The following is a 144,179-nucleotide window of genomic DNA, read 5'->3' on the forward strand; positions in this document are numbered from 1 at the left end:
TTTGGAGAGGAAGACACTGCCTGATGGAACTTGTTGTGTGTGATCTGGAAATGAAAAACTCTCTAGCCTCCTTTTACAGTCATATCCACCAAGAAGGAACTGAAGAGTAGCCAGCTCTAGCCTTCTATCTGCAGCTGAGCTGGTTGCCTCTGCGTTCATGGAAAGAGAGAAAGAGGTGTCTCCAGAGAGTTGTTCAGGAAAGCACTTAATCACATACTTAACCTCTGAAGTGTGCTCACAATATTGAATTCTCTAATTAAAAGGGAACGTTTCCAGTGTATAGCCATAGTGATAAGAAATGCAATGGACATTAAATGCAAAGAGCATCAATCCCCTGTTCCCTCTAGTTAGAAACTGCTCACAAGATTTCTCTTTAAAGCCCATGCCTTTAGCTAACCTACTGCAGAAGTAGACGCAGGACCAGGTCAGTAAAGAAATCACCAAATAAGAAAGTATTCTGATTCAAAGGCCTGTTGGACTTGGTTCCCAAGGGGAAATCCCTGTACACTTACACTGATGAGTGGGATTAACAATAGCACTGTCAACTCATCTTGTAAATCCACTACAGCACCTCTAAAATGGTGCACTTGAAACACTATAAACAAGGCAGCTTTTGTGTTCCCAGTGACAGAAATGTTTGCTTACGGTGAAGTGTGTGTCTCTCTCTGACACTCTTTCAGTATTTCAAGCTGAAATCCTCTATGCACTGTAATGACTGTTTCCCAAAGAATTTGAACACACTGCTGAATATTTAAGGCATGTTAAAAGAAAAAATATTCCCTTGACAATGTTGTATACTCTATTTCACAAAAAAAAAAAAAAAAAAAAAAAAAAAAAGGTATGTGTGTAAATGCTGAGGCATACTTACATTTTATAATCATTTCTTACAGCAGAGGGTGGGTGGTTGTCTTGTTTTTGGCAGTTCCCACATTTTTGCAGTCTGGGGAAATGTGGAATACAGGGTGTCAGAGGCAGCTCTGACACCCTGTAAAACATATAGCATCACCAATGCTTGTATTTTTTTTTTCTTCCTGCCAGTGAAGGTTCATTTTGTCTCATTTCAAGCAAGCAGTCTAAGAGTTTATTCAAGCAGGCTGGAATACAGTCCATGAAGGAAAATAGTAAGCCAAACCTATGCTTTTTGCATGTTATTTTATTTTTTCTTGGGTTGTTGTGTTTAAAAGAAAATTGTTTTCAGGTGTATGCTTAAATTGTTACCATTCAGTGTTAACAGAAAATAACCTGTGTACACATTTCCACTTGAAAGAAAAGCACAAAACCAGAAAAAAAAATTGTATTTCCACCAAAGGTGTCTTACTGTATGTAAAGATTTTTTGTATTTGTATTTTCTGGGGTTTTTTGGGTGAATGGGCACTTGTTATAGTGCCTCACCATCTTCAGAGGAAAGGCTGCAAGTTTTCACATTGAATGCTAGAAATACACATATCTCCCAAAAATTTGCAGTAAAGCTTAATAGATACCTGGATCTCAAAGCCAACAGTCAGTTGTCCACAAAATGATAGTAAAATCTATTGTGCACAATAATTCAAAGTAAAAATTCTCTCCCTGAGCATTTAGTAAAGCACATTCTTTTTTGTTGGTGTTTGAAAATGTAGGGATTGGAGGAGTAGTGTATGAGAGCACATTGAAGAATATCAGAGGAATAGCTGCCCTGTGTGACATTACAATCTGGGATTTGAATGCTCAAAGTTCTCAAAGTTCTTACACAGTCAGTTTTATCTTAGAAACTGGCCTTGCAGTCAATGAAATCAAAGAGTACTTTGTCACTAATTTCAGAGGAACATGCTTTAAGGGGGCAGGCCTTCCTCAAAGTGAAACTCTTCCTTATTCCAAAACTTGAAGGTAACCTATAGGAAGACATAGGATACTGGAATGACAATCTGTCGAATGCAAAAGGGCAGGTGGCTCAAGGGTATAAACAAATGCATCAGCATTCACCAGCATTCCTTCATACTGGGCTGATCTTGAGTAGTGAGCAACACAGACAACAGCACTTGCAAAACTTCCTCTCTGGTCTTGTCTCTCATCATCTGTACTTGGTGATGCTTTATTTTCATCCTCCTCACTCAGCAAAAGAACAAGAAATGTCAGCAAGTGTTCTCTAAGACACAGAGTGGGGGAAGCTCCAACAAACAATACTTTCTGCAAGAAACTGAGAAACTTAAATAAATGAATAAATAAAATCAACTATGGCAGTGTAAAAGCAGTGACAGATTTCCATAAAATTTTAGCAGAGATCTGTTTTGAATCAAGGGAAAGTTTGCTCTGCATACCAAATGCAGCAAAGTAGTTTGGTTCCTTGAGGCTTAATATTGGACTAATGAAGCCTTAGAAGAATAGAAAAAGAAAGCTGATAGAAATTATCCTGCACTGCTGTTATTTCTGGGCTGCAACAGCACTGCTGACAATGCCATTGCTGCAAAAAAGCATTGGGTCCTTTTCCTGTAGATACCTACAATACAGACATCAGTCTCTTCAGGTTTGCATTTGAATATAAACCTTCAGAGAGAATACATTTCACTTAGACAACACATTGGCCACTCCTGCTATTTCATATTATGCATATCTGGAAAATTATTTTGCCCTCATGTTGCTGAGATACACAGATGCTTTGTGATCCACTCAAATAAATACTTGCACTTATTTCAGTTCATAGCACTTCCAGTCTTCTCTTGTGTTTCAAAACCTCGAATCAGAATACTGATAATCAATTTAATCAGAATACTGATAATAAATTTAACATGAGAGCAGTGGCTATACATACATGGTGGGAAACTTCCAAATTCCACAAAAGCAGAAGGGCAATAGGGTCCTAAAAATGGAGCATTTTTAGATTATTAAGTACAAGAAAATATTGGAAAATGCAAATTAGGAAAAACAGTTAATTCCTCTGGCATGGATAATTAAAACAGAAGTATACAAATACTTTTCATGTTAAATGGAAGACCTAACTGAGGCCTAAAAGTGAAGTCATCACCCATCCCATCTCCTTATCTGTAGTACATATCTTTCTTTTAAAAATGCAATTTACATTATAAACTTAACCTAGGTATATTTTCCCCATAAATAGCCTTTGAAATTGTCATTTATTTGCTAAAAGATGTATAATGCTGGGATTTCTGAGTATTCTGATAATATGCTAAATGTATATAGAGAGATACAGACAGGGATACATAAATATCTGTAGTAGCCACAAAATCTTTAAATCAGTTTTTAACAAATTCTGATAACAAATTTAAATGTTCTACAAAAGGTATACTGTGAGAGTTAGAGAACCACCTAACTGGAGAGACTTGGTTTTCACCTTGGCCCACACTTAACTCTGTCCTGCTACAGCCCTGCTCCAAATCTGGCTTTAAGATTTAGCAGCTCTCTAACAGTCAACAGCTCTCTAACAGTCCCCAGGAGACTTTCCATAAGGATCTGTTTGACCCTCACTGTAATTCACCCCTGAATTCCTGCCCCACTTTTCTTCTAGCTGTATACAAACCCACCAAGCTGTGCCTACAGACCAGCAAAGCCTTCTCAGACCTTTCCCAAGAGGGTGGGAAATGGCCAACAGCGTGAATTGGCCCAGGCAAATATCACCATCCTGCTTCACTTTCTAAAATAATTAAAGCAAAACTTTCCTGCTGCTTTCTGCTCCAGCTACTTAGTGTATGTGAGCAAACTCCCATTCACGTGTACATCCTGCTTTGCTTGTGCAAACTTATGTTTGCATGGACACTTCAAGGTTTGTTTGCAACTCCTGTTGTGTTTGCACATATCTGAGCCAGGCTCAGGGTTTGAAATGTTTGTCCCTTGACCTTTTTTGCTGAGAATACAGTTCATCTTAGCAAAAACATCCCATTTCTGGAGTGCTCTAAGTGGACTGAGCAGGCTGATACCACAAGTACCGCTTTAGTTACTGTAACATCATTTCCATGATGCTGTAGAACAGTTAAAACGTATTTCTTGATCAGCATTAATGTAATTACAATGGAAACTACTGTTTTCCAAAGATGAAAATGTATTTGCTAATTCACTGCTCCAGGGCTACAAGCATGCAGTCATTCTAGCAAAGAAACCAGTGAATTACACAAAATAGAGAGCCAAAGGGTGTTAGGACCACACAAGTGTACCTTGTTAGGACTGGAAAGGGTTACCTTTGTGCCATTCCCTTTCTCATTTACAATCATTGCCCCTAGAAAGGATTCATGTTGTGCCATTTTCTCTTCTAGCTACAATAACAATGAGGTTTTCAAATCCCCATCCCCTCTTTGATTTGATGGTCATTCCTGTTCCCTCTTTTATGCAGTCTGGCAGCCTGAACAGTAAAATCACCAATGAATCAAAATACTCCTTTTCTTAGGGAAAATTTTTGTTCTCCACTTTTTTTTCAACTTTCACCTTCTGCTTTCACCATACCTTCCAAAGAGAGCCCGGGGGGAACCACCCAGCTCCCCTGCACCAACCCCAAACTTCCATCGTTTCCTCTGCCGCAGTGATTCCCACTCTCCATTAGGTGGCATTAGTTCAAATTCTATCTTGGAGCAAATTGGTCCACGACAGCTTCCCATTTAAGTCCTTCTCCGAGTTGGCTGGACCATGTTTTCTTTCACTCCTTGTTTCAGACCTGGATGTTGCCCATCTGCAGAGCTCTTAATTCTGTAGGTTTCCCGGCGTCCACTGCCAAAAAATGTCTTTGCAAAGGTATATCATTATGGTTAATAAATAATCTTTTCAAATACAAAATTTCCTGTTAGTTTCTGTAGTTTTTTTCGGTGTGTAGAAAGAACTGTGCATGCATACATGTAATAGAATATATGTGTATAAAACCAACAAAAGAAGAATAAATCATTGCCCAAAATTATTCCCCTTGTTTCCAAAGAGTAAAGATCTTAAAAGGTGAAAGAGAAACATTTCCTTATCATATTCCTAAATAATCTCCAAAAAAGAAGAAGGGAATGAAAACAAATCCAGAAAAAACAGTTGTTTCTGCGTTGTTAATTCTGTGAAAGACAGCATTATATAATAGACAGGCTGGGGTATAATACACCCTGCTTTCCTATGAAAATTTTTTAAAAATTATTACTGCAAAATGTGACCTAGAAGATTCACAAGTTCCCTCAAGATAAGTTGTAAGCTGAATAAGATCAAATGGGAAAACCAAGGTGAAGATACAGAGAGAGACATGCCGGCTGAGGACTGCAGCTTGCTGCAGAGGCTGGGGAAGTTGAAGCTGGCCCTTCTAAATTAGGGTAACTCAGAAATAGTTTTCAAATATCCCTGTCTCCTATATACCTTTAACACAAAAAAAATAGTCTTTCACTTCAAATGTCAAATTTCTTCAAACACCCTGGAGTTTGCCTTGGTGGGAAGGGCATTGGAGAGAACACTAACGTGAAGAAAAAAATAGTGAATCTCTTCCATTTCTCTTTAGAGTATGGGAAGAATTAAACACAAGTCTAACAAGAGGAAAAAACAGTTATGAAAACAACAACAGATCAGTGCTGTCCTTTGCTCTAAATATGCACTATGTTTACTCTCTCCTCTTCCTGTAATTTTATGCAAGTCTTTTCTTTTTAAGTCAAAACCCCTTAGTTCTTATAGGCAAGGACCACCAAAGTATGTCATCTTTATGGCTTCAGGCAGACCACGGTTCCTGCTGATATTCCTGTATCTCAAACACAGCAGAGGTCTTCCTCTGGAAAAAACTCTTTCAAAGCCTGCATTTACACTGGAGGTTTATTTAAATCATCTCAACTTTGACCTAGCAGCTATGGGAGTGCAGGTCCTGGCAGCAGATAATACTGTAAATCTCATATTCTAAAGAGTCTAAATTTATGATTGTGATCTGTCTGAACCTTCATCTATCTCTCAAGCTTGTCCCACCCACTCAGCCCCCTGTAATTTTGGGATCTATTAGCCAATGTCAATTAGGAAAGGGTAGAAGTCATACAGATGTACTGATGCTCTCTCCTCCCATGTAGGTGCAGGGCTGTAAACAGGATGACCTGATCACGCCCTCTGATTTTGTATATTTCTCAAGAAATGGAATGAAAGCAAGGGCAGAAGTTTCCATAGAAAAGAAAAAAGAGCAAAACATGGGACAGTCCAGAGAACTGTGAATGACCAGAGGCAAAGGCCATTTTTTTCGGCAACACTGTCCTCTGTCATGAGATTCCAGCATAAACAAGGCTGACACACATCATCCTGTCAGCCTGCACTTCTCAGGATTCACTTTCATTTATTGTAGAGGACTTCCCTCAATTCAAAAAGTAGCATCACCCCCTTTGCTTGTATGATGGGCACTATGCCTATACCCTTGGGATGGTGAGCTCCAGCACTGCTGCTCCAATCTCAGCAGCATCAAGTGGCTCAGGCCAGCACTGTGGCAGGAGACACATGTCCCCCCCACCCCATGGAGACACCTCCAATAACTGCTGGCCCTATTATCTATGCTGATAGTACAGACAATAAAGAATCCTCCAAGTATCAAGGTGATGATCTCAGTCTTGTTACTGAATATTTCCACAAACCAAGGTGTTTGAAGGACTCAGCACCTGTTTGGGAAAAGATCTTTCCCAAAAGCTGGGAGTTTCTTTCTTCTCAAACTCATCTATAATGGCAGCTTATCTGCAAGGTCTGAATTCCATCCCTAAATCAAATTTCTAGCTTAAACTCATTCTGATAATTCGTTCTGAAGATAAAAAGGTCTGCTCATTTTATCACAAACTGGGAGACTCTCAAGAAGTAATCCATTGCTAAGGCAGACTGGTGTGCAATAATATGCATTGGGAACTCAGTATATTTCCCCTTTGTGTAAGAAAGAAAAAATAAAAAAGCTTGAGAGCAACTTTCTGTGCATGCAATCACTTACTCATAATTAATAGCAATTGGAAAAGAGAAAAAGTTTTACAACTTTGGTGCAATTCGACAACTTTTGCTAAAAATCCAGTGCATTGAACTGCCACAATGTATTAAATTGTGCATTGCCTAAACCCACTCTGCCCTGTGATAATTACAAAAGACAAATCAGGACTTGAAAAATGTTTTAGGAAGAGAAAATAGACAATACCAAATCACCCCAAACCCCTTGTGATTTTTCTTAATGGCAGCAGCATTTAAATAATGATTTTAAACAGGTAATACGAAATTGGTGGCAGGCCATGCTGAAAAACAACAACACAAACAAACAGAAAACCACCCCTCCTTATGGCTTTTCATTTGACTGTAAAAAAATGTAATTTCAAAACAAAACTATTGGAGTGGGTGAAAATTATGACAACAAAATTAAAACTGATCTTAACGGCATCAAGTAGTGAGTTTTTCTGATACTCTTCTGGCTCCTCTCAGGGTTATTACAGATTTTAGACAAGTAAGATTGACTGACCTATACTGTTCTGCTGTATTTGGTTGAGTCAATCACATGTCTAACTGTAACAAATGTCTAAGACACATTGTGGTGCCTTTATGATTACTAGTTCAAACCAAGTCAGCATAGAATCCCTGTCTATCCACTCCAGAAGATGCATCAAAAGCCAGAATGTGTCTTTCAAGGGAATGGAAACAAAAAAAAAAGAAATGTCTCTCTCCTTCACTGTACCTAAACTGGAGATGCCTACTTGCTTTTCTGTAGCAACCCTGAGAATATGAAGCCATGACTACTCTGAAAACTGTTCTAGAAGAGTACAATAAGGGTGGTAGGTTAAAATCTAAACATACTGGAGAAAAAAAGGAATGTCAAGTTTTGTACAAATGCATTTTACATGTCTTATGCTCCTTGGCTTAGTGCTATTTATATCATCTGCATGTGTGGTTGACCACATTCTGGCTTCAGATTCATGGTATTTTGAGAAGACTGGGATCATGGAAAGATGGAATTTTCTCTGTCATGTTATACTCCTACAGAAGAAAAGGGGGTGATCTGTGCTCACATGAATGCAGTGGTGGTCAGGGCTGAAGACTCTGTGGTCCCAAACAGTTTTGTGTGCAGAGGCACATAGGTCTGAGCTAAATTTCCTCTGCTATTATAGGAGTCAGATTTTTTAGGGTAAGATGACTGCAACATGTAAGCTATTTCTCAGACACTTTGGGAAATTGTGTTTTACATACCAACTACAGCTATGCATCTATTATGGCCTGTTGGCTCAGGAAGGTAGAACTGGAAAGCAAATGAATAAATGAATTGTCTGGGTCAATCTTAGTGTTAGATCTATGGTATTTTGTCTGGATGGCCTTCAGTCCACCCTGGGGTTTCATACCCCTCAGCCTATGAAAGCCCCTTGGCAACTCACAGCTGACCCCCGTTGAGTGACAATTAAGAGAGAGAGAGAGAATTTTAACAGAAAACCGACAGCTTTGCTAGTGTATTAATCGACAGTTTCACAGCGCTGTCCTGCAGCCTGGCAGGCAGCTTTCCTTGCTCCTCTTTGCAAGAGGATGCTCCTGCCGCTGTGAGCGAGAGCCGGCCCGCTGGGGGCTCCGTGGGCCGGGACTCGTGCGCCCCGGGCAGCGCCTACCCCGCCCCTCCTCCTCCTCCTCCTACCACCCCTGCCACCAAATTACATATATAGGTAACGGGAATGACACACAAAACACCAAACAAACATACCCAACACCCAACCCAGACCCGCGGTTGTTGGTACTTTTCACCGCCCCTTCGCATAATGAATATATTCGCGTTTCCTCCCACTCTCCCAATGGGCTACCAGCTGCAGAAGTCCTGAATAGCGAGTTTAATTGGGCTTTGTCATGCAGAATACCAGCATTTTCTATAGCAGGTTACAAAGGGGCCCTTGGCAGACGTGGCGGGCTCCTCTGGCGACGGCGGGTCCTGCCTGGCTGCTCCCAACACCTCCGCACACCGCGCAGGTAGCGCCTCCGCCACCGCCCCCAGCACAGGGCCACCTGCAGCCCCCCCTCCCAGCACAGGATCACCTCCAACCCACCGCCCCCCGCACAGGGTCACCTTCAACCCACAGCCCCCAGCACAGGGTCACCTTCAACCCACCGCCCCCAGCACAGGGCCACTTGCAGACCCCCCTCCCAGCACAGGGTCACCTCCAACCCACAGCCCCCAGCACAGGGTCACCTTCAACCCACCGCCCCCAGCACAGGGTCACCTGCAGCCCCCCCTCCCAGCACAGGATCACCTCCAACCCACCACCCCCCGCACAGGGTCACCTCCAACCCACAGCCCCCAGCACAGGGTCACCTTCAACCCACCGCCCCCAGCACAGGGCCACCTGAAGTCCTCCGCTGTCCGAAGCTGCCCTGTGCAGGATCACAGCTGCTTTTCCGCTGCTCCCTGGGCCGCTCCCTAACGCCCCCGGGACACTCCGATCCCGCCGGACCCCTTTTCCTTGGAGAACACGGCAAGAATGTCAGACAGAGTTTATTTCCGACACGACCTTTTATTAAAACTCGGACCTTACGACCAAGTGTTCCGGTTTCATAGCAAATTGGTGCCGTGAGGATTAATGGGAAAACCCCGGACTCAAAAGAGACTTGCCATTATGGGCTAATCATATATTCTCTATTTGATATAAATGGTGTAGAGTACGGAGTGTCAATATTCGCCGTGAATTACAGCTAATTGCCATTTGGAATCCAAGCTACTACTTCTGCCCACTGATTGGCATTGTTTTCTTCAGACTTATCTTTCCCCCCTCTTGTTTCTTGTTTTGACAGTTTAAATCCAGGTCTATATGACATAGAAAGCTAATAAAATTCTCATTTCATTGTTAATCTGATTTCATCGCAGTATAGGTTTTACCCTCACACCTGCGTAGCAGGGTGTAATTCCATTAATAATAATGATAAAAAAACCCTAAATCAACATATTCACTGCATGTCTTTTCCCTGATGATATATTGTGAGCAGCGAGAGTTGAAAAAGAGCCATTTATTCTCACCGTGAATGAGTCTGCCTGGAACTGAAGACTTCACCTGCCTCCTCAGTCAATTAGGAATGTATCGAAAATTCTACCAGAAAACGAGTTAAATTAACCGTTAGCTAATTTCCTTGTGTCCCTCCTACATAATCCCCCCTTTTCAGCTTGCCCCAGAAATTACCACATGTTGCAAGGTTCAAATAGTGCCTAATGAAACAGTGACTAAATGGTTCTCTCAAACCCACAGTGAAGCCCTTTCGCTGTGCCTTCAAAGCCTGGGGGGCTGCAGCGGTCGGGGGTCCTCATCTTAAAAAACATTTTACATCTATATATATATAAAATAATTATCGAGTTTGGCAGCAAAGTCTTCCCCGGCAGGGCTGCGACGTCTCTCCCTTTCCACCGCGCACAGTCCGGGGCTGCGGCACCCTGGCTGCCCCCGGGCAGAGGGAAGGTGTCGCCCCACCAGAACACGGCGGGAAGGGCCGGGGACCTGAGGGGACACGGCCACGGAGAGACTGTGCCACACGCGGGGCCGTGTCCCGGCGTGCGTGGGAACATGCATGAGCTGCCTGGGGGAGTCCACGCAACTTTATTTCCAACACTCTGTGTCGGTGCTTCCTCCGAGGCTGTAGAAAGACCGCCCCCGTATTGCTGGGCTCTGCCGGGAGGCAGAGTTTGTCGCCGTCGTGCCGAGGTCTCCCTTTCGCTTTCTTTACATTCACACGAAGGCGGAGCGTTTTTCCCTATTTCATACAGTGGTTCCACGCAAATTGTAAACCTCGGTTTTACTGAGTTTCCTTAATTTAGGGACGGCAAGAAAAAAGCCCCTGGTGGGCAATCTTCTATGTAAAACCCTCCCGAAGAGAAGATTTCCCCCGCAGTTACGAGCTCTCATTTCTGTCTAAAGCGGCTTCACTGAAGTGTCATCTACTAAAACTCGGTGAATTCCGCGAAGAGAGTAGAGTCACTTATTTGAAACGGTAAGGCTAATACAAAGTCATCAAAGCACTATGGTTCTTGTCTTTAAGTGACAACCCTCTTTATTGAACTGTTTGAAATACGCCTCCTGCTTTTCAATGTCTCTCTATCCATCTTTGTCTGCTCTTCAGAAAAGCAGACAATATAAAGCAAAGCCTGGCGAGCTCCCCACGCTCTGGCTTGGGCAGTGCCAACGTTAGCCTTGAAATTGTCACTCCTTCATTAATCTGAAACTAGTTATTTTTCCAGAGCACACAGCACACGCTTCCGATCTCTTTGGGTTCGCTTCCAACAGCTTAAATCCCCCCGGACACGCCGGCTGGGGTCGGGGCAGGGGGAGGCGTGGAGGGGCCGGGGCCGGTTCATCGCCTTCAGCGGGGCCGGCTGGGAAGCGCGCAGGGGGGCGGAGAGGGGCGCGGAGCAGATCCTGCGTGAAATCGGCCCTTTCACGGCGAGGCTGAGCGCGTTGCAGAGCGGACACACGCCCCGAGGTTTTCCGAGTGGCACAGTGGGTTCGGGCTGTTTGTTATTCCGCTGTCATGCCGGACTCCCCGGCAGCTGCCCGGCGCACGGCGTTCCGCTCCCGGAGGAGCGAGGCGCCTTCCCAGGGCCGGGCTCCCACCCAGACCCGGTTCAGCCGACGGAGGTGTGCAGGGGCTGAGGGGTGCCCTTCCCGCTATCGTAGTTAACAGCCTTCTCGGGCATCCGCAAAAACTTAAAAGAAAAAAGCAAAAAAGAAAAAAGAAAAAAAGAAAAAAGAAAAAAAAAAAAGAAAAAGAAAAAAGAAAAAAGAAAAGTTTTTTGGCCTGGTTTCTTTCCCGAAGGACTGCATGAACTCATCTCTAGGCTCCGGATCCAGAATGGGAATGCTCCCCGCCCTGCCCACGTCCCCCGAGCTGGTGTCAGGACTCTCGCCAGGGTCCCGGAGAGGTGATAATAGGACTCGCCCCTTCCTGCCCATCTTATCCCCGTAGGCACCGCAGAAACTTCCGAGTGATCCTTTCTGGCCGTTGCCTCGTCTGGCGGCTGTGCCGTCGACTGAACCGCTCAAGCTGGAAAAAGAGCCCCGGGCAGCAGCGGAGCCGCCGAGCAGCGCTGCGGCCGATTCGGCTGCCCCTGCCCGCAAGGGCAGCACGAGGGAGGCACTGGAGAGCCGCACCCGAGGCCGTGTCCCATGGGGTTAGGTCAGCGGGAAGGGCGGGAGTAGAAAATTAGGATAAACTAGAGGTGAATGCAGCGGAATTTCACCACCATTCCCTGGCCTGGATCCCTGCCCTGTGAGCCCTCATCTCCGTGAGTGCTTGGGGCTTGATTGATGAGGTCCAGTCTGCTCCATATCCTCCAGGGAGGATGTGCAGCCGGCCAGAACACTGGCTGAGATTCCCAGATTCAGTCTGGGAATCTCTGGAGTGTACCTGTCACTGTGTCCCAACGACACCACTTGTGGAAGAAAGGAGCTGGCCCAAGGGCCTCCACTTCCCCAAGTCTGGGGGAGAAGTGTGAGATTCCGGCCACGGACATTGTGGCAAGAGCTCAGACAGCAGGGAAAGGCTTCAGCAGTGTCTATGGGGACTTCAGGGCAGGGCTGGAAAGAGCAGCCGAGGGAGCATGGTGTCTTCGGCACTGCAAAGTTCCAGCAGCCCATGGCCAACGCTGCCTGTGGGCTAACACATCTGACCAGGACATGAGAGCAGGTTCAACCAGGGGATCCCCAACCAGAGAAGGCCATGAGTCTGACCTCAGCCATGCAGACCATGGTCAGAGAAATTCCTGAAGATGGATGTTTTCTTCTTCTGATTTTTTTTTTATTGAAAAGAGTTAAGTAGAATTACAGTTAGTAAATTAATGTCTCAATTGGAAAGCTTTTCTGGAGGGATGCTAACAGAACAGGTTACAGAAGGTAAGTAGAAGGATCACTCACGAAAACACGACTCACATCACTTGTGCAAATGTTCATGCTTTAGTTGTGCAACCTTCCACTTGCTGGGAGGGGCTAGGAGACCCAGAGGGTCATTAGGAGCTGTCCCACACCTGAAATCCACCCAGAACACAGGCAACTCCTCTGCCACCAAGTTATGTCAGGAGTGGCTCCATCAGGAGCTGAACACTGCCTGTCTTAGGCACTGGATGAGTGAGGGGGAAAATGGCGCTTCACACATTGTGGGAGGAAAAAAAAAGGATAGAAAGAAGAAGGAGGGGGGTGGAAGGAAAAACCTAAGACATTTTAATGCAAATTTCCCTAAATTCAAAATGTTGAATGCTGGATGTAGAAACCCTCCAAAACATTTCCTGCAAATCACAGTACATTCAACTTCTGGTGGTGCTTCTGTCACACCGACTTGGACTGCCAGGTTCAGATCAAGCTGGTTGTATCCACCTTCTGAGATGTGTCAGGGCAAACCATTGCATCATTCCTCTTTCCCAACGTTTTTTACATGAAACATTTACTTTGAAATAAAATGAAATATTGTCTCAAACTGTCCAAATGACAGTTTGTATGTGATGATGATGATAATAATAATATGCCACAATTACCTCCCAACCCTTGAAAGACACATGCAAGCATTGATTACTACAAGATCAACTAACTTCATTTTCCTATTTTTTTTAAAGGAATTGCTAAATACTGTAATGAAGAGAAATCTCACTGTTTATCTTCTAGAAATGGAGGGAAATACCAATTTATTCACTGAGGTACATATTTCCACAGAGTTACACTGAGAACATGTGCACTCCATCAAGTGTATCTTTGCAGTTTTAAAGTGTCTTTGAGTTTTGCAGTCTTAGATTTCAGAGACTGTGATGCATTTTCTCACCCAGCAAAGTCTTGCTTTCCCAGGCTGCTGCAGGCCTGTTGATTCCCTCCTGTTACAGTATGGAATGGCATTGCTGAGAGGGTGAGCAGTACTTTCTGTGGAACTAATGCCTCCTCCCAGAGCTTTAAGCTTGGGAAAGACCTGCTGTGATTATAGAGGCAAGTTAGACACAGGTGAAGTGGAGCAGAGAATCAGCAGTTTCCAGATTCCACCTCAGCAGATTTTAGGGGAAGAGGGGACAATCCCCTCAGCCATACCCTCCAAGAAGTCCCCCCGGTAAGGAGTCACAAGGACCTCAAGCCTTTGGCTCTTTGGTCTCCCCAGCCTGGCGAGTGAGACGACTGCCACTGAGGTAACCAACATCCCCAGTGGCTCAGCTGGCAGGTGGTCTGCTGGCCTCTGTTGTCGGCTCAGGCAGTGAAATGGTAGTGGTATGGACCAGTGAGATTTTGTATTTGTTTTCCAAGTCCAGGCCAGAAACGTTAGTCCTGCCCTTCCCTGCCTGTTAGACGTGGGTGTGCTGACTCTGCCTTTGCCCGAAGCCCTGAAGCTGGTCCAGGCTGTGGGGCATTCCCATACCAGGCTCTCTCCATCCTGCCCCAGCCCTGCCCATGCACCTGGCCTCTCCTCCAAGACAGGTAAGCAATGCAAGTGTCACTGTGCTGGGGCTGCCTCTCTCTTCAGCAGCCAGGGGGATTCCAGGCAAGTCGAATTAGAGACCTACCTCTGAGCTGAAGCTCCTAAGTTAGGGATAAAACATGATAAATGTAAGGATTGTTTTGGAGGTTGGAATCAAAAGTGTATACTGAATTACTGGAAAATCCATCCAAGGAAAAGGTGAAGTAACATAATGGGCAAAAGGCACCTCTGATTTGCTTATATTGCTTGCTGTATATAGACTTGCTATCTGCCAGTACTGCAGGAACTAGGAAAAATGTTGTAAAGGGGCTCATTTGGGACTGACTACCTCCAGGTCCATCCCACTCTCATCAGCCGCCTGTAACTCTTCTGTAAGGAGCTGAGGATGGATTGCCCAAGGCAGAGGCAGGACGGGACCCGTGGCTGAGCGCTGCCCGACGCAGATTGCAGAGAACTTCGACCATGTCTCAGCCTAACGGGTTTGCACTCTGATCTTCTCCCTAAGCCTGGTCAAGGCGCCTAATGAAATCAACACCGAAAAGAGCTAACGCTCTTCCGACGCCTGAGTGGGGGGAAAAAAATCCCTGATCTCTTCTTAACATCGACCCGTAAAATAATAAGCGGAGTTTCAGCCTGGTGAAGGGTGGACGTGCTCAGCCAGCCCCCTGGGTGAGGGAAGAGCCGGAGCTCCCAGGCCGGAGGGGCGGGGGGCTGTGTGCGGGATCCCGGCGCACAGCCCTTCGCTCCGGCTCCGCGCCGCGATCGGCGGCTCTGGGCCAGCGGCAGCCGCCTGTCCCCAGCGCGGTGCCTTGGGGCCAGCAGACGGGAGAAAGCTGTCAGTCGCCAGGAGGGCGTGCCCTGGCTCCGGCTGGGAAGGAACACAAGGCTCCTGGACTCAGAGGACCGGCTGTATTTGCATTCCGGCAGGAGCGGAGTCCCCCCCTTCTCCGCCCCCCAGCCGTCCCGAGCCACAGGGGAACAGAAAACATGTTCGTGTTAGTAGCCGATGGCTTTTATTTTCACTCTTTACGCAGATCTGACACATATACAGCGATGCTTTCACCGTACGAAGGACAAGGACTGCAAAGGAAAGAACCTTGCCCAGCCAGTGCACCTTCTCTTCTGCGACTGGGCTGGCACTTCATGGGAGGAAGGGGGAGTCGGGGGGGTAAGAAGAAAAAACTTAAATTCTCGTCTGATTTCATTTATTTAAATAAATATAAATATAATTTTTATATAAAACTATTCACAGACAAACAGCCGTCCCAAACCCAAACGGGCGATCGTTATGTCATTTCTTATTTTTGTTAAGAAGTCCGTCCAGTAGGTTCTCTACAGGTTTTAATTTGCTTTTCAGGTTTGGGTTTTTTTTTTTTTTTTTTTTTTTTTTTTTTTTTTTTTTTTTTTTTTAATGTCTCGCCTTTCGGTTTGAAACGCGGTTTCTTTTTTGCCTTTAAATTGCCTGTGGGGAAACAGAGGAAGACACCCTGGGCTATGTTACATTGTCCCATGTTACATTTCAGAAAGAGCAGGTGCCCTCTCCTGGGGTTACATAAGTAACGTTTAGGTTGACCTCCCACGACTAAAACGTTTGCATTCCGAAAAAAGATACATAGATATATTTCTATTTCTATTACTGTGAATGGATGACAAATCTCCGCGGCGGCGAGGGCCAGCCCGCTGCAGGTTAGCGGGTTGCCGTCCGTGGGGAGCGGTGCCAGGTAAGTCGCCGTGCCGCCACCTCGCTCCGGGCTGGGACCCGGCGGCAGGAGCGGAGCAGGAGGGACCCGGCGGCAGGCGGATCTCATAACGGGGAGATCTCTTTATCCTCAGTAGCCGATGAGGGGGATAGAGACTCTTCATCCTCTGACCGGGGGTAATGCCCCTGGCTGGTGCTGCACTTGCAGCCCCCGTGCGAGTTTCGCTGGGTGCCTTTGCCTTCTTTCTTGTGCTTCACCCTCCTGTTTTGGAACCAGATTTTCACTTGCTTCTCAGACAGGTTCAGGTACGTGGCTATCTCGATCCTCCGCAGCCGGGACAGGTACATGTTGGAGGAGAATTCCCTCTCCAGCTCCAAGAGCTGGGTGCTAGTAAAAGCAGTCCTCATCCGTTTCCCATTCTGAATTTGACTGGATTCGGACCCTCCTGGATGGGAGAGAAATGTGAACTTCAGCGGGACAGGGAAAAGGGGGAAGGGAGGCTAGAGACAGACAGACAGAAAGAGAGAAGACATTCCCCAGCAGCCTTCCGACCCGGGACAGCCGCTCTCCCTTGGCGACACCCCTTCTCCCGCTGCCCCCCTTCCCCGGCGGCCGCAGGGCTCCTACCCATGCCGAGGCAGTGAAACCTCCGGGGATCGCTGACGCTGTAGGTGGTGGCGGCGCAGGCAGGTGGATGATGCGCAGGGTGTCCCAGGGCGGCGGCGGGCACCGAGGCGGCGGGCGGCTGGTGCTGCGGCGGGTGGTGAGCGTGGCTGCTCCGCGGGCAGCACTGGGCCTCGCCTGCGGCGGTGGGGAACTGGCTCTTGAGCAGGGGGATGGCGCCGCCGCCGCCGCCGCCGCGGGAGGAGTGCAGGTGAGAGGTGACACAGAGCGGGCAGACGCAGAAGGCGCCGCTCTTTCGGGACGTGCAGCCCGGGCCCGACACCGACATGACGAGGGGGGAAGGCATGCTGAGAGGGATGAAGAAGTCCTGGCCGTGATGATGCTCAGGAAGGGACGGAGTCGGCCTCGAGGAGTCTTTGATGATTAAGGAGTCGACATAGAAGGAGCGTGACATTGCGGAGGGCTGCGAGGCCGGGGGCGGCTCTCCCAAAGTCGGGTTTTCCTGCTCGGCCAAGTTGCCACTGAAGCCCTGGCGAGTCGAGAAGGTGCTTATGTTTGAGAGCTGAACAAAAGGGTCCCTGGAGAGGGCCGGTCTTAAAGTCCCCCCGCCTGGATCCCCTGCGCCGGGGTTTTATATCAAGTATTTAAACACGTGATGGCTGAAAAGCCTCGCAGATCTAAATCTCCCCGGCTTCCCAGGCCGGCAGGAGAGGCTGCCGGGGGGGACCAAAGCGGGGTAGGGGAGGGGGGCAAAGTGTGCGTGCTTTCTCGTTGCCCGATGACTTCACTCCTTTGCCTCCGCCTCAAATAAATTATAGGAGCAGAGAAAGCGGGGAGGGGGCGGCTGCTCCGCGGCCCCGTCACACGTCGCGCTCGCAGGCATGTCCCTCTGTCAACACACTCGGGATGCTGGGGATAAAATTAATCGGAAGGAGTTTCTGCTCGGGGGTTTTCCCCTAGGAGAACGCTCCTTTCCCTCGCCGGGAGGGAAAGAGAGGTGAGAGCAGGTAATACCCTGAAACAAGCGGTTCAACTCCGCCCCCCTCACCCCCTGTAAAAGAACATCCAAAGGGCCGTGGATCCCACAGAGGCCTGGGGCCTACACCTTTCCCCAGTCCGGCCCACTCTCTGCACTCAGGACTCCTCCAGGAGACCCTTTCTGCATCAGGGGAGCCAGGTACACAGATGCAGCCATGGATATAAGGTTAGGGATGGAGCGCGTTTGCGTGTCTGCGCATACATATGCACGTAGGGTGGGTTGGGTGGTTTTTTTTTTTTTTCCTTCTCGCCCTTTTCACCTCAAGTGAGTCTTGCCAAATTGGCAATTACTGCAACGGACAAAGCCTTCAAGTATCTGGACACTTCTCAGCCAAACGGTATCAAAACGGAAAACTTCCAAGCGAACTTCCCCGGCCTCTCCAGGACCGCAGTGCTCAGCGCTAATGAAAAGCGAACATGTCAGGGAGGGATTCTTTGATCTCCACCAAGTTTGCTGAAGCAATCATTCAAAGTAAAATTGGATAAACAGCTAAATACGGTCGGTGGCTCCGAAGCATTTCAGAGTGCATTACAAAGCCAAGGTATTCGCAGCATATTACGCGATTTTCCAATGACCTGTTTTATGGGAGTTTAAGAAGAGACTTATCGTGAAGCTGCATTTAAAACACACCGCGGATCTCATCCCACTTGACACGGGAAAGGGAAGTGACAATTGTGCTCTAAAGCAGAAAACACAGACTACGCCTGATTACCAGAGGCTGAACAGAAACTCGGGAGTGCAGCAATAGCCGAAACGTGTTCAGAAGCGGTTATCATACGCAAAGGCCGGGCCGCGGACATCCTACCATCCCTCCCGGAAACCCAGTGTTCCACTGTTAAACCCAGCAAAATAAAACCACCTTCTGATGGAGCCGCATTACCTCGCCCCTGGAACCAGCAAGGCTCGGCGGTGCAACTCAAGCCTTGCTAAGAGAGGGGCCGGATCTCGCCCGGCTGTGGTGTCCCGTCCTCGTCCTCATCGCCATCCCGCCGCGGGCAGTGCCGCTGCGCAGGCTCCCCTGTGCAGGGGCTCTCTTCACTAACCCTGCTCCCCTTTTCCCCCCGCACCTCCCCGGGCAGGCACGATGCAACAGCGTTTTTAGGGACACTCCGCGCTCGGTGATCTGAGGATTTATGGATAGCAATTAAAGTTTTATGAATTGCAGCTGAGGTCTGTTATGTGGCTATTTGAATGTGATTAGAATTCAATTAGAAAGTGTTTACCGGCCGGCGGGGGCTCCTGAGTGTAAACAGACAGCTATTCCAGCAATGCGCTAATCCCGCGTCTTGTGACAACAATTAGGGGCTCGCAGGGTTTAGGCGGGTCGGCTCCAACCTCACCTACTTTTCCCCAAACTGCTGCCCAGGGCTCAGCCGAGGCCCTGGAGCCCCAGCGACCGCCGAGGGGGTCCGCGGCCGCAGGGATCCCCGGGGGCTCTGTCTCCTGAGCTCCGGTGGGGCCCGTGAGATTCTGTCACGGTCACCCTGCACAATCATGGCATTTTTTGGTTAGGCTCTTCTAGTTTAAAGCAAAGTACATCTGGAGAAGATTTGAACTAATATCTGCATTTTATGTTAATTTTTAATTTTTTCTTTTTGTTTTCCTTTAGGAAAGGCTATTCTGGAAAATAAAAATATAATAGTACAGCCCCAAACCTCTGTGGAAAAAGCTGTCTGTAGTGATAAAGTGGATCTGGGGAGGGGGCTGTCGTGAGGGAAGGCAGACAGAGAGTCGGATCAAAATTGCAATTTGTAATTGTTATAATAAACCAAACGCAGTGATAAAAGAGAAGGGGAGAGAGAGAGAGAAATCACTAAGAAAAACCCACCCCTGAAAGCCGGAGCAAGAAAAGAAGTCATTTGAAAGCAAAGACATCCCAAACCAGGCGGAATGATGCAAGGCGTGCGCCCACATCACATCGGCCTCGTTACAATTTTATTTTTCAATAATTCTGTCCGATAAAATTTCATTGTCCATTAAGTAATCCCCGAAATGAGAGCTCTTATGAGCCTATAATGAGCTCTAATTGCTACGACTGGGAGAGCCACGTGGAAGGATTTAGAAGGTATTAAGCAGTTGGGTACAGAGCACAGGCTGTTACCTAGCCATTACTTTCATAATTCAAGGAGAAAATTAGTCCTTTTAAGGGAAAATCCTTTGATTCCCTTCATTCTGCTCGGGGTGACAGAGTATAGCTTTGTCTGCCTTTAGTTCAAGACAGTGTAACAAATGAGAATGTAACGAAATTGCCCCCTTTTGAAAGTGGAGCAGTTCAAAAAGAACATCAGAGCCGCTCCCCTGGTCCGCCGAGCGCAGGACTGGGTGCTGGTCCCTCTTTTCTTCCAGATGTCTCTAACACCTTTATGTAGAAGAGATTCACGGCTTAAATGACAAAAGCAACTCTTTCCCTTCCCTCCCCCAACCCCGGCAGCTCCCGGCAGAAGAAAAAGCCATGCCTGCCCGGAGAAAGCGCTGGCTTTCAGGCGCGCATCTCCGCGGAGTTCACGGGAAGAACTGCCACTGCGGAAAGCGCCGCAGCCCGGGGACACGTTTCAAGCAGAAAAACAAAACAAAACAAAACACCCAGAAAAAGCCCAATCAAAACCCCCCAAATAAATACCCAAAATCAAAACAACAAACCCAAAACAGCACCTGCAGAGCAGCCGTGGCCGCAAACGTCACACCGGGGTGACATGCGGTGGCGCTGGGCAGCCTGCGCCCCGGGCTGGGGCAGTTCCCATACGGGAAAGTCCCACTCAAAATAAAGTCTTGCGTGGGTAAAAGAGGGGCCGCGGGCTCCTGCGCTATAATCGCATTTATTGGCTACTCTAACATTGATTTCCTATTAGTTTCCAAAGTGATCGGCAATCCCGATGCTGGCCTTTCTGAAGTGAACGCAATCTTCAGGACTTGCCCCCAGCTCCCATTAAGGAGGTCATTATAAAAGCGTGAACAAGTCTATTAATGTTTTATTGAAAGCGCATCGTTAACTTGTATCCATCCTTTTCTGAAAGTGGCATTGTGATATTGCTGTCTGTGGCACATCTTACCCAATATAGCCCGAGATTTCTCCATTATCTGTAACCAAGCAACACTTTCTGAATACCAAAAATTGAAAAGAACCGCTTAGTCTTCAAGAAAGTCCTCAATAATAGTGGAAAAGAACAAAGATCCAGGAGACAACAAAATGCCACAGGGGTGACTTTTCATGAGCAATTATCTCTCATTAATCAGAAGAACAGCTGCAATATTAATTTTCTCTCTTTCTTCCTCTCTTTTCACAGTCCCCAACATTTGAATAATCATAAATTTTGATTTCATGGAGCAGCAACATTGCCAGTGACTTCCAGACACAAGCTACCTAGGCAGGGCGCACGCTTTGCACATAGCTCTTATTTTAAGGCTGCCAAAGAATAAACTGAAGAAAAGAAAAGAAAAGAGAGGAAAAGTCTGGATTGCTTTCCCCCCCTCCCTTTGCCTCAGAGCACGGATTAAACCAGCAGCCCCTTCCCTCCACCCCTGCCGCTTTCACTCATGGAAAGTAACAGGCGAAAGTACCGAGTGTCTGCGCCAGCTTCAAGCGTGGGAGTTTCTACAACCTCGCTGTCCATTTAACTTCCAAACATGAAGCCAAGCGTTGTAGATCTGTCCAAAGAGACAATCTTTGGGCGTAACACGCATTGTGAGACATCAAAAGGCCTTGGCGTTATGCGCACTGAGAAGCGTATTCAGCACGAAGGGTGCAATGCCTCTCTTTTCAGGGGCTCAGCCGCGGATTGTTTAACAAGTGACGTCGCCGCGGCAAGAAAACCGCGCTCCTCCAAAGATAAGGATGTAACATTAAATCTCGCTTTTTGGATTTCAAAGAATCTCATTAAGGCCAGGGGCCAGAGCTGGAGGCGGCCAAGCCGGGAACGGGAACCGTGCCCCGGGGATGTGAGCGCTCAGTCAGCCCGTACTCGCTGCCTGGGGGAACAGGGCAGAGTCCACCACTACTCGAACTCTGCCCATCTTCGGACATCCGCCTTTCCCTCCTCGGCCCCAGAGGGCAGGGGCGCGAAGCCTCTCTCCGGAGACCGGCTGGCAGCCAGGCAGCGGCCAGGGGGCTCAGCCGAGGGTTTGCGGGCTGACCGAGGGCTGAGGAGAGGGAAGGCAGCTTCGCCCCTTTCCCCGCAGATGCAGATCCCCGGTGCCCTTCCCTTCCGTGAGAGATTTCCTTTGCCTCCATCCCCGGTCATAAATTACCCCAGTTAGAACTTGGCACGGCAACCCCCTTTCCCCTCCAGGAAACGGGGCCGTTTCCGAGGGAATGAAGGGACACTCCTGTACTCAGGAAGGACAGGCCCCCGGCTGCCCTGCCCGGGACTGCCAGCCCCTCTTGCCCCAGTGTCCCCTCCCACCTCCTGGAGTGGGGATGGTGGCAGATGGCAGGACACGGAGCTCCAGCTGGAGTAGGAGCGGCCACCTCTCTCTAGGAAGAAACCTGCTACATCTTTCAACTCCTTCCAGCCTTTGGAGAGATGATGCTACTCCACGCTGTTGGTGCTGTTCACAAAGTAACTCATTCACATGATTAGCAGCAAATTTCTACATGAGTCCTCCAGGGTGACTATGATCCCATGTGTTTCACTGAGTGTTTCCAAAGAGCTCCAGCAGCAGCCTTCATCTACTCTTTAGTGCCTTTTGCTTTTACCTGCAGGCCCACAGACACAACTGTCTTTCATGTAAAGAGCAGCCAGAAGGCTTAATTCTCTTATATATTTTATTTGGAGGGAGAAATTTGCAAGGTTCTTCTTAAGTCAGTCAGGTCTGCTCATATGTATGCAGATGTAGGCCTTAATTCTCTACCTGTTCAACCTTCTTAAAAAGAGTGGTAGCACTTTGATGGGTTCCCTTCAGTGTCTGGAAGCAAAAATCTTTTGTCTATGTCTCCTCACCAGAGCACCCTTCTACGAGAGATCATGTGAAGGAGACTGAATAAGAAAATACCCAGTGAGATCGTTATCCACAGTCGTGTCTGATATTTCTCTGAGTCTGCCACGTTTCTAGTACCCTTCAGGTGTGGGGCAGCATCAGGCCAGACACTATGGCAGGCTCTGGGCACTGGTTTCAATACTGGCTGCTGTTTGCAGCTTGAACAGCTTAAATTAGTAGCTGTTATATATGATATGTGTGAGAGAAAGCTGTGGTGGTATTTCTGTAAAGGGAATGAAGTTAAACCCCCACAGCAGCCTCAGTGAATTTTTATGTTGGGAGATGGAGATGAAACCCCAAGGTTATGTTATTTGGAACAACGATTCAAAATGCTGCTGTGGACTCTAGAACACACTAATAACAATCTGTTTTGGTTTTACAGTACCACAAATCAACACAAGAGTGACACTTTATAGTGATACAGGCCCTAATACAACAAAGAACATGAGATTCTCTGTAATGCTAAACATCCCACTCCATTTGTCTCCTTGAAATTCAGACCTCATGAATTTTGATCCTTAGGTGTCATGGTTAGGTTGAAGCATTCTGTGACCAAGAAGCAGTCTTTTGAATTTTCTACCAGAGGAAGTAAATTTTTAAAGGCAGGTTAACAGGAATGGACATTCAATACTGCTTCTGAGAAAAATGAAGAGGTCATAAAACATATCTTATTGTAGGAGCTAACTATTTCACAGTCAGAAAATAGTGTAAATTTTGAGTTTAATTCACACAACCTAAACAAATAAAATGGTTATAATTTCTTTATTTTTTCTGTAATGAAAGTATGGATGTGGTATAGTTCAAGAACTGTAGCCTGATGAAGGAATCACCTAAGGAGATAGGTAATTACCTAAGGAGATGATACCACTCCTCCAAATTCAGAAAGCAGAAATGAATACAGTTATGATGGAATTCCTCAAGGATACATCTCAGAAGTTGTTGAATTACTTAGTTTAATTTGTTTCCTTGCCACAGACAATAGGACTTCACTATTCATAGGAAAGAGATGAAGTCATTACCTGTGGAGGCTGGAGTGCCATACTGGGAGAAGCGCAGAGACAAACAACAAGGTAGGAGCTCCACAGCTGAATGTGACACTAATGACCCAGACACATTTATTCATGTCTACAAAACATCACTGTGGTGTGGTCAGGTGATTGGCATGACAGAGCAGAACAGGCAAGGCCCTTGCACTAAGCAGACAGAAATACTGTGTGTGTGGACTCTGGAGCACGTCAACCATACATAGAGAAACCCACGTAGATGGTCAAAGCCCATGACACTGTGTGTGGAGAAACCTCATCAGTGATGGCACACAGATCTCAATGTCCACCTCAGAAAAAAACTAAATCAGAACACATCCAGTGAGCTGAGCTTTAGAAGTATAATATCAGAGGAACACGGAACCCCATAAGAAGAGAAAACTCGAAGAGAGGAGACATGATTTTTGTTTAAATCAGTGAGGTAAATATTCACAAGAGCGAAGAGCTACTCCATATGAAGAAGAGTATCATCATCAAAACAGGTGGATATACTCCGGCCATGTAGAAATTTAGCATGGAAAAAAAGCAAGAAAGCCCTTCTAAATATGAGACAAATAAGGTTCTGGAACTCCTTGTGGGATTTACCAATGGGAATATGAAATAGAAGTATTTTTAAGAGAAAACTTGACACATTTCTGACTGTTATGTAACAGTCCCTGATGTTACAGGATTTTTTCTGAAGACACAAACTCTTCTTAACATCCATTTTGAAACAGTACTGACTTAATTTTTAATTGTTCATCATTTCAGGAAATGTGTTGTCTAAAAAATATGCTGGATTTGTACTCCTAAAAACTAAGGTCCACAGAGCACCTAGAGCAAATGTGGAAGTAGTGCTCTGCTGGCTTTATCCTTCTTGTCCTCTACCCTATGCCATCCCTGTTCATTGTCTGTTCAGTTCTGCCTCTGCTCCAACAGGAACTGTTGCTTTTGTTTGGCTTTTCCTCATTTTTACACTTTCTGTTACGACATGTAATAAAAGCCATATGTGTCAGACTTTTTCATATGTCAGAATAAACTTTGGTCTGATTTTGATACAATTTGTAAGCTCTACAAGAAACAAACCAATCCTCTCCTTTCTTCAGTTCCATTTTCACAATATAGTCTTAGTTTTGCCTGAGCAGCTGTTATGTGAGAACAAATATCTAATGCCTGTAGCTGGAAGCAGCCCTTTACCATATTTATCTTTTTACATGTATTTTTAGCCTCAATTTAAAATACAGGAACAAACCCAAAAGTTTCAGGAAGCAGAGTCTGAGCAAAATACAGGCTAGAGGTATCCCACTCCTGCTTTCCTATGAAGAAAGTAATATATAGAAGAAGGATACAATACAAGCACGTCCAAATGAAACAAAATGAAGGTTTTTATTAAAAAAATACCAAAAAACCTCAAAAAATGGTTTGCATCGTCTGCCTCTTCTTATTTCTCATGAATACATTGTCCAAGCTTATATTTGAATCTTTCTGTTTGAACAATCATGGAAACAAAATAATTTCACATGTTTTATGACCTTGTCTAAGTATATTAATTCAAAGCTTATTTAATATGTTATGATATTGAGGCTATGTCAAAATATAATTAAAGGAATATGGTAGAAGTCTTGATAATAATTTTATAAAGTTAGGGAAAAAACCCCAACACATTAAAATGAAAGAAACTCCCCCAAATCAACCAAATAATCTAAAACAGTATGAAGCCTCTGAAGAAGGAAGAAGTATTGGAATCTAAACTGGTAGAAGATGTAACTATGAAGGTGTAAGTTACAAATTTATTGTGCAAAAAAAAAAAAAAAATACTATGATACATTGACCAGATTAAAAAAAATCAGCCAGAAAGGAGTCAAAAGTTTGAGTACTTCAGACACAACTATGTTCACATTAGCAGTCTGTGTTCTCTATTTTACACTTCAGCTGAGCCAAGGAATGAATATTCCTATTAAAACATGTGTCTAGAAAACAAGTAACACTACAGCGTGTAAGAGGTGTGGCTGTCTGCACTCTCAGATGCAGCAAGACAGACTAGTTACAAGTCAGAAGATGGAAAGTTTTGGGTAAAATACAACTCTCAGTTCAGAGCTCTGAGACAGAATAACTCTGCAGCTATTTTGAATGGTGCAGTGGGAGTAGAATTTGGCCTGGTGTTTTCAAAGGTTAGTTAAACAAAATATGACCTTTTTCAGGCTAGGGGAACAAAAGAGGTCAGCTCATTCTCCAGAGCTACAAAAGGTCTTTCAAGGATACCAAAGAAATAAAAATAAAAGCCATGATCACACTTCCTAGATGCACACATAGAAACAACACTTGTATGTTAAGATATTACCCAGTGGAAAAACCCCTGGGAGCATCCCAATTAATAAAGAGTCCTGCCAGTAATTCACCCACTGTGGGAAAGGTGTACATAATCAAACAATTAATTTTGTCCAAGGTGACAGAGCAAGATAGTTGCAGAACTGAGATCTGATCCAAAATCTCCTATTTTTCAGCATCTTGCAGTATTTTACAGTGCTTCATAAGGCACCTTGAAGAATTGCAAAGAATCTGCTGAATTTGATTGTACTTTAATAACTCATTGGGCAGAGGCAGCCTAATGCAGCTTTCCCATTCCTTTGTGGGTGAACTTACATAGGTTATTCTCCTGCTTGCAAAGACATTCTGGTACAAGTGGGCCATTGTGTACAAACAGATAAGTTACCCAAACTTCACTGATTTAATTCTCTGCTGCAGGCTGGAATTGATGCTCTAGTCTCTGAGGGGAGCAAAACTCTGCTCCAATGTCTTAAAGGAGCTGCAGTGAATCTGATCACGAAGTGCCTTTGAATCAGACGTGCAATTTTTTCCTCTGCTGCTTCTTCACATGCTCATCAAGAAACTGTAGCACTCACAAAGTGAAGGGATAAAGCACAGATTTTCACTGAGCTGCATCAGGCAATGCTTAGGGTGAGACTGCTAGCAGTCAAATATGAATTCGAAGGAACTGGATCCTGAGGAAAGGATATTCTTTTCCAATGTCTCTCTTGCTTTGCAAGGAAAGTAAGTTTCCTTTGAGGTTGCAGATTTTCCCCTCTGTCATGCTTTACCACAGAGGTTGGAATTGTTATTTGTTCTCTACCTTCCTCGAGGAAATCATGCTCTAGGAATGTAATATATTCCACTATACATTAATTTTTCTCACTTTAAACAACTCATAATATCTATTTTTTCATTATTTAAGGATAATGCCCAATACTATCAGAGAGAAAAAAAATATCTCCTTGGAAGCAGAAAGGATGCTATTTTAAAGATATTCAAAAGGAAATAAAAATTGACATTTTTGAAAGAGACTGGTGCTAGAAATCTCTCTTTCCTTATATGCAATAGGAATGAATATGTTAGCATTCTCAAATATTAGTGAACTTGAACGCATTCAGAGGAAATCTCAACTGTTCTTGTTTTGATGATATTAAATGAAAAATATCCTTCCTTGTTCTCTTTAGATCAAATTTGTCACAGTAACTAATGAGGAAGTAATTATAATGTAATTTATCAGAATAATCTGACAGGAAAAGAATTATGTTCTCAATCCTAAAGGACTACATAGTTCTAGTTTTCCAACAGATTGGGTACATGTGGGCAGCATAGCAGAGGGTATTTGTCTTTAAGCAGGATAAAAACTTTAGTGTTTTCTATTCTCAAGCAAAAATGGACAAAGGTATTGTCTAATTCTCCAAAATACGTTACATGAAGGCATTTCACCTTAATACAGATTAGTAGATCTTATTTTAACAATTTCATCATATATAAGCTACTTCTTTTTACAGTGACTTTCAGATTTATAGTTCAGTTGCATTAGTTAAGTAGTCACCCACTGTTTCTTTAAGGCAGTGAGTAAACAATTTAGTAATTCAGTCATATTTACCAAGAGGAAAATAGCTGTCCTCAGAATAAATATAAACTACAAGAAGGCACTGAAGGATGGAAAAACAAAGAAACAAGAAAAAATTAAGACATTAGTTTTAAAATCTGTGCTGGTATTCAGGGAGGTGTGATTTTTCACTCCTACAGCAGCTTGGGGAGGCCTGCACTTGTCATTGACCATTTTGGTGTGGGGGACATTTTAGTTCATTTTTTTTGGAATAGAAGTTGACCACAGCTTTACCCAAGTTACAGTATCTGTATCTCTAATACATACAGCAGAGGACTCAGCCCATATTACCCATTATAGGAAGCTGGATCAAAAGGTAAATAAAATAAATTGCTTGACAGAAAGAAAAAAAGACTAATGAAAAAGCACATGAATTGGAGCTATTCAACATACCTTTTTACTCTAAGAGCTCACTCAATCCTGCATCATAAATTCAGAAACAGAAATATGACTTACCATAATGGTTTGGTGCCAAGATTTCCCTTTGATTTTTGCACAGAAAATCTCAGTTCGTTTATTTGGGGTTTACAGGGATTTTGCAAAAAAATCAGTTAATCAGCAAGAAATGACACAATGAAATTGGTCAGACAAACAAATACAATGTTGTGACTAATAGTAAGTTCTGTTGTGTGAGTTTTAGCTATGTATCTGTTCCTGACTTTGCCTTTCCATGTTTCTGCAATACTGTAAATAATTTTTGAAAAGATGTATTTGATTTGCCATTAGCAGAAACATCTACATTATCAGATACACTTTATCCAGTTTTGTCAAAGGCAATGGGACATTTAAGCAGGACAGAGTAGCCAAGCCTGAGGTGAGGGGCTCTGTGTCAAGGGAAGGGACTGATGACCAGCTCTCAGAGCAGACCAGGTCATCAAGAAAACCACAGTCTGATGTGGGTGCTCTTAGAGGTTTGCTGTAAATGGCTGGTTTGCTACAGGCCTGTAGCTTTGTTAAACTCCCTCTACAGTGCACATTAGTTCTATCTCCTCTTCTCTGGCTTCAGTACCATCCCTGCTTGCCCCCTTCCCTTGCTATCACCACCCACTCTAGTTTTCCTTCTGGCTACCTCTCTTCTCTTAATTAATTGGGGAAAGAGAAGCTGTTCCTGCCAGCTTTGCTTTGCTGTTGAGTAGTGGTAGGAGTTCAAAGAACAAGGTTACGCCTGCACCTGCTGCTTGCTCTTTGATGCCCTGTTGCGTGAAACAATTTCCTTCAGAAGTTCCATCAATGTACTAATTAACAAAGGAAAAGACAGGGAGAAACAAGACAAAGACTATGGGAGGGATGAGGTGAGTAACAGCTGAACGATGTCAGAGGAAAGGAAGGGAAAGAAGCAATTACAAAGGGGGAGCTGAGATAGAAACACAGAAAAAAGGAGAGGGACAAACAATAAAGGAAAGTAAAAAAAAAAAAAAAAAAAACCAGAAATCAGAAGATGGGGAACTGGAAAAAAGAGTTGCATAAAAATAAATTATTTAAAGTCCCCTTTAGATTACAGCATGCAATTCTTACAGAGCAACTCTGAGGACAGTGAGTACCTCTGTTAGAGGTTAGATCTGTACATGGTATCAGTTCTCCCCTAATGCCGTAAGGAAATTCACTGGTGAGGGAGGGCATTCCTACCTGGAACAACAGCACAATGCTCCCCAGTCTGGATTCTAAGCCTAACATCTTTATTTAGAGATAATGAGAGTTGCTTAAAAATGCAATCAGTATGAGCCTGGCATTATTCTCACTGTTCCCAAATAAAGGATAATGAACTCTAAGTGGGAGTCCCACAATGCCGGGTCAGAGTAGACACCAAAACAGTCACAAGCAAACTCTGTGATGTAAAGGCATGGACTTGGAAATACATGGCTGGTGGCAGGGCTGGCACATAGCAGGGATAGATACATCAGCAGTGGAGAAGTGACAGCTCACTAATACTTCTTGAAACAAAAGAGAGGTCTGCCTTCTTCAGTGCAGGTGGCAGAACAAGCTGCACAAAGTGAGGAGTCTCCTTGCAGCCTCTGAGGGCAGTCCAGTACTGCTGAGTCCAGTGCTGAAGGCTTTGGGCACACCAGGTGCTGTGAACACACGCTGAAGCATCATGGGCACCTCAGTCTAGAACGTTAGAACTTCCACATCATACCTGCCACAGCCCTTCATCTATTAAATGCTGCTACATACTGAGCACTTGGAAACTGCAGACTGTGGAATTGGCATTTGTTAGGCAAGTAAGGTACATCTAAATCTAGATCGGGAGGCTTGGGACTTTCTTTATCTTATCTCAAATCCATCAAGTGAGCTAACCAAGCCTGTCATGCTACACAGCACAGGGATCTGGGACCTCAAACATTTGCTGGTCCCTGCAGCACTGCTCCAAGGGCCTAAGTGTCATGTAGGTAAGCCCACCCCTTCAATATAATTTCCAAGACTTCCAGCATGGTGCTGCTGTACTGCACAGCATTAACCCTGATTATCCATCTGCTACTGTGAAACAGGTATCTGAAAACAAGCTGGTTACCAAATTCATCTTTAGAGTGAGGTAGAAATAGGAGGCATAGCTTCACTGAAATCACTGGGTTTCCTTTTGCTTTTGCCAGTATTACGTTTAGTTCACTTACTCAATTTCAGGACTGCTTGACAGAACTAATGAGCCATCAATCCTGCTAAATGCAATTTCTGTGGGAGACATGTAAGAAGAGTAACCAAGTAAAAACCTCATGAGTTAAGTATACTAGTATGAAAGTGCATTATTACTCAGGCAAATTCTGTGTTACTCTGTAGAATTCTGTTATTTATGAAGTGAAACCTGTTACAAGAAGCTCATGATAGAAATACTGTCACAATTCTCCAGTGTGACAGCACAAAATTCTGCTTTCTCCTTTGTAGCAAAGCCAGTGTCATGGATTCTCTCACAACCACACTGTTTCTACCCTGCTTTTACACAGAGCAGTAAGCATCATCACATCTTTGTATACACTCTACACCTGAGAAATACACCATGAGGATCTTTATGAGCAATGGAGAGTAAGCGGCAAGGTAGTCTTCCAGAAAATAAACTGATCAGTATAATGAATCCAGGGGAGGGCCACAAAGATGACTGGAGGGATCGAGCACCACTCCATTGAAAGTAGGTTAGGAGAGTTGGAATTCAGCTTGGAGAAGGCTCTGTAGAGACCTCACAGCAGCCTTCCAGTACCTAAAGGGAGCCTACAAAAGGCTGGAGAGGAAGGTTTTACAGGGGCCTGTAGTGATAGGAGAAGGAGAAATGGCCTTAAATTGAAACACGATAGGCTTGGATTAGATGTTAGGAAGAAATTCTTTTCTGTGAGGGTGGTGAAGCACTGGAATTTGTTGCCCTGAGAGGTTATGGATACTCTCTCTTTGGAAGTGTTCAAGGGCAGTTTGTATGGGTCTTTGAATTATCTGGTCTAGTGGAAGTTTCCCTGCCCATGGCAGTAGAATTGGATGATCTTTATGGTCCTTTTTGATTCAACCATTCTATGATTCTATGATATACTGAAATAAGCCAGGAAAAAGGAACTGCAGGTTTCAGAGGAAAGATTATAATGTGAAAAGGAGGCTATTGTCAAAAAGATATATGAAGTACAAGGAAAGTAAAAGGGAATGCAGAATTCCCTTCACACTCATGAAAGTGGACAAGGCATGTGCTACAGATGTAATTTATCTGGACTTCTGTAAAGCCTGTAAAAGCCCACAACATCCTTTTCTCTTAATTGGAGAGAGAAAATTTCAGGGGTAGGCTGTGAGATGGATAAGAAAGTGGTTGGATGGTTGCATCCAGAGGGTTGAGGTCAACAGCTCCCGATGGACATCAGTGGTGATATCCCTCAGGGGTCTATACTGGGACCAGCACTGTTTAGTATCTTCATCAATGATGTAGATAAAGGGATCTAATGCACCTCCAGAAAATTTGCAGGTGACACTAAGCTGAGAACTGTGGTCAACACCCCTGGAGGATGGGATTCCATCCAGAGGGACCTGGACAAGCATGAGAAGTGGGCATATGGGAATCTCCAGATGTTTACCAATACCAAGTACAAGGTGCTGCACCTGGGTTGGGGCAGCCTCAGTATGAACACAGGTTGGGGATGAGCAGATCCAGAGCAGCCCTGCTGAGAGGGACTTGAGGGTGCTGGTGGATGAGAGGCTGGACATGACCCAGCCACGTGCACTCACAGCCCAGAAAGCCAAAGGTGTCCTGGGATGCATCCAGAGCCTTGTAGGCAGCAGGGAAGGGAGGGGATTCTGCCCCTCTGCTCTGGTGAGACCCCAGCTGGAAGGAACACGGCATCTAACTCTGGGGTCCCCAACACAGGAAGGATATGGACCTGCTGGAGTGAGTCTAGAGAAGGGCCAGAGGGCCTTCACCACTCTAGAGGGGTGGAGAACCACTGCTAGGGGGAAATGCTGAGACAATTGGGGTTGTTCAGCCTGGAGAAGAGAAAGCTTCCAGGTGACCTGAATATGGCCTTGCATACCTGAAGGAGGCCTACATGAAAGATGAAGAACAACTTTCTACAAGGACATGTATTAGACATTAGCAAGAAATTATTTACTGTGAGGGAAAGACACAGTTTCTACATTTTCTGTGAGGATGAGACATTGGAACAGGTTGCCTGGAGAAGCTGTGGATACTTCATCTTTGGAAATGCCAAGGCCAGGCTGGATAAGGCCTTGAGCAACCTGGTCTAGTGGAAGGTGTCTCTGCCCACAGCAGGGCAGGGTGGAACTTGATGATCTTTAATGTCCTGTCTAACCCAAGGCATTCTATGATAAGCAGATTTGCCTTTTTTTTTCTTTTTTTGACTGTTTCAGGCTGAACCGTTTGACATTATATATTAGATAGTGCTGCAAGTACATAATCCACCAGTCCACTCTGTCAAATAAAAAAGATCTGCTCCCCCTTTTTAAAATGTCATCCTACTAGTGCTACAACCCGTGTCGCACTGGCTTCCACTGTTGTCACAATAGCTGATGGCCTACCTGTTGCTAAGGCCATTATGCTCACACTGGCATTTTCCAGTCCTTGTTTTAAGTTTTGGTTATGAAAAATACCAGAACTGCCAAGAGAGAAGAAGAATCCCTGCCATTTTGAGGGTTTTCTGCTTAGCATTCATCAATGTAGTCATAAAGGGGCTGTTCCTCTGCAAATTCATTGTTCATCTGCTCTGCAAACAGTAGCCTTAGCATGCTGCTTTCCATGAAGGATTCAAGGCTGCCACTGGAATGGCAGATCCAGGAACTGACAGCACCAAAGAACATGCAGACACCTGGTCTCAGCCTTCATGTGAGCAGGTCTGCCTTGGCCAGGGGCCACTTTCCCCACATCTCCCTGCACTAAGCCAGAGGGACCGGTGGGCAACCCTTCAGCTCACAGCAGATCTCCGAACACACCATCCACACCACGCCCCAACCCTCAGCCGCGGGCTCCATGGATGCCCAAAAAAGGGTTGAATTCTTGTGGTCAAGAAGGCCTACAGTATTCTAGGCTGCATTGGGAAGGGCATGTTGAGGGTGGTGATCCTGCCCCTCTACTCAGCCCTGGTGAGGCCACATCGGGAGTGCTGTGCCCAGCCCTGGGCTCCTCAGGGCAAGAGAGACATGGGGCTCCTGGAGCAGGTCCAGTGAAGGGCAACAAAGATGAGTAAGGGATTGGAGAGGGATTCCTCTCTTGTGAGGAAAGGCTGAGGGAACTGGACCTGCTCAGCATTGAGAACAGATGTCTGAGAAGGGACCTAATCAATATCTATTAGAATCTGCAGGGAGGATGTCAGAGGATGGAGTCAGGTTCTTCTCAGGGGTGCCAAGCAATAGGAAAAGGGACAAAGGCCAGAAAAGGATGCACAGGAAGTTCCAGCGCAGTGTGGACGGAAGAAGAACTTCTTTACTGTGCAGGTGACTACACTCCAGAACAGGTTGTCCAGAGAGGCTGTGGAGTCTCCATCACCGGAGATACTAAGGAACCGTCTGGACACAATCATATGTCCTGTGCTCTAGGAAGACCCTGCTCGAGCAGGCGGTTGGACCGCTGCTGTCGCTCCCAGTCGTTCCGTGCCCCTGGGAGCGCCGCGCCCCCGGACACCCCTCACACCACGGCCGCCGCCAGACCGCCCACGGCCCGCCCCGGCCGGCGCGGCTCCGAGCGGGGCGGGGCGGGGCCGGGGCCGGATGTTGTTGTTGTTGTTCCTGCCCCGCCCCTCGCCCCCTCCCCCCGCGGAGGGTGACGGGCGCTTCCCCGCCCGGAGCCGCCGCCGCTTCAGCCGCTACCGCGGCTTCGCTGCCGCCCGGCCCGGCCTGGCCCGGCCCCGGGACGCCCCCGCCGGACCCTCCTGTGTGTCTCGCTGGCCGGCTCCAGTCGCGTCGCCCCGGCTCCTCTGGCTCATCGGACGCCCCGGCCCGGCCATGGCGGACTTCGATGAGATCTACGAAGAGGAGGAGGACGAGGAACGGGCGCTGGAGGAGCAGCTCCTGAAGTATTCCCCCGACCCGGTGGTGGTGCGCGGCTCTGGCCATGTCACAGTGTAAGGGCCGCGCCGGGGCCTGCGCGGCCGGGGCGGGCGGTGGAGGAGGCCCGGGCGGCGGGACGGGGGCGGCTGGGAGCGCCGAGCTCGTGGGTGCAACTTGGGGCAAGTCGGGGGGTAGGCGTGGGCAGCACCGGGCTGGAGCTGCTGCCCTTCCCCTACGTCCATGAAGCTGCGAGAGGGCTCTTGTCGGCCCCACTGGGCAGCTGGGAGCCGCCTGGAAACTCGCAGGCGGGTGCAAACCTCTAACTAGGCGCTGAGGAAACAAGACTGTCTTGGGCTGTGACTGGCAGAGGAATGTGAAGTATTTGTCCAAAATGATGAGCTGTCAGGAAGTAAGGTGCCTCAGTTCCTCTGTGTAACAGGTATGTGCCAGCACATGACCGGCTGTGCTATTGAAAAAGGTTGTTTATGTGCCTGTTACCCACTCCCATTTAACTTGTGGCTGCTAATATACCTCTGAGGACTTTAACAAAGAGAAGGCATCAGTTATTCAGATAGCTAAGTGTAAAATTATGTTGTGATTGGTGTGTGTTGTTTCACTGTGTTTGACATGGAAGCAACTTTGTTTTGTGTGTGTTTGGTATCTGCATCTAACAGCAAGTGACCATGAGCTTGTGTAGTACTTCTCAATAATGAAAGAGATGAGGGTATCATTCCTTTCATCAGTTCTGTCAGGCTCACTCTGTTGAAGTGTAGTAGTTGTCAGTTACAATGTATAGTGTCAGAAGCTGAAATACAAACCTGGAGACAAGGCACAGTAGTACAAACTTTTGCTTTCTTTTGTTCAGTGTTCAGCAGAACTAGGTTTGTAGTGCAGACATAAAAGCCGAAGATACTGCGGTCTGCTTCTCTGAGTCTAATAAACTCTATTGATTTTCAGGTACTGACTTGACAAGTTTTTTTGGCACTTGGGTATATTGTTGCTTTATTATTAGGTTGATGCAAATGCTAATAGATGGGCAGTGCAGTTAGCTGTCTAGTTAAAAACAGGAAGTTATGGATAGACTGAGAGAGATTTAGAAAGTTAGAAGGACATAGATGAGGCCCTCTGAAAAAGTAAAAGCATGTAGTCAGTGTATTCAACTTATAGCTGTTTATTGTGAACAGAAGCTGTACCAGTGATTCACTGAAAATAATCCAGTAGCCTAGTCTTTTTCTGAAAAACAGAGCAAAACCAAAATTAAATAGTTTTCATATCAGCAAATGAAAAATACAAATAACCAAAACAGAGGCAATCACTGATTTCTTCTCCAATACTTGAAGGTAAATTTTGCAAGACAAGATGAGGGCCCGTTAGTGAAATGTTGGGGAAGCTTGTGAAGCATTGGCTGTGACTAGTAAGTGACTGGTGGTTGAAGGATGGCTAACTTGATAATTGTTCATTAATAGTTACTAGCTCATTATTACTTTATGATCTTCTTTAAAGTAGTTTTCTTTGGGTTTTGAATGAGAATGAAATACCAGTGTGTGCCTCCAAAATTAGGCAATTGATCTTCATCTACTTTATTTACTGTGCCAAGTGTTAAGAGTAAACTACATAGCATCAGCCATTTTACCTTTGTACAGCCTATAACTTTTTTGGTCATTGATCCAGAAGCTTATTATTAAAAGCTAGATCCCTTTTAGAACATTCATTTGGTGAATATAAGGAATAGGTCTAGTCCTGTGTACATGATGAATTAGTCTTTACAGTATAAAAGCATGTGTGCATTTTGAAGGTCTGACAAAAATGATCAGCAGTTAAGCAAATACTGGGTTGATCTCTCCCTGGTTCTGCAGTTTGAAGAGTTGCTGACTGCTTCTGCTGTGGGTATTTAAACAGAAGCTCTCTTTTCATAGTCTGTTGTCATATCCTTTCTGTTCTTACCTAGGAGTCATAATGTTGAGTTTGAAATATGTCAACTCCATGACTACATATTAACATCAGAAAGACATTTACCATTACTTGATTTCATCCAACAGAGAATGGAAGTGTGTGAGTCTTTTCTAAGCTAAGTAATTAAAATCAGTTAAAGGAAAGCAGTTAAGTGTTATCCAAATAAAACATATGAAGTCTTTGCCTTTTGAGGATGTAGAACTTGTGGTTAGCACTAAGTTTTCTCCTTAATCTCACAGTTTGAACCAGGCGGCTGGCAATGCTAATATTTTTTCTTAACATTGTTTTTTAAATATTCAGTTAAACTGTTCTCACACCAGCAGAGTTTTGATAGCTTGGTAGACTGGAGTAACATCACCTGGCTGCTGAAAATTTAGGTTCTCTCTTGTAATGGCAAAAATTTGAAAGCACTGTGAAAACAGAGATCCTTCCTTACACCTGAACTGAAAGTCCAAGATGTTTCATATTTGTTTCTGAAATCTGTGTTATGGTAGGAGTGGAGGTACATGATGTGTTTGACATAATGAAGAGAATATTTATGATAGGTGCCTGATAGTGTTTTCCAGTCTGTTTCCCAGTGATTGTTTTCCTGTTCCTTGACCAGTTGAGACATGTATCATATATATAGCAGACTGTATTAACTAGTAATACTGGATTTATTCTTGCAGCGCTGGAATGATGGCAAGCCATTGGGATGTGCTGGTGAATGCCTTTCTGTGCTGCTGTTACAGCACCTTATATCTTAATGCAAGATAACTTTTTGTGGGGGGAAAAAGAACTTTTGAAAGATGTATTTATCCAAGTAAGTTTCTTTACTATTAAACTGAAGTCTGCTAATGTATTTTTCAACCTGACTCTGTATCAAGGGCATATGAGTGAAAACAGGGCTATGTAAGAATCATGAAGCATGTTAAGATTTGTGAAGTATATATTTATTTGTTAAGGGTTGGGAACATGTGGACCTAAAGAGTAGAGTTAAGGCAGTGAAAAAATGGTTTAGTGTCCCCATAAGAGAGGACAAGGAGGAAGAGGATAGCATGTATTAATTTTTTTTTGTTAGGGTGATGTAAGCTGCATGCTGGAAAGGGTTCCAAATTGTCTGTGTCCTGTACTGTAAACTTCTGTACTTTAAAGTTTCCACCTCTCACCATTTCTTTCTCCACTGTATGCAAGGGCAGGAATTTATCTGTACCTTTGAAGAGGAGTCAGGTTCCAGAAACGCTTGTTCAGGTCCAGGAAGGGTAAAGAAAGTACTCATGCATGAGGTGAGCATGGATCTCTTGAAGACATGGTGTAAAGTGGAAAGGCATAGAGCGAGCAAAGAAGGTTGTGTGTCGCTGGAGATGCAGTATTGTACTAAAGAAAGGTAATAGGACAGCTGTCTGAAGAAATGCATCTCCAAAACATTGATTTCCAATATTTTATTTTAAGGCTTACTTTTGCTATTTTTTTGGTCAGAGCAGTTATGTATTTACATTGAACATGTAGGAGTGTTCTGTGGAGTTTCTAATACTTTAATTTCCAAATTTCAGCTTGCAGTCAAGAGTGAAAATTATGAAATCACATAACTACTTACAATGAATGGTATGCTTTTAATGTATGGAGTCACCCTTTTTTGCTACCTGTATATGGTGACAAAACTCTGATGTGTCAAGCTCAAAATGATGCTGGTAACTGTTTGAGTTAGCTTCAGCTTTGCTACCCTGCCATGTATTAAACATTACCACAAGCCTTGAGTACAGGCTCTCAGTCTCTTTGCTTTTAACTTCAACCAAGTGTAACTGCGTTGGTTTGAAGTTTCTGTGCCTCACTCTGTCTCAGTGTTTGTAATTTCAGATAGCTGTAGAGCTTTTCCAGTGGGAGTTGCTTTTGTCAGGCATGACTTTTGTGAGCTTTATGAATATTTGTTTGTGTTTGGTGGAGCTGTCAACATTTGAATACTTCACAAATACTGATTTAATAAACTGATTATATAGTAAAGTGGTGTTACCTTTTGGTTTTGAGACTTGTGATGGCACCTGTGTATCTTGAGCTTGGACTCATTCTCTAGGCTTGGCTGCTTCGAAAATGTATGTGAGTCCAAGGGTTTTTTCAGACTTTGGTTTCCATTTCAACTTACTGGCAATTTTAAGTAGGGCATGACACTTAACTGATAGGGCATAACTCTGACATTTATATAACTTTTGCCTAAGCGCTTAGTTTCACTCAGTAGTTTGCAGAAAGGGTGGATGGTGCTCCTGTCGTGGAGCATTCAGCAAGATTTTCAATGGTAGCAATGTTTCCAGTAAGTTGTTTCCTTTGTTCTGTGTTGAAGTAGTAAACTTGCCATATGTGTTTCTGTGTAACAATTCTCATTTGTTATTTCACCAGTTTTGAGAGACCTACAGACTTGCAGAGCTATTATTCTAGTTAGAAATACTGAAATATGGTAGATAACTTAAGTGTAAATAAGGTTTCCTGTGAGATGTTATTGCAGCCTTTCAGTATGCAAAGGAGGCTTATGAGAAAGGTGGAGAAAGACTTTTTGCCTGGGCCTATGGTGACAGAACTATGGGGAATAGTTTTACACAGAAAAAGCGTAGGTTTAGTTTGGACATAAGGATGAAGGTGATGAGACACTGGAACAGGTTGCCCAGAGAAGGTGTGGATGCACCATCATTGGAAGTGTTCAATGGAACACTTGGTTCATTGGAAGTGTTGGTTGGATGCAGCTTTGAGCAGCCTGACAGGCTGCTAGTGACAGGGCGATTAGACTAGATGATTTTTGGTTCCTTCCAACACAAATACTTTTATATTTGTGTGATTATACTACCTGTAATCAGTGATAGGAAAATTACCTGCTTACTTTGCCTTAAGACCCTGTGAAAAAGTCACCTACATCCTCAAACTATGTAGCCCAGTGTGCTGCTGCAAACTTTGGCAACAGGTATTGCTGCGTATGGATTGCATGTAAGTCTGGCTGTTCCTGGTGTCAAGTCTTGTACTCTCTGGCATCTGCAGCTATGTGAGTGATGCATACTTCAGCTTTGTCTTTGCTTTAGTGTGTTTGTCAGGGAACTTGTGTAATCTTGCTTCAAATCTTTTGGCACTGCTTGCATCAGTAATGTCAAGTGGAAACAAACCCAGAACTTAGCTACTTGCACTTTATTTTTAGCTGCACTTTCTTTTAACTGGTTTAAACCAATTTCTGACTAATTTCAGTCAGCGCTCTGTTGTGGGATTTGTGGATGAACATTCCCCTTACCATTGCCTTCCTGAAACTTGGCACTTTAATCATATATCCCTCTCAGCCTTCGCTTTTCCAGCTTAATATCATCCTTAGTCTATTGAGGCAGCTGCTTTTTACCCTTTATTCTTTATAGCCTTCCTTCTCTCTGCCTTTTTCTAACTCCAAATCATTCATGAAATGTGGATACCAGAGCTGCACCCAGTACTGAATATGTGGGTTTCATGGAGAGTCAAAATTATGTTAATCACCTTCCCAATGGTGCCCAGTATTTTATTGCTATTTCTGGTGACTGGTGCTTGCATTGAGGGATGTTTAAGAGAATCATGAGTGGTGATAAAAGATCTGTCCTGTGAGCTGTACCTGTCAAACTTTAGTGGAGTGTCACATAAGCATAGTTTAGGAATCTCAAAATTCACCACCTTTTATATATCTACAAAGAAACTCATTTGCCACTTGTTGTCCAGTGGCTTTCATGAGATTTCCACAGTAGCTTACCACATAACTGCCTATTTGATTACTTGGACAAAGTTCTCCATTGGCATGCAGATCATTCAGTTCAGTAAGAAAAATAAAAACAACCCTAAAACTCTGGGAAATACCTAGCTGCTTGATAGCATATTGTGAAAGCAAATTATGTGTTTAAAATCTTCAGCTGTCAAGGCTCAGGTAAGCTTTTCTGCATACAATGCAGCAATGTGTGATAGGTGTTGCTGCCAATATTTCAAGTCTTGAGCAGTTTAGTTTCTGATTTTTGTTTGTAGTATCTGATAGACTGCTCTGTTTATATTCAGATTTCTTTAAATTACAACTTAAATTTTACACTGACTGCTGTATACCAAATTAGTAGCCAGTCACATTAATGATTTTATAGTCTGTATAGAATCTACTTGACGTTACTGTCCAGCCCAGATGCCAGAAAAAATCAGATTTTCTTTGAGGCTCATTTGTGAGCCCAACCAAACAACTGTAAGGTAGAAAACATTTTTAATAGATAAGCTGACACTCTTCTGACCTTTAAATCATGTAAAACCCAGTAGATTCAGTAACTCCAGCTCATTTCAAACTGCTTCACAACTTTACATTTATAGTTAGTTATTGTTTAAGCCTTGTTTTGTACTTAGCACTTTGTTTTGAAACGTATTATGTATTCCTTTTCTGAAAATCAAGCTGGTCTTTATTCCATTTTTATGCTTAGAACTGTTACTTAGCACTGGATGAGCTTTTCTTCAAGATACATCTGTACTGGTGCAGGAGAGAGGTAGTTACAACTGTGGCCTCAAGTTGCTTCCCTTTCCCCTGAAGTACTTCACTTACCTCATTTGCCACTATTGCTTATAGGTTTTGCTGACTTTGGGGAAGAGTCAGTAATATCAAGAGAACTATGAGATACTATGGGCAAGATGGTTTTCAATCTGTGTACAATGGTATATTTTTGTTTGTTAGTATAATTTTAAGAATTTCTCTTAATAACAAGTAGTGTTTTCCTGAAATTAATGCTGTTACTGATACAGACCCTGGGAGTATTATGAGGTGCCTTGTAATATGTGGCATGGATTAGGGTTATTCATAATTTTGCTACAATCTAAATTTTGTTTTTGCAGGTTTGGACTAAGTAACAAATTTGAAGCAGAATTTCCTTCATCTTTAACTGGAAAGGTGAGTATCTTTGATTAGAAGTTTGGAATCGGAGTTCAGGTTTTATTACAAAAACAAGTTTTCCAAGTATAGGGTACTATAAAAGTAATAAAGTACAGTGCTGTAGTACTAGTTTGTTTCTTTTTCATTTCCCTTGTAGGTTGCACCTGAAGAATTCAAAGCCAGCATCAGTAGAGTTAACAGTTGTCTTAAGAAGAATCTTCCAGTTAATGTGCGATGGCTACTATGTGGATGCCTTTGCTGCTGCTGCACTTTAGGTTGTAGTATGTGGCCAGTTATCTGCCTCAGTAAAAGAGTAAGTTGAATTATTAATATGATTTTTGATAGTTACAATTGTACTGGTTTTGTTCTCAATTTGGTTTTCTTTTTTTTCCCCTCCTTCACCATTAAAAACTGTTTCTAGAACTTACTTAAATCACTTGTATTTTGTACATTTTGTTATCAGTTGTCAGCTGTACTGCAAGTTACTAAAGTTACAGGAGATACCAGTCAGGGCTTTGAGTTTGTAACTCAATGAGAGGTAGTATAGCGGAATGCCTCCTTGAGCCATTTGTAACGCTACTATTGTCATTGAACCAACTTTCAATGTACTCTTTAATAGCTGCATCTTCTGTGTGATACCTTGAGATGATCAGAATTTGCCAGTGAATGAGTGGCAGTTTGTTTTTGAGGAGCTTCTGGTTACACTATGGTCCCAAAGAACCACATGTTTTTTGGTTAAAACAGAAGTTTTTAAAAAGAATAGTTGCTGAATTTTTCTTCCAACTTTAGATGAGTAAGGTGCTTTTTTTTTACATAAAGAACTTGAAAATAGCCTTTTGTCTATGTACACTTGGCACTTAGAGCATTGTTCACAGCAGAAGCTCATTACACATGCCTGGTTTTCACTTCCTTTTCTCAGTGCAGTTAATTAGACTATTTTCCCATCTCTTCTGTGTGTGTAAAAATTCTTTGGCTGGTTCTGTTTCACTACCTTACAAGAAGTCTCTCTGCCTCCCCATCATCTCCTCACTATTTAGTACTGTTCATCTTTCCATTTCATGTCATGCCTTGTATATGTTTTCTCTTGTGTTATACCTCTTAATGCTACAACTTGTATACAATTCAGTATATGAACATTGTCATGATTTTCTTTATCAAAATCATAATTTTTTAGACTTAATAAGTACAGGCATTCTAAAAAAAGATTTATGGGATGAACATTGATTATAGCAAAACTGGCATGCATTTTTGTATCTTCTGACTATCTGTGTTAAGATCTTAATGCTTAGTCCCTTTAAGAGATTACATAAGGCTAATTTTAATTGTATACAAAATAAGTAGAAAAGCCTTCTGGTAATGTTGGTGTCTGTGGAGAAACGAAACAAAACAAAAATACTGGTGTCAGTGTGAATTATGTGAAACCCTAAGTTTTTTGTCTTCAAGCTGTTGCAGACTGGTAGGTAATCTGTAGCATGATCATATAACCATAGCCCAAAAATCTGCTAGAGGAAATTAGAATCTAGTGATTGCTTCAACGCATAAGTAGGTGACTTCACTAGCTTGCAGAGAAGACCTTTACCATTCAAGGCCTAGCACTGTAGGTAACAAACAAAAGAGAAGCATCAATTGTTACTGTCCATGTTTAACTTCTAAATATGAATGCTTCTGCTGTTATGAAGTTTGACCCAGTTTTCTCATGTACTGTGTTGTAGCTGGAAATGATAACAGGATGTAACTTGCTAGGGGCTGATGTCACAAGCTCTCATCTTCCAGACTGGGTCCTATAATCAACTTTTTATACAGTGTCAATCAGTGTCAGAAAAAATGCAAGAGTTTCTAGCAGCTGGAGTCAGAAAACCGTTTGAAGTTGAGGAGAGAGGTTCTGTGTGGGAACCTGGTCAAGCAAGTTAGAGATGTGTGAGATAAGGTAAAAAGGTAAGCTCCTTCCAAAAGGAGCTGGAAGAAAAAGCTCCAACCACAGATACTTTGTTCAGAGGGGGCTGGAAAGAGGTTAATGGTGTAATATAGAATGCATAATGAGAAAAGAGTCCTGGAAAGAGTATGAGCAGCAGGAGCATAGACGCAGATTTGGGACTGAACTTGTCTAAGTCATCCCAGAGTGTGGCCCAGACTATCAGTAAATGTCACATTTTTCCTGTTGAAGTTGGTACCAGAAGACATTTATGGACCTTTGCATCTTTTTCTGCACTTGGATGTCCAGCATTAGTGCAACTTAGGACTCAGCTGCCTAAACAGAGTATCTCGTGCCGCTGTAGATGACACCATGGCACTAGGCACTGATGACAGTTTGATTATTCTTCCAGAGTAAAAGTAATTTAAATCAATGTGGAGATTTCAGATCAGCATCACTTGTCCATGTCAGCAGCTTGCCAAATGAATGTGTCCTTACAGGGTTGTTTCTCAGATAGAAAACTCAGAACTTGGTTCCTGTTGGACATCTGAGGAATGTATATAGAGGATTAATTAACTTGTGTTCTAAAAGACAAAGGGAAAGGGGAGAGTGCTTTCCCAAGCTCCTAACTCTTAATCCTGGAAATGTCTGAGAAGGAACATTTTTCTGTGGTGGAGGACTTAAGGGGGAAATCTCTGTAATGTTTTTCAAGGACATGTTTGGAAACTCTAGCATAGGAAACAAGCAGAAGAATTTTTAATTATTCTAGTCAGGGCTACTACTTTTACTTACAGAAAAATGGTGAAAAGTTACTGTCACTTGGGTTGCTTGTATACATATGGGTGGATTTAACTTTGTCTGGGTAGATCTAGAGCAGGAAAATACAAAGTAATACAAATCCCTCTTACCTGGAATTACAGCGTTTGAACCCTGTAATAATAGTCCAATCAGTATTGAATTGTATCCACAAGCTTCTGCATAACGGAAAATTGTAGGGTTTTCCATCAGTTTATGTCAAAGTGCTGTGACAAGTGCAGGAAACTAAAAATACATACTTTCCTATAAGTGTAGAAAGTAAGAGAAACTGCATTGTGAATTACCTGGAGCTCCTCGGCAAAAACAGCAGTTGTTAAAAATACCTGGTTCATCTAGGTTCCAGTCTGTTATTTGCTCAGTCAGTTCCAGTAGAGCTGTGACAAGAAGCAACTTCATATTCTCCCACTGCTGCCTTGGTTTGCTGCTAGTGCTGCAGTTTTGCAGATAGATAAGACTAATGTATTTGGTGTGAGCTGCTCACATTTGACCTCTCAAACTGCTTGCATCAGACTTTACCTGTGTCTTGGAAGAGGGTTATGTTGATCAAATTATCTTCCATGCTTTGACTTCTTTAGCTATCCTTTCCCTGGCTGGACTCAGCCACAAGTATAGTCACAACAGCCAGGATTCTTGAGGAAACAGGGGTCCATGATGATGTATGCTCATTTCTTCCCTTTAATTTCTAGATACAATGAACTATTTCCCACTTGTACTCATACTGTAAAATGAATATAACAAATGATCAATAAATAAAAGGCTGCTGCTTTTGCATTACTTGCACTTGTCTGAGAAGTGTTACCCTGAGAGCTTTGCTAGCTCAACCCTGTTCTAAGTGATTCCCAGTGAAAGGACAGTTACTTGGAGCTGACTTGTGTTATATCCTTTGCTGCAGTGATTGCAGTAGACTCCCAAGACTTTACAATTAGAGAGTTTGATTTCTGAAAGCATGATGGGAGTGTTCCCATCCTGAAATTTGTGCAGATCATGTTTTAATTGCATAACAAAAATCTACAAGTTTTCATATTTGCCCTTTTCTACTGAAATAGAAAACTAATAAATTTGTTTTGTTGAATTACAGATATAGTGAGCTAGTAAGTGGGAGGATTTCTCAAGGATTTTAGTAAATGAAACAACAGTTTTAATTAGAAGAGGAATTTTTCTCAGAATGACCAATTAAGAAGTGTCTGTTTTAATGCGTGTGAACCAATCCATGCTGGTCTTGAATTGCTGGTATAGTTTGCAGCTCATTCTCAGAGAAAGAGAGAGAACTTTTTTAATTGTTCATGTAGACAAAATTTCAATTACAGCTTCAGAGTTAGAATAATTTTCTTAGTGGCTCTCTTCATTCTGTTTTTTTACTGCCTTTCGTTGACTTTTAAAGTTCTAACATGAGAAAGTTATCACAAATGTAAGTACAAATTGTGTAATTATTGAAAGTTTGTGTATAATGGGAATACATGCTTTTTTTCATATAGTGAAAAATAAGGTCATGGTTTGTCTCCTTAAATCAGTAGGTGCTTCAAACTAGGAATTAATTAAGCAATAAATGTTTGTAAGTTTAATTGTTAATTATGTAATTCTAATGTGTTTCCATGCAGTGAAAGCTTCCCCTTCACTGAGTTTTTCTTTTCAGTGCTGGTTTTGGAGTCTTTGCATAGTGTTGTTTCCTTTCTCCGTTTGTAGTGAGCTATTTGGAAGAAGCCTTCTACTCTTGAGCAGTAAAATAAGTGTTTTATTTGATTCAATATCTTATTGCTTCTCTCCTTTTATGTGGTCTTGATTCTATTTTAATGAATAAAAGCTGCAAGAAAGTTGCAGGAAGTACAGTCCCTCATTTGCAGATCTAGATCATAAATGATCTTAAGCAGTTTTACTCACAGAATTCACCATCTTTTATGGGACAAATTCCAGGTTGTACAAATGAACATTTAGTCTTTAAGTTGTTGTTATTTAAATAAAAATAATGCATAGTGAATTATAATTCAAAAGGCACTGCAGGCTGATGTGCCCATTTGAAGCCACTTTTTCAAATGAATTGGTGCTCGTTTTCAGTATTAACTAAATGCTGTAGTTCCTGATGGGTAAATAGGATATATAATTTCAACAGAAACAGTAACAATGAAAACTATGATAGCATTGCAGTATTGCTAGATTTCTTAAAAGCTGGCATTGTACAAGTAAATTGCATGTTTCAAATGCTTCATGGGCAATCTCTTAAAATGAATAGAATTAGATATTTAACAGTGTGATCTGGACTAATACTTTCAAGAGTGATTTGTTTGTTTGTGAATTCACACAAAGCTGATGAATGCTGCTTGAGCCTCATCATTAGTTGTCACTTTCATAGCAGTTCACATCTTCAGAGTGCTGTATAAACATAGCTAATTACAACTTCCAAAGTATAAATTAAATATGTGGTGGAGGAGCTGGAATGAATTTTCTTAAATTTTATGGTCTGGTTTGTCAGTGGATGACACTAATGTTAAAATACATTAGATCAGTTTATTAAATTTATAAATACATTACATTTATTATCAAAACTGAAGAAAATGTATGTTTTTCTCCTATGCCCATCTGCTAGGGACTTCGGACTGGAGGTACTCTTAATGGCATAATGCTTTTCTGAGGAGTTCCACAAGGCAATTACTTAAGACAAAAGATAGATACCTTGTTTTTGAAGTGTTTAGACAGTTTACATTATAGTTTAATTTGGAAGAATCTTTAAAATTATAATGTATTTATTATGGTTATCCTAAACAGAGCACATAGAATTTCTGTGTTGGCTCTAGTCAACTTAATATAACTTTTTAAGTGGAACTTGTATGTATTAAATATGCGTTCTTGACCATTGTTTTCAAATGTATTTGGAGGGGGTTTATTTTGAGTATTAACTATGAAAGGAAACTTAAAAAAATCAGAAGATGCAGACCCAGAGCCTGGTATATTTTGCTTTAGATGTTATTCACTATAATTTTGGTCAGAAGAGTCACTAAGTCATCCATATGCTCAAGCAGCTCAGCTTGTAGAACAAATAAATGTAAAATCATCATGTTTATACCTGTGTGGTTATTTTTTTTCTATATCTGAAATCAGATTTCATTTCCTTCACAACAACCTACAAAAGCTTACCAGGTATTTCATGTGCTTTCCTAAAGGTTATAATAGAGAGTTGGTGCACAATGGGGTGTGGGAGCAGCTAGTTTACCATGTCTTTTAATTTGCAGACTTGCTTGGTGGAGGACAGGGCAATAAGATTGGCTTGAAGCATACTTACAGATAAAAGGAGATCACAGAATACTAGTTTAGTTCTTTATAGATCAAATGCAAACATTGTAGTAGTTCAAAAGTATGTATTCTGAAGTGAAATTTGTGATTTTGTTTTTTCTTGATATTATATAAATCCTAAATGTAGTGTATCTCTGGGATATATCGTGAATATTCTAAATGCTATTTAAAATTTAATTGCATTTGTAATTAGAATTATGTCTCTGAACATTTTAATATTAATCAAAACAATCTGGGTATAATTAACATTTCTGTGTTATAGCCTCTTTTATGTTATGATGGCTAAGATATATAAAGGGATCGTGTAGTTACTTGGGTTTAGTGTTGCTTTTGATATTGCTTTTCCTGTCCAGGTTGACGTGTTCCTGAAACTGCAAGCATGAGTTGGGTGAAATTTGCATAGAGCTATTTTGAAAGAGTGTGCTAAAACAGTCTTGTTAGTTGTAAGATTTGGAAACCAGTTTAGAAAGGAACATTTTTAGGGTTCTGTCTTCAGCAACTTAAAGATAATCCCAAATAAGGAACAAATGCAAACACTGTTGAGCAAAGAAATAGAACACGAAATTACCTGAAATTTATATGATAAAATTAAACTAAGTAGAAAGCACTTGACAGAACAATAGCTTGTTGAGCTGTTACTGTAAAATAGAAAACCAGAATGGAGTTCTGGCAAGTGTGAAGTAGTGACACACTTCTGTGTCTCTTCTCTTGATTTTTCTCAAAGTACTCTAGGTCTGGAAAGCATTCACTTTTACACTTTATTAAAACAAATCACAGTAAAATGTTGTTTCTGCTGAAGTGTAGCATTTTCAGTAACTCAAGCACTATATATAAAGAAAGTTATTTAATGAAGGAAACAGTAGTTCATGAACCATTACTGCTGATAAAACAGTTGGGAGGATGAGGAGGGCAGTTCTACAAAGGAGAAGAGTGAAGGAGTTAATAAATTTTGTACCATACCAAACACTTATAAAGTGTGAAGTGACCAGGTACTTCTAATTTTGTAGCTTCTAAAAATATTTTTTGCTGAATTTTGTAACAAATGACTGAATCTAGAACAATAGTGATGATGGGAAGTACTAACTTGCCAGATTTATTTTTTCTATATTGGTAAAGTAGCTACAAGATCAACCAGTATTTTTCTGATTCAGCCCTCAGATGTACAAGGGACTGTAGGAGCTGTCCCTTTAAAAGGCATCATTCTCTTCAGCATGCAGACTAGTGAAGTGATGGATTTTACAGTCTTCTATGGAGTTTTGTCAATTTGTGCTGCCTTTCAGTCTTTCTGGCCATGCGGCTTCCCTCCCATTCTTGGCCACTCTCCTTAGGCACTACTAACAGCAGGAATCAAAGGATTCCTATGTACTAAACCTGGGAATGTTCCTAGGAGTTGGTGCTTTATAATTTGTACTTTTAGGAGGGTCCCTGGCAGGCTCTGGGTCTGTATTGTGTAACAATTCATAGGCATTATCAGAATGCTTCAGGCACTATGAGTGGTTTGGAGGTTATGAAAACTTACTGATAGAGATGTAAGCTGTTCCCTGCCAGCTGGCTTGAAATGAATGGGAGTGTTTCTGGGCACAGTTTCATTTCTTAATAGAGATGTAACCAGAGATCCTTTAGCTCCTCGACCTACATTGGCCTTGAACTATTTTCTGTGGCATACTCCTGGATATTTTGGAAATAAATTACAGGGACCAAAATGAACATCTCTCTAACCTTAAAAGAGGAGATGGAGGTGGAATTTTCATTCATGTTCAGTGTAAAATTTCCCACAGAGAATGACACCTGATGAGTTACTTGGTGGAGATTTGATCCTATTTTCATCCCTGTTATGGTCAATTCCATTTTACATGTTCATTTTCTGTGGCCTTTTCGGTGGGAATGTCCTTCAGCAGGAGGTGGATGCTTTAGATTGTCATGGCTAGATTTGAATAATTTCTTTTGAGGGATCAGAGCTTTGTGGGTTTTGTTGCATTATGATGACAGAATCAGAGCTAGAATTTAATCCTAGAATGAATAAGTTACAAATCTTTATTTAAAAGTTCAAGTAACAGCATGAAGTGTAGTCATGATGCTTCATGGATCAGTTCAACACCAGTCTGCCTGCGAAATGTGTTTTTCACCACATTTCAAGGCCGTCTTAAGGGAAGTGTGTTATTTTTGCCAAGGTCAAGACTATTTCTGCTACAAGGCAGAAATTATTCATTTTTCACATTATGAAATTTTTTATGAAATTTTCACAAATGGTTGCCTCTAGTCAGTGTTACCTCCTTACAGAAAGTAGCTAGCAACACTTAGTTGGTGACTTAGCTCTTGTAGGACAGCTAAAATATCCAGTGGCTAAAATATCAGTTAGCATGTTGAATCTTTTGGATTTTGTGTATTTGAGAGGAAACTTACAGAAGACTTTAATAAACTTCTAGGAACTTTCTTTGATAGTTTCTCTCTGCTGAGTGTTTCTACTGCAGACCAAAATGTCTTTGGAAAATACTTGTTCAGTATCTGTCAATTAGTGTGTTGGTGATAATTCAATATCCTCTCCATTTTACTCCTGGGTGATATACATGGGCTGTATGTTTCTGCACACCTTCTCTATCCTGCACATGTTTAATGGCTTTACTGTTCTCTTAAACACTCCAGGAATTTGACAATCAAGGCAACGAGGGTAACTGAGGAATCATCTTGAGTTTAGATATTAAAAAGTGTTACCTGCAGTAGTGTCAAATAACACTGAGCTTCTCTTTATATCAGCAAATCGTTTGGTGGAAGAGACCTTTCCAGAAAGTAATTGGTGTGATTTGGTTCACTAAAGTTTAAGTTAATCTCTTTGTGATGTACCAACCCACAGTTGAGACATGTATAAATTAGTTAGTTTATGGATCATGTGAGACCATATCCTCAGGGCTATCTTCCAGAATGCAAAGTTTCATGAAGTCAACGCTATGTCATCAGTTCTCCTGCTCCAGAATTCTATTGATTGTATTTTTCTCTTTGTGATGTGGAGTTTTGATCTGTGCTTTGTTTAAACAACCTTCTAAGTAATCGATCTAGTAAGGCAAATGCAGCAATAATAGCAATCTTGTTGGACAAGACAGTTTTTCAAGATCCTGTAAAAAGCACCAGACTGCTGCATTTATTTCCAAATATTCTTCATTCTGTTTAGTATAGATTTCACTTGCTTTCTTGCATGGATGCTGAAGTGGCTTCTGGGATGATCACTCTTACAATAGTCTAAAATAAGAAATATCTTAGCTACTAATATGAGAAATTATTCAAGATCTCCTTGTTCACCTATGTAGTAAAGCAGACACCTTTTCAAACTACTGTGCACTAAAGAAGGTAGTCGAGGATGTCAGGATCTGAAATCAACTCAGGTTTCACCTTTGCGATTTTCTCCCTTCACAAATGGAGAATTCCTTAGCAACATGACAGTCTTACCAATTTGCAGTTTATATTGGTTTACTTGAGGTATAGTCTTCAAGATGAGGACATTCTCAGCACAGATGTACATCATTCAGTTAAGTGTGTTTTGTGTACATCTTTGGCATTTTTGTGGTACCAGTATGGGGCTCAGAATTGGCTTGGGGGATATTCTGGCATGTTGAAAGTGAGCATGTGTGACTCAGTTATCGTCTAACTTTCTATTTCACCATTTGTAGTGATAGCTAAATTATTTGGGTATAAATTTTGTAGTCAGAATTAATAGAAATTCCTGCTTCTGTAATTTCTCTCTTTGAGTGAATGGAATATTCATATGGAATATTCATAACTCAGAGGAGTTCCAACCTCTGTCAGGATCCATTGACTTTTTTCTGTGGTGTATAATACAAATTCTGGCCATGTGAGAAACTAACGAAAGTCTGCCTAGTGTTACCTCTTTGTATTTTGAAATTTAAGCATAAAGTATATTTGTTCAGGGCAATATTCAACACCAATAATACTTGATTGTGGTAAAGTTTGGTATGAAGGAGTTTGAAAATCTCATGCTCTTTATTGGGCTAATAGTGCACAATGTATACATATGTGTGTTTTCAGATGAGAAGTCAAAGATCAAATGCATGTAGGGGAGAGTCTTTGGTTTTTTCCAAACAACTACAAATACAGTTGTTAGTGGAGGATCATGTTCTTGCTACCGATGTTGTTTCCCCACATAATAAAGACAAAGGGAGGTTCTCAAATTAGCACCGTTTTGGGAGTCATGTCAGATCCTTTTATTTAATATTGTACCTGTCATTCACTGATTTACAGCAGGACTTGAGGGGGCCTTGGCCCATTTGCTAGTGCAGTTTAGTGCAGTGTGCGTGTTCCTGGCCATGCACTGCCAGAGGGGTCCTGTTGCTGCACAGCCTTCCTGTCCAGATCATAATTGCATCTGGAGCTAACTGGATAGACACTGCAAAGGCGTAACAGAAATGTCTTGCAGTTGGTAATATATTCAGTGCTATCCTTGTTTCTGCATGGAAAGTTCATATTTAGGCTTAGATTTTTTTTTTTTCTTCCATGTTTGAGGGAAAAACTTTATTTTACTGAATCAGGAGCGATAAGCATTAGTGAACGTGTGCTCTGTGCTAGAGTCTTTTGGGAGTTTGGTTCTTCAAAAGACACTGTTAGACATTACTATATTTAAAGAATCAGTTATTTTGCAAAAATATTTCATTAAACATTGCATCTAGACAGTCAAAGAGGTCTATTTCACAAAATTCTGTGGATAGAATTGAAGACTCTGCTTTTTTCATAAAATATATTACAAAGTATATTTTCTTATCCTTGGTATGCTGAAAAGTGTACTTGAATTGCAGGTTTTTTCTTTGCTTAAATATTGGACTGGGTTTAAAAAAAAAAAAATGAAAAGCTGGATAGTATTAAATCTTCCTAATAAGCAAGTCTCTCTTCCACTTAATTTGTGCTTTTGTTGTGGCTAACAAATAATTTGCTGTATGGGTTTTTCTGTACACCATTGATAGAATATACAAGCTTGTCATCCTAGTGTGCTGGAAATGCTACACTCAAATCAAGTGTTCCTTTCTGGTTTTGTATATCCTCACCTGCTCCTCACTGTAAATCATTGAGATGTCAAGAGCAGTGATTAATTAAGCTGCACGTGCAAGTGCTTTTTTTCACCTGTCAAGTAGGAAGAAAACTTACTATAGTGAATTGTGTGATGCTGTTTAATGAATTTCTTTTTTATTCCAAGCTCTGAGGTTTGCAGAAATATTTTATAGTCTAATTTTCATTAACATTTCTGTATTTGTGATATGGTGTGTTTGGGAGCTATGACTGTCCCAGATTATACTATGGGAAGGGTAAGTAGTATTTAAGGCCCTGGGAAGATAAAGAATCACGGTCTCGAGTCTGCATGTATTTTTATCTCATGCTAGTCAAATGACTTTAAGCTGTCTTCTTGTTTAAATAAACCAATTAATAGTACCTATCAATTTCTTATTTATATTTATGTATTGTAATATACATGTAATTTTATTGGAATTTGAAAAGCTTGGATGTTTTTCACAGTCTTTAGGGCAAACAATGAAATTAAATTGTATAGTGATCTTAATCTATTATTAAAAGGTCCTGGAAAGGAAGATTACAAGGTAGATTCAGGTTTTGAATCAGTTTTGCCATTGGTTTAGCAGCGGGTGGGCAGGCAGATGCCTGCTCAGAGTAGAACCTATTGCCATTTTTCACCATTGATAGAGTAGCCTTTCAGAGTCAATGAGCTCTGTCAATGTGAGCTTGTCAAGGCTACAACTTCATAGACCTGAGAGGCGGTTTGAGAGGTCAGCCCTTTTCAGGTTTGCTGTGATGCAAATGAACTTTAATGCTTAAACAACTATTGGAATTTTTATGTCTGCTCCTTGTTCTTTTTTCTTCACAAAGTCATTGACGAGACATTCAGTGCTTTTTAAATTGGAAGTTGCATTGTGCTAAAGACCTAGTACAGATTTACGGAGGGCTGAAAGCAGTTAGATCATGTTCTTTTCATGGTGCGATTAGAATCAAATCGATTTCCCTACAGCCTTCAGCATTCAGATGGCAATTTTAACAAAGCTTGGGGGCTAGACAAGGGACAAAACGACTGAACTGAATGTTAATTACACTCTGCAGCCTTATTTTCTTTTGATTTGGAGCTGACTGGCAACTAAATTAACAAAAGTGTGACCATAACTGCTGCCCTATTTTCATTTAAAAGGAGAGCAGACTCTAAAAGGCTATCTTTACAAAGAAACAAGTGAGGTCTACTGATTATTGTTAAAGGGCACTGTCTTTAAAAACATAATAATAAGAATAACTCCAAAAATACTCAATTTCCCATTGATGTGATAAATTAGTCACTGGTATGTCCACCTTTTGATAATTCCTTGGCTTGTGATTTTAAAATGAAACTTAATAAAAAAATTGCTGTAATGAATGCTGATAGATAGCAATGATCTAATTTTTAATCATGTGACCACAGTACATGCTTAGCTGTGTTTCCCCACAACTGCTTCAGTATTAAACTAGAGGATGTTTGAAAACCAAGATGCTAATATTTGTGGGGAAATGAGCAATTTGTTGTCTAATTTTTATTTTACTCAGACATTTTTGTTTTTCATGACAGGATTTAGTTTGGTTTGTTAAGGTCCATTTACTGTATTAGTATTTTGTAGCAATAACAGCAAGATGCTTTCTCATCCTTTCCCCTGACCCCTCCGCCTTGTGAGGAAGCTGCAGCTGCACTAAGTTGTATTTGATCCTTGTCATTGCTCCGTCCTTTTGCACCTGCAGCTCTGTTGGTCTCATCTTAACACCTGGCACCATGAATTATCCTCTTTTTATTCACTGTCTGTAGCAAATCCCATTTAGAGCTAAGCAATATATATTCTGGCAGTCAAATGACCATAAATGTCAGTATGTATTTCTCAAATGTAAATATAACTGAATAATTATATTCAAAATACTGTGAAACTTTGCAGCACAGAATGTCCTTTAATTCTAGCATGTATAATCTTAAAAAGCTGTGCAGAACAGCTTTCAGGACTCTATCTGAAATGTCAAGTGTGGATGACACAGGCAGTAAACCTTTCCTTTAGAATCCTAAATATTGGGTTTGCTCTCTGTACAGATCACAAACTTAGTAATGCTTTTTTGCGGAATTTACTGTAACTTTCTGCATTTGTTTTTTCACTCTCTAAAATCTGGATGTAAATGTAACAAAAATTCCTAATTAGAGTACTGTGTATTTGCACTTGACCTACAGCACTGCAAAATAGTTTGTAACATTTGTAAGTTTATATGCTGACCTTAGAAGCAGTGCATTTAGATCACTGATCCTGGGACAGCAGCGTTCCTGCTTTTTACACTTAGATCACTTTGAAATTTCTGTGATTTTAAAGTTAAAACTGCATGAGAACCAGAGAGCATACATATCAACAGTTTTTGTTCCAAAGTGATTGAAGGTACTTACTCGGCTATCACAAAAAGTTGTTTCTGTTCAAGATACTATTTAATACCAGACAAGTTTTGATTGTAGTACAGACCACCTTGTATTCAGTCACTGTCCTATACCTCTCTCCTTTTCACACAAAAGCAGCTGCAAAACAGAGTTTTTCTAAAACCAGTCAAGAGTAAAATTCTTTCTCATTTGTCTTCCAGACACGAAGATCGATTGAGAAGTTATTAGAATGGGAAAACAATAGGTTATACCACAAGGTGAGTGCCGCAGGGAGCAGCTTCGTACTGTTGGAGTTTGAATTGCACAGTATGGAAACAGATGCTTTTGTTGAACGAAAAATATGAAAGGTGAACAAATGGGCTAGTCTGTGTGCTGCAATAAAATACAGCTCATTTTTCTTCTTTTTCTTTCCTCCTTGTCTAGCTGTGCTTGCATTGGAGACTAAGCAAAAGGAAATGTGAAACGAATAACATGATGGAATATGTAAGTTAAAGGGCTGTTTTGTGAGTTTCTCTATTAAATGATCATTTATTTTGCTTCTGATCTTATTCTTTTCATGATTATTAATCAGTAAAGGTGTCAGGAGCTTAATCGCCTGAGTGCAAGGATTTTCTACGGTTCACAGATGCATGGTTTCATGTGCAGGACTGATTTATAAAGTTATGAATGACTTGAAAACAACGCTTCACTGTGTTCTGAAAAATAATAAATTAATTGCCAAGATAAAATAGCTTGAACATGTGCTGATGGAGTGTGAAATTTTAGATGCTGTATAAAGAATAACCACAACTTTGGTTACGCAGCAAGTCAGATATGGCTTTTTTATATAATGCTAATCAAGTCCAAAAGTATGGAAGAAGACCTTTCAACTAAGCTGTTGGAGCTTAAGAAACCTTTAGCTCCTTTTTTAGATTTTAACCTTTAAACCTTTTTTAGATTTTAACTGCCCCTTACCTCAACTATCTTGAAAGTATCTTTATCTTCAGTTGGTGTCACTAAAATATTTTCAAGTCAGTCCCTGGAGTTTTAATCTACTTTAGTCTTTGGCTGAGAGTCCATAAACCCATCTTGGAAATATACAGTGTGAAGTTGTGTGGTTTAAAATGAATGATGTCCTGTGTAGGATTTCAGTTTGTTTAGCTTGCAACTTTTTCTTTTTCCTGTTCTTATTTCCATTTTCAATATATCTTGGAAGTACATAGGATAGGGTGAAATTAATCTGATAAAATGTAAATAACATTAGAATTTCCATAATTTCTTTTAATGCTTTAGTAGGTACTAAAGGCTGTAGGAAGGTTAGCGTTTTAAAAATAAAGATTAGCTTTGGAGAAATATCTGCTGCATTAGGTCTACCTTATCTGCGATCTTCCATTACAGAGCACTTTGTCTGTTCTATAAAATAACAAATCTATAATGCCTATAAAAATTTTAAATGTGATTCAAAATTCAAAATTATATTAAAACTGTCTTTATCTTTTAGTTTTCTCCTTTTCTCTGTCCCTCCACTAGATCTTATCTCGTGCTTGAAATACAAGGTCTTCAAAAAGCATTTTTTACAGAGTGGCTCTATTCAGTTCACTGAATAAGTACTTTGTTGTAAAATTTATTCTGCTGAATCTTTTAGGTTAGATATATGGGTGTGACTGAAAATGGAATAAATCAAATTTCAGAAAATAGACCTAAGCTTTGACTAAAGGAAGTGTTCATATTTTGCTGAAAACTTTATTTTTCTACAGGAAACATTGTCAAAACCAATGTTCTGCAGATTCAATTAGAAAAAACATAATGTGATTTTGTAAATACTATGGCCCAGCAACATTTACAGATGAATATTTGTTCTCTCAAATATAATTTCAAATCAGTTGACCTGCTTACTATAATAATATATGCATGGGCATATAGTTTCACAGGACAAAGGTCAAAGATATTATTTTCAATTTGTAAAATCTCAGGTATTATCTTTGGGTATATTCATGAGGAAAATTTTTACAAAACCTCAGTGTGACATTTTCTTGCTTTCAGTGAACTGATTTGCTGGTGTCTTTAAAAACTGCCCCTAACATGATTGTGATTTAATTTTTAATAATAGATGCCTATCCTCCACTTTTCCCTAAAGAGATGATTAAATTTAGACTGTTGTACCCAAAACTTGGTACTTCACCAAACTGAGGTTTGAAATCCACTGTAGTAGATGACAAATTAAAGAAATAATTAATTAAATTAAGAAAGACAAGATAGTCTTTTACCTTTGGCTTCAGTTTACTTCTTGCTCCTTTTTTGAAAACTTGCCTAAAAATCAGATGCCCTGGTATCTCTACAGAATCCAGTGGTTGACTCAGGTCAGTGATCAGTGGATTTTGAGCAGTTTGCATTACTTCTGAAGATAAGTCACTTCTGAATATCTCAAAAAATAAACTTGTCTACCTAATTTCGGGATTTGTAATTCCAAAAGTACTTGCCTTAGAAATAAGCTTGGAGACTTATTTTCTGAGGCTTCATATGCTTGCAGAGATAGAAATCTTTATTTTCTAAGCAGCTAAGTTGTAGTCTCCTTTACAATTACAAACATTGAGAAATAATTTTTAACTTCTTAAAAAGGTGAGTTTCCCTTACAAGTAAATAAAATCCTTATTCATGTACCAGATGCATTTATTTGTTTATAAATGAGATCGTGCTGCTGTGTTATGACTGTCTCCGAAGAAAGAACCTGCATGAGTCATCATTTTCTTCAAACTTCCTATTTAAAGAGGATAAATACTTGGATTGTGTTCTGGAGTGGACCCTATAGTGTACTTAGCTGAGAAAAATGCAGTTTAAATTTAAATAGAGACCGTAAGAATAATCACACAAAGCCGTTAGTCAAGTTCTTGTTAACTACTTGAACATTTGTAGACATGGGAGCTTTGCAAAAGTTGATACACGTTTTTTAAACATGATTTAGAATCCTGTATTAAGTGGCAACAGTTCTGAAGTAAGTGAAATTGCAATTTAAAATTAACTTTTCATGCATTGTGCATTCAGGAGGTTTGTTAGTTTATTTTTTTAATGAATGCATTTATCTCTTTTGTAATTTTTTCCCAATAAATAAATTACTGCATAATAATTCTTTAACATATTTAGCTGACTTCAGTTTATGTATTTTATATCAGTAGGCAAACTTTTCCAGTTGAATTTTATTCCATGAGTATTGGTTTTCAACCCCAAACCAATTATCATACATGACTTTTCTAATGGTCTCCTACCTGAGACAAATGCCATGATTTTTGTTTTTCATCACAACTTGATATACTAAAAAAAAAAACAAACCAAACCCATGTGAATTATAATTGTGATAGATAATAGGATTGCTGCCATCTTTAATACATTTTTGTTTTCTTTTTATACAGGTCATCCTTATAGAATTTTTACCAAAGACACCGATTTTTCGACCGGATTAGCATTCAATTTATTTATAGAGACTTATTCAAGTATGTTGTCTTTCCAATGGTGCCTTGCTTGGTGCTCTCCTGGTAGTGACATAACTTTGGTTCTACAGAATCTTGTGGTGGTTTCATTTGGTTTTTGTTTGTTTTGGGTTTTCATGTTTGTTTGTTTTGGTTTATTTTTTGTTGGTTAGTTGTTTTTTTGTGTTTTTTTTTTAATAAGAGTATGTTCTAAGTGTATTTGGTCAAACTCTGCAAAGTAATTTCATACAAATGTTAATTACTACTTAAGTTATTTTTACTTTTGCTACTTCTGTTTATTAATGTATCTTGATTTTCAAAGGAGTCTTTTATATGTGTGCGCGCGCGTGTGTACATATATATATTATATAAATACACAGCTGAAAATGATATACAAGTGAACAGGTATTTTTTTATCCCTATATGATACAACTGGTTGACTGTACCTTGTGTAAATTCCTTTAGTCATTCTGAACTTGCTGAAGTTCCTTCTAAGATATTTGGAAGCTCTGTCAGTGACTAGTCAATTGTAAGTACTTCTATTTCTTTTTGGGATATTGACTAGTCTCTTCCAGCAAAAGAAGGAGACAAAGTTCTTTTTGAAACTGTGATTTTTGGAATCCAGATATTGTTGGTGGAAATCTCTATGCTTTTCATGAAGAAGTCCTGTCAACTGGTTCTGAAAAAGTTTGGCTTTAAAAAATGTTTAAAAATAAGGCAGCCAAGTGGAATTATTTTACTCGGACTAGAAGAATCACTGAGAGCATTGCATGCATCTGGTTAGTAGAACTCAAGATCACAAAAGTATATTGTTATTGCATTTTATAATGTAGCTGTTTTAATTCAGTCAATTGCCATGTCCCAGCTTTATTCACACTGTTTACCGGATCTTGTACACAGGGGTGCAGAAGGACTTGTTTTAGTAAAACTTATTTGCCCCAAGAAAACCTTTCATGGTTGTTTTTGTTTATTTTAAGGCCACTTACGCAGGAAAAAAGTTATTAAATTCTTGAACAGTGCAGTTCCAGATGCAAATGCCATGTATTAAAGTAATCAAAGCAGGGTGCACTGGGCAACAGTGTATGTTTAAATGTGCTAGGCAGTTATTTACTGCACCCTTTCTTTTGCTCATTTTGGTTTACAAAGTTTATTTTCTGCACAAGTATAAGACTTTTTTTTTAACTGGATAAATGATGTATGCTTTGGTCAGGCCAGTTGTATTTCATTTCTTCTGATTATACTTTTGTTTTACATACCTTCACACATAGCTTTTGGGGTTTTTTACTTGCAACTCTCATAACTGTAAAATTTACTTAGGTGTCTAAAATTACTGTACACAAAATTGATGTAAGTTAAGAACATATTCCTTGTACAGTTGTGTTAGCAAGCAATAATGTGAATATATTAAAAAAACAGATATACTCTGCTTAATATTTGTATGAATGAAAAGTTGATACCACTACAAGAATAGTCTTCTCTTTTTAATCTTTTAAATACAAGTTTTATTTCAAGGTAATGTATTACAGGTACCTTGATGCTGTGAACTATTTTTCTATGTCTTCAAAATATTTATTCTCTGTAAAATATTCCCTAGTGAGTATTATATTCTTAAACTGTTCATAGTGGGAGTGGTCTAGAAAGTTTTAAGTTTTCTTAATTCTAAGCCTTCTGTATCTGTTCCCAGAATTCATCTTTTGCACAGCTTTCATCTGTGGATTCCTACTGTTCACTTTGAGAATTGCTCATCTATGCTTTTCATACAAGCCTACAAGGGTGTTTCTTTGACTTGACAGAATATGATTTTTCATTAACAAATCCCAGTTTTGTGCTGGCCTTAGTCTTCTGAGTGCCACCCATGCTTTCTCTACAAAGTAACTGCTTATAACTTTCTAAAAATCAATTTCAACCTCTTCTTCAGTACAAATCTGGGTCTGCTGCACTCCTCTCATCCAGAAGTATCAATTACAACCTTGGACTAGTTTCAGCCTGCTGGAGAACAGAAACCTAACATTGATGGCAGCAGAGATGGGGGAGGTTGGAGGTGCAGAGGAGAGGTTGGAATTGAACAGAAGTGATAACTGGTGATAAATACTTATGACCAGAAATATAATTGATTTCTTTTGTGTCAGTTTTCAATAAAATGAATATTGGATCATATGAGGCCTAAATTTTATAAAAAATTTCATTTTACTATGGAGATAATTTGTGTCATGGATGCAGTTTTCCACTCATGTGGAAACCTATCCCTTCACTCTAGTGGAGGATATGGCTTCTGATATGTTCATAGCAGCTATTTGCCTTAGTTTACTTATCAAACTTCCCATAGTATCTTCTGTCCACATCCACAGCTACCTTGCCAGCAGCACCCAAACCCATGGACAGTAAAGCTGCTTCAGGTGTGATGTGTGCTGAGACCAGAGCAGTGAAGAGAGTGTGGCTTACAGGTTTGCAGAGTATCCCATTAGTAAAACTTCAACATCAACAGTAGTGATGCTTAAGATCTTGTCTACTTCTAGGTGCATCAGCATAGGCTTGGTTAGCAGGCAATTCTATATTATACCTGTGACTTTCTCTTTAAGAAATAATACAGAGATCCAGAGTAGAACTCTGAGCAACTAAAAAGCTAAATCCCTTTTTAAGGAGGCCAGACTTACTTACTCCCTCAAAAAGTATTTTGGATATTTTATTAATACAATGTCTCTGACTTAAAATATAATCAGGAAATTTGAGAAAATGCCTATATTGGGAGATGAATTTTATCTCAGAAGTGGTACTCTCCTGAAGAAGTAGTACACTCACCTAGTAAGAATGTTACAAAACATTTTCATACAATCCCTTTCAATTTGTTAATTACAGTGATGGAAATGGAAGATGGCAGGAACTTTAATCAACTGTTTAATGCCTGCGGCAGTTGTCAGGATTTTCTTTTGATGTTGCTTCTGAAATACTAAATCTATTTATTTTGATTGCTAGTGAGAAGACATATATTACCTTTTTTGTCACTTGGCAAAGAATGAAATTGCACAGTTTGAGCAGACCGGAAGCTATAGTAGGACTTCCAGGACACAGCCTACTCTTTGCTAAAATAACTATTACATTATACTAGGTTGTTTAACTTCTTGCAAGTCAGCAGTTCCTAGAAATAATCTTATCTATTTCAAATTTCCTTGAACAGTTAAGTTAGGTATCAAGTTGATAATAACCATTTAGCAAATTATGCCTGTTTCATCTTTAGCCTGCTGAACTAATGGTGAAGGCATCAATGAATCCCTGTGAGAACTAATTATTACTTTTAGATATAGTTGCCTTTAACTGGTGAATAAAGATTTCTTACTTACTGTAATATAATAGAAACAAATTCTTTTAAATTTTTTAGTCATAGGTGGAAATAAGTTCTGAGGGAAAAGGACTTTCTCTCTGACTTTACATGAAGAATTCTGAAGAGCTCATCTGTGGTTAAATAGTTGTGACTAGAAGTTTGTATTGGGATTGACAAACTTCACCAGAAATGAAAATGTTTATGGAGATACAGGAAGTCAGTAATTTTTTTGTAATAGGTCAGTAAGAGTAATTTTAATAGACAATTTATGCAAATCCAGAATTTCCCATGATACTTAAACCCCAGAAAAATAGTTTGTAAAAACTTTTTACAGTACTTAGATGTAAATTATAATCTCTGAATCAATTTGTTAAATGATATGTTTTTGTAATTCTCAAGACCATGATGTTTAAATGTAATACACTGTCTCTCAGACACAGGCTTACTTAAAAGTCAGTTTTAATTTTTTTTTTTTTTCTGAAAGTCATTTTTTAGCCCCAAAGATTGTGGGAAGAGCTTTAAAATGCAATCTGTACCTGCTCAGAAGCCAGGAGCCAAGGAAAAAGAACTTGTCTTTTTTCCCTTCCCTCCACCCCCCACCCCAAAGCCTTAATTTTAAATTGGTCCTCTTGTTTTGGAGCCCTAGTTTATGGGTTTTGAGCAGCTGGCAATAATGCAAATTGTCCACCAAAACCCCCATTTGAATTCTGAACAGTTTAAGGAGATCACTTTAATTTGAAGAGGTGAAAGACTTGTTAAGCAAAGAAAATCCGTGGTTCTTTTAAGTTCTCCCAGCACTGCTGTTAAGTAATTAAAATAAGGATCATGATGACCCTACATTAGGTCAAAATCCCGATGATTTTGTGTAAAGGAAATACTCAAATAGAGAGGTCTCAGAGCCTCAAATGTCTTGGATTCATAGTAGTGACTTGTTAAGGATAAGTGGCGCTGGTCGTTTTGTACCTGTGACTAAAATAATTTATGTTGCTCTTCAGCAGCCTTGCTTATGAAGAGAAAGCATTTCAGAAATCTGTATTCATCACTGCTAACTTGCTGTAATTTCTGTGCTTCTCCCTATAGCCATGTTGCATTTCCATGACAAACAGCTAAGTGTATGATCATTATAATGCCTTTAATAGCCATATTGTAGGTAGAAATATTAACTTCTCAGGGACTAATAGGAAATACGAACTTGGAATTAATGAGCTGAATGCCTGTCTGCATGAAGGCTTACTTTGCAAATGTCACCCTAGAAACTTGATTGTAATATGCATGACCATTATGAATGTTACCAATATAAAGTTATGAGAGCTTCTTTTACCCTGTATTACTAGGCTGCTGAATGTCAAAGTATGATGGATAAGGATAAATGAAGGGGTTTTTTTCTGATTTGAATGGAGTGATTATTTCTAATGGTGCTACCTTCTTAACTCCTGTGTTTATTCTTTGTAAAGTTTTCTCTGTAGGCTGGATGAATCAGGGGATACTGGCGTACTAAGAAAATAGTATCATTCTTCTTAAGAAAGTAGAATAACTTCAAGGGGTGAAGTACTCTAGAAGTGAAAAAAGTCACTGCTACAACCATGCATTCATTCTTAATTAGGTATCCATTTGGACTGTTTTGTTGGTAACAATACTTTGCAGTTCATTACTTTTTGTACTCTCTTCTTTCTGATATATCAGTCGGTGTCGGCTGAATTAGAAACCATGTTTGAAAAGTTAAAACCCTCAATTCCTTGCATGAATTGAGGGTCATATGTTGGCACTTGTGCTGATGTATGTATGTATCACTATCACATAACACCTGGGTAATATACATTTTTATGAAACTACATTTTACTGGTTTCATGGAAGTTGTCCTTTAAAAAAAGTCTTCTGGTTTGTTTAGCTCATTAATATTTCATTAAGATTTATTTTCTTGAAAAAGGGTTCATAAATGCTTGGCTCTTCAAAATACAACAGACCAGTAGGAACCATTTAGTGAGGCAAAAGGTAAAACATAGCAATTAGGAGAAGCAACACTCAAAAGATTGGATTTGAGGATTAGGTTTAGAGTTCTGTGAGTATAGCAGAAAATAGTTTTGAACTGAATGAAATGATATTGAATGGTGCAAGTTGAGCAAAAGCTAGCAGTCCATTTCAGTAGTTATGTAGACTGTGTATTAACTTCTGTTCACTTTTTTATTTTGGTGTGTGATTGATTTATTTTGGTTATGCTCTAGTTGATAGACAATTCTGCTATCATGCAGAATAATAATGCAGAAGGTAAACTTCCTTCTAAACTCAGCATTTCTTCATTTAAAATAGCCAGACCAAAATGGAATTGCTGATGAGAGCTGCACTGAGTGCAGAACAGTCTTTTCCTAAGCTGGAGCCTGTAATGCATGACTAATTGTTTCCAAAGAAAATTCTTGACCTGTCCAGACAGCTCCTGTCATGTGACAGTATATCTAAGGCCCACATGTAGGATCCAGTTAGTACAATTTATGTTCAGGTAAGTAAGACTTTTGTAGTTAATTGTAGTTTTTATGGAGAAGGGAACCATTGACAAATGCTCACTTTGAGAGAACAAATAGATTTTTATAATGTTTATTGAAACATGCTTTTTTCTTGTTGTTTGCTCCTCATTTATAGCTTAATAAATGAAAGTTACTTTGCTTCATGTTGAAAACTAGACTTAGTAGTCAGCTGAAGACTTTTTTTTTTTGTTACAGTATTTTAGGTTTATGAATACATTTTTTAAGTCATGTTTAGAAATGTCTCAAAAAGTCATATCCTGTTGCAATGTAACTGATATTTTTAGTGGCTGTATATTTAAACTGGGTTCATTGTGCTGATATAAATATCTAACTCATCCACTCCAAGTGTGTATCTCTGATCCTTTTATACTAGCAATAGGCTTTCTAACTTGTTAGGATATGCAGTGTACTCACTGGTTAATATTGTCAATGAACAGTTTGGTTCAGTGAGATAACAAGGAATGTGAAAGTAGTTCCTGATTTGAAAAATGCAACCCAGATTCTTGTTTTCATAAAGGATGGAGTCTGGCAACCAGAATATGAACTCATTCCAAACATAAATTTGAAAGGGAATAGTAAACTACAAAATAGTGCCTAAATGTTGTGTGCTAAATTAGACCATGTGTAACTCATGTTGCATTAAAAGAATTTGCAGAGAATTGCATTGGACTGCATGTGCTTAGGAAAGACCTATTAAATGTATGAAGCAGTAAGTCACTGCAGTAGGTCAATAAGTCACTGAAAAGATGTTGCCATCAAGAGGGAAAACTTAAAACTCAATATTTTGGAGTATGTTAAAAATCCATTTCAAGCAGAAAACATGTAAGCAATAATTTAACCTAAAACTGGAAATTAAAGAAGCTGCTACTTATAGAGAGACTTGATGTTAATTTTGCCTGTTGGGCATCTCTCCTCTCACAAAGAGTTTAGAAAGATAGGCTTGCTGTGATTTCCACTATTGTAACATTCCTCTTCAAGTATCCTAAGTCCAGGTGAGAGACTCAAAACTTAGAAGCCAACACTGTGTTTACAGGGTGCACAGTTTTGGGAGGAGAAGATAGGAATAAAAGGACTTTTTTAAGGCTGCACAGTTGTATATATGCATATTTAAGAATATTTAACCCTGTCTGCTAAATTACCGAGGCTAATCTATTGTTGAATTATAGAATAATATTTAATACATTGACATTGGTTTTTCCTGACCTGACCCAGAATTGGAAAGGACTCCAATATAACTTTTTTTAAAGCATTTATTAAGTTGTATGTATTATAAACTAATAAAATAATTGTTTAACCTATCTTCTAAGCCTTACAGTTTTTCATCTGTGTTGGAGGGAGGGTGTGGTAGGGAGAGGAAGAAAAGGAAAAACTTGAGGAACTGCTGTGTTGTGCAATGTCTCATCTTACTTCCAGTTGATACTTTTAGTCTAAATGGAGGGGTGGGTGAGAGGGGAGAGAAAACAATTTGGGTAATTTAGGTGACTCTAGGACTGGAGTTGCCAATTTACAGGCATTGCCTGCTGTAAGTGTTTCAAACTTACAAACTGTTCAAATGAGTTTTCATTTAAGTTCACGTTTGGAGTTCTTTAAGCTTTTCAAGCCCTAATGATAGTAGGATTTATTAAATGTACTATCATTGTGGTTGAATGGTGATTTTGAAGCTGTGTCTTTTGAAGCTTTTATGTTTTATTCACATGTGTTCTCAAACAAGATAGGGTTTCCATCTAGTTGAGGCAAACACCACCTATTCAGAAAGGGATCATTCCCATCCATGCAATTCACATGTTTTTCAGACCATTCAATATGAAATGCTGTTTAACCTGAACCTTGTGAACAAAAACTAAGTCTGCTCTCCGCCATGCTGAGGATGGCCTTGGTTCTCACCGGCCGGCAGCTTTTCCTTGCATGAAACGGTTTATGCTCGTTGGTTACTCCAGTATGGAAGTCTTGACAGTCTCTTTATGAAGTGCGTGTGTATAATGTCTCTAGCGTGTATGAGAGGTGTGTCAGACATGCCCATGTCCCAACGTGCGGGTGGGGAGGGGTGCTCCTGCCCAGCGCTGTGAAGCATTCCGGGTGTTGTAATGTGGGCTTGCAAAGCGGTAGATACAATGTTGCTGAGCAGAAAAGCGCACGATAGATTTAATGTAGCCAATTGTGTACTTTTGTAAAAAAGAGTAACTGTTCAGTGTGAGTTAATTTTGGATTTTTTCAGCATCTCTCTTTTAGGCTTTGTGCTGCATTCTTCTAGACAAATGCGTATTCCATGTGGGCCACTGTTCTGCTAAATGCTCTCAGTTCTCCTTTTGCAATCAAGATTATGTTGCTAAGGAGATTTTGCTTTTATTGGTGCCATTGATTTGTGTTAATACGTTTTGAATACCTCTCGGTATTCTTCCGTAGACAAGGCCAAAAGAAAAACTTCCCTCAGTTTCCCGATTTACATCACAAATGGAGCGGTGGTGTAATGAAGCCGATATAAAGTGGGCAGTTGAAAGGGAACTAAAGAAGGGCACTCAAGTGAGAAATGAAGAAATGTGCCGAGAGCGGTCTGCGGGCCGCCTCCGGCCCAGCTGCGGGAGTGGGAGCGGGCCGGGCCCGGCGCCGGGGCAGGGGGACAGCCCGCGCCTCCGGCCGCCCGGACCACCCACTCGCCGCGCCCCGGCCCCGCGGATTACCCGGGGCTGCCGCTGCTGCTTCCGACCGCCCGCCGCTGCGGGCACGGCGGGCCCTCCCGGCTCCCCGGGGCGCCGGGCACCGGCGGGACAGCGAGCTCCGGGGAGCTGCAGGAGCGCGGCCTCGGCCTCCGCAGCGATGTTCTCACCGCCCGTCTTCCCCGTGCCCTCCGGGCCGGACCCTGGGCGCGGGACTCTGGCTCCCCGCGGCTCTCGGATGGGGCACAGAGAAGCAGCGGGCCCCGCTCGATCGATGCACCGCCACGGGCAGGCTGAGCTGGGAGTCTGCAGTCGGGCACTCTGGATTTGTGGCGCCCTTGGCGAGGGGCTGGTGGCACTCTCTGGGCACTGCCTCATCCCTGAGAGCCTGTCTGTCCTTTAAAAGGAAACAAACAGAAAAACACAGCCACCCTGAAAAAGCAACTCCACCAGAAAAAAACCTCCAAAAATCCCCCAAACTAGGCCCAAGAGTTTAAAATAAAAATATTAACTTTAAACCACCCAAAGCCTTTTAATCTCCTGTCCATAGATGGCTCCACTGAAGCCTCAGAAGGACGTGAGGTCTCCTGCCCTCATGTACAAGGATGAGGACCTCCATTGCTTGCTCTGGCTCTTCTGCATTACATAGATAAGCTTTTGAATGACTCAAAGTCCAGATAGTTTATTTATATGAGAAGAGTATTCAGACACCATTTACACCAACAAGCCAAAGAGCATTCCCATATTCCAGGGTTTGCCATCAGAGAAATCTGGTGGTCTAAAACCCCTTCCCCCTGTTTGATGCCAGGACAGCAGAGAAGGTCTGTGTCTGTCCACAAACAAGGTAAAGGAGCAGTGTTTATATGTGCAAAGCACAATGGTGGTTGCACATATTCAGAGATGAGGATTTCTCTTATGCAGCCCCCTGGGGAGATGGGAGGCAGTGTGAGCACTGTGGGCTGGTGCATGAGCTGGATGGTAACTGGTATCACACACCAAATTTAGATTTTGGTCTTCGCCAAGATAGAGGTGACCCAAAGTTGCAGATTTACATGGCTTCTGATCCAGAGGAGCAAAAGTGATTTATGTATAGAAAGGTTTGCTCTATCTCCTGTGTCAGGACCAGCAGTCTCCTTTATGAAATATATTGCTTGCTGTGAAAATGTCCCATTGCCTTTATGAAGGCTCAGCTGGCTTCTTCACATTGGTCAAGCCAGAAGTCATTATTCTTAGTGTATTGATCATGTTATATGTAGAATAAACTTTGTCTTGCGCTTTTGCTCTCTGCAGTATTAAGCCCCTGCCAGGATGATGAGAACAGAGGCTTGCTGAATGGATGGGAGTAGAAGAATTCAGCCTCTTTACTCATTTTTGAGGGGACCTTTTGCAGACTCCAGGCATTAAGTGACTTCTTCCTGTTTGTGTGCCTTTGAAGATCTGGATCTTGAGTAATTGTTTAATAAAATGAGAGAAATAAATAAGGATAACTATTCTATCTGAATGATGCAAAAAATCATTTTATCAGGGAGTCTTACTCAGGATTTTAGGCCATTCTGGTTTAATTTCACAGTTCTAAGTGAAATACTTCGTTGTGTTACCAGAGTGTGTGCGAAAATGCATCTCTAGTTTGTTTTTTTCATAGTTTTTGCAACATACTCTATGGAAAGGACCTGTTTTTATATGAGATAATGAGTTTTGAGGTTAATGAGGATAAGGCCCAGAATTCGTACTGTATTGTGTGCCATTGAATATACAGTAGAAACAAATTGAGAAGCAGACATTGTTTTAAAACCCTCTTTCATTTAGGCATTTTGTTTAGCATTCAGAACACAGCCACATTACATGATTAGCTGATTTTAATGACTGTCCTCTAATCAGTTAAATTGAACTATGTGAAAAACTTAAAAAGATTATATTTATGGAGACAGACTGTTTACATTGTTACACCTCAGCTAAAAGGATATTTGGCATGTATGATAGAGCTAAGAGAAAAATGTGAAAGGCTGAGGAAAACTTGAAGACAATTGGATCCAGCCCATTCTTTCCCTCCCCACAATGCCAGCTCTGATGACTTAGTATTTTAATTAATGTCAACCCTTACCGTCAGTGCTCATGGGAACAATCATTAAACCAACACAAAAACATTTTAAATGGCTGGCAACCTACCAGATACTGAGCTAAGCATTCCCATGGTAGAGTGGATGGTTTCTTAGCCAATTCTGCACTGGATGAAATAAGTACTCTACCAGTACTGGCTCGAAAGGCTATTATTTTCATATTAAACAGTGCAGTATGGTTTCTAAATTGTTATAAAATGTTTTATATTTACTTCCCAACACTAATACCAATGTTATTTATATGGATGGGATTGAACTTTACTCTTTGTTGTTACTAAGACTGGTTTTTTCTTTTGCCATCAGTTCCCCCCTTTTTGCTTTTCTTGCTACTAAACCAAAACCATATATGTTTTATTTTTTTCTCTCTTATAATGCACATGATCAGATACAGCCTAAACCAATAACTGGTTTCCAATATAGCTTAAAAAACTGTTGGCCAAGTGAATTTTAAAATTGGACAAATTGTATATTTTTGGTTTTGTATTATGTTACTTTTGCATGGTAGGAACTGGGTCGTGTCTCTAACTACCTGATAGATACTCCGTTGTCCTCACCGCTGCAATATTTGCTTGTCAAGTGTACTAAGTAGCCTGATCTTGCTTATTCCTCGAAGGTCTTTTTTCCTCCTCCCATCCTCTGTTTGCTGTTCGCTCAAATTGTTTAAACGTGGAGCTCAATGACAGGCTATTAGCGCTGACTGGAGCCACACATAATGTGGCCACATGTTGTGTAAGCTTCACAACTTGTCTGCTAATTCGCCTCAGGCCTGACCTGAAATACCCTTGCTATTCTAGCTCTTAGCCCTTCCCCAGCACAGACAGACACTCATGCTAACTCGTAGGACACGTTGGTGAGGTCTTTGATGTGGTCCTGCCTCGCTTTGTGCCAAGGGTTGTGCTATGGCAGTCGATGAATCTCCCCGAGGAAGAGAAGAGGACAGAGGCAGCTGTGCTGTAAGGATGGGGATTAGGATAACTCTTCCTCTTCTGGTGCAACCCATCAGGAGTGAAAGCCCACAGCTGAAGAACTTAGGTGGGCAGTGCAAGAGGCACTGCAGGCACTGCCCTCCTCTGCCCATGGCTCTGTGAATCCCACTGATGGATCGCTAGGGAAAATACAATTTCCATAGGAAGTCCACAAGCTATGAGGAAGTAACATGGCAGGAGAAACCCAGGCTGGCAAGCAGAAGTGCTCTCTGTTTCATGCTTGTCATTAGGCTCTCTGATGCCATTATAATAGGTACTAAAAGGGGAGAATATTTAAGTTTAATTGGGAAGGAAAAAAAAAGAGCAGTCCATGTAGGAAAAAGATAAGGATAATGAAATACATACTGAGGAGCTCAGAGAATGTACATGTTAAAAGAGGAGCTTATTGGGCAGTAAATAGATGAACCTAGAGGGATCTAAGCCACAGAAAGTGAAAAGGTTAATGCAGATGTATAGCACTGGTATCCAAAAGGGAAATTAGCTGGAAAAATGGACTTCAGGTTATGATGCTGACTAGGAAGAAGGGTACTTGGTAAATTAAGCAATAGGACTGATGGGTTGATATGGCTGATTGGAAAATGCAAATATATAGTGGAAGCCTTAAAAAGGCAATGGAATCCCCAGCAGGAGTATATAAACAGTGTTTAAATTGACTGTAAAGCAATAGCAGACTAGAAAAGGGGAATATGAGAGTTTTGGGAGTGTGGAATTTAGGAGGAGATGGAAAAGTAAAGTTTAGTGAAAATTAGAAAATTATGAGCACGGAGCACTGAAATAAAAAGAATAAATTTGAAAGACCAGAAAAGAAAGACTTTAGATGTGAAAAGGGGAGAGTTATGTGAATTAAAATCATGGAGGGTGGAAAAAGTGACATGGTTACAGAGAAAAGTGGGGGAGCAGGAGAAGTGTACACACAATACACAGTCTGTGTTCATCTCTGTTTTGGTGTATCCATCTTCATCCTATAGGATGGAAAATTGGAACGATCTTTGCCATTCTCATTTTGTGAATGCGCTTTCCCACTCATGATTTTTAAGTTATAGGAAGAACTCGCACCCCATTTATTCTTCTTTCTGCAACCTGTCACCCTGAAACTCTTCCAGTATTCAGTCCCACATGTACCTCGGAGACTGAGACCCACAACATGCTGTTTTCAGATCTTTGTTGAGCTTTTCCTCATTCAGAACCTGAATTCCCTGACTCCAGGAGATAGAAGTAGCAGGGGAGGCTGCATTTTACCCCTAATAAGCTGCGGCAAATATCTTCCCCCATTAAACTGTGGGGTTTTTTTTTCCTGAAGATGAAGGGTTGTTTTCAGAAGCACTGTAATGATCTAAGGGTTTTTTTTTTTTTCCCACTTCAATTCAGTTTATGACCCATATTACAAATGTGGGCTGTAAAACCTTCAGCTGTTACAATGTCCAGAAAGTTTCTGGCAAAATCATCATCTGTTTCATAAAGGTGAAATTTGCTGTGGACAGATGAATTGTTTTTCTAGCTGAGGCATATAATTAGACCAACAGAATTTTCATGTAAATTCCTCCCCAGGGAATAATGAACAAATATACAGAATGCCATGCCAGACCACGGGCTAAAGACAGATGTTCAAAAGATCTCAAAAAAATTGAAGTCAGGCATATAAAAACAATTTAAAGTTGATGTAAGCAAGTCTGTGACAAAGATTGTCTTTCCTTGAAATGTGTGTACAGAGTGAGCAGTGCTTTAATTTACATAGCAAATAGATGTTCTCATTTATATAATAAAGCTTAAAAGTTTGAATTAGAAAAGTAAACTTGTTTCCCTTTGTGCTGTACAAATATGTGTGCTAGAGATGGACCTTATTTCAAAGAATGTGCAAGTAGTTAAACAAGAGAGGCAAACAGAGAAGTTGAATACAAGCAAAATATCTTGTTAGTTCCCTTAGAAATAATGGTGCTTCTTCATCATTTCCCCCTACTCATTTCAGCCTTGCCAAAACTAGCCCTGCCTGTCACAACTGCATACCAAGCATCCTCTGTTACCCCCACAGCAAGGATTTAGTTGCGGGGGGAGGTGTGTGTTAATCAACAGGATTCTTCTGTGGGTTTTTTTTTTCCCTTCTGAAGAGCAGTTGTCTTTCTCAGGTCTGGTATGAATAAATAGAAGGAGTAAAATCAGCATAGCTGACAGAAAAAAAAAAACCAAAAAACCCCACCTAGAGACAGTTTGAATTTCTTTCCAAAATACAAGGCATCTCACCCCTGAAAAGTTTTACTTCTGTCTAGTAGTATATAGATGTCTTGCTTTTTCCCATTCAGGTTAGTTGAATGTTAAAACTGATTTTCAAAGATTCTCTTTCTTTCAGCAGAGAACTGACTCAGCATCCCAAGAACAATGCATTTAGAGCAGGCATTAGTTTTGAAAATGTTGTTTCAACTCTGTGAGAGACCATGGCAACAAAGATAGGATGAAGACCTTTGAACAAGTCTTTGAATACTGTTTAGAAGGAGGAGAATGGATAGGAAAAGAGAGGGAAAGAGAGTAGGATTCATTTGCTTCTTAGTGATGCTACCATTTTAAGGGGCAGTACTAATTCCTATAATAGATTTCACTCCTGGGCAAAGAATGCTATGGAATAGCCCCGAATGAGTGCCACTTCCCATTGAGATAAAGTCTAGGGTTGTACTGAGGGTTTTTTAGCCCGTGTTTGTTTTGACAAGTAGATTCTTTTGCTTTATCTCTCTTAAACAAGAGAAGTTTTAAGGCTGAAAGATTTGAGTCCTCTGAGAAATCAAAACTTCTGTCTTTGAGATTGTGCTAAGTATATTTACTCAAGATTTATGACAAATCCCACAGAAGTAAGGAGAATGCTTAATACAATTCAAATAGGCTGGAACTTACCATCTAAATAAGGACTAATCTACTGCCTGCCTGTGCTTCTCTAGGAAGGGACACCACCACTCCCAGTGTAAAACAAAAGAGGACTTTAGGGAAATAGAAAGTCTGAAAATCCTCATAGTCTATTCATGGGTTGTCTCCTTTTAACTGACATTTCAAAAGTTATGCCCGCTCATGACAAATGCACTTTTCAGATTTTGCATTCTTTTTATGATTTTCAGTCCGTGCTAAGAAAATCCTATAATACTTTCTCTTGCTCTAGCTATAAACATGGAAGAATTCTGATCAAAGGAGACTGTTTCAACAGCTGTGTTTCAAGGCAACATGTGCAACTCTCTTGGCAGCTTCAGCTTGTAAGGTTCGAAGAAAGCAGAAGTATTTGCAAAGTCTTTGCATTTTTGAATTGTCAAAAATATTGAATATATTGTCTTTGCTTGGTGCTTTGTGGGATCTCAGAGCCATAGTCAGGCAATAAAAAAGCCCTGCAGCAGGAACCCTTAATTAGTTCAAAGAAATCAGAATGATTGCTTTTGTGATTTGGGTTTTTTGTTGTTTTGGTTTTGGCTTGTTTGGGTTTTTTTAGTGAACATAATCTGCCTTATCCAGCTATTTGTCATCAGAAATAAAATTTTATTTTCTTGGATAAATGTCTGGGATTAGTTACAGGAGAAAAGGAGGGACTGTTGCTCTTTTTTCCTAAACAAGGAAGAGGGACTCCCCTCCCATTACTTTTTCACAGCCAGGGAAATGAACACTTCCATTATGCTGGACAATGTGGAGCAGAAGTAGCAGGTGGTGATTGCTACTAATCAGGAAGTTAAGTAATAGCCATACTTGAGCACTTTCTAAAGGATTACTGTTACGGGAAGATTTGTCCCCTATCTGGGCACCACTGGAAAGAAAAAAGAGTGAGAAAGATGAAGATGCCTATTAGTTGCAGATTTTCCATCTGCTCCCCAGCTCCCCACACACTACACACACTGCCGGCTGCCTTCCCTTTACTGCCCCAACCTGTCCAAATGATTCCAGCAGACGACCAATAAATCCATAAAAATAGATCCTTCACTGAATCCTGTCCCTGCTCCTCCATTCCTGGTGAAGGAAAGCCAGCCTTTGGCACAGCATACTGGCTGGTGCCCCTGTGAGCTGTGACTTGACTGATCAAAAGGGACATTGGTTCCCCTGGACTAGACTTAAAAATTGAAGTCTTCTTTTTTTAACAGCATGTATTGTCAGGAAAGGGAAAGGAAGCTATTAGTGCCACTTTTACTCTAGGAATTACTCCTTTATTGTCTGACAGATGCCAGTAAGTGGCTTGGATTTGCCGAAGAGGTGTAACCCTCTGTCACAAACCCTTCCCAAAAAGGTACCACAGAGTTCATCCTCCAACACAAAAAAATCACAGAATAGTTTGGGTTGTAAGGGATCTTCAAAAATCCATCCCTTCTACAGGATGGACAGGGTGATCATGTTTCACTAGATCAGATTGCTCAAAGCCCTGTGAAATGACATTGAACAGTTCCAGCGATGGGGCACCCACAGTTTCTTTGGACAACAGGTTCCAGGGTCTCATCACTCTCACAAAACAAAGTCTTCCTTATATTTACCTTCTTTCACACTGGTCCCACTGATCATCAAATCTTGTTACTGCAGACACAACAAATCTTCTGAATCCTCAGATAGCTGAGAGTTTGAGTGGTGTTGTTACACACCTCTAGTTTTTCTGTCTCTGACACTTTTCTCTGCTCTAACATTAACAATGACAGGTCATCCAGATCCAAAAGTAGATCAAATTTGATATACAAATTCAAGCCCCAGTACTGCAGAAGCCTGCATGAGCTTCAATCTCCTAGCATCTCACAGGTTGCCCTCAGGACAGGGGAGATTAGGAAGCGAAGCACTTTGCTGAGCCAGAACCCAGCAGCCATCCCATTGAGTTCACTGCTTTTCTTTCAGGGAGGTCAGTAAATGATAGACGCAGAGTGATTCAGCACTGCCCCACACCTTGCCAAGGGAAGGCTAACTTACATGTGTTTTATATGCTTTCTTGTATTTGTCCACAAGTCGAAGCCACCTCAACAGTGGTTTGGTGGGTTTTGGTGTTTTGGTGTTGGGTTTTTTCATCTTTTTTTTTTTTGGGGTGGGGGAGGTGGTCTAAAATACTATGCTAATTAAGTCTGACATTTTAAAATTTTTGGATCAATACAGGGCATATCTTCTGTATTTGGATCAAGACAAGGCATTCTTCTATGCTATGAGCTGCAGATTTTCAGGTCTCCCCTCTTGACTAATGCAATTTATACAAATTAGGTATGACTCCTGGACTTTGTTGTACTGCCAGCATGTTCTGGAAGCATAAAAGGATATCCTAAAGATCACCAAGTACAGAGCCCTCTGATTTTTCTATAATCCCTCCAGGACAAAACCTTCTTTAAATACTGTTTGTTCCAGTCATTTCAGTACCACTGTTTGCTTTCTTATCTGTTGACATGGAGGCTTAACTTCCTCAGAACATTTTTGTCTGAGAGATCATTATTTTCTTTTCCAAGCATCCCATGAACAGACCAATTGTACTTCATCAATTTTAAATTTTGACTGTCTGCCAACTGCTTTCAAATCTAAAGCCAATCAAAATTTAAGGAGATTCAGAAAACACAGAAAGAGGAGTATATCCACTTCAAAAAGGTTACCCAACTGTTTGTTGTTGTTGTTACATTTTGTCTCAGGCTTTATAATGATGGCTTTCAGCATTTTGGCTCTGTTTATGTGTCCTTGTTTAAAAGTCAGGGCTGTGCCTGCCCTTCCTGAGGCTACAGACACACAGTGGGCTGCTGTGCAGTTCATCATTCACATTCAAGCCTCTGCTGACTCCAGAGTCCAGCCTGACAAATTGCCAAGAAAGATGCCTTCTGCATTTGCTTGGAGGGACTTCACTTTCACAGCTGCTGTTTATCATAAGTAATGTATCTTGGAATCATCATCCAATGTCAGTGGGTTTTTATGGGCATCAAATTTTGCTTAACAGACTACAGATAAGCCTCATATAATTATATCTGTTGGTTACAGATACAATTATGAGTAAGACTCTAACCTAGCTGTATGTCAGGGAAATAATAAATACCGTCAGTACCTAGAATAACTAAGATCCAATGCTACTTAGCTTCTCAGATAAGAAATTATCCATGCTGTAACACCTCTGACATCAGCATGACCCCAGAAGGATGAGTTTGCTGAAAGTTTTCTCCTAAAATTTGGAAAATTCTACTGATACCGTATGAAACTATGTTACAGCTGTATCTCAGGTTTTTTACTGACCTCAGGGTCTATATCTTCTGAAGCCATCACCTTCAGGAGCAGGCCTGCCACCCTTCATGGTCATTGGAAAACTTGCTACCAGTAGGAGGCAGGGGCAGATGGTGTCTGGCTTTATGGTGACACCTTGATTTTTGTGTTCTATCAGACTGGCATCCTACAGAGAATTTGAAAAATCAGTGCTTCCCTGCAATGACCTGTGGTCATTTTTTCATTGTTCAAACTAAGACAAAAACATAGAATATGGACAGTTTTTATGTTTTCAAAACTGCTGGTCTTTGTAATTTTGATTACTTTGATATATACCAAGCATTTCAGTGCTATTTACCTGAAACTGAAAACTTTAGAAAAATACCGGGGCTTGAATGTTTGAAGAGTTACTTTCCTCTTCCTGTCAATGTTAGAAATGCTTTGGAAGATATTTTGTCTGTGACAGAAAAACAAAGAGTAAAAAGTTATTGGAACTCATGTAAATATGACAGGCTTTTGCTACATTCTTCATGTTTGATAAAAGTGTGAGAACAGACAGAAGAGTAACATTACTGGAGGTTTACTTATGAATAGTACAGAAAATGAATGCTGCCTCTACAGTAGTCAAAGGTGACAACACGCGCTTATGGGGTTTCTTTTTGGGGCCCTAGAAAATAAAAAGTAAAAAGTAATCAAAGCAAAAGTGTTCCTTTGGTGCCCCGTGTATTTGGGTAGTGGCAAGGCAAAAGGAGGGCTAGGAGAGAGTCTCAGATTTGGCAAACCAGGTTTTGTACACAGGAGGCAGGCATGTATGCTGAAAGAGTGGAATCAAAGTAGAAAATGACTTTTCAGAAATTGGCTTAAGCTGTGAGACTGTATCTTGGGAAGGAAAGAAGAACCACAATCCACTGCTCGTCTTCTGCCAAACTTGAAATGAGAAATGTTGCCCGGGGGCCAGTGTCTTGGGGAGAGTTTCTGGGCTGTGAAACTCAGCCTCAGAGAGAGGAGATTAACACAAGCTGCAAGGAAGAGTCTATGTCTCAGAGATGGCTGAATTACAACCATATTTCTCTCTCTGGTGTTCCCAGGGTGTTGAGCTCAGCTTCTCTCCAGTCATTCTGCTCAAAGTTGCAAGTCCCATTCAGGTACTCCTAATTCTCCCTTTACAATGTCTTTCATTATTTTCTGCTGGGACTGCAGTGTCTAACTCAGGAATTTAACCCTGGAAAACATAAGCTGAAAGTTATGAGTGACAATGAAGAATATATTTTTTTTGTGGTTCAGGCTATAAGCTGATATAGATCTGCTGTGACTGTAGACAGTTCATTTTCCTAAGAAATCAGTCTAACTCTTTTAATGTTTCCTTAGTGTTGAAAAGAGAAATTGTGGAAAAGGATGAAGTATCTAGGAAAGTGAAGGGCATATAATTTTAGTTATAGGTTAATTTTTAGCATAATAAATGAAATTAGAATGACTGTGAAGTACCTTCCAAGTAAGTATGCCTGTATTTAAGGTGATAGTTTGTAGGATGCCATTTTGAAGTGCTAAGATGTAAAGTGCTTAAAATAGTGATTTATAGACACCTAAACAACATCCAGAAGGAGAGTCTTTTTCCCCTAGAATTAATGGACTTTGGCGGTAAACAAAGCTTTCTTTCTCTTCAAGAAGCTTTGTATAATGTGAACAGATTCTGTATTGATGATGCAGAATGCTGGAGGAACAGAAAGGTTTGGTTTGTTTTCTTCAGAAGTCAGCTTTAGTCTTCTTCCACAGAAAACCACCAGATTGTTTGGGCTCTTGTTTTCTTACTTCAGTGCTGGGTTTTTATACTCTTGTCCTCCTGGGAGATTTCTTGTTCACTTCCTTATTCCTGTTTCTCAGAATCTTGGTATCATCCTCAAATGCTGTAACATGGTTTAGACAAAAGAGCAGCGAAGCACCAATTGCAGAAAAAAAAATCACATATGATTTTGTAGTGTGCAGTGCAGGGTTCTTGTCCAACTGCATGGCCAAGCTAACCAATAAGATATAAAATATAGCTTTTAATTTTTAAATGCAGGGCTATTTTAATCAATATTCAATATATCCTTGTTTAATGATGTTTTGCATACATATCCTCTAAAGGGTATATTATAAACATTAACTGAATGAGAAACCTTAGCCCCATTTTATGTTTGTGGGAAGTACAAAATATAAATTTACTTGTGGGTTAGGTAGCTGAGAGTACAGCATATCTGATGGTGATGTGTGATGGGACAAGCTCTCTGCACTAACACATCACAAAAAAAGTGTGAAACCTACACCTACAGTTTAATTGAAGCTAAGGTTTTCTAGAGTGCATGGACCACCAGTATCATCTAAAGAAGAAAGAGAAACAAATGTTTAAGTCATTGAGCATCCCACCCACACTCCTGCCCATTAGTTCCACCCAGCCTGTACTAACACTGCGGTTGTGCACCAGCAGCATGCTCCCACCATCTGGCTAACCCCAGAGGCACATGTGGGCAGCTTATCTGCAGACATCAATGCCAGCTTTTAGCCACAGCACTAACAGCTGTATCAAGCCAGAGAATGGAATACAGCTCTCCCAAGTTCCTCTTCTTCCATAAAAGACCAAATGACCTGGGGTTGACAGTGTTGTTTTAAGTGAAGTCTCTTGGTCAGATTTGCCTGTACATTCCCTGTTTCTTTGTAAATGCGCTATACAGCTGATGACAGTTAAAGAGCATCACCTATGGTGTGAATCTGCAGTACATATTAGCAGGTTAATGTTTTTAACTTGCCTAGTGGAAATGAGGAATACTCTATAAAAAATGGGAAAATTACCCACAACAATTCACATCATCTTTAGCAATCTATTCTTAGGAAATACTGCTGCGAGCTGTTTGAAACTCATTATGGAGTTGTCTCCTTAACCTCTTGCAAGTGTATTTTTAAAACATTTTATAAAAAATTTAGGACAGTGGGATGGAATATTTGTATTTCAAGTACCATGTAGCCCATCCAGAAATGAGAAGTGTTACATTGCTTCCTGCTTACCTGTTGTGAAACTAATGCATACCAGAAAGGACAGAGTTATCTGAGCATCTGAATTCCCACAAAGAACTGACCTGCTGGCAACGTTCTTCCTGATGCACCCCAGCATGCCACAATTCTCCTCATGAAAATGTAGGGTATATGGAAGTTGAATGCATAGCCACCAGTCACAGAGAATAAGGATCCCTAAGAAATGATCATATTTGAAACAAAAGTAAAAATGCTTCTTTTTTAAGGGGGAATCCCATTTACCTGCATGTGTGGCTGCAGTATCATATGAATGAATCCTGAGTAGCTCATGGTGCTGTGAGCTCACAGCAGTTTTACAACTACCTGGTCAGCCTCCCTTCAGAACCCTATACTTGTAAATATATGTGTTCTCTGTACAAATGGTATTTCCAGTGACAAACTTACAAATATATCATTATACAGGCAAGCTCAGTCCCTGCAAATGACCAAGAAAAACAAGACAAACATAGATAATACTTTGATAAGTGATTCTTTTCATCTTAACCCCTTCCTTTTTTTCAAAGCTCCATTTTTAGCCATACACATGGCAACTACAGATATATGACCGTGTGCTTGGAAGATAAAGGGCAGGTAGAAAAAATTCCTCTGATCTTTTTTTCCCCTTCCATCTGCAGGGTGCCCTGGAAGAAGCAGATGAAATAAACAAAGTACACAGATCCACCTCCAGATTGTCTTTCCTCAGTCATGACTACCACCAGGCTCTTACAGATGCTTCGTAAAGAAACCCTGACTAACCCACACATCCACATTCAGTATCTCTACTCAGATAACACATTTTCTTTTTAATTGAGGCTATACTCTCCCCCGCACCATCAGTAAGTAACCACAGGGCCCTTCAGGCAGCTTGTCCAACTGCACATTAACAGGCTGTCAACCCTACACTTTCCCCAAGCATCCCTTGTTCTTCCACCACTCCCAACCCACTTCATTATTTAAGACCCTCCCTCTCCTTGTTTGCTTTGTAAAGATCAGCAACTGAACCCAGCTGCTTCTTGTTTCTGAGGTAATTGCCAGCGTTTCCACAGCTGCTTCAGGGATGGGTTGAGGTTTTAAGTGGCTGGGGTGGTTTTTCTTTTTCCCTTGTGCTTAGTTTCTGACCTTGTACACTGATAGCTGCTGGCAAAGAGATGAACACCTCACTGATGTTGTGAAAGTGCCTTGGTCCTAAGCAAGATTTTTCTCAAAGCAGGAAAGGATTCATCACATCTGCAGAAGAAAAGGTACAGGTTAAGGTTTTGTTTTGAGGTGTATATGGTGGCTTGTAATCAGACACATATGCCATGTTTCTTCAGCAGGTTAACTGGCAAGCGTTTCAGCAGGCTTTTGGTCACCATCTGGAAACAGAAAAAGCAATCAAATTTTACCTGAATAACATTGGGGAAATTGCTCCCTGATTATCAATGTATACTGTGTAGTTTAAGTTGCATAAAATACACTGAAAGAATTACATCAACACTGCAAAGCCAAGCAATCTAAAGATTGACTTAAAATTACATAATAGGGCTTCTAAGTGCATACTTGTTCTGGTGGTCTCTAGTGATTTATTGTTCCATACTGTTCAGTCTTTTCTTCATCCTTGCTCAGAACACTCTAAAAAAATTCTTTAGTCTGTTTAGCATAAAATCTTGTTTCATGTCAGAACTTTAGAGACAGTACCTGGTGTTCCCAGAAATATTCAATAACTTCAACTGTACAACTGTCTTTGCTCTTGCACTTTTCTTGCTTCTAAGAGCTACTTTACCTTGGGACTCTGGCACTGCTAGAAAGTGCATCCTATGCCCTAGAGGAAGGGCAGGGTCCTGTGGATTAAAAATAAAGACTGCAAATATAGATTGACTGCGACGGGAAGGTAAAAGCTTCTGAATGATCCTGTATTAGAAATGGCTTGTGCTCTGCTGATTTAGAATATGGGCAGATCTGTTGTATGCCTCTGCATCCTTGCTCAGCAGAAATCTTGGCCAGGACAAGGGCTACTGCAGGCCAGGCTGTGTGAAAAAGCTTTGCTTTCTCAGAACTGCATGTACATCTGCAGCTGCTGGTTTTGTCTTTTCAGCTTTGTAAAAATAAAGATAAGTTAACCTTCATCTGCAAAGACATGAAAGACCTTCCCTGAGTCTTTCATTCTAGAAGTCTAGATACCAGGAATGTCACAGTGTAAGAGCCATAGTCAGAAAAAACTTTTGTCAAGTTTTTGCACACTTGAAAAAAGTACAAGTGTGCCCAGTCTTAGGTACAGGCTGGTGTCTGCCTGCCTTGGGGCTGGGAAGGGGGAGACCCATGAAGAGCAATGCTCCCGTGGTTCAGTCTTCTGACACAGGGAGAATCAACTGTGAACCTTTGTTATTTCAGTTCTCACGCTCTTCTGTCCTTGTTATTAAAAAAACAAACAAACAGGCAGGGCATGTTTGATTGTTGGTGTTAACTGCAAGGGAAGCGTGGCCTGAGAAATGGTTTCAGGTTGAATACTAAAACAGAGAGTTACCATGGATGGTTTTGGGGAAAATTGATAGGCCATTCTCAGTCACAAATGCAAAGGCTCAGAGGAAATCAGAAAGGTACACTGAAGACCTGCTTGCCCCCTTTTGTGTTAACTGAAAGGTGTTTTATATACTCAGTTTTTGTGGCACTGACAGGATGAAAGTGGGCAGGAGTTTAAATATCCAACAGGTCATCTGGCTGCTGATTCTACCAGCCTGAGAAATAAACCCTGATAGAGAAGTGCAGTGAATTTACTGAGAAATTCTGGTAAGAGAAGGTGGGTTTTTTTTCCTCTTTTAAAATACCTAAGTCTCTTGCCTTGTGATGTCTTCCTCTCTTAATAGTTCTGTGTATTGGTTTGTCTGCTTTGGAAAAACAGAAGGGTAAAATGCATGTTTGTAAATGTAGTTTCTCTTAAATACTTCTATTGACTTTAAATTATTATTATCATCAATTTTCTTTGCATGGACTCCTGTGGCTTAGAAAGGAATATTTTCTGCAGATCTTTTACTTCTCAGGGGCTTGTGACTGTGCAATTTTGTTGTCTTTTCACAACAGAAAATGAAATTGATATTGAACTCCTGATATTGGTACCTTTTTGTACTGGAAAGTTTTCCAGGAACCATGCTTGTGTCAGCTTAAGCATTTCTGGAAAGGATAACAACTACTTGATTTTTTAATTGATCCAAAAATGGTCTGACTAGCATTGTGGGCTGGTGCCTTACCCTCTATTATTTGAGGAAAAAAGGGACTTTATTTACTGTCTGGTTATAGGATAGCATCTTTTTAACTTTCACATCCCTCATGTTTTTTTTATTTTTCCCCTGTGGTAGCTGGGAACATAATCTGGCAGTGTCTTAGTCACTGTCTGTGAGTTTGCTGCTTCAGATACTTTAACAGATAAAGGAAAAGGAATTCTACAGTAGGTGAATGGGTGTCCTCTATGAAGTAAATCTATGAAAAGTTGCTTTCATTTCTAGGTAATTTAAGCAAAGCTTTGTAATTTATGTGTAAAATTTGGTGCAAAAAATGGTCATTTCATTTTATAGATATATAAACAATCTAGATCACAGTATAATTTAGTGCTCAAGTTTCCCTTCTATTTGATTATTTTTAAAGACTCTAGCTACTTTCAGGTCTTAAAAGTTACTTTTCAAACAATCAGTCTAGTTTTACACTGTTTGAAACTTTACATGAGTATCAATATTAGAAACAACAAGTGATCATGTATTAGTCTTACTTATAAGCACAGGGAAAAGTAAATTTATAGGGCAACTTGTCACCTAGTGTCCATGCATCTGTGTGAATCACTCTGCTTGAAGTCAAAAGCTTTCTCTCTCTAGACATATGCAAATTCACCACTGGGGAGAAAAGGGAATTAAACTCCAATACCAAAACATCAGTAGATGTACTCTCAAGCACAATGTACATCTGTCTACTGAGTAATTTTTAGGTAAATGCCTACTTGGGAATAGTGCAGAAAAAGGCCTTTCAAAAAAACTCCTATGAACTGTGCAAATTTACTCAGCCTCTCCTATTTTTGCAATAAATTGCTTCCATGTGTGTTCTACCATTTCTAGGTGGACCTCCTGAAGCTATTCCAGTATAATTCACTTCCAACTTATATAATAGAGTAAAAATATCTCATCTGCTAGTATATGTCCAAACTGACCCAGAATTGCACATTCAGGACCACTTTATAAGGAAAACTTGGTTGAGCAAAGAGAAACAGATGTTTCCTGCCTAGTAGCATGAAGTGAGTTAGTGTGTTGGACGGACATCCAGGATTGCAGTTGCTATGATATTCTCTCCAAGCAGCTTCAGGACTAAAGATTTTGATTTTCAGCAGCTTTAGGGGGGGGCCAGCATCCTCTGCAGATGCAATTGCCAAAGCAGGATGTGAGAGGGGAGACAAGGATTACTAGGTGAGGAATCAGCAATAAGTGACTGGGTACATGGAGGCTTTGGTCTCAGTGTCAGTCCCTTGGGTGCTCACCTCACCAACAGTGCTGTGGGCTCTTGGGTGGCTCCGTAGCTTCAGGACTAAATCACCACTTGTGGTGGTTCATCAGCTGCCAGAACCCAAGTGAAGTTACTCTAGGCTGCCTTGCATGCTTCTCCCCGAATGGAGGCATGCTGAGAGTCCTCGAAAATCCAGACCAAGGCATTTTATGGCCACAGAAACAATAAAAGAAGATAAGGGTGTGGGGTGGAGGGGGAGAGTGTGTATGTAAATAATGCAAAGGCCTCCTTTCTCTCCAAAATGCAAGACAGCTGCGGTTTCTTCTGTGGCTACATGTTTCTCTTGTGGATAATGGCTCCCCTTTGTAGATGACTTTTTAACCCCCAGGGCCACTTTTGCTTCTTGTGGACTGCTGTTAATATCCCACTTTTCCAATTTCATTTTACAAGCTAGAATAAATGTCTGGAAACCAAGGTTCAAACCTTGTATGCACATCTACATAGTACATGTTGAAATCAGGGTATCCCACTTGCACAGAGAGTGCTACAGGTGCCTGTCTGTGTGCCACACCCTATATATTCACTTGACAACATTTTACACTATCCAGGTTTCCCCAGGCAACATGGGTAAAGTTCATGAGGCAAGACATGGAGCCGTACATTTGTCCTGCAATGTCAAAAGGCTTGTGTTTCATGCCTACTTTTATGACTATTTTGGTATTTTGTTACATGAATAATTTGAGAAAGGTGATCTTTTATTTACCATTGGATTTACTACTTAACAAAGAAGCCTATGTAGGTAGTTTTTGTTGGGTTTTGTTGTTTTTGGTTTTTTTTTTTTTTTTTTTTTTTGTCACAGAGGGAGTTTTTACTCCAGATTATTTCTGTCAGAATAGTGCAGAGGAGTGATGGGTTCAGAAGAGGTAAATCTTTTCTTCATCAGCACTCGTTATGCAAACAGATTACTGATGCAGTCTGGAGCTCTTTCCTGAAGGCATCATGCAGGAGGCTGGTTGCTGGAAATGGAAAAATGAGTAGAAAGCTAGTGGGCAGAACAGCACCCTATAATCACTGTTTGAGCTGATTTCTGATGTGTTTCTGTCAATCTGCTGCTTCCACAAGTTTTCAAGAGAGACTTTACAAAGTGAAACCAGGGAGGGGGCCAGGACAGAAGTCACCTCACATGTGTGAGGGCTTTTATCTGCTGATTAATGGCATGGCTTGTGATTACACTTTGAAAATGGTGACAAGAGAAACTGACACAGTGACTGCGTTACATGGTCTACATCCAGAATAGTCATCTACTTTGACTTTTTACTATTATTTTGATAGGAAAAAAATTGCTTATATAGACCATCCACTGATTTATTATTTTCACTGATTTGTGGTCGTTTCTGGTTTTAAAGAGTGGAGCAATAGGTACCTTGAGAAAGTTGTTTATTGCAACTATGTTACATTGAAACTAAGTTTGATTTAGGAATAAAACTAGGGGTCTTTTTGTTTTATCTGTGAAGATTGGAGCGCATTTACATTAGTCATGCTACTGCATAAGGAAGAGGAAGTTGCAGTTGGGAGATTGTTTAGTGGAATTAAGGAACTAGGAAAGTTATTTTTAGACTCAAGTTTTCTGTTTTTTCAATATTTTATCTGGGCAAGAAAACTGGAAACAAATTGAACACTAGGGATTCATGAAGCGAAGAGGCTGCCTGTAACATCCTCATGGGACTGATGAAGTTTGTAAATTGCTGCCACTCATTTTACTTGTTTGAGTTTCCAGGGAAGGTCAATGGATGTGAAGGAACTTTTAATTGGTTGCAGCTCTCCACTGCTGTTACCCCCTCTGCACATATGACCTGAAGGTCTCCCACCCCCGTAGCAGGGAGTTGGTTCCCTCTGAGCTAGCTGATCCATGCAACTCCAGAACAGTGTTCCCTGGCAGATTTCTCTTTTCAGCTATCATGTAAAATAGACAGGAGCAGATGGGGCGTCTTTCAGGTTATGGATTAAAAAGAGGTCGAGAGAGCAGATGGCAGAATATAGGAAAGTGCAGACTTTTATTTCTAACCCTAGCTTTTCAGTAGTGTAGTGAGCAATTGGATCCAGTAGATACAGTTCTTAGTTTATAACAACAGTAAGCTTGAAATTACACCAATACAAGAAAGATTTTACAGGTAATTTATAGAGAAAAATGAGGAAAGAATTGTTTGTTAACTTCCATTTCCAAACCTTGAGCTATTACTGCAATTGCACAGGCACTGTTCTCAAAACAATCCTGTAAACAATTATGGTAGATCCATCAGAGTCTGTTTTCTGCTTCTGATGCTCAAATCAGTGACTGAAATATTGGTAGCTGTGTTAGAAAAAGCTTGTATTTTGTTGAAATGCACTGTGCTTACTCCTACAGGTTTGTTCCCAGGAATTTCCATAATTCATAATCTCACTACTGGTGATTTAGCTACTACCTTGACAGGTTGGTGGTGGCTCATTTTTGAAAGCCACTCTCCAGCCACAATTGGGATAACTCTGGTGCTCTCCAGCTATTTTCTGCTACAGTATCCTAGGGTGTGACAGCTCTTCTGAATTTTGATTCCTGAGACTTCTTAAATAATTTCTCACTTCTGTCCATAAGTCTGCTGAGAAAGTATTTCTAAAATAAGGGCAGAATGCATTTATTGGCTTCTTAAATATTTCAGTGACTCTTATACTAACTTGTTTCTGTTGGCATGATAAATATATGCATAACTGTAAGAAAAAGTCCCCATCTGAACTGTCCTGGGCTGTCTGAGCCCCAGAGCACTCTGAGGCTTGTATAATACTTCTCAGTGGACTGTGCAGCAGCTTTGTTAGAAGTTCATTGACACTGGGCTGCATATGTGTCATCCATCCTGATGTCAGAAAAGACACTTTAGGCTGTCAGTATTGCTGCTGCTGTTTTTGTGTAGGTAAGGATACAAGCAGATTCCACTTAAAACTGCTGGCTGTGAGCATGAGGATCTGTGGGGATGCAGTGAAGGAGTTGCTTAGAACACAGCTCAGCTCTGTGTGGCAGCTGCTGTCCAGTCCTTCCCACACAGGCTGGGAACATGGGGGTGGCACTAGGCATTACCTGAACCCAGCACACATAGATCCAGGGGCTTGTGAGAGCATGCCTGTGAAGGACAAACGCGGCACTGGGAGGAGGAGAGGGCTGTCTAGCAGAACTTTTGCTGTTAAAAATATATTGGTGAAGGAAATGAAAGTTTTCTATTACACAGGTTACATGAAGTCATTAAATCCTATGCACCATATGCATTATTCATCTCTAGAGCCACTGGGGTTCTGGTCACTTAACATGGTAATAATGCTGCATTAATAAGGAACAGCTCAAACATAAAAGAGAGAGCATTGTATTTATGGCAGTTATGGAAGTCCTTCAACAGATTACTGCAGTTAAATGAAAGCTACTGCCACTTAATCTAGTCACAAAACTGTATAGTAATTCTTAGATTTATCATAATTGTAATGACATTGAGTCATTTCTGTTTGTTCTTGTTTCTTTGCAAATGAGATTGAAGTATACCTTACAAAGATGGCATATCTAGCTGCATGACTTCCAGGTGCATGAATTCTGTTTGTCTGCTAATCCCTTGCTGGCTCTGGACATTTTTGGCAGCTAAACATTTCCTGGGGTGCACTGTAATAACAGGCAGCTGTCCTGTCAGCTCCACTGAAAAAGGAGATAATATGGCAGACAGCACTTGCTTTTCCCCAGACCCATTTCTTACAGTTGCCTAAACTGATTCAAGCAACTGCTCTTAGTTGATGATGTAGTTTGTGTAGAACAAGGATGGATTCCTTGGGAACAAACGTAAAAATTATCTGCTGCAGAGAAGGCACTGCGAAGTAGTTTCCAATCAAAACACTTGTAAGGAGTTGGTGTGTTTGTATGGAGGAATGGCTATTTCAATACAGCTGAATATTCCCACAGACTTTAATCTGAAGAAGGCTCCGTGCAGTGATGAACAGCCCCTTCTGGATTTTCATCCCTGCCCCAGCTGTCTTGTCAGCCTGGGGATTTAAACTAAAGAGCATATCTAATGAGGTGTTGAGTTTTCTGGGTAACATTGGGCTTAGTGCCTTGCTGAAGTCTTTGGCCTCTCCTCTGAGAGGCTGAACATCCTCAGCCACCCCTGAGAGAATTCAGCTTTTTGAGTCTGCGGTGGAAGTTAATGTTCATGCCCTCAGTGGCATTGAGCACTCTGTGCTGGGACATATTTCACGTGCCAGCACTCTGGCTTGAATGCCCTTGCTTGAAGCACCTGTGGGAAGTAAGAGGTGCCTAAGGATAATTAGGCTAATTAGAGCAGTTCAGTGCTTTGATATGTCTAGACAATGTGTTATGGGGAGATATTTTTTAGAAAGGCTCAATACTCTCAATACAGATGTTAGCCATTCTGGGATTGATGTCCCATGGAATCAGTCCTTCAGTTTATGGGCGCTAAGTGGCTAATCCTGACTATAGAATTTCTTCCCAAGTAAACATTTTCATTAATAAAACCAGTCTTCCTATTTTTATTTTCACTTACAGACATGAACAAGTCTTCTAAGTGAAGTAATTATGATTCATTTGCACAACATATTTCCACATCCCAGTCCATCTAGCTTTTATGTTTCTCTCTAAATCCAACTATATTCTTTTGCACTGAAGTTACATTATCCTGTGGACTGGTAACCTTTGGAAAGTTATATGTGAACCCAGTTTATCTCCAGAGCTGCAGCATCACAGCTGCATTCTTAGGTCTGTACATGGGTAAACTGTTGCTTTAAGTAATCTTGGATCGCTGGGATGGAAACCCTGTGATGAACTGCTACTCAGTGTTTATTCTTTTATCAGCTCTTTGATACTTGCACTTTCATCCATTTACTGATCTTCTCTAAGTGTGATGGGTAGGGTGGTTCAGTGTTATTGTAACCTTTTGTTGTGTGGTCCCTGAAATCAGTAAAGCCATGATGTTAGCCCTGTGGCTGTTCAGTAGGATCACAGTTCTATCCTTTGGAAATGAAGAACTATCTTGATATAAAACTAAGTGGTGCTCAAGTTTTAAAAAATAGACACCTTGTAAGCATACCTATGGTCAGGATATGATTCCTAGAGGGAAGAGGGAGGGATTTCAGCCAGAAATTTTCAGTTTCTGAAAAACGGTGGAAAAGGGAAACATAACTGACTTCCCAGCTACCAAAGTCCTTGAAGCTGATTTAATCCTGATGTCAGGCACTCTTTCCAACATGGGCAAACAGCCCATAATGTAAACTCTGGGGATGAGACTGAATTTGGTGGTCACTTGCATGTCTTGAGGCATGAGAGCAAACTTGTGGTTAAAGCATCTGTCGGGGGATTAGGAAGGTCTAGAGTTGAAAGCAATGATCTTCTAGGAAAGCATAACAAGGCTCCTCTGGGCAGAGAGCGCGTCCGGCTGCTCCGCTGAGCGCTGCCCGTGCACGTGCTCCCCTCACACTGAGTGAGTCCCCCTGGGGTGTAACAGGGCTCTGGGCTTCCAGCTGCACTGCCAAGTTATGCCACCACAGCCTACTACTAATAAATGTGAGTCTGGCATGGGCTGAGGGCAAGTTTCATCTTTCTAATAGTGCTGTACCACCCTTGCTAACAGCATCCTCATTTGATGAGAGACTGAACGAATACATAACTCATTCTTGGATGGGAAAGGGGATGGTGACCCTTGTTGCTCCTGAAGCAAGGGATATATTGCCTCCTCCCATCAGGCAGACAACTTTTGAACTCTGCTTGTAATTCTGACCAAATTGACTCAAATGTGAAGTTGAAATTCACTTTTTTTGCGTGCTTATTTCCATTTTGTTTTATCAAGCTCTTGGAGGAACTTAAAAACAACTTAGGAAAAAAATTACCTGAAAGTTTCTGAAATTTAATCTCTATGAAATAAGGTCAAAAAGATTCTAGATACCTCAAACTTGCATGTAAAAACTTCCTTAATAACATGGGCTGAAACCTCTCAGTGCTTCAGTCTTGCTCCTGCATGAATCTGAGTTCTCTGGTCTTAAATTTACAGTTCAAGAGTCTTGGAAACCTCACAGTGAAATGTGTGATGCTTCTGTTACCATCTCCACTACTTTGTAAGGCAAGCAGGGGAGCAGTTCAGGTGGAATTCTTGGGTCTTTTTCCTCAGGAGAGTAACTAACAGCAGTGGTGGCAGTGGGTTTGAGACAGAAATACAGAATAAGGATTTCCTTGCTTCTTAATTCCTTGTGGCTATTCATGCAGAGATACTGGTCAAAAATCTACCTTGGATTTTTTTATTTTCTTCAACTCACCATCAAGACTGCATACGGTTGTTAATTTGTTGACACCATGTTGTGTGGCTCTTAGGAATTCATGAAAAAAAAATATTTTCTTTGCACAACTACCAGTGAAATTGTTAGATTCGTAAAAATCCAAATGCTCTGCAGTTCATGGATCTTGTTTCAAATCTCCCAGCCAAGCTTCATTATAAGAAATTTTCTTTTAGCCATTATGTTTTCCAGACTCTCCCATTAAAACATGTGTAATGCTGTGATTCCTCAGTGTGCTTTCCCTAGATGAAATTCAAATATTTTGATATCAGTTGAGTGTGACCGCCACAAGAGAAAGCTGAGATAAAAATAAATGGCTGCACCTTCTGTGAAGGTTTGCTACAGATTAGGGCTTTCTGTAGTGTATCAGAATAATGCATGAGTGTTGTGAACAGTTGTGATACTGCTAACCTGAAGTTTTCCCTTTAAATCATACTACTAAAATTGAAATTCAGCCAGAACAGAACCTAGCTCAGTGCCCTGAAAACCAGTGGGTCATGGCCTCCAGCAACCAAAGGGTTATTTTCAGTCCAAAGGCAGCACCTTCAAGAGCAGTGCCATAAGCCATTGCACAGGGTGACTTGCTGCTAGTAGCTGGAGAAGGATGCTTGTCCAGGGAAATGAGGTGTTTGGCAGTGCCCACAAGTCTGCTGCAGCCTGTTCCGCTTGTGGGCGCTGAGATCATTATGTCAACAGCCCTGGCACTGTGGTGGGCAGCACTTGCTGGTGGTCTCTGTTGAACTGGCCCCTCTGCATGTTTCCAGATGTTAGTTGTATTAGAAACAATTGAAAATTCACGTATGCCTTCCAAGTACTGCTTATCCGTGTAAAACATGGCTCTGGTTGCCAAAACGATGTACTGGGATCATGAATAAATAGAGATGTGCAAATGGGATGTGAGAATGCTATAAAACAGGTTTTTTTAATGAAGATGTTTTTTAAACAAAATGTAATGTTGGGGAATGGCCATATTATAACATAAACTGGGCTTAATGGACTGTAGTGCAGGAATGGTGGTGAATAATATCTAGACTCAGTTGGTTGGCCATCAGTGCTTGCTGTTACTGGTTCTCACTGATTTTTATGATCCACTCTGTGGATTACTCAGTTACAGCAGTTACAGAACTGCTCAAATGCCCTCTCAATTAAAATGCTACTTCTGCCAATATTTTTCCTAATGCGCAATGCATTTTGCCTTCTTACAATAAACAATACATTTGTATTTTTCTGTTTTCTGGGCTTTTTCAAGTCATGAAGACTACAGCACATATTGGAGGTTGCAAAATTTTCCTGTGTTTTGATTCAAGCCTGCTTAAAAGAAAAAAAAAACAAAACACAGACCTGTCTCTTTCTAACAGATTCAGAGATCCCTTAGGCCTGGATTTAGGTTTCTGCTTTTTGGAAGAAGAGGTGTGTCCTTTGAAGGTTTTTTTATTGTCTTAGTTCTAGTGTGAGCACTCTACAGTTTTTGGAATGGTTGACCAGGTCGTTTAAATTGCCACTATCTAAATTGCCATTTGCCAGTTGATGGAAGCCAGAAATAACACTGTGCTGAGTGAAGTTGCTGGAAAGATGCTTCACAGAGGCAATTGACTGATTTCAGTTCTACTGCTATTCCTCTGCAATACGCTGGTTTCAGTATCAAAAGAAGTATGAAATGCCAGGCCCAATTTATCTGCCTGTGTGACTCCAAATACATACAGCTGTCTGTTATCTGACACTGGGACCTCAAAGCCAGCAGTTTAAAAATGGCAGTGACAAAATGAGTATTTTGCAAGAGAATAATGGGCCTTCTAACTGACTTTAAGTCCTTTATCTCTGCACTTTTCAATAAGGACAAGGGAATGCATAATAAGAAATATTGTCGAGTGAAGCTTTGTGCAGGATGGATTTATTCTCTGCATTGCTCCATAATTAACTCTTCAAATACATGGATTATATGACTGGAAGTGGTCAGAGGTGTTTTCTTCCACCACAGAATAAAGGATAAGCTAGATCTATGCAGTACCACATCTGATAGTTGCAAATGTTCAAAATGGTTAAAAGTAGATTTTGTGCAAACCCAAAGTGCTCTATAGCAAGCTGATGGCACTATTTATCTGAACTTCCCTGTGCAGATAAGGCTTGTGATCTCTGATTGCAGCTTCTGAAAGCCAACTGTGCTCCAACAAACGCACCGCAAATCAGTTTGGGCTCATCTGGCTGTTGTTGATGGAGCTCTGTGAGGAGAGTTGATAAGATATGTCAGTGTCTTATCTCCCTGCTTTATATCTGAAAGAAACATGCGGTGAAGAGTGCTTGCATGGCTATGGAGAGCATTTGATTCTCCCTGATGCTTCACAGCAAGAGTAAAGGGCTCTAGAGGTGTTTCGCGCCCTGTCAGCTCTGCTGCCTAAGGCCCCCAAGAGGCCATAAATAGGTGAACTTGCCTGAGACAGCCCTGGACACAGCACTGAGGTAGAAATCTTGTGGATTTGTGTAGGTTTTTACAGGTTGGGACTCATGTTCCAGACGAGTGTTCTGCCCACAATAATATTGCTGTGCCCCACAATTACCTGATGTTACTGACAAGTCAATTGAGGAGTATAAAAATCACATGTGTGACTTGATTATATCACTCCACCAACAGAGCAGATGCTGAGATCTGGATCTGAATGCAGGGACTGTCAAGTCAGTGCTGGTTACACCACTGCCTTGGCTGAATTGCCACCTTTATTAAGTGTATGTGGAATATGGCTTGTGTGAATGTGTATGTCACTGAGGAGAAAGTGGAAAGAATGAGCTACATTTCCATTGCAATTAATTTTTCTGGTAGGACTGATATTCTCTCCTGAAATCCAGGATCTGAAAAACAGTGAATATTGTATCAACATTTAGAGTAACAGGTAATTTTGCTACTACAATGAAATCTGACTGTTGGAATCAAGCCTCAAAATTATACTGAACTATGTACTAAAATAATATCTCTTCCCTAATGATGAATTCATTTTCAGTTAATAACAAGTCTTTGTGAAGTATAATGAAAAATACAGTGCCATGCATAGTAAACTGGCCTCTGTTTTCTTTGACAGCATGCCAGTTTCTCAGCTGCAGCACTACTATACTATTCATCTCCATAGAGGGCTTTTTTGAAAGCATTATTAAACAGCAGGAAGGAATGGTGTATGACAGCTTCATTAGTCACTAGGAGCCAAACCTGGCCACTTTCTGCTGGGAAATATTAGCACAATCGAAAACATCCCTGGGTTGATGGCATGCAAACTTTTTTTCCCCCCAAATTTTTGGAGTATGGCCAGACCTTGGTTTGAAGATCCTGGAATGGCAGCTGTACTATTAAGTCCTCTTTAGGTGTAGTTTGTCTTTTTCTGTGAGGAAAACATGGACTTCTCTGTCTCAAAGTCCAGAAATATTTGCAGGAGCCTTTTTAATCTGAAACACACAGACAAAGGAAGTTCTCTCCAAGTGCACACTGTGATCTTGCTGAAACTGCAGATGCCCCAGTACCACAACAGCAAGCAAGCCCCTTTGTACCAGACACAATCATTTTGCACGTTTCTGCACAGGGTTTGCTAAAGGTGCATCCAGCTGGCAGGGTGCTCTGACGTGTTAAAGATGCCCACAGTTCCACTGAGATCAGTAAATGTGAGGTTCTGAACTAACAGTATTTCAGGTTCTATTTGTTAGCCTGAGACTAACTGTATTTAAAGTGAGACCCTTCTGCATCTTCCTCAACAAAAGCCCAAGCTAAAGGATAAACATCAAGGATAAAAATCAAGTTCTTGCATGCATCTGTTGCATGATTTATTGCTCTTCTGAAAATATAACATGCAATTTGTAAAGTGAATTACCTGTCTAAGAAAAGTAAAACGAGCAAAGCTTGCAAAAATCCTGTTGAATGCTTTAGCTAGCTCTGATTCCAAGAAAACACCACCTAAAAGTCAGTTCTTTGTTCAGCAAAGTCTTAGTACCAGAGAAGTCCAGGGAACTGATGGAACTCATATTAACAACAGTGTATACAAAGAAATATTTTATGGTCCAGCTGTTCTTAATTTCCTGTATATTTGTAAAAATAAAATTAGCCCTTAATACATAGTTATTTATGATTTTCTACCCACCTGGAATTTTCTGTGAATATTTTACAGGTAACACCATTCATAATTAACAGTAAGCCAACAAATGCCTGGTGCTTGAGTGATGACTTAATGTACACTTGCAAGCTTAGCCAAGACCTGGTGTGACGACCAAACACAGGAGGGGAGATTGTGCAAGAGTGCCTCTGCATGCTGTTGGAAATTCTGATTTTTTTCTATGTCAGCCGGTGTGACCACCCCATTTGGACTCCTCTGTGGGCTCAAGCCCAAGCAGCAGACTTGGCTCAGAGTCTCTGGAGGCCCCAGCTCTTGCTGAGCTGCTCTTGCAATGTGTACCAGGTCATTGTACTCGCACAAGCCTGCAATCATCAGCTTTGGTGTCTCCTACTGCCAGGAACAGCTGAGACCCTTCAACGCAGAGATCACAGGAGGCAGTTCTCTTCCAAACCTTTTTTTTTTTTGAAACATAGAGTATTTGGTGTGAGTCAGTTCTCATGATTCTTGGGGGCTCTTCCTTGTTCAAGCTATCTCATTGACAGCCTTGAAGTTGGCCCACAAGCCTTGTAAGGGGTTTACTGGTAACAATAGCCACAAAGCCACAACTGAAGAGCTGTGTGCCTAATCTACAGGATTAACACAAACAAGATGTCCTTGAGCAGGATAGGTTTACAGCAGTCTTGCAGGAGTCATTTTCTCCGAGAACAGAAAACAAAACCTTTGCAGGCAGTGCCTGGGGAGATGGGAGCAGAGCAGACCCCAGGCTGACTGCCAGCAATGGGCTACTGCCTCTCCCTGCTGCTAGCCCACACGAGCTGCTCTCCAGCTCAGTAGCATGTGCCTCTGCCTGTGTGTGATCCTCTGATGCTGAAGTTGTTCCCAGTTCTCTGCAAGCTGGAGCTATTGCTGACAGAGCTTTTAGTGCCATTTGTCCTGGTGCTCTGAGGTGTACAAAGCCAACCTTTGTTCAAAGGTAGGACTTGCTGATGCTGGAAATAATCCTCTGCTACCAGGGGCCTGGAGAAAAGGGGGATGCCCGCTTGTGAATGGTGGCTGGGTAACTCCATCTCCTGCTGCAGCTTCCAGTTCCACTCCAGCAATAACAGTGTGTTTCTTCCACACCTTTGTATTAGTTTCTCAGTTAATGACTCTGCAGTTCGTTTTTGTTCTGTGGACTTTTGCTTGTGAATCTGTTCTCTTTGCCTTGGCCCACTTGTTCTTTCTGTTGGACCTTGCTGAAAGCCCTTCCTAAACATAACAGGGAGCCAAGGAGAAAAATGTTTCACATTTTTTACTGTTCCCAAAACTACCAGTTGTAGTGAATTTATCTAAAAACTGGTTCAGCCCTTTTCTAGTCCTCAATGTAAAGGATACCATCTCTTGTTCATGATATTCGTTGATTCTCAGCTGTCCTGATTCATACTTTTAAGGTGGTTTCTGCACCAAGAAGACTGGAAGTTCCCTATGAAAACTGGAATTTTTTTTTTTAGGTTAAAGAGAATCCCTAACACGCACAAACTAAAAAAAATCATGATCTCAAAAAAAAAATCCCCCCCAAAAAAATATGATGCTTTGATTTTTATAATAATTATTTACCAGTTGGAAGAACTATGCTTACTAGGAAACACAGTATTTACTGGGATAGCATGGGTTTACAGCAGCTTCATTGGTAGCTGATTTCTACAAGAATACAAAATGCAATCCTAGCCCAGAAGTTTTAGTGGACTTTATGTCTGTGTGCTGCAGCTTTGCAGATGTGATGGATAAATTAATTTTCACAGCACTCCCTTGAGATGGTGCCCAGAGTAAGAATCTAAGCCTGGAGATCTGAAGCTAATCCCTCTGAATAATTTTAAAAGCAGATTGGTGGCACTCTAGAGAATAGTGAAGTGAAGCAGGGGAGGAAGGGAGTGTAGGGGTGCTGCTATCCAAGCAGGGCTGAATCAGAGGGTTAAGGAAGGCATACCAATAAGGAATGGAAAGACATAGCACTCTGAGTTAACAGGTGACTTTTGTGATGGTAGGGAAAAGATTATTTCCTTTTGTAATGCTAGGATCAGATTGATTGCTTCCTAAAGCTAAAGCTGTGTGTAAAGGCAGAGGGAGCAGCAGTGGGTAAAGAAGGCAAGTGAAAAGGCAATGGGTTACATCTTCCTCTTTCAGAAACTGTTTGTCAAATAAATCAGCAGAATTTGTACACTCTTTTGAAAATATTCTAGCCTTAAAAACACTAAAGATAGCTACTCTGTACAGTGAACTAGTACATTACAAAGTATTTTCAGTTTCCCTTATGCCTTATGTTGCCCTTACATTTACAGCTCTCTGTACAAAATAGGTACTACCTACCTGTGTCAGGTGAGTCTCAAGCAACAGCAGTATAAAAACTGCTTGTGAGGAATGTGCTGACCCTGAACAGTACCAGAATATTTCACCAGCGAGACCTCAACAGGCACAGGTGAAGCTCTCCTTAACCAGAGTAGAAAGACCATATATTAGATCAGTTATAAGAAATGAAATAGTGCTAGAAACACTAGTCAAAAAGGATCCTGCTTCATTACAGGTATCTGGCAGTAAGACTTCTGACCTGGGCTTATAGAAGAGAGTGAAAACCTTTCACTTATTCTGTGAAAGATTTTTACCATAGTATCTGGGAGTAACCAGCTTGCTTGAATTCTGAATAATTTCTGATTAACAATTTTCCTGATTTTGTCAGTCTTGACTAATTAACATGTAACACATTACCTGACACACTGATCTATTAACTAGTCTTCTATCTGAGATGCCATAAACACCTCTGCACTTCCACTTTGCAACAGCTATGAATCATTTTGGAGCACATTAATTGCTAAAAGAAGCATTTTGACTCTGGAAGAAAAGCAAACCACTTTGAAGGTCTGTCATCCCTTCACTTTGTTTAAGAACCACTCAGCATAGATGTGACTGTCAGCATTTTATCCAGGTTGTGGGCTCACTCTGTTGCCTGGTTTGGACACAGTTGCCTCGGAGCTGGCCTCAGGCACTATCACATCTCTTTGCACAGGTGGAAATGATAGTGAGACACTGAAGTAGTTGTGCAACAGATCAACCACATGTCCAGCATGACCAACCCTGCTTTTGGGCTTCTAAGGCTGGATGGACTGGAGAGTGCCCTGTGCTGTCAGCTGGCAGTGAGTCCCTTTCCAATACCCATATTACACTGATATTTTCTAGTATGTGGAGCAGAAAAGTTGATAATTTCTGAGTGATTTCTTCTCTATCACATGTGAAGTTAACCAAGTCTGCAATGACATCTATTTATTTTGAGAAGGCTTAGGAGGAGACTGAGGCCAGTACAAGTAGCATTCAGTTAATAGAGTAGAAAATGAAGACTCAAGTGCAACATATCCAAGACTTTGCTTCCATTAAGCTGTGCCAGTGTTTCACATGATATTTTTGAGTGGAGACTGATGAATACATGATTTGAAATGTATCTACATACAGGAGTAAGTTCTCCAAGGCAGAAATGGCTTCATAAGCCAACATGACCTCTCAAATGAGACTGCAGGGCTACTGTGCAAATGGGTGCCATCCATCTGCTACTCAGCTGGCAAAGGCTGACTGTGTTTCAGAAGCTGAATGTTCTTCCCATGCAGTTAATTTCTTCCCTGGCAGAAAATGCTGATGTAGAGTTTGATTTTAAACAATGAGAAGAATAATGGGAACTACAACACGGTCCAAGGAACTCTGTTTCGTTCACTTGGCTCAGTTCCTGTCCTCAGGCATTGCACTGCAAGAAAAAACCCATCCTGATAGAGTTCAGGAGATAGCCTGCCTGAGGGTTTTCCAAAGGCTGTCTGAGAGGTACCAAAGGTTGTCTGTGATTGCACCAAACTAGTGCTGCAAAGAAAGAAATCTTTCCCTGAAATGGTAATAAGCTGCTCTGCTTGTAAGAGGTTTCTTCCCTTCTGGCCTGGGAATGACTAGTCAGTGGCTGAAGGGATGAGGTAGTGAGGTCTCTATGATCAGCTGAGGACTTGGGGCAGCCTTGTGCAGCTCCAGGATGGCTGAGGGCTCTGTGTTTCCCACTGCAGTCTTGCTGACCAAAGGGCCTTCCTGAGCTCCATGTGTCCAATGTATTGAGTCACTAAAATGCATGAGATCTATGCAAACGCTTTTTTTTTTTTTTTTTTTTGGACAAAGATACCTACACTTTTGTGTCTATCTCCCTATTCTTACACTTTATATTTTGGATATTTATTGTACAGTTTAAGTATTTGCTTTAAAGAAAATGTAATTCAATGTCTCCCCAAAGATTTGCTGTTCCCCATAAACATTGCCTGGAAACATCTGTTTCCCTCATATGGATCTCATAATTTGTGCTTTGGATTTCTTCCAGTGCTCTGTGGAAAACTGATGCCTTCCAGAGACAGAAACCTGATTATGAGAAACCTCATGGGCAATAGTGAGTGCCTTTGTTGCAACTGATTTTGAAGACACAGAGAGAGAGAGGCAGAGATGGGAGAAGTGGTCTTTATGAAATGTTTTGCTTTGCAGGGACATGTTGTGCACTCTTGTAGTCCTTTCAGGGAGATGCAGAGTAGCCTCTGCCTGGGTCTGCCTCTCTGTGTTTTTGACCCTGTACCAACTCCTCCTGTACCTGACAGACACAGGGGTCTTGAAGATATCAGTGTTCTTGAAGTTTCACTGAAGTAGGTTAGTGGAAGAGTAAAGGAGCATTTTCTCCAAGTGCTCTGACTGAAGCACTATGTTGATAGGCATCAGAAAATCTATGTAGAAAGAATTTGCAAAGAATATGAGAATTAAATAATCTTTAACTAGTCACAAAACACAAGTAAACACATCAGACTCTCAGTTTCAACACTGATGAAAATAATTGAAAATAAAGCACCTACAGACACCAAACATCTTGAAGAACAACGTGTGCTGTGTCCTGTACTGAACAGGAGCTTTGCAGACAGCAACATATAGGACTGGGTCTCTTCATCTTTCTCCCTCCCTCTGTGGCAGTGGAAGATGGTCCTTTCCACAGAGCAGCAGTCCAAGAAGGAGGTGGAAAAAAGATTGCCCTTTGACCTGCTTTGACTTGCAGCAACTGATGGCACAAAGAAAGGATAATGTGTTCGTTTCCAACCTATGCACTTCTTGGGGTTCAAATGCTCTTTGGCATTTCTTAGGGCTTGTCCTTGTGAAGAATAAGAATGACTTAGCTTAAAATAAAACAGCTGGAGAATAAGAAGTGGCAAAAAATGCTGATGGGAGGAACTTGCCAGAAGAGGCAAGAATTCAAAATTCCTTTTCTGTGTTCAGTGTACAAATCCTGTCCACCTAGCCATTTGTCTTTGAGAACTAAGCCTGAGGAGGAGGTGGCAGTTGTTATATACAGATCTAATATACAGATCAGAGAGTTTGCCCAGGGGTGCAGAATTCAGGTATGCCCTCAGCCTGAAGTGCCCAGGATCCCTCACCACCTACTTCCTGGCATCCTCAGGACAGTGCCGTTAAGCATTTGTGTCTGAATGGAACCATTTTGCACTACTGTGATTAAAATCTGCATAACAAAGTCAGTTGGGCCAAGTTTGCAGTCAGTCAAGAATTTTATTGGATTCAGCTCTGCATTTAGCTTTGCTCCGAGCTAGTCATGGAATTCTGGATAAATAACCAATCTGTGCTGTATTGTATTGACCTCCTAAACATGTCACAAGACTTAGGAGTTCAGCCTGTGGGAGCAGGAACTTCCCTTGTGTTTCATGCAATGCCAAATTCTTTGACTAACATTAATAAATGGTCCAAGATTACCATTGTCTCGGCGTTTTCACCTCTGCTTGGAAGAGCACTGTGGGTCCACCAGGCTGTACATTTGCTTGTGACATACTACAACTTCTTGGCTTTTGGTAGCTGCCCACACCCTTCCCTTGTGTTTGTTGTAATCAGTTACATCTGTCAGTTTGTTTTTGTGCACATACTGACCTCAAATAGGAACAGGAAAATCTCTCTTTGGGAATAGCCGTGATGAAGTACATATCCTTTGTATCGGTGCTCATGATCCCTGGTTGTTTGGTTTGGGCTCACCTCTCTGTACACATATTTGGTTTTGCCAGGCCTCTGGAATTTTCTTCTGTTTTGCCCAAAGCAACTCTTAAGGAGTGGCTTTCTTTCTTGAGAAGTGAATTTTGGATGCTCCCATGTGCTCGCTCTGTCCACATAGCATTACACACATACTGCTACATGAATTGTTCACTTAAAATTGCTTGGTACTGGGGCTTTGGTACTGGGCAGATCAGGACCATGGTGAATGTATGCATTGCATCTAGATTAAGTTAAAACAGCAGCTTCATTATTCCAACACCTTAAAAATCTTGCTTTTATTGCAGTTCCTTCTTTCTAATTCTTCATCCTGTGGTCTCCTTACAGCCGAGGAAAGCTCTACCTTCTTGCCCCTTCCCACCCTTCCAGAATCCTGATGCAAAAGAGTGGTTAAATGCTAAACTCAGTGCTGCTCTCTTGCTCTCTCTCGGTGCTGCAGAGATGACTCAGAAGAGTGACCCTGGGTCTGGGCCACCGAGCAGTCCCTGGATGAACAATGTCACCCTGCAAGCATGAGTTGCTCGGGGTTCTCCTGGCTCTGACTTCGCTCCCCAGGAATGGAGCTGCCAAGTTCTAGTCAGAGAGCAGAGAGAGGTCAGTATTTATGGGATCTGAGCATTATTTATATCACAGAAAGAAATATAGAGTAGATTATGGTCACCAGTCCATTTGTGTTGCACAGTTGCACAAGAAACATCATTAGAGTTTGAGTCCAGCAAAGACCTAGTTTGTTTACAGCATAGCTGGATGTTTTTCATTCCTGGGGAATAGGTGTCTCTTGGTTTTGAGTCAAATGGTACACTCAGGAAAGAAAAGAAAAAACTGAAAAACAGAAAATGTGAGTACAGCTTGCAGTCTGCCTCTTCAAATACAAGCTGTGCTGAGGTAAAATGCTTCCCGGGATAGCAGCCATCTCTGGGTGGGGTTGTTTTGGAGGAGGGAGTTCAAGTAGGCATGGACACGAGTGAGGAAACTGCTGCAGTCTTCCTGAAAGTGGAATGATGTTTTTAAAATTCCTATCCACCCTTGGAACTTGGGATTTGCTGTTTGTCTCTGTTAGGCAAGCACATCTCAACCTAAAACACCCAAAACCTAGCACGAGGTTCATGTTCAGATGGCCTGCTGGCTGTACTGAGCATCAGCAAAATGCTGGGTTTGTACCTTGCATCTGTCTCTTCAAGAGCCTGGTCCTTTCCTCACCACAATCCGGCCTGAAGTCTGTTGCTGGGAGTGAGGGGGCTCTGTGTTTGCGATTGGGTGATGTGGCTGGGCTTGGGAAAGCCCACTGCTCGATCCCTCAGACCCTCCCCAGCCCTCTGCTTGCTCACAAGCCCGCCTATCCTTTATTTGTTTGTTGTGTTCTTTATATTTATAGCCATCTTTCCCAGAGCTGAGGAGGCGCTGCGGGGAGATGTGGGGTACGGCTGCTCCCGCTCTGCCCTCTCTTGGGTAGCAGCAGTGGTGCTGTGCCTTCCCAAGGGCAGGCAGCAGCAGACACTTGCCAGAGTCTTTTAACCGAGGTCTGGCACAGCAGCGATGCTGAGCAGTGCCTGAACTCGCCCTTTCCCCGGAGGATGATGCTGCGGCCGCCGGAGCCGTGGTCGCGGCTGGCTGTGCGGGCAGGGGATGTGCTGACGTGGCTCGTTAGGGAGCACATGGAGCATCCGAGTCCCGGTGGCAGCGCTGCTGAAGCGCCTCGGCTCTGGCACGCCAAGCGCTCAGCTCACAGCTTGGTCTTTATTGCCAGCAGACCTGCTGCTCTGAGAGCAGGGAAGGTAACGCTTGGCCACAGCGCTGCAGCAGGAACGTGTTGACCTTTCGGCTGGGCAGTCCAGGGATGTTCAGGGAAAAGAGCCTTCAGACTTCTTCATTTTTCGTAATGAAGCCTTAAAAAACGATTTTTTCCCTAGTCTTCACAGTTTAGAAAGGGGGAGGGAAGAACCTCCAGCTCAATATGAAAAGGAGACTTTTTTAAAAAGAGTAACAGTTTGGAAGCAAAGGCAAATAGAACTCGTTTGTTTGCTTTTGTTTAGGCTTGGGTTGTTGTGAGGATTTTTTATTTGACTTTTTTTTTTGTAACATCATTGCTCAATATTTAATCTTCTGCAGAACAAATAACTTCTGCTTCCTGTGTTATGAAATCCTGGAAACAGTTTTGAATTTTAAGGAAAGCAAGCACACTTCTGCAGGGAAGACGCAGCAAAAGAGCTCCCTCTCTTGTCCATTGCTGGTTTTGGCCAGTTTGCTGCAACCCTAAAGTATCAGGCTAAAACCAGCGAGAAACTGCTGTTAGATTACATTGAACTGAGGGTTTATCTGCAGTTTTCTGCTTTATATCAATTTAATTCAAATGTTTGGAAAAAGCTGAGTAGCAAGGGTTGGCATTCAACACCCAGATGAAAAAAATGAAACCAAAACCAGTGAAACATCCAAATGTTTTTGATAAAGCGCTGAAACGCTACTCCTGAAATAAGTCCTTAAAAACACAGTGGGGGATGTGTCTCTCATGATATCTATAAAATATTCAACAAAACTTGGTTCTGATTATATTTTTCTCATCAGTTTTAGTTCCCAGTAAAACTTCATTATACTGGGTAAAAATAAAAATCTCTTTAACCCACACTCTCAGAGTCAGGTCAGCTGGGCTTAATCCAGTAGTAGAGTAAGTCCAAGGAAAAGATGTTTTAACCACAGCTATTGAGCTGTTAATTGTCAATTACTGTGGAAAGCTAGAAGCAAATAACTTATGAAGTGTCACTTTTCCAAGGTAGTTCTAACAATCCTGTATATATGAAATGTGACTTTCTGGGCACCACTATAATAAAAATTGCATGTTCAGTGTTAAATGCTCCCTTTCATTTTTGCCATTCCTTGTAAAGTCAAGTTACTGCATTTGTTTGCTTGGTCTTCCAATCAAAATCTTTCATTAATGGGAAAATAGCTATACTAAGAAGGCTTTTTAATGATACAGTGCTTCTTCTAAACTAAGAAGAACTTCTAAATTTTGCTGTATTTGGAATAAAAATAAATAAATAAAATTCCAAATACAGCAAAATTTAGAAGTTCTTCTTTTTCTAAGAAGAACTTCTAAATTTCGCTGTATTTGGAATATATTTCCTTTTATGAAAAACATTCTCACATGAGATTTAATATCATAATTTACTGCATTACCAGTTTTACGACTCCAGTCAATTTTTTTTCCTACTGAAATAATTAGATAACTTTCTTACAAGCTTGCATCTGAACACTTTGCAGAAAATCACTCTTATGCCTTAGGAGCAGCCAAGTGCTTTTGTTAATTCATCTGAGATGACAAAGCATTTGCAGCATTGCAACAGCTTTGCAAATTCTGCCCTGCAAGAAGATAGAAACTGAGCAGCGTGTAAATCTGCCTCCAATACTCTCTTAAGCTCCATGCTGCCCTACCCAAAAGCTCCTACAAAGCTTTCCCTTCACTCAAGGCTAGACTGATGTTTGTGAAGACATTTAACAGGGATAGTTTGGACTGAAATCTGCCAGTCTTATCAAGGCTGGGGGGATACTGACTTTGCAGAAAGAGCTGGGTGACTGTGGACACCACTAAATGGATCCCTAGTACTCAAGATAAATTATGTTTCTTTAAAACAGTGGGCAGAAAGGTCTTCAAAGTTTGAGACAGGGATTAATTAAAGAAGGAAAACAGATCTTCCACCCAGCTTGGTTTCTCGCTCTTCTTAAAGAAACATTTCCCTTCAACTAAAAGCTCATGATTCAACAGAAAGCTAATTTCATTGCCTTATTTGAAAAAGTTACTTTAGCAATTTCAGGTTTCTTGTTACTTCAATGGGATTTTTTTCTGCATATTATATATTTCATTCAGTCTTTTCATCACATAATCACACATTTTTTGATGACACTTTCACATGTTTTCAAACAACTTGGTGAGTATTGTTACCTTGATTTTAAGTGTTCTGCAGACTCACCTACTGATTGGAGAGAGAGAAGTACAACCTAGGAAACTGTATGTATGCTAAGTGAAAAATTCTTACTTTAGCAAACACAGAGTATGCAGAAGTAACAAAAGCAAGTCTTTCCTAGAAAGAAAAACACTTTAGCCTGGCAAAGAAAATAGTGGGAACCTCTTGATATGCTTGTTTTCAGAAGTTCTTAAAAGCAAGTTGATTTGATTTTTTTCTAATTAAGGCCTCGAAATTTTGTTGTATATCTCAAGTGGGATGTAACATAATGGAGATATATTCTGTAGCAGGCTAGGAATAAATTACAGAGAACAGCCTAGTTAATTTAATAGCTAGGTCCCCCAAGGAGGAAGCAAACCTTCAGGTGAAATGGGATACATTTCCCTCCCCTCAGTGATGGCATGTGCTGCTGTGAGCCATCCGTACCAGAGATGATAAGGGGAGATGGATCCTTCCTGGACCCCTTCTGCCTGTCCTCTCTACCCCATCTTCCCCTCTGTGATTGTTTGGCTGCATCTCAGCCCCAGCAGGGTATGGCTGCTCCAAATCTCAATTACTAACTCCTGGGAACAGCAAGAGATGGCTGGGAAATGTGGCTTACTACCAGGAAACTCAGTTTTACTTCAAAAGTACAGTATTTATTTTGAAAGTGACACCTAGCATGTTGAAGGTGGTAGCCCTGGCAGATTGCTGGCTACTATTTTGTATAGGTTTTAGCACTTTGGGTAGCTTGCTGGTAAATCAAGTGAAAAATAATAACAAAACTAGAACAGATGCCTGCTTTACAAACTGGAAAAAAAAGAAACTTTTTTAGTTGACCTGCGCACAGAAATCCAGAATCTGGCAGGCTTAACTACTCAGTCTTTTTTGGCATGAGAACACTTTTGGTGGCATTGTGCTCTTGGCACCTGAAGAAACTTTCTTTTTTTCATTTAAATCTCCATGAGCTACTGTGTAAATAAATAAGGAGTAGAAGGCTGTGCTGTCCAATTCCAGAGCATTCCATGGTGCTGTGCACGGGGCCAACACACACGCAGCAGACACCCTCCCCATCTGACAAAACAGGTCTCCCAGAGACCTGCCTTCCAACTTAATGTCAGCAGGCAGAAAGGTTGGGGAAAGGGCTCTGTGAGGTGGAGACCCCCAGCCCCTGCCAGGCTTTGTTGTGTATTTTCCAGCTAACCATGGCTAATAGCACAGGAATTTTCTGGAAATGTTGCACAGGTTTCAAGCTATCATGATGTTGATTTCCAGTGTGGTTCTTTTTCAGTTTTTGCAAACCTGTTTGGTCTTAAACAACTTGGGGAGAAGTTCATAAGTAAATAAATGGCAGGATGCTTTGTCTGAAGATCTCAGGGTCACACTAGTTGTAACTCAACTTGAAAACAGCTCAGACAATTACCTTTTTTTTTTTTTTTTAAATCTAAAGAAAGCCAGCTCACAACTTTGAAGGCTGTAATCCATATAATAAAACACAGAGTAGGAGAGGCAGATCCAGCAGCATCTGCTGAAAAGTCCCACAGCATACAGAATGTACAATAATGGATGCTATCAGGCAGTGAACTCTCATTTACAGGGCCATATGCTTTACAAGGAATGTTGATAGGTTACTCTTATCTCTGTTTGTCATCACTTCTTCATTTCACTGCTTCCAAAGGAAAACACTCCAAATTGTTAGCATCCTCCACTGAACCACTATCATTTCTTATTTCTTATGTTGGCCCTTCCACCTTGGAGCTTTCTGCCCCCATATCTCAGTTTCCTTGTCATTTCAGTTTAAAGATGAGCAAGAGGTTAGTTCCACCCTGCATGGTGGTGCTCACACAGTTGTCTCTTTATAACTGGCTAGAGAGCTTGTCACCTGCTGCCAACATCTGAAGACAGGAGCTTAGGGAAAAATAGCACAATAAAGCACACAAACCCATAAAACCACACTTAGTGATTTGTCATGCTTCCCTGCATCCTGTTAAAAACAGGCCCCGTTTTCCCCCCCAGTCCGAGGGCTGCTCTGTTTCCTGCATGCATTCCCTGTGAAAACCTGGTCACAGCCCTCACACATGCCAGCAAATCCCACAGCAGAGACAACTGGTGTCTTGGGGTGTTCTCATCTGCAGGATGATGCACCAAGGTCATGTGTCTCATGTCCTGGAGTGCCAGCAAAGAAAAAGAACTGACAAGGCTCTGCCATGGTTGATTTTGGTAAATACCAAATTCTGCACCATCTTGTAAGATTTAACATTGACAGTGGCATCCCTTTTCCAAAGGAAGAGTGTCAAATGTGGTGTGGTGGTCCCATGGGAGACATGGAGGGTGCAGTGGGGAATAGGTGTACCCCAGTCCCATTCCCTGCTGCAGTTCCAGGGTATGGGCAGGACCTGCTTGTGCAGGGCCTCACTGCACTGGGCTCTCAAGGTGCCTTCATCCATGGGTACAAGACCTGCTCAGGGGGCACTGGTCAGCCAGGCCCCAAAGCACCCAGCAGGAAGGAGAGCAGACAGTGCTTGGGCTGGGATTCACTAGGTCAGTCCCATGTCATGTTAATGGATATTTTCTACCTCTGAGTTTTCCACTGGGCATACACCAACCAGAACACCTGATGAGGGGCATTCCTCTTCCCATTCCTTCAGGATTTCTCATTTCTTAGGCTCCCAGAGTTTTCCAGGTGATTTTGCACTAGGAGTGATGCAGAGCTGCAGACAAGGACCTGTGCTGCCATTTGCAGTTCTTACCTGTCAATAGGAAATAGAATCATGGTGCTCTCTTCATTCAAGAGGGACAGGTCTTTGCTTTTTGTATTTTCCCTCCTCTGCCCAAATTTGTCTGTATTACTGGTTGCACCGTGCAGAAAGCTCTGTGCTGTGCTTTTTGACCTTGTAAAGCTCAGTCTATCAAAGGGAAGGAGCTATCAGGAGCTATCAGTGCACAGAGGTTTACTGGAATGCCTATGGTGTGTACTGGTAGAAGAGACTTGCCAAGGAGCCAGCCCAGTTCAGATGGAGTAAGGCAGCATTATACAGGGAAAAGAGGACACGAGGAGTTTCTAGGCTCAGACAAAAAGGCCAAACAGACTAACAGCCTCCTGGAAGGCCTCAGCTAAGAACAACACCAGGACCTTTGCAGGGGCAGGCAGGGGGGCTGTGATTTTTCTCTCCCCACACTGAGCAACAGAGCTGGCCTCGTGCATGTGGGCTGTACAAAAGGGCTTGGTGAAGGCACTCATGGGGCTGGCTCTGTGCTGATCTCCTCAGTCGTAAAGACAGCAGAGTGAATGATTCAGGATGTGTCTTGAATGCTGGTTTTGCCACAGGTTTCATTTAATTCCAAATTCAAAGTATTTTCTTACGCAACCACTGTTTTTTCCTTCATAGCATGTTATTAACTTGCTTTTGCTGGGAAAGCATTCCAGAAGCTCCAAGGGCCTAGTGCAGACAGTGAGTTGCTGCTTCCCTTGTACTGTAAAATGTCCATATTCATAAAACATGTTTATTTTGCAAAACTAAGGAATGTTATTGTCCGCAACATTTTGTCTGACTCGCCCATATTTTAGCTCAGATGGTTTTACAATGTCAGGCGAGTCACACTTCAGGGATGCCTGGCAAACGGGCTGTTGTACAAGCCTTGTAGGAAAAGATTGATGGCTAGGTTGGTTGTTTTGACACATCTGAAAGTCTCATCTCCCCTGTGCTTTTAGGAGTGCAGAGTGTGTAATTTCCCTGGTGACGTAAGGGCTCAGAGGATCTGCTCTTCTGAGCCTCCTCTTTCTGGAGCAGCTTTCAGTAACACGGCTCAGATATCAACTGAGCTTATGGTCATGCCTCAGCCACCTCCTGGGGTTGAGTCATTACAAAACTCAAAGAAGGAGGTGTGGGCTGGGGGCAGCAGCTGTAGACACAAAAGGAAAACTGTTAATATGGGAGAGATTGCCTGAAAGAAAATAATTGCTAAATAATTGGAGAAACTGGGATTTTTTTTTTTGCTGGAAAAATGGTTTTTGTCAGCCACTCTATCTAATCACATAAGAAGAAAGTAGTAAAGAAACCTGACTCACCTCTTTACACCAAACAAAAGTGCCTTTCTTCCTTAATAACACACCAAAGGTATGTTGTTTGTTTGTGTGAGGCAAACCTTTCTGTGGGAGCACTAAACTGCAGGGCTCACAGCTGTGCAAACGGAGGGCACACTTGCAACTGCCCAGCAGATGCAGAACTGCTCCATATGGGGCCAGAGGTGGGAAAAAAACAGGCTTCAAATGTGCTTTTTGACAATTCCTTCTTTTCTCTTAGCCCAAAGCTAAGCAGGGAGTGGTGCTAAGACCATTTCTTCTCATGCCTGTAGCAAATAGGGGATTATACTGCTTTTCAAGAAGAACTGCTGGATTCCATAGCAGCAAACGCACTTCCCAGAAAGGTGTCTAAGGTGCAGTTGTCCCCTCTTGGCTCCCTCAGGCAATCAAGGTGCAGGCAGCCACCACTCTGTGTCCTGAGAGACTGCAAGCAATAGTGCCCTCCACACCACAGCACCCTACTCTGGCCAAGGGTGGGCAGCTCCTTCAGCTTATTAGGCACAGGTGCCCGAGGTGATGCCTTGCCCAGTGTGTGCTGCTGAGTCTTGTGCTCACACATCCCTTTTCCTGCCTCCTGTCTTTCAGTCTTTCTTTCTTCTCTTGGCCAGGTCCCTGGGCCTCTCTCAACAAGGGGCAGGTCCCACTTAGGGATGCCACCTTGCATTTCAAGTTTTTTCTTGCAGTGAGCCTGCCCTTCCTGTGGTTTCTCTGGTTTTTGATCACAGCACCTCCCTTAGCTCCCAACCTGTATCCACGTTTTTTCTTTTCCCCTTGTCCACATCCTGACTGCCATTCTCACCGCTGGCCTTTGCTTAGGAAACACTGCTGTAGGTAGATGTGCAGGCAGAGCAAGTGGGTAGCACAGAGGCTACTGGAAGATGGTGAAACAAAGGGCTGACACATGGCAAAATGCCACTGCAAAAGGATTCCCTGTGGAGAGTGCGGTGGCCTGGAATGGCCTCGGCCCCAGGGCTTGGGGACTGCTTTTTTCTGTGCCATGTTGACTTAACTTTGTGAGAAGCCCATCTTGACTGCATCTGAGCATCCCTGTGGAGTCGTCTCTTTGTTAGCTGTGTTATCAATTAAGGTCTTGCAGTAATCCAAAGAACCTTTCTGTTTACGCTTCCTGGTACATCTTTTATTAGAAATAGCTCTTACCCATGCTTGCTTGATACTTTTCCTGCCACAGAAGATATCTGAAGTTTTCTTCCCAGTTCAGAGACTTCTTTGGCCAGCTTTCCCATCCTGAGGTAGGAAAGGGACAACTGACCTGCATTCCCTCAAAGCTGACTAATGGGAAATGGGGACACTGGGTGTAGTCACACTTGGTCTGGTATAAAACATCAGAAACTCCAAAAACCCAGTGGTTGCATATTTTTTTTTTTTTTTTTCCCCTCATAGTACAATATTTTAGAAACCAGACAGGAAGTTTTTCCATGTGATGACCTGTGGCAAAGATAAACTGACTTCTGGTGATTTTAAGACAGCTGCTGGTGGATTAATTTCCATTGTATTCTCTAATTCAGTTGCTTGCACTAGGTAAATGCATTTTCACTCTACTTCTAGCTTATGTTTGTGTAGCTTGATAGTGAAATGGGTCTGGCTTCTGCAGAAAAAAGAAAACTCCCCTGTTCTTTGAGACCCCATGTTCATTCATCTCCTTGCCCTCAGTGCCTTTTTCTGTCAAGATCCCCATTCTCTGAGCTCATTACATTCCCCATCTCCTCTCCCCTGCAGGCCCCAGCAAACGTCTCCCACTAGCTCTGTAGTCTGACCTTGGACCTCAGTTGCTCTCCCTATCTGACCCCAGCTGTGCATCCTGGCAATGTGCTGAGCCAGGGAGCTGTGGCAGGGGGAGGAAGGACAGGAGTTTGCCTCATTTGACTCCTGTTGTCCCCGAGACACACAGCAGCTGCAGTGAGAGGTCACCACTGGGCGCATGGATTCACACTTCCTGAAAGAATAATCTCTTTGTGAAAACTTCAGCAAAATCTTGGGCCAGAGGACTTCTGCTTTCTGTACCAGTTTGTAAGAACACAGCAACGTAACATCAGCCTTTGGCACTGGATCCCAAATCATAGAAGTACTGGGAGGGACTGGGCAGATCAAGGCTTTGAGAAATAAGGGGCAAGTCTAACGTAGCTTAGACATTCATTGATGCTTTAACCCAAACAATAGCTTTTAACAATCACCCCACTGCTTTCAAGAATGTGTTTTCATGCCTAGCTATAAATTAGTCCTGCTCAATCACTGGGAGTTTCACCCAAAAATGCAACAGGCACCAGTTTGTGGTAGAATGCAGATAACAATTGGAGAAGGGATGATATTAAGATACAATAATAAAAGCTGACATGTTTAGGATATCTGGCAACAGTGACCTACTGGTCATCTCTCACTCTCAGTAATTGCAATTGACAGACTGCTGCATTTGCAATAATTTAGGAATAGGAACTAGGAAAAGTATTCTGTAACATATTTTGCGTGAAGTTCTTGGAAAAAGATGTCTCCATACTCACCCTTAATTCTCTGAGAAGTTAGGTAAGCAGCTCTATTTCTAGTTTTTGTGAAAGGAATATATCCTAAAGGTTAAAAGATCTTTGAGATTTATGATGAAAGGGCAGTGACTTGTTGCAGAAAATGTTATTTTATGCTTCTGGAGTATTTTACCCACTTTGCTGGCCTTTGGCAGGTCTTGATCTGAGGGACTCACTACTATAATTAATACAGTTTGTCAGCTCTCTGTTTCTGAAAGATTCCAGCTTTCTTTCTCCAAAGTAGAAGTATAAATCTAATTGCAAAATAAATCTTGAGTCAATGAGTGGAAGTCACCCATAAAGGATTCTCCAAACTCTAGAAATCAGCTAGTTTAAGAGTGTAGACCTGAACTGTAATGATGTTCTTACAGGTCAATGTTGATAACTATTTCTTCACTGATGGTACAAACAACCGTCCAATAGCCCAAAGATATGGTCAGTTTTATTCCTGGGGAAAAGTAACTGTTTGGACTTTTTTTTGACTTTGGACTTTTTGCTATCTTTCTTCTACTCTGATATTTAGTTCTAAGAAACAACCTTAAAGCAAATAATTTTTCCTCTGAACCCAGGCATTAATTAATGAACATTAGCGTGCTTGTCAGATATCAAAATGAAGTCCATGCTGTGGACCTGTCTCAGTGTGCTTGTGGCCTGTGCAAGTTGGTGATCAGCTTTTTTAAATCAGGGAGTAACAGTTGCATAAGCCCAGTGGTTGCCTGGCTGGTGGCATCTGTGGATACAGATGAATAAATAAACTAAGTGTGTTTAAACATATGTCTGTGCTTATACAGTATACATTCTGAAATCCTACCTGCTATTTTGATAGAACGAGACAGAGAGCCTCCTGGGCAAAGCTGGGCTTTGCACAAATGCCAGTTTGTGTGCTGAAAACATCTTTCAGAAGAGCAATTCGGGCTAGATTTTCTGGGAAACATCACAGGGAGCTTTCCTATATCACAAAGTAATTTTCAGCACAGCCAGACATCACTCTACTTTTCTTCACTGCCCCAAGAGGTTCCAGTGTGAATACAATTTCCTCAGATTCTGCTATGAAGCTGGGGACAGATAAAAGAAAGGAGGATTACCAGTTGATCCTTTATTCTATGTCACTTTTCCCCTTTGCTGGAAAAGTGAATATTGGCTGGAAGCTTGCAAAGAAATTTGAATCTGGGAATATATATCCTTCTTAAATGAAGAGCTGTATTGCCCTGGAATTTGTGGTTCAGTGTAAATAACTGTTAAATGTAAGACATTCTGTATATTTACATGCAATCGTGTAAACAGGTTCTTTTATATGCAAAACTTAGTCCAAGCCAAACTTTGAAAAAGATTCTGGAAAAAAAAAAAAAGTGAAAATACAGCTATCAAGAACACAGCCAAAATCGTGCTTCAAATAATCACCTCAATGGAAGACTTGATTTATTCAGTTTAGAATTTGATTTATATCTGGGTAGAGATCATTCTCAAAGGGTAATCCTTTAAAACTCTTCTAGTTTGCCCATAAGAGTAGTGGTAGGTACTTTGTCTCAGACAAAACTACTTCTTATAATAAACTTCTATAAATCAGCTGTAATTTGGGAGGGAGTAGTGGACTTGGCATTAGTTCCTTCTCTCACAAAATTTCTAAATCTTTTCAAGTTTTACTTGATCATTCTGCACAGCTAAGCTCAGTTTTTTTAAAATAACAGTTGAGGATTTAATCAATGTTATTTTCTCCCAGCTGTGTATAAAAGAAACAAACCCAACACTAGAGCCAATGCTCAGTCTTTGCACTGGAAGTCCTGCCTGTAAAGAACATATCAGCACTTGATTTGAAGGTCCATGTGATAATTCCTTCATGAAGCGTGTCTAATCTAGGTATCTTTTCCCTTCAGGGAACCTGAGAACAGTAATTTCTGCTGAATGTTTCCCAGTGTTTCTGAATGGCAATGAACCATTTGGACGTTTGCTACTAGTTTCCTTCTGTGCTTTTTCTGGCCTTTCATGGCCCTCCCGTGTAAGCATCTCTCTGCTTAAAAATGCATTTATTTATTAGTTTTCCATTTGGCTGCTGTGATTTGTTCCAACATTTGTTCCAACAGTTTGAGAGTACCACCATGATGTGCTTGTCCCTGTGTGGTACCACTGTGACAGCACTTCCCCAGCAGCAGCCTTGCTTCCTTATCTGGTGTGGTTTTATAAGGCACCTTAAACTTGCCACTTCACAATATTCAGCAATATTAACTATTGTGGTTGAATTCCCATTTCTTTCATTTTCTGGGGCTTTTATGTGGTGAGGCTACTGCACAATCATTTGAAATATGGGCTCTGCTCTGTGGAAGTAAACTGGAGCAGGGGTAAAGGTGCAGAAAGAGTGGAAATATCCATTAATTTCACTGAAGACTGATTACCAGCAATGACTTTACCCTTTTCAGTTCTTGTTTGTTTGTCCAGGCTTCATTATTTCAAATGGGCCAATGCACTCTCTCCAGCAGGAAAAGGTTAGAGACATAATTAATTCAAGGCATTTGGCATTTCCTGTCAAAGTGGCAGATATTCATCATGCTGTGAAGATTGCTGGGTTTCATGTCCACTCAGGGCTGATGCTCAGAGTATTTTCCCAGCATGTCTCTGCACAACTTGCCCACCTCTGCATTTTGAATTCTTCCTCCACAGCCAAGCACAGTTCTCACGCTGATCCTCAATCTACTCAAAACCTCCCGTCAAACCCATTGCTGCCACCTCTTCCTATCCTCTCCTGAGAGGTGGCTGGAACTCACCTGGCTCCCCGTGCCCTGAGGAGCAGCAGTGGATTACCAACACATGCTACAGGGATGTTCTGCCTCTTTTTGTTGTGGTTGCAGGGACCCTGGAGCCACACCACGACCTTGCTGCTGTTCACTGCTGTGCTGGCCAGGAAACTGCAGCAAAGGGGGTATAGGAGCAAGGGACAAATGATGGAAAAGAGGGGTAACAGAGCTTTGGAGTTTAAATGAACAAACTCTATGGCTACATGGCTGGGTAAAAGCCAGTTTCAGACTTTCAGGCACACTAGCAGAAAACTGTTAAACAACACTTAAACAGTAAAATAAAGAAACTGTTGTTGGCAGCAAAGCTCTTCTGTGGGGTGCTATGCCCCCCAAGAAAACTTCCTGGCAGCTCTCTGCCTCAGGCTGTGGAGACTCACCCAGTGACAAGGGAAGGACTTGATTATGAATAAAACCAACATGTTTAAATACTTAGGTGATTTGGTACCATTTGGATGCAGTTTTTTGGCTCTTTGCATGTGGTCACAGCTCTCACACTGCTGTCTAGAGAACACAGGCTCATATATTTTTTCCCTCTCTGTTACAGCAGTAATGAAGTGGATCACTCAGAGAACTTGTCTGTTCACAAACCCTTGTGTGAGATGAGAGATTAAAGAAAGAGTGAAATGGTTTTCTGATTTGTGAAAATCTGGCAGGTTAGACTTTAACTCAGCAGAAAATGATTAAATTAGACGTGACAGTAGCTCAAGAAGTCCATAGTATGGCCCTGTCTTGCAACTACCCTGAAATTAGCTGAACAAATCTTGTTGATAATGGCTTTAGAAAAGTAAATGCAGCATCTAAATTTGACAGTTATGAGGCTGAGATAGGGTGATTATTGCTGGCACACAGCAGAAAAATAGAATTACATTGTGTTTAATCAAAGGGACCTAGTCTGGGATAAGCCTTGGATCCCTTCTCTACATGAAAAGCAGGCTTTAAAACAAAGGAAGTTCTGCATAATGTTATTTAGTCTGCATGAACTGCTAACTGTGTGTCAGAGCCCTGATGAAGTCACTGCTTAGGAACCATTAGGAGATAGCTACAGTCGATGTGATGTACTTTGCTTTAGCTGGGTAACACATTTCTGGCAAGTAATGCAGCCATCAGGTCTGGGGTGCACACACAAAAATTGCCCAAGCTAGGATACATCAGTATAAAACCCCAAAGATTTCTGCTACCTTAAAAAAAGTGTTTCCTTTAAAAATGTGCTGTCAGACCATTCTTTGTGTTGTCCCACCTCTAATGTGAATCAGAACAGTAGATTTGTCTGAAAGGGAAGATCTCCAAGGATGAGTTTGATAGTTAAAAAATATAATTTCTGGACTCCTATAATAATTTAATATGCAACAAATACTGACACTAGTGGCCAAGAGAAAAAGTGTATCCTTTACTTTGATTTAAAAAATTATTTCCTGCAGGCAAGAAGCCCTTGAAGAATGAAGAATGAAAACCAGTACAAATGGGTATACACACTTTATTTGTTGGGATAAACATTTTAATTAAGTTGTGCAGTTCACCCCTGCCAAAATCCCTTAAATCATGAAGGTAAGGAAAATCATGTAGTACCAAGGGCTGCAGCTATGGGAGCACACAGGAGGAGTGAGGAGTGGAAAGGGCATGAGTGCCCTCCATCACCTATCACAGAATAAATCAGAGCTGAAATCTTTCTTTTGTGTGGTTTGGAACAGACGTGGGCCTCAAAGACAGAAGATTTGGACCAAAAGAAAGACAAGTCATCCCTTTATCTAGTTGTAATTAACTCCAGGTGGTTTCTGCTAACATAATGCAGATTTGAGTCTCATTTATCTTTTTTTATTTGGAGACAGCAGAGCTTTCACATTTTTGGGAAAAGTCAGAGGAAAAAAATTAATTGTTTTCTTATTATGGCAGATCAAATCTTTCAGTTTGAATTCTTGGCGTGATTTTTCTTTCTTTTGATAAAGACAGCACTGCCTGCCACTCTCTGACAGATGAGCTGAACGTGACATGGGACAAACCAGAACTGTTGAAGGTCTGGGCCAGTCATTAAAACTGAATCTTGTCTATCAGAACAGCAGTGAAAATAGATGTTTCTACTGGTGCATGCTTGTCTCTTTCCCTGACAATAAATCAGTGCCATCAAATCCCTTTCTTAGTCTTACGCTCCATTTTGAAGATTTTTGAAGGATTTCTTCCTTCTTGCTTCTTGGCTATGTCAACTACAAAAACCCTGGAGCCCTTACACATCTCTCTTTTTCTCCTCTCTCTCTTTCACATCAGCATCAATCAGGAAAGCTCACTGGAAAAGCCAAGACAGTATAAAGCTGCTGGGACAAAGCTGGGGCTGTTGTTTCTGTTCCATGCTGGCCTGAGAGCAAAACCTACAACACATTGTTGCCTGAATGCTCCTTGTAATCCATATTCCTCTCTGGAAACCAGATCCTTCTTAGGGGAGTCCTGAGGTCTGAATGTTTGGCTTCTTTCTGGTCCCATAAGTCTCCAAAGAGAGAAAAAGTCTCAAAGACTGATTGAGAGACTGAGCAGAACAATTAATTGGAGCAGGGTAAGATCTGCATGGACTTTTTATGACTTGGGATGTGAGAGTTGCATGGTGTGGCTCTGCATTGATGGCTGAGAGGAGCAGGGAGTAAGCTCCTAGAAGGAGTTTGTGCTCCTTCTGGAGGGAGGGAAAAAAGTAGTGTTACTCTTTCTTTACGCTGTAGCTGAAGCTGATGCAAGGGGTCTGAGGCGTTAGTGCTTCTTAGCACAAACCAAACAGCAGCGAGAGATGCTGGGAGTTCTCTGGATGCTTTTTGTGTTGCAAACAGACACTATTTGCATGAGCCCATTGCAACAGCAGAAAAGGTGAAATATGAAACTGCTTCCCCACCCCGGCTTGCAAGGAAGTATCAGGTTCTGGCAAGTTTGGACACCTGCAGCAATTGACTTCTTTCCAGCACAAGTCCAAAGGCATTTAGCTTTCCAGCAAGTAACTTTCTCCTAGGAAAGAAGCACAGGAAAAGGGAAAATGGAGGAGAAAATGAGCAAAGATATTGCAACTACGAAGTGTTTCTACAGCAAAATTCTCTGCAGGCCATGTTTTGGGAGGAGGAAAGAATTGGAAGATTCAAGGCAGGGTGTATTTTTGAGGTAGCCACAGCTGTTGTGTTTGGTTTCAGCATTGCTTGTTTTCTTGGGGAATAAAGGGTGAGTGGAAGATGTGCAAATATGTTAAGAGTGTTAAGATGGGATGGAAAATCTCAGTGATGCAGGGTGGTTTTATGGTTGAGGCAGACCATATTGCTTTTTCCTTTACCTCCCCCAAAACCAGCAATAAGACTGAGAGACCTGAATACACCAGAATAAATTTCTGTCTCGGCTACTTGGGAGAAACTCCAGAACAGCCCTTCTAGTAAATCAGGGTCAGAATTTGGCCAGAGCTGCGGAATGCATTAGGAGACTGCTGCAACAGCCCTGACAGGCAGTGGGTTGGTTCATTTAGTGCCACACCAAGGCACTCCCCCTTGCTTAGCACGGGAATAAACCCTACTGTGACTTGGCTCTGTAAGCAGGGGTACCAGCTATTTACTTCCTCTAAGTGCTTGTGTTATTTTTTAAAATTATAATGTGTTTTCATGATAAAATTACAATTTCTATAAATTTAAAATTGGCTTCCAAAGCATTTTAGTCCAAACCTTCCTTACTACTTAAATTTATTGACTTAGTCTAATGCAAGAATCTACATTCTTGAATCCTATAAGTTCTCAAAAAATGCATTTGAAGACACTGACTGAAAACTTTGAGGTTGTTTCAAGGGAGTTTCATTTTGAACAGCTGAACTTTTGGCGCTGGCTGTGAGGTGATGTTAGTTTTTCTTTGGCTGGCTAAAGCCAAGAAATTGTTCCTGTCTGGCACATCAACATGGAATCCAATAAGGGGCATCAGCAAGCAGACAATCTAGTCCCTGAGGAACGTTTTATTATGTGGAATGGATGGGAATAATAGGTAGGCAAGTGTACACAAAAAAAAAGCATTATAATTGCTTAATATAGTATGTAAAGATGCATTTGTAGCTGAAAGTTAGTGACAACAAATTTGCTGCATAAAGCCCGTAGAATGTGTTGGCAAATGAAAACTAAAAACTAAAAAAGAGAGATTCAAAAGTGGATAAATATTTCAAAATACAGATTTAATTCTGAATATTTGTGGAAAATCTTTAACATTTTTGGAAACTATAGTTACACATTTGCAACTTGATTTCTTATGAGTAGAAGTTATTCAGTCTTCTCAACTGCACTAATACACCAAATATGAGTTGTGCTTGTAATTTGTAGTATATTAATGGATTTTAAGGGGTTCCAGCAATTCCATTAAATGTGGATGGAACAACTAAGTGAACAGTTTGCCAAAGGTGGAGACGCCACAGTTGTGAAACCAGCCAGTGGTTTATGTCAAACGCAGTCATTTAAAAAATATAGCGGTGAATTAAAGTAAAAGTGACTTAAAGATTAGGTATTCTACAAAGTGTTGCTCTAAATGAAGACAGGAGTATGAGCAGTAACATCTGGCTGGAATAAAGACCAATCTGAGAGTTAAAGTAAAATAGTGTTGCTTATTTGAACAATTTCAGTGTTAGAAAATAGAAGTTAATATGAAGAACAAGAGTCTCTGGGAGTTTTTGGAAGAGGGACAAAAAGTTGACAAATGATGCAGAGTTTTCAGCTGCTCTACTGTCCATCTTAAGCTACATAGTTTTTTAGCATTTTCTTATGATGTGCCCACACTGTCTGTCAGCTTTGGGTGTCTTGGAGGTGAAAAGTCCACAGGAGGAGTTGTAAAGCCAGCTGACAAGGGAGCAGAGGTGGCAAGATGATCCCTTCTGTGTGACTTCTCTGGCTTCACCTGGGGCCACATGGGGACTGAACATATGTGTGTGCTTTTACCTGTAAGAAAACATGCATAACAGCCAAGTTTAGGTTTTCCTTTCGTTTAGACTTTTACTTATAGAGTGGCTCTAGTCAGTATGGAGGTCTCATATGTAAAAGCATTTTTACTTCTGTAAGAACTGCTGTCTTGCATATAACAATTTTCTTTTTTTGCTCAACTTCTTCCTCATTAACCTACCAGAGAATTATACACACCAGGGTTTATTTAGATGATCTTTCAAGTGTCCTTCCTGTTTATAGAGTGATTAGCCACATGCACCAGACAAAATATGAGGCCAGGGAATGGAGAATACCATGCTAACAGGAAGCACCTTCATGTAAATAAGGGTGATGCTCCACATCATCCAGTAACTACATCTTCCTGCAGGATGCAACCAGTTTTGAAATGCTTGTTTGGAAATAGAAGCATTTCTTCTATTAACAGGATTAAGCAACACATGAGATGGCCATGTTTGCACACACACAGACACACACAAACACACAAACAAAAAGGTGAGCTCTGAAGTGGAGTGTAGGGAATTTCTCTGGGTTACTGACACTGTCATACCTTCGGGAGAGATGATCACTGCTTTGCCTGATGGACTGAGGTAATTTCACCTTGATATTATCTACCTTGGCCATATGAATGAACCTTCAACACTGCACAGGGGAGGACAGTGTAGGTGATAGGACAGGCTCCTGTGAGCACACTGTTGTGCTTGCTCAGAAATCTTTTATTCCTAGGATTTATTACTAAAGGCATAATCATATCTGTTGTTAATACTATGTTTGTGCCATTATTTAAGGACACATATGGATACCAGAACTGCTATATCGCCAGCATGAAGTCTTCCCAGACTTCCCTCTGAAAACCAAAGTCTCTGCATGTTCAAAAATACTTGTCAAATAAAACAGTGAAGACAAATTTGTTCGTTTTTATTAGGATTTTTTTTTTTTAATTTTGGCATCTTTTGAATTGTGTGGTGTTTCCCAGTGCTTGTGGATGAAAGGGTTCTTTCTGCATCTAAAATGGACCTTGGTGGTCCCCCAGTAGGTGACAGTTGCCAGTGACCTCCTGTGGACCCAGGCCTACATATGGTGCACTGACCTCACCCACTAACAAACAAACAACAAAGATGATCCAGGAACTCGTTGATGAACAAAATTAAACACTGCAGGTCAAATGGAAATCAATTACAAGCTGTGCATAAGACTCTGGAAGTCAACACCATCTCTCACCCACAAATTGGGATGGAGGCAATCAAACATTAGGTCTGTTCAGGTCACCCTGTGGCTTTGGTGTCCATTTTTCACTCAATATAGGATAGGGAACTATAAACATCTGAGAAAGTGGATGAAGTTAACAGATGAGTTGGATATAGTGATAGATCCTGTGCTGAACACATTGTGCCAGTACAAACAAATAAAATTTTTTAAGGAAAAAACCCCTCCTCTTGTAGTAAGCAGAAACATGGTCACAGCCATCTAAACAAAGTCTGTTAATTTTTGAATTTAACTCTGCCTCTGATTTTTGTATAAATTCTAATTGGTATCATCTGTGTAATGCAATTATACATTTTTCAGCACTGAGCCTCTTAACATTTAAATGAGCACAGATAATTTTTCCTCAGCAATAGGTCCAATAGGACTCACACCAACAGACTTGCAAGAAAAGCACTTAAATGAATTAGACATCCAAAACTCACTCATTGCTATTTCTGTACAGCACAGTGCTTTGAAATGACCTATGGACTAACTTAAGATGTTATTTTAGGTCAGTTATCTCTGAAAATAATTGTGAGCTGAGATGGCTCCAGTGCTTCAATTTAAAATGCAAGTCATGACTCCTTGTAACACTTCAGTTACACATCTATAACCTGTACCAAAGTATCCTGAATGAAGAAATAATTTTTAATGTATCCAGTAGTTATTGCAGACTTCTGGAATTATGACAAGGACCCGACATAAATTAACTTTGTCTCTTGACGTGGTGTTGCTTTCAATCTCAGTAACCAAAAATTCAGGGTATTCCAGGTTGTGGTCATGATGGTGATGATGGACATGGATGTCTTAACCACAGTCCTTTTGATTTCTGAGGCATTCACGGAAGTCCTGCAGACACATGGGATGAAACAGCCCAAACTTTATTGACCCAGCACCTGACCCAAGAACCAAGAGCTGTCCTGTCAATACTTTTCTGTACCTGAGAGTCTTCAGTCTCTCTTTGTGTTACTCTTTACATTTCCTGCTATTTCTTTTTCTTGTTTTCATAAACACCTACCCTCACACAAAACATATCAGGGCCCCATCAGGCTTCTCCTCCGTTCCTGGGCAGATGTAAGATGTGTAACTCACCTTTGATTGGGGTGGTGATGAATTCCTGCAGCTTGAGGGCTCTGGATGTGGCTGTTTATAACCCAGGGAGGCCCTCTGTCAAACTGGTTTACAGCAGAGAGCATACCCAGATTATAATTCTTTTAGTGTATGTGTTGAGCAGTTAATGATATGTGTGAGCACAGTTAAAATTTACATTTTGGGCCAAGGACTTTGTTTATTGCTCCTGACACAGAGCTGGGTACTTAAATCATTTGCTATGTTAACTTTGCAATGGGGAGCTTGCTGGACTTGTCTGTGGTTTGGATATACTGGGGTGGCTGGGAACTTTCCAGCAATATTGCAGCAGGTTTATCTCTTTCATGGATCATGGGATTAATGAAGTAAAAAAGCACATAATTTCAGTCCATGTAAGATGGAAAGCAACAATATTAGTAAATGTGCAAATTCATCTCTGTGCTGAATTTATTTGAAGAAAGACCTAATCATAATTGTTTTATGTGTAGAAGCTTATGGTATCTCATGAAAGTCTTCTCTGGCCAGGTGTTCTGGAGGGAAACATTAATTTGCATAAAAATCAAATGGATAAAAATCTGTGCTTTTAAGAGAAGCATGACCACCAAGGTCCTGGGTCAGAGCATTAAGTATTCTTCCTTGACCCCAGAGGCTTGGCTTCAATACACACTGGGACCTGAATTCTCCAAGGACTGGTGACTACAGCTGCCTACAAGGAGTCTCAGCTGAGGAATTTTATAGCTTGCATCTGGCTCACAGCTCGTACCTTAAATGTCCTCCAGGGAGCTTACAGTCTCATTTCTGTTCTTTAAACACTAGAACAAAATTAAAATGAAAATCTAAATGCAAACCTTTTTCCCAAACCATGTGAAGGTCAAGGAAATAACCTTCTACAAAAACAGCAGGAAAACACATACAGCAAAGAAGACACCATGAATAAAAGCAAGCAGCTATTATAACATCACTAGCAATCTCCTTTTTAATCTGGCTAGCAGTTTGGAAAAGTTGAAAATGTTCTTTTAAATGAGTTCCAACAGCAAAGAATAGGATATTGCACTGGGCATGATATTCTAGGAGGTGGGTCCCACTACCTTCTACTCACATGCATTTTCCATAATAAGTCAAAGCAAAGAACTGCTTTCCCTGCTGCTGTTTTTAAAAGTGATCTTTCAATAGAAAATTCCACCATGACTTTTCCATCACAAGTGGTCTAATGGCAGCTTTGGGGACACGCACAGAGCCCAGATCAGAAATGCTGATGGTGCCCTTGGGAGCAGGTCTCCTTACCTACCAGCAGATCCTCCATGAAGTACATGAAAAGCTGTTCCCATTTGTAAGGAGGCTGTTTGGCAGCAGAGTTCCCACACTGCCCTAAGGCCTCTGAGCAACACCAGGAGAGATGATTTTCCTTCCCTCAGGATGAGCCCTGGCACCTACGTCCTTGCACAGGAGACACTGCAGGAGGAAGGACAAGGAAAGCTGAGTGTGGATAGACAGAGATGTTTCTGCACCCCAGGCGTTTGCCTTTCCCTCAGCACCCGTTGGCTGACCACATCTCTCACACAGGTGACAGAGTAAGAACTGCTTTGTTGGCACAGGCTCTCCCTAGAGCTAAAACCAGATCTGGGGCCAACAGAGTAAATGTGTTTGAGCAGAGAACAGCAGCCTCTCCCCCTACCTACAGGTGAGGAGAAGTTTGATCCAACTGCTTTATTAAGGTGGAAGAGCAATGATCATTTCATTACACACAAAATGTACTGCAGCCTGTTGACTCAAAAACCCCAGGTCTTTGTTGCAGCACTTTGTGCTGTTTTCTGTGTTTTTATGATGCATACATAGACTGCAGATCAAAGGCTATTTCTAGGTCATTTTACCAATAGGATTATTGAGATTTCCTGCTAAATCACTGAGAACAGTGAAAATGTGCAGTGTTTTTATTAAATTTTCATAGTCAGCACACACAAAATTAGAAGGTATGTCAGCTTGGGTTTTAATACCTCAAATAAACCAAAATGCTTAAAAACCAAGCAGTTAAACAAAAGTCAACTTATAAATCTCTTGAGAAGTCCCAGAGACCTTCCAATCTGTCTGCTGACACCTTCTGCCTGTCTCTGACCCTCCTAAATCAAAGCATTTATCTCAAGTACAAAAGTTGACAGTTTGCATTTAATGAAAGTTGCTTGTCTTGTCAATCTGCAGAACTCTTGTTCCCACTGGCCATTTCCTTGATGATGTGTTACAGCAATGCAATAGCCAGCAGCACTTACAGAAATAGATGCAAAAAGTGGCCTGATTAATTTAAAATATGTCTGTTCTTTAATACAAATTGTAGGTTGGAAAGAGAGGCTGTATATTTCAACTAGCAGAAATTCTGTTTTGGGGGAACTGTTACTGTTCCTGATAACACACATTGTATGACAAAAGATAAATAAATAAAAGGACCTGGTTTGCTCATAGGCATTTTCAAGGGCTTTGCAATTAACAATAATTCTGAAACAGTTTCAAGTTTCTGTGCACAGTTTTGCTCATCAGTAAAGCTAAATATCTATTACACTTGCGAGCATCAGAAAAAAAATTATGTCAACATGCGCTGCTTTTGTGTCTCTGAAATTTTGCAGACTTAGGCTTCAGTCCTGTGTACTTCCACATGGGGTTTCCCCTTACCCCTGTGCTTTACATGCAGCATTTTCCCACATTATGTAGAATGTAGACTGGAAATAAATTATAATTTTGAGAAATACATATTTCCTTGCATATGACATAAGAAGTCCTGCTCATAAAATAATGTTAATCTTTAAGGCTGAGTACCCAACTAGCCTCTGCAGAACAGCGTTATATTTTAAAGGTATTGAAATTTATTGGTTATACTTTGTTTCCCTTTTGTTTAGAAGAAAGCTTTTTTCTGATACACTGTAGAATACACATCAGACACACTGTATAAAACACATCAGACTGAGGCTTTCTTAGTTAATGCTAAACAATATTCATTTGTTTATAAGCAATTTCTCTTCCCTGGGCTGGAAGGGAACTGTGGAGCCTTCCTGGTGACCATGGCTGGCTACATCATCTGAAACAGCCTCTTAAATTTCAGGCTACTTCAGGCCTGTAAACTATTTGGTAGCTTGGAGAGGAAAGCCAAGTGTGTTGGGACCAGTTCAGGCACCATGAAAGATCAGCCAGGGTGAGGAGGGCATCAGGCTGCTGGTAGCAGCTTAGGATCACCTGGAGGTCCTGCTGCCTATTTGTCCCATGCTGAGCTGTTGCATTTTCTTCAGGAAAGGGAAGAGGTAAAAGGGAAGCAGCTGCTTGTGTCCAGGCCCAGCAATAAGGAAGGATGTGCAGGAGAGCTGAAGGGCAGCAAACCCAGCCTCCCCTTAGCTGCAGACCCCCTGGTGCCTCTCTCCAGGCTGTGACAGGGTGCAGGGCAGTGGGCATGATAGCAGGGGTGGTGGCAAGCCTGCACTGGTAGGTGTGGTGAGACACAGGGGGTCTCACTCCACACAGGAGTTGAGGACTTTGTGTATGGACCATGTGTGTATTTTTAGGCTTATTTTTACCAAAGTGCTCATTGGCAACTCCAAAAATGCACACATAAATGTCAGACTCTGTCAGAAGAAGCACTAATATGTGCTTATCTCTGCTTCTCAAGACTTCATGGGTATCTTCTGTCCAGCTCACAGGTACACTCTGAAACTTTACTTCAGTCTAATGTAGGCGGTAATAAAGCTAATACTTTTTATTGTCCCAGGCTGTCATAATAGCTTTAAATCTATGTATTGGGCAGATCAGCCATGTGTTTTTATTTGTAACAAATGGACTTCTAAAGTCCTCTTAATTACATGAAACATGGTTTAAATACGTATTTTCATTCCTTATGTTATACACTATATCCTTCAAAACAAATATTCCTTAAGAAAGTGCAAAAAGCCAAAATTAAAAATTTTATACCTTTGTCTTACTGTTGCTACTTAAAAAATGTTGCTGAAGAGGGGTTCAGTCCTGTACATTGAGTTTAAGTACAGAAGATTATGCTGGAGGTGCATAGAAAAGACTCAAAGTAGGTATATAAACAAACTTACAAATCAAAATTGAAATGAAAATTGTATTGAAAAACTACATGTGCAGACTGTGGCATGAGGCTTGGGAGAACAGAGCTGAGCTTCTGTTGACAGCAGTGGAAGGCAGCTTACCTTGTGCTCATCCCCCCAGGGATGCTTGTGGGAGGCCCAGCTCATGAATCTCCGTGTTGGACAGTGCTGAATCCTGACCTACGTATGGTTACAATGAGAGGGATTCTTTTGACAGCTTGGAAACTCATGACCCTTGGTTTGCAAAAGACATTTTTAAACAGCAGTGTTTTGGACTCCAAAGACAATCCGTGCTTCGGCAGAGTAAAACATTTCTTTAGTTCATTTTTCTCTTAAGAAACTCCACTCCAAGTCAGCAATCTCATCTTCTGGTCCTGGTTAAGGCATCAAGCAAGGGAGTCAGGCTTTTACAGACAGGCTTATGCTAACACAGACACCCCTACACACTCTGGTTTGTTTTGTTAGAAGGCGAGTGAGGGTCACCCAAATTTTTAGCAGGGGAAGTTCACAATTTTAGTCCTGGCCCTGACTGTGTTTCAAACAGATGCAGCCCAGCAGAGCTGTGATTTAGTTGCCTGAGGTGTTAGTAGTTTATTAGCTGTATTTGTGGTGCTGATGAGAGCTTGAGCTTTTGTGGCACCTGGTCTGCCATGCAGAGCAGACCAGTGGGGTGGTTTCCTTGTAAGGAATCTGCCTTAGGAGAGTAGCCTGCCTTGTGAAGATCTACCTTTATGTCACCTGGGCTGGCAACTGTCAGGTTTTAAAGTATTTAGAGAAGTCAAGTTGTGAGATATTGCATTTTATTCGGGACTCCTAAATCCAGCACAGGTGGTGAAGCTGGGGGAGGCCTGGGGGATGGTGTGAACCCCCTCTTGGCCATACCCCAGAGCTCCTTCCAGGAGGAGGGATGTGAAGTGCCTGCTCTCCCTGCAGCCCCTCACTGCCATCGCTGCTCTGCTGAGGTTTTTGAGTGTGGCTTCAAAGCCCTGCTGGCTGGACTGAACACATAAACCACAGCACACAGCCCTAAAGCTTAGGCTCAGCCTCCAGAGGGAAAGTGTGGGGGTTTCTTTTGGCCACAGAAAGCTGTGTTAGCAGTCTCTGTGCCAGGCTGTGGTGTGGAGGGAGTGTGTGAAAGTGGCCAGTGCTATCTGGCTCGCATGCCCTGGGGATCACTTTTTAGAAATATAATTTATTGTATGAAAAAATTATATTACTATAGTTTAAAGTAGCCCTGAGCTCTCTGATTTAGGGCACTTTGAATAACTTCTGGGAATTACAGACTTCCCTCAGGAGTCTCTAAAGCAGGGAGGCAGCAATCAGCTCTGTTGTATCATTATTTTTATGCTGCTTTTCCACTGGGACATGTAGACGGCCATGCTTAATGAGGCAGTTCCCATTGCAAAAGCTACTCTGTCAGAAGGCCAAATTTCTGTTTGCAGCTCACCCATGACAGCTGAACAATCCAGCTGCAGAGCACAGGTTTGACTGACTTTGGTCTTAGTTGTATTTTAAAACCTCACTAATAATGCTATTTGATATATATGTATATGTGTGTGTAAATATATAATACCTATAATGTATTATATATAGTAGCATGCATTTTATGTACCTTTAATGCTTGTTTATATGTATAAAATATGCTATTTCCACTGACAATCTTATTGAAGAGTAATGCTGACAAGACAGTGGCCTGGCATGGATTTTAAAATTAGATCAATTTTTTATAATTTTTGTTATTCATGGTATTAGGCTCTGCAGTATGTACTAGGCCCACACTGCTCTGGTTGTCTGCTAGATCACTGACCTTATTGCTCCTCTTTCCCCTCTATATTAAGTTTTCATGCAGTGCTGAAGTTTTACAGAACACCAAGCCTTCTATTCTTCCCAGCTCTTACTGCTGCATCCTTCTGCAATGCACATTATGCAATTCATTATAGCTTTTTCTCCATTAGTTGACCATTTGCAATTCACTGGAACCATAACAATGACCTGTGCACTGCAATGAGAGTAATGGAGTGTCCCCCTGACACGGAGCCAGCCCACCTTGAAAGCCCTGACATTACCTCCACCCCGCCGGATTAGTGGAGATGTGGTTTATATTAGTGACCTGAAGGAGGTTCATGCCCTCTGGGAGAAGGCTGTTCCCTGGAATGGCAGTGTGATTAATGGTTTATTTACAGCAGTGACATCAAGGCTGTCAGGACTCTTCATCAGTCTTTGATGTAAAACACACTAAGAGGCCCTAGGTCATTCTTATCTGCTCAGAGAAGAGAAATCAGAAGTGAGGAGTGGTTCAGTGTGGCCACAGGAGTGTACCACAATTTTGGCACAATTACTTTCCATAATGGCAAGAGCAGAAGAAAATGATGAGGTCACATCTACTTCGCTGGCCGTACTGATGAGACCGTGTGACCACAAAGAGACCATGGCTTCCCTGTTTTGGCTGGGGCATGACAGCAAGACGGCACTAGTGACAGGCAGCCTGTTGAGAAAATGCAAATACCTGCATCAAATCCACAGGGCACTGTGAAGGGGGAGTGCTTCAGTTCAGCACAAATCACCCAGACAGGACAGGTTTTTCATGTCCTTGGTGAAGCTGAGCTTAGACAGGAAAGTTTAGGGGTAATTGTGTAGTCACCAGCACTATCATGTATAGTAATTTTCGATTTTTAAGATTTCATGCTATAATATTTTTTTAGAAAAGGCTTCTGCTCTTGGAAACTTCCTGTGTTCTTGCTGAGTTGGCTAAGCATGGTCTGATTTTGCTCAGCTCTGTGCACTGGTAAATCCCACGCAGCTCGTGGGCCGGCAGATCAGTGAGATAATGTTGAGGCAGTGTCAGCCCTTTCCCTCAGCCCCCTGATGGGAAAGGGTTTGCTGACACACAGCACGTTTGCAGGGGCAGCCAGCTCCTCCCTGCCTGATCCAGCTCCTGTGGGGCAGGACTCTTCCAGGAGAGCTCCTGAGCTGGGGTGTGGCACAGAACCATGCCCGCGGTGCTTTGGTTCCGCATCGCCTTCCCAGGGCGCTCACTCACAGATGGCTAAGATGCCTGGGAAGTTCTCTTGGGCCTACTTGAAATAACAACTGAATGAAAACCAGTTCCTGAATCTGAGCCAGATAAGACTGAAAGTAACATTGGGGAGGGAAGGAAGCTGTGTTGGAGAGGCTCAGCTTCCCCAGAGTTTCTCTCTGTTAAGAGGTTTGGCACTTGTGCTATCAGCATGTTCCAACCCACTTGGCTCGGTGTGGGCTGCTCACTACCTCCTGGTGCCAGAGTAGCACAGCCCCACGATGGCTTTTCTGCATCCAATATCCTGGCAGACTGCACTCTTTCTTACTGGGTTAAGATCTACACACAGCAATCTGTGACTGGCAGGAACATGCATAAGATATTCCTGTGAATCAAACCATTGATCTTAACAGAGCATTGGCTTGTTCAAAAGCCAGTTAACAGGCTTGCTTGGCAGAGCACATTTTGTGGGGCCTGCTCTATTCTTGGCTTCTTGTAGAGTACTGTATGGAAATTAGTGTATGCAGTGAGGACCACCCAAAGCAAATGATTTCCATTAGACTTAATGAGTACTTAAACACAGGAGTGTACCATGTATGTTTTACAGAGATTTCTCAACAGCAGGTGTTACTTAGGGGAAGCAAAAAGCCCCAGGATGTAGTAGGAACAAACCACCCAAATGAAGAAAAATCAAGAAAAAAATACAGACACAAATTATATTTTGCACACAATGAAAACAGAGCTAAACAAAGCTGTGCTTCCCTGTCCTACCTTTAATCCTCTAAGAGGTCTTTAGACATTGCAGTAGATGGCTTCTAGCCCACTGTAGTGTTTTTATGATAAGCATTTCCATTTAATTATACAGTTCTGTGTACAGAACCTAGAGCAGAAAGACTGGAGAAGGCAGAAGAAACAAAATACACAGAAAACAAGTCTTTTTTGATGACTTTCCCTGTTTCTCTTTCCCTCCATTTCATGGAAGATTCGAGGTAACAGAAGTTTATGTGGCTGATGAGTCACAACCAACAATCATTATAGTCAATACACATTATACATATATTTTAGTATTTTCCAGCTCTAAGAGAAAGTTGCATAATTTTCTCATGTTCTAAAACTTTCCCAGACCACTCCCTTTGTAAAATCTGTGAAAGGGCTTTTAGCTATTTTGTGGTCAAGGCTCTGTCCCCTTTTCAAGCAGGGACAAGCCTGCTTGTCCCAAAATGCACTTCAGTAAACTCAGAACAAAGTTGGGCTACCCTCAGAAAACTCCATTCCCTTTCTTCTCTCCCTCCTAAATTTCTTATGGGAACTCATTTTATTGGATGCTGCAGGATTTGTTGGTGATGAGCAGCTGCAGCTTAGAAATCAACAAGGGAAACCTGGATTTTCCCAGACCTCCATCCTGTTTCTCTCCCCCCACTCTTGTCTCGCTATTGTGACCTGAGGCTCACCCCTTGTCATGCACATCTCTTTGTTCCTTCTGTGCCATCCAGAGAGAGAACTCTGCTCCTCTGCTGCCTGCCTGCCTGCCTGCTGGAGGGGACATGCACAGCCTGAGATGCTCAGGGCTGTCATCTACAGTGTCTCCAAATGTGTGCACTGGGTGAGAAGCCAGCAAGAGTTAGGGTCTGCTCAGACACCAGCTGCCCAGATATTAGATGCGAAGCTCTGTCCCTGGGGTGCAGAGGCAGGGCATCTGGAGCTGCTCTGGGCTGCTGCTGGTCAGATCAGGCTAAAATGCTCCCTGCTTTTGTCAGAATCCTTCCTACTTCCAGCGTCCCAGGGGACAGCAGAGACTGTTCTACCCTTACAGGGAGAAGCAGGTGATGTACATGAATGTTTTAGGAGACCAGAAACCCAAGGGTTAAAATGCAGCTCTTCTACAAGCTCTGTTTTAGGTACAGCTCAGTCATTGGCAGCTGAATCATATCTGCTTCCCGGATCCCCTCCTCTAGGGGAAGGCAGCCCTGCCAGCTCCCTGCATGACTTGCAAGAGGACCTGCAGGCTTGCTGGTCCTGCTCCCCACCCAGGAGCCAGCTCCCCACCCACACTGCCTGCAGAAGGAGGTGCAGAGGCATATACAGCAGTCAGTGCAAAGCAGGAACAGGGGACAGTAGGCCCTTTTTCCCACTGGCATAAGTTAATGGGTCACAGATTTTTTCTAAATCTTAATTCCTGCATCAGAAGTCACAGCTTGAGCAAGCTGTTTTATTCCCCCTAAACAGCATGTCAAGTCTCTACTGCGTGCTGTATCCAGAGCCCACCATTGCTCCTTGAGTCTGACATCACCTGCTTTCCATCGCACAGAGTTCTTGGTGTGGGATATATTGCAGGGTCTGACAGTCCCTATGTTGTGTGTAACAGTTCTTCAGGTGCCAGATTTTTCCAGTTTAACATGCAGCAGATGTGCTCACAGTCTTTTCAGAACTGTTTTAAAAACCAGCTACAGGTCAGTCTATTTTCAAAGCAGGCTTGCTAACTAATGTGTCCTTGTTAAAGGATAAATGTTTTTGCAACTACTGATGGAATGTCTCATCATTTTTTCAGTGCTTTGTCTATGAAACATTGAACTAATGACTATTTAAAATTACTTCCAGATTAATTTGTTGATATGATATGATCTTTAAATTTTTGACATCCAGCTGGAAAATAAATGGCTAATAGTCAAGCTCTGACAAAATTCGGTGATGCATTTTTTCAAGAAGGTGTTACAACTTTTGAATTCTGTAGGTGTTTCAATAATCAAATGCCTGTGGGTTTTGTATGAGGTGTCTGAAACATAGCTAAACTAAATGGATATATAACACTGACAAACCAAAAATCTGAGCAGCCACAATTCTCCAGGCACATTGTCCCCTAAGAGTTATAAGACATCTCTCTTGAAGAGTGCAAGTGTGAAATGGGTATAATGCTGCTACACCAGAGTTAAAGACAAAAATCCCTTTGACTTAACTGGGAACAGAATCAAAGCCAAGAAATAATGTCTGATAATAAAGCAAATAGGACCCTTCTTGCACTGGGACAAACAAGAAATGATGTTGCATTGCTGTTCATCAAGTTTTGTTTGACAAGGATTGAGCGTGAGGCATGCGGTCTTCTTCCCAGCTCACAGAAAGAAGCAGTGCTGATCCTGGAGTTTTTACCATGCTTTGGAGGTGTTTGTTCTCCTGACAAAGCAGAAACACAATGTTAGCCATGTAGTGCCTTTTTCTTACGCACTGGAGTGCAGAGGTGGTTGTCTGCAAGGATGGACTGTGCTATCGTCAGGATACAGGAACGGGCCTCAGGTATGAGGTGATAATGCTCCTCTCCATTGGCTTGCTGGGACATTGTTGCCTGTTCTTGAGCTGGACTGAGATGTGTAAGTTAGCTTTTTCTGCCCCTCAGTGTGGTGCTGGGGATTGTTGTGTGATGCCTCCATGAGTGAGTTGTGTGCCTCTTACAATACCCAGCCACAGCAACTTGTCCCACTCAGCCCAGAGAGAAAGGACCATCAGCTGTGCTGGGCATCACAGGACCAGATGAGGCAGGAGTTGCTTGTTTTGTCTTAGACAAGTCTCTTATGATCAGATCAGTGGAGGAGCTCTTACAACTTGAGTAGGATATGGGACATTTATGGGAAGCCCAAGTCCAATATGACAAAGATCCTGCTCAGCTAGTGTCCCAACCTAGAAGCATCCAAATGACACAGGCCTTTTCTTTAGGTTGTCCCTGCACTTAGAGCTACTGTGCTTTCCAGTAGTGCCCAGGGCTTTGGCTGAACTTAGACCCAAAACTAGAAGTTCCCCTGATGAAGTCCCCAGGGATACCAAGTATGCTGAGGCTCACGTTGTGCTCCTGAGAGCCATGGGCATGACAACCCTTTGCAAAGCTGCTTCCATCTTTTCAAGGATGGCAAGAGACAAGCAAAAGCCATGCCACTTTCTGTTCCCCCTTTCCCTTGAGATCTGGCTCTCTCCTCAGTTTGAAGGAACTGAAATCCTCTGGTCTTGTCAGCTGAACAGACTCCTACCCTCAGTCTGCTCTACTGAGAAACCTGACTCCTGTCTCACTTTTCAGCTCGTACCCACCTTGTCACGCTGATGCACAAGCACCAAAGTGATCAAGGCTCTGATGGGAGCTTGTGCATGGGATGGAATTCATGGTGGGGTAGCAGGCATGTCCTGGGCAGCACAGAGCACAGCCTGATGAAGAAGCCAACCTGTCCTACACGCAATCCCTGCTCTGGAGGCATGGGACTAGAAGTCTCAAGTGCCCAACAGACACCTCCAGGATAAAGAATTCAGTCTTGCCCTCTGTCTTCTAGTGCTCTTCCTTTTGTCTGTTTGTGTCACAAAATTTCATTTAAAATCAATTTTGCTAGCATGAATGCTGATGTCACTCGAGGGAACTGGGCTTTACTGGCAGCAGGAGAAGTGTAAAGTGCAGCTGAAGGAACATGGTCTGAGCAAAACACGTTTACAAGCCCTGAGTCAGTACAGGCGCTGCACTGCAATCAAGAACATCGCCTGTTTACAGTGTGATTAATATCAGTCAGCTGCTCTTTGTTTAATGGTTAGATCCTTGATAATAGGAAATTTCCCAGAGTTATATTTGGAAATACCATCCATCCCTCAAGAATTCACCTGCTGACCCTTCACCTTGCCTGGCAGTAACAATGGCTCTGGCACCAGGGTGGCCAGTGGCAAGGCTAGTCTGGCTAGAGATGCTGGACACTTAGGAAATCCCAGAGGTGAATCAGAACTAAAAATTAATTGCTTTTAATTCACTCTCATCTATGTGCCATATCTGAAATAAAGTAATGCCTGAGATATTAACAGTGTTCCTGGTTATGCTAAAGTTAAAAGGAATTAAAAGGAAAGGAATCCCTTAGCTTTATGCAGATTAGCTTCTTGCTCAGTCTTTGACATGGAAACAATTATTACTTGAATGTGGTCTCCTTTTCACTGTCGTCCTGAATTTGCCTTGCCTCTTAGCAAACTAATGCATGTTGAAAAGATTAATGGATTAAACATGGCCAGAGCTAAGCCTATTACACTAAAGCCCCTTAAAATCAATCCATAGCTTGCAAAGGAAGAGATCACCTGAAATACAAGCCTCTGGGAATATCTACAGGATGCCATGACCATCCCTACCCCATGGCTTCTGTTGTAGGCACATCTAGACTCAACACACCAGCTCTGAGTGTCACACAGGCCAAAGCTGGTCATTGAGGCTCAGAGTGAGCTTCTTGCTACCTCACCACCACCCAAGCCATACCCTACATAGCTAGTTTTAGCATTGGGAAAGATTTGCTCTCGGATGAATTTACTGGGCTTTTTCCCTTTGACTTCCCAGAGGTTTCTTTTGCAATTTGTGGTCTGGGCTCAGACCCCAAAGCCACTGCTCCAGAGAATCTTGCTGGTGTCATCTTCCACTCTGCCTGCCCTGTGGAGCCTCATGCTTCCTTGCTGCTCCATGATGCCTCTCAGCATTTTCTCAAGAGGTTTTGAAGAATGTTTCACAAACAATTGGCCTAGCATGCTGAAAAAATACCCATCCTGTTTATCTATTTTCCAAATTATTTACCACAACTGGTAACTTCAAAATATAGCTTACACAGTGTTTGCACAGTTTATTTCATAATTTAAGGGTTATCTTTAGAGATTTTTTAACATTCTGTAAACTATTTTTAATGGGTAATTATTTCATATATAAAAATGGAAATGGAGAGAGGAACAAGAAAGCCTGACCCTTAAACCAGGGTGTTTGAAAAACAGGAGGGAGTTACTCTTTTGAGTCTGGAGCTGGCATTACCTTTCTGCTCCAAGATCCAAAGAAACACTGTGCTTTAGGAAACCTGCACCTGGAATATATGTCCCCTGGAAGTGGCACAAATGGAAGACTATAGAGTTCTGGTGCTTTTCGAGTCAACTATTCATGTGTTAATGCTGAAGCCAAAGAGATTGCCTACACAGAAGGGTTCTGCTCCACTGTTTGCAGCTATGGGCAGGTAGGAGAGCCTCCATGTCTTCAGTTCCATGGTACCTGTTAAACTTAGAGTGGAAGATAAACCTTATAAAGAGCATTATAAAATTCTCCACAGTGTGGCAAGTCAGCAGCGTTTAATCCAATACAACAACATTTTCACAAGTCAAATTCTGAATTTGACCTCAAGCCAGCAAGACCTGCCCATATCTGAATTGTAAGGGTTTAAGAGAGTTTATCTTACATATGGGGAATATAATACTGGTACCAAGCAGAGGCAGTGTGAGCAAACACCTCCCACCTCCCCTCTAGGGTGGGGGGTTTAGCTCACTGCCAAAACACCTGGTTGTGTTGCAGTTATCTCACTTGCTTTGACTGCAAATTATAGCCATTGATCTCCTGTAACATGGAGCTCCATGGCAGCTCCATACTCGTTTGTAGGTCTCTTGATACTGAGGAATCAGATGAACAAATTTACTGCAAAGAGATTCAGACTAAGAAAAAAAATCTTTTCAGGAATATCACTTAGATATCAAAAACAAAAGAGCCCAACAAGCAGGCCGAGGAAAAGGAAGTAAGAATCACCAATCCTGATGTGAAATACAAAGTATTTGGGAGAGTCCAGAAAGTCTTTAGTCAACCAACAGTTAACTAAGGTGACAAGTTGTTTTGACTATCTCTGCAATTATGCCTTCAGATGTAGGGGAGCTTGATTATTAGAGGTGTTTATCCATTCTTTTCAGGAAAACGATTCTTGCAGGGATGTCAGATGGTAAAACTCTCACACTGAGAAATTTAAAATACTTCCAACATAGTAGTAAAAAGTAAATAATAGTAAGTAAATAGTATTACAAATAGTATTACAAATTACACTTATAAAATAAAACAACCTTGTGCTTTAGGTGTTTCCATTGCACAAATCTGACTGATGAACTAGAATCTGATTGATGGTCCAAAAATGCTCACCATATGTCCCTTCTCTATATTCCAGGAGACATACAATGCTTTTTTGAGAAGAAAGATTTTTCAAGAGCCATATAAATAAAACTCATGAATAAGAGGTGTTTTGTCTCCATAGATAGTCTTATTTTTAAAAACATGGTATCTTTCTATTTAGCTAGGAACATAGAGCGCAATTTGTTTGTTCCTTTTCTTAAGGAAAACAGGGCTCACTTCTTCCCTGAGAATGTTTTCCTGTCTTCTTTTTTCCTTAATCATTTTCAGGATGAGTCTTGTGATGTAAATAATACTGACAATTTGAATTCACTCTAAAAAACAACAACAGAAGTGTTTTGTCTTACTGCAATAGCAGTGTAAAAGTTTAGACACTGGCAGGAGCACCCTGAGGGGTGTAAGGTCACTTGTTATGTTTCTAAAATCCATTCTCTCTTCCTTTCAAATGACCACCGGAATGTCATGAGCATTTGGAAATCGCTGCTTTTGCCTTGAAGGTATGTTGAATCTTTGCTGTGGAGAATGACCATAATGCTTTAAAATCTAACTGACCATCAACATTTCCAGATGTGCAAGGAGGACTGATTTCTTTCTCAAAGCTCCTTTTCAACACGAAGCCAGCCAGCCACACAGTTCAGAACATATGGAAAAGGCACCAAGCGTCTGACCTTCTGCAGGAAGGGACCTTTACTTGAGATTTGTCCAGTGTGTATCTTACATAGAAACTAGTGCTAAGTATACAAAGCAAAACCACATTTTTGGCTTTAGTGAAACAAATTGCAGCTCCTGACACTCCAAAAGAATGCAGGCTACAGAAAAAGGAAGAAAAAAAAATGAATCCATCCAAAATAAAAGAAATCCAACATGCTTAAATCCAAACCCTCCCAAATGTTGTGTTTAAATTAAAATATCAAGGGAGAAATTTACTTTGATTGACACAGTATTTATTTCTGCTAAAAAGGTTCTGTGCAACTCTCTGCACGCACATCTACAATAATAGTGATTTTAATGATTTTAAATTATTGTTGATTCTTTAATAGAACACTAAAGGGAATAATATTATTAATTTTTGAGAATAGAAAATCCTCATACAAATTAAATTACACATGCTATGTTGTACATATTCTATGCATTTTTCTATTACACTTGTACATGTAATGCAAAATCTAATTCCATAATTCCTTCTTCATAACAAGAGTCTTTTGTTCTTTCCTCCTCTACATGTAGCAAAGCAATACACCTTTAAATGAGTAAAATTGCCAAAGCAACAAGCAAACAAAAACCTAAATCTTGGTTTAATGTTATAATACCATGGCAGTAAATGAAGACTCAGGAAATGTCCTATTCCAAATACTTAGCTAATAAGAGAGATTTAAGGCACTGTTATAAAATATAAACTATTCACCAATTCTTCACTGGGCAGTACTCCAGGGAAACTGTATTCTGCTTTGTGGAATTCTACGGCTGACAGAAATGTAAATAGAATAAATGTCTATATTGGAAAAAGGTTTTGCTTTGCACATTGAAATTATCTCAGAGAATTTATAAACCTTAGAGTGAATAATACTTTATTTTGCCAAACCCCAGGTATGATAAATAGATCCTCTCAGAAGTGCAGTTTGGGTTTTTTTAAAGCAGCAACAGCAGAATTGTTAATTGTATGAATTACAACTTATGAGCAATGCAGGACGCTGAGCTAGGGGAGTTGTTTTGAGGTTTTCCTGCAGAGTATGATGCCTATGTCAGTCCAAATACTGTTTGATTCTCTAGTGTCTGGCATGCCATTTCACTTCATTTTGTGGTAGAGTTTGGCCTCAAATCTCAGGAAGTAAAAGGTGGTTACACAGCTTTTTGCAGTTATCACTCTTGCTGCCAGTAAATGCTGTGGATCCTGCCATACATTCAGCCTCCTAGAAACATTTGGAATAAATGTATTTCAAACTATAAGTTATTTTTACATTGGAGAAAAGAGTGTAAAAAGAGCCTTTCATGTTAGTTGAATTGGGTTGACTTATAGGACCAGCCATTTGGCAACAGCATGACTTTTTGCTTGTTGGTTAATCCTCCCCTTGGCATTAGACCACATTGAAATATTCTGTTTTTCTACTATGGATGTTACACTCATATATTTTTTTCGTGTTTTAATGAAGTCATCATATGTTAGATGAAAACATGAAATAATTCAAACACAAGGACTGAAATCCAAAATACTAGCTGCATTTCCACTTTATTGTTTGAGGCATTCCAAATTCCTTCACATCTTGCAAAACCCTCCCAGACTTTTTCACTCTTTGAGTGGTGTACAGAGGAACCTCTTTGCAGGAGCCCACTCTTTATCTTTAAGACACTAACTCAGGGAGGAGTTGGTGTCCTCCTTTGTCTTGTCCAGGTTCAGTATGGGGTTTGTCCTCAAAGAAAGGTTCCTTGTCCAAGGCATGGCAAACAATTAATAATAGCTGTATCCTGAGGGTACTTGGTGAGGGGTGACACGGGCGAATGCAGCTGTAGCCACAGGGTATGTGAGAGGAGCACTCATGCACAAAGAGCCCACAAGAAAGTGAGATAGGGGACAGAAAAAATCCAGGGATACTTAAGCTGCCTGGGCCAGCAAAAGAGGGGTGGGTTGGTGTAGAGATTAAAAGATCCAAAAGTGAGATGTAGAAATTCTTGGGGGTTCTATAGGCTGCTGAGTCCAGTTATAGCTATAGGGAAGGGACAGAATGTGATTTGTTCCAGGCGGTTTTTAGCTGTACAGTAAAACTCTACAAAATGTTTCAGGAAAAGGTGTTGCTCAGGAGCATTTGTAGATGAGTCTCCAGAGAGATGTCAGGATATAATGCCAGGTCTTCATACAAATGCATCTCATGCTGCAAAAATCTGTGTGAAATGGATCCTTTAGTCACACTTTGTTGGCCTCTTAGATAACTTCTCTTCACACTTGAAAAATGAAGAGGATGTAAAACATAGCAATATGCCATGGAAATCATCAGGGATTGCTTATGTGTGTCCAAGAGTAGATATATGGCCTCTGGAACCCTTTTGTATCTGCTGAAGTCATTAGATTGTTGGATGATTAGCTTGGGGATGAAGGGGTTCGGGTCCTTGGCCACAGTGCCCAGCATCAAATAGCAAATAGCTCCATCTGTTCCAACAGGCTTTCCAGAAAGCATGTTCTGCTTAAAAAGTAATGAGATCTGCTTGGTATCAGTACACATGGGCATTGACATGTTCCTTGTCATGGAATTCAGCTCCTTGCTAGCTAGTGCAACAGCCTGATGTTGGAAGGCAGCCCATAATGGAAAAAAGCCCACGGGTTTACACAGAAACAAGCTGATCTGTGAATGAGAATTTATATCAGCCTTGGCAGGGCACACTGTTATTGAAATGTCCTATCTTTCCCACCAGCACAGGGTGGTTTATGCCTAGGAATAAGAGGATAATTGAAGACTGGAAGAGTTAAAAATTATTTCTTTTGGACCCAACAGATTCTGGAGATTTTTATGATTATTATTACTATTATGTGTGTGCAGAAAATACTCCAGGGGAATGAGTAAGGTCTGTATGTATCTGTAAGTGGTTGTATAATAGCTTAAAATGCTCACATGTTGTCCTGCCTTGATTCATCCTGACAGAAAATTTATGCCCTCCAACTTGCTGGCATAGGACAGATTCATGGATAGAGGTCCCAGGTCAATGAGATGGGGTTTGGTATCTCACATCAGGGTTCTTTCTTCTTCTTCTCTCATGAGTCTGGGTTAGAAGAGAAGTTGCTGTGTATCAGACCAGTGAAGGGAGGAGAAACCAGTCACTGCCATTTTCTCACACTCCACTTGGATCAGATGTTACAATCTTTTTGGTAAAAAAAATCCTTACCAGCTCCAACACTAATCAGTTGGTTAGTTTAATATATATATTGACTTAAAGGTTTCAAAGTACCATTTATCTTTAATAAAGCTCTGATCTTGTGTTTCTGAACGTGCTAAACTGCTTCCTCTAGTCATATCCCAAATCTCCCACAGCCTTTTTCTCCCTCAGCCCAGTGGTCAAGTGTCTCAGACGGGCAGCTGGTGTGGCCCCTGCTCCTTCTCCTTCAGCTGTGCCCCTGGGGTGGTAGACAACCATCACCTCTGACATGGTGCTCATATCTGGAGATGGAAAGAAGGGAAGTTGCCTCTTCTTTTAAAATGTTTTGAGTTCTCTGATAGCTCTCTAAAAGAAAGAGCCTCCAAGCTCTTATTTGGACTCCACTAAAGCAGATTTATAATAATCCCAATGTTTGTAAAATTTTTCTCATTTTTACATCAAGCAGCAACATTTATTTTAACTGTGCCTGCTAGGACATTGTGACAGGAGAGTCTCTGCCCTTAAATTCAGTGCTGAGACCATGACAAAGATTGCATGTTCCTTCAGATTACTCTTTTTGCTTCATCCTTCCTCAATTTTTTATTTTTTAGTTTTGGAAAAGAAGAAACTGCATCAGTGGTGCTGGTCTGAAAGAGGGATTAGGGACTGTAGTTTATTGGGTCAAAGCCAAAGCAAGAAGGGAGAGAGAAGGACCATCTTTTGATGACCTGAGAACAGGCCAGTAGGTTCCCAGGGGAAAGAGCAGCAGTGCTTCCTCGTGTGGGTTTTGAGACTGGGCTCAGGATGCCTATTTTAATAGTCAGTTATACCACATCTTTTCCAGCACAGCTCTGATCTCCCTGTCACAGAACTCCTAGGGGCAGGCAATGGGTGTAATGAATTCTATCACCTGAGTTGGATGGTACATTAATTTCTTCCTCTGCAAATGCAGAAAGAAGTTCCTTGGTATTCTGCTGGCCCTTCTCACTGTGAAGGGTGCTATGGTCGTTAATACTAGTAAAGAACTTCCCATTTTGTTATTTAAAAAATAATTCGGTTTAGGATTTAATAACGAGTACAAATAATTTTGTTGAGTGCAGAGTAGGTACTTAAAATTAGGATTATAAATTGATCTTTCTGTAATTCATATCTAGGAACATAAACATTAATTCAGAAGCTTAACATTCATGACCGGTGTTTGAATATAATGCTCCTGTAATTTCATGTGGGGGGATATCTGGAACACTTCAAGAGCATGTTTTACATCACTAAAATGTCACTGTGCACTTTTGGTACAATCAGAAGATATGTAAGAGGGATTTGCACAGTTGCTTAGAAAACAGGCCATTATGTCTCTGCATCAAGTGACTTTTAAAGAGATTTTAATACAAGTCCTTCCTCCATCTCACTATTAAAAAGGGCTGGAAATTCACAGGTAACACACAACATATACTTGGCAAAGTGCAGGTTTCTGCCATTGTATTAAACCTTCACGTGGCATGTTCTTCATTCCCTGAATCCTAGACTTTCAGACTTTGGGCTCTAAAAAGATCTTTCTAAATAAAAAGGTTGAAAAGATGGTTTTCAGAGCTGAGGTGTGCTTTGGTTCAGCACTCTTTCAGGCAGGGCAGCCTATCATGAAGGGACAATATGGATCTATGCATGTTTGCCTATCTGCAAGGTCAAGAAGGTAATGCCTTTTCTCCCTACCAAAAATATATTACACCACCTATTTTCCTTAAGGAGTTTCTTTGTAGAAGCCACAACGTTTTCAGAAAAAATCTTTTGGTGCTGCCACACCAAGGTCTGACAGTCATATCTACGCACATTTCATGTGAGAATGATATGTCTTGAATTTACTATGGGAAAAGAGCCTTCAAGGTCATGCACCTAACATTTTCAGCTGGTGCTGCTAATAGGGAAAAAAAGGCAGAAAAGCATGCTAAGAAAGAAGCAGTCTCAGCAATGTCCCAGTAATTTTCTCCCCAGTTATATTCTGTTGTAATTGTGGCAGCACAGCAGGTTGGGAGGGGAGTTCACAATATTTCGAAAGGCCTTGTTAAAATTTAAAAGACTAATTCTGTTGCACAAGAAAGGAAATCTTCATTTATCGCCAGGATTTCACATATTTATGTGTCAGCAAATGTCTTTTGTATTCCTCACTCTCCCAAAGCCCCATCATGACTCATTAAAAAGCATTTTGTTGCAATAAACTGTTTGCTGTTGTTCATATTTGGGGCCAATTTTTCTAAGATGCCTCACAGTAAATCTACAAAGGATGGAGGCTCTGCTGTGCCCCTCTTTAAGGCATCTCCCTGGATCTCCATGTGTCCTGGCTGGGCTGCCCACAAAGGGAATGGGAATGTTGGTGCTTATGTGGAGAGACAGAGGCAAGCACATGGAGTTGAGGCTGAGCACCTGGCAGCGCTGAGGAGAGGAGCAGGGCTTGAGCTCTTACCTCTAAGTGATCTGAGTGTTTCACTTGTCTTCAAATTTATTAATCCCAAGCTGTCCCCAGGAGATAAGCCACAGAGGACAATCACTTTATGAGAGCTTGGACATAAAGTGATTTTGAATTGAAGAAGTACCAAGACATTATTTTTGTCCAGAATCACTCATGATGGTTAAGTGCTAATGATACGAAAAGGGATTCAAAAAGTATTTGCCTTATTTTAAAAGTAGTAGACAGGCTGTCTCTGGACCTCATGAGAATGAAGTGCTTTCTGTTTTCTCAGCGCCTGAGTGGATACAAAAAAAAAGACCATTTAGGCAGAAGAAGAGTTTTCAGTTTGGTTTCCTACAGAAATGAGGCAAAAAAGGATCTCAGTCTGCAAGATCCTGTCCAAATAACTCCAAACCCACAGACTAATTCTTACCAATTCAGCAGAGGAGATTTTTCACAGATATCAGCCCCCGCAAACTTTGTGAAAATCAACATCTGGGCAGGGGAGAAAGGCCCCATTAACGCTTCAGTCCATGAAGGAAAACTGCTCTCCGTGCTGTTTGACTGCAGACAGCTGTTGCCAAGCCTGCCAGGTATATCTTGGCCAGATGCCCACAGCCTCAGGTTTTCACATGGCCAGCCACATTCACACACTTGTACTCCAGAAAAAGGAGCCTGGGGTGGAAAGGTGAAGAAGGACACAATTTTGGTTTCATCCCTTCTGCTGCTATTGTCTTGTTTCACTTGCATAAACAAATGTCTGCAGGGATTTAAATCCCACTGACTGCAATTCTGCTGTGTTTTGGAAATACCATCACAGAAGCAGAATTCTGTCATGCTTGGCAACTAATTGTAGATTGGTTAACTCGATATCACTTGTGTCAGCTGCCTATTTATGAGCTTAAGTAAGAGGCAAAGACAACAAAAGGACCATACTTACAGCTAAGTCAATGTGGTTTCAGAAAGTAAATGGTACTTGCTAAATGCTCCTGATGTCAGAGCTCTAGAGGCAAGGGTGAATGGGGCAGGTAGCTGGCAGAAGTGGTGACTTCCGTGGTGCACTAACAACACGTAGCACCCTGATTATAAAGCAGTGCTTTTGTGTGTCTAGCAAGACACTTAACAAGTGACTTAAGGTATGGCTAGCTGACATTTTGATTGGGTCATCAAAAGAGAGATGCAACTAAATGGACCAGGGATGGTTCTGTGGTGTCTCAGGGATCAGTGTTTCAAATACACTGCTACCTACTGAGGTCTTTAATGACCTTCAGGAAAATATTAAATTTCTCCTGATTATAGTTTTGCAAAGATTAGTGTGTTCTCAGCATAATTGCAAGTTGAGAAGAATCACCTCCTCTGGAATATTTTTTCAAAAACAGGTTAGCCTAGGTCTGCTGAGAATGGTTGGATCATCCTTTCTCTGGGTACAATTCAGGAGGATGGACTAGACTTGAGGTCCATTCCAGGGCTACATGCCTGCTGGCTTGCAGCCTGGATCACAGAGTAACTATGTCAGGCTTATCATCTGTGACTTTTCTCAAAACTTTTCATTGACACAGTACTTTAAAGAGTACTAGCATCCAAAAGTAAAAAGTCCACGCAAGACTGATACATGTACAGTCATGGTTCATGCTTAGCTTTGTTACCACAAAGGAGGTTGTGAATTCTTCATAACTGATGAATATGTCTTCTAAATGATGGTTTCCCTTAAGCTATGAAATGGAAAATCATTCAAACAAACAGAGAATAGAAATATTATTTCCATTTGTATTTTCAAGTAACAGCCTTTAGTAAACTATTGCCAAGTCAAATTGCCTTTTTACGGAGACAAAATGCATACAGCCTAGTGTAAGCAACTCTTTCAAATCTAGAAGCTCCTAAATGGGTGAGTCTTCCTTGACCAGCGTTTGGAAATTGGGTGGTCTAAGACAAGAAAGAATCTTTGCAGTGCTAGTCTGACTCTAAAGTGTTGTGTTTACCCTGCTGTAGTTTTGTAGTAGACCAGTGCTGCTCAACAAGCACAGTAAATAAATCCTTATGTGTTGGTGTCGTGGCTGCCTCCAAGCAGAAAGGGAAGGGCAGGGTGCTTCCATTGCTTGCATGACCATTGCCAAACCTGTATCTGATGGGATCCCAGCCTCTGCCAGAGCAGGGCTCTTTACATGGCCACACACAAAAGGAAGAAGGGATTTCTGCAGCTCAGATATTTGACAATCCAATGCCACTGAGGAACCAGAGAGACTGTGAACTGCTCTCACAGCCCAAATAGGTACCCTCTCAGTAGGTGGAAGAGATTTAGGGAGCTTTTTAAAAGAATTTTTGCTGTTCCCACTTTTTTCTGCTAGGTTTCCCACAGGCAGGGGAGCAATTGCCTGACAGAGGGAACTATTTTGCCCTGATGCAAACTGGTTATACATACAGACAAGAAGCTGTCCTGCTCTCTAAGTCAACCAGTGCAGAGGAACCAGCCCCTGAAGAAGAAGGAGAAGCGATTCAGTCAGCTGCTTGGGCAGGCAGCATTACCCACCATCCTGCCTGCCCCATGGAAGCTGGGAGGAAGGAGGAAGCTCTGGCACTGGGGCTGGGCTCCTGGCTCAGGACAGGACATGAAGGGGCAAGGTGGGCTCCCACTGGGGTCAGGAGTGAATGGGAATCAGCCAACTCTCAGCAAAGCAGCACTCAAGGAAATTAAGTGCGGGCATAGTCTGGCTCATCTGGTGTGGGGTGCTGCAGAGTAAATCCCACACACCCATATCCATGTTTATATAGGCTGCTTCCAGAAAAGAGGAGAGAAACAGGCCAGCTCTGCAGCGAGTTGTGCTGGTGGGTGAGCTCAGGTGTTGGTACATTCCCATGTGAGGGTGCTGGGAAGAAAAGAGTGGCTGCTGCCTTTGCCAGAGCACACATTATGGAATCTCCTTACTCTGCCTCATACAATAACCAGATGAAACTGCTAGATAGAGATCATGAATCATCACCCCTAGTAAAATGCATATGTTACACAGCTGTGCTCTGAGCCAGCCACTTTCCTATCAGCATGTCTTGGGGCTCTGCTAGATCCTCTAGAAGTAAAAAGAAGTTATCTGTTCTTCCTGCCCAAGTGGGTGCATTTTCCCAGACTTGCTGCATGATTGCATCTGATCAGGTCCAAGCAGGGACTGTAGCCCAGCAGTTTGAGAAAGCACTGCAAGAGCAATGTGCTAGTTCAGTGTTAAGCAGTGCTTACTTACAGGAAGGTATTTGGGCTGGTTCACTGAACTACTTAAAAACTCTACCAGGCATTTTTTCAAAGACAGACGTTTATCGAGCGATGGGCTATTATCCCTAACACCAAAGAATTTGCCTGTTTGAGTTTTGCTTTGTTTTGGTTTTGTTTTAAAAGCCATGATATTTGTATCAAATAGCTGGGAGAAACATTAGAAAAATGTCATAAAGCTTGTAAATTTAGACACTCAAGAAATACCAGAGTTGAACTGCAGTGCACTCTTGACTCGTCTCCATTGCTTTAATGGCAGTGTTTAACCACATTAATGCAGTCTCTCCTCCTGCTTGTTCACAGTGGATCATTGTTTCTCAAGTAATATTACAGCTTTTTCTCATTCAGTACTTAGCATTCTGTCTTATTTGCGTGTGATATTTTAGATAAAACTGTTTGTTCCTGGCTTAGTCTGATGCTTGTCATTATGGTGACTTGGTGTTTCACAAACATT

At 41.5% G+C, this 144,179-nt stretch overlaps 2 protein-coding genes across 2 annotated transcripts; one reads left to right on the plus strand and one right to left on the minus strand.

Moving 5' to 3' along the window:
- Window positions 1-16,138: 16,138 nt before the first annotated feature.
- GSX2 (GS homeobox 2) lies at window positions 16,139-17,112 on the minus strand. Its single transcript, XM_059845638.1, has 2 exons — window positions 16,662-17,112; window positions 16,139-16,479 (listed from the first exon to the last, which is right to left on the minus strand). Exons 1-2 carry the CDS (start codon window positions 17,110-17,112, stop codon window positions 16,139-16,141), a joined length of 792 nt encoding a protein of 263 aa, XP_059701621.1.
- A 16,735-nt stretch (window positions 17,113-33,847) lies between these two features.
- On the plus strand, window positions 33,848-64,921 carry CHIC2 (cysteine rich hydrophobic domain 2). The gene is made up of 6 exons (XM_059844829.1): window positions 33,848-34,148; window positions 40,858-40,912; window positions 41,052-41,207; window positions 54,543-54,599; window positions 54,766-54,825; window positions 57,729-64,921. The coding sequence occupies exons 1-6, from the start codon at window positions 34,030-34,032 to the stop codon at window positions 57,777-57,779; spliced, it is 498 nt and encodes a 165-aa protein (XP_059700812.1). The 5' UTR covers window positions 33,848-34,029; the 3' UTR covers window positions 57,780-64,921.
- Window positions 64,922-144,179: the final 79,258 nt, after the last annotated feature.

Source organism: Haemorhous mexicanus, chromosome 4 (assembly GCF_027477595.1).
Source record: "Haemorhous mexicanus isolate bHaeMex1 chromosome 4, bHaeMex1.pri, whole genome shotgun sequence".
NCBI classification, from domain to species: domain Eukaryota; kingdom Metazoa; phylum Chordata; class Aves; order Passeriformes; family Fringillidae; genus Haemorhous; species Haemorhous mexicanus.

What these genes read in the sequence shown, in the direction of transcription:
- GSX2 (XM_059845638.1), bottom strand. Translation starts at nt 17,112, where the DNA reads ATGTCACGCTCCTTCTATGTCGACTCCTTAATCATCAAAGACTCCTCG. An exon ending in GTTTCACTGCCTCGGCATGG is followed by an intron (nt 16,480 to 16,661) that starts GTAGGAGCCCTG and finishes TCTCCCATCCAG; the next exon opens with GAGGGTCCGAATCCAGTCAA.
- CHIC2 (XM_059844829.1), top strand. Translation starts at nt 34,030, where the DNA reads ATGGCGGACTTCGATGAGATCTACGAAGAGGAGGAGGACGAGGAACGG. An exon ending in ACAATAGGTTATACCACAAG is followed by an intron (nt 54,600 to 54,765) that starts GTGAGTGCCGCA and finishes CTCCTTGTCTAG; the next exon opens with CTGTGCTTGCATTGGAGACT. An exon ending in CGAATAACATGATGGAATAT is followed by an intron (nt 54,826 to 57,728) that starts GTAAGTTAAAGG and finishes CTTTTTATACAG; the next exon opens with GTCATCCTTATAGAATTTTT.